We start from the raw sequence: 119,757 nt of genomic DNA, 5'->3' as shown, positions 1-119,757 counted from the left end.
AAAAAATTATATTTGGAATTTTTTTGATTTTATTTTTACACGTGAAAAGTCCTTTCCTTGATCTCCCTCTTATTTGTACTGTCTCCCCATAACCATCACAATGCCCAGCCACCACCATCCCACCGCTCTACTCCGCTGCTGTCCGCCACGGCAGCTTCCTCCTCTTCCTCCCAATCCTTCGTCTCTAAGCTCCTGCTCCTCTTAACACTCCTCCCTCTCTCTTTAGCTGCCTTAGCTTTCGTCCTCCAGTGGCGCGGAGGGGGTGTATCGATCCCACCATCGCCACATCGCCGCCTATTCCCGATGGGCACCACGTGGGTCCCACCACGAGTCTTCCCTGGCATGGAGACTTTCTCATCTCTCTCTCCCAAATCGCATTCTTCTTCGGATTGCATCAATCTCGGTCGTACCTCTTCTCATTCTCTCCCTTACTATGGGACTGGAAATTTGGTTTTGGAAGCTAATTTAAGCAAAGGTAACCCTCCCCCCTTTTTGTGGATGATCTGAACTTTGCTTTTATGGTGATCTATTTTGTTGGCTGTACTTTTTTTTACAAAAAAGTCAAAATGTTATCTTGGTTCTGGTAATTAATATTTGATGGATATTGCTTAACTGCTGTAGTTCAGCTTGAGATCTTGTATATGGGATTAGATCCGTACCGTTTTCTGGACTTTAGATCAAAACAATAGTATTGTTTTTACCATAGATTCATTATGTTTGGACCTAATCAAGTCCATACCTTGTTTCTTTTAGCTGATTTTCTCTATAGGCAACTGAAGTGATTGTTTATGAGACTCAGCAATTTGCTTTTGAAATGGCAGATTTGTATTACAACAAGTACATCAGCTGGCTTGGAGCAGATTTTACCATGGATGTTTTATCATAGAGTTCTTGGTGTCACAAACTTTTTCCTCTTTGTGGAAGGGCATGCTGCTTCTCCTAATGTTTCTAAGTTTTGGAGTCTCTTCCCGTGAGTTTACAAAGTCTTTGGCCTCCTCTGAATTAGTTTTACTCTGCTTTTTTTTCTATATAAGTAGAACTATTCCACTTGATTTAGCAGTGGTTGTTGTTGGTCTGAATTGCTTATAGAATGTGTTATGATTTTACCCTTCAGGGAGTAAAAGTTGTATACAGAACAAAAGAGCTTGAGGAGCAGCAGGCTAAAAGGTCAATTAGCTTTTCCCTTCTATGACTGAAATACATCTCATAGATTCTAAAGCTTAAGTGAGAGCATGGTTGTCTTGTCTCAATATTTCTTCCTGTTAGCTATAATGTGGAGGTTGCTGCTAATAAATTGTCTTTGTTTTGACTTTATTTGATACTTTCTTTCATTATATTTTTGTGCATGCATTTGTGTTTACTTCATTCTGTTTCTTTTCCATTTCTCTAGGGACAATTCCCTTTCTCTGTTCTTTTATTTTACCATCAGAGTTTGTTTACTTGATTTTTATTCTTTTTCCATTTTTCTGTGGTTATCAGCCGGATCTGGAATGAAACATGGTTGTCGAGTTTCTTTTACAAGCCTTGCAATTATGAACTATTTGTGAAGCAGTCTCTCAATATGGAAATGGCCATTGTCATGGCAAGGGTATGCTCTATGAACAATTCTATTTCCATGAATGGAAATGTTTTGTTGATTGTAATTATTAGCACAGTAGTCTCGGCTCTTGAGCTTATTCTGATAAGTTCTTTCCCTTTTGCTTTCTGAAATATAAGGATGCTGGAATGGAGTGGATACTGCATCTTGATACTGATGAGCTAATACACCCAGCTGGTGCAAGTGAATATTCTTTGAGGCAGTTGCTACTTAATGTACCTAGCAATGTTGATATGGTCATATTTCCTAACTATGTAAGTGGCAGTATATAGATTAATGAGAAAAGTTATCAATAAGGGAGCTTGGAACTGGCGGTTATGATTTGATATCTTGTTTTTCATTTAGATTGCTGGTCTCTGATGTTTGATAGTGGATTTTTCTTTCTTTTTGTTTAGGAGAGCAGCGTTGAACGAGATGATATCAAGGATCCTTTTACTGAGGTAAATTGTCACTTGTCCTCTTTGTTGTTTTTCATTAGTTCAGTAAATTGAATGGCTGAAGTTAAGATTTGGAGTTTCATAAGTGGCCTTACGTTTCTTTTCATACAACAGGTGTCAATGTTCAAGAAGAACTATGACCATCTACCAAAGGACACATACTTTGGCATGTATAAAGAATCAACTCGTGGTAATCCAAATTATTTCTTGACTTATGGGAATGGGAAAGCAGCTGCCCGCATTCAGGATCATCTTCGTCCAATGGTGCTCACAGATGGCACAATTATATGAAAACCCCAAAGTATGATGACTCTCTGTACTCTGAGAAATCATGGTCAGATAACCTGACCAAAAATGCACATATCTCATAAATTCTTATACTTGCATATAGCATGAAGGATGGGGAAGGTAGTGTTTGGGGCCTTGGTGTTGGGGGATGGGGCCAGCTTGTCATTGGCCAATGAGAGCATTTTTATGTTGGCATCTTATCATGGATAAGCATATCTTAATTGAAACTGTGTAACTTGTGAGAATGTAACTGCTTATATTTGTATAATTTTCGGTGTGCATACAAATGGCTCTGAACATAACTATTTTTTCCTTCAAGTGAAATCAAATTGGAGGAGGCTGCTGTTCTACACTACACATATGCCAAATTTTCGGACCTTACATCTAGACGTGACCGGTGTGGCTGCAAGCCTACCAAGGATGATGTCAAGAGATGCTTCATGTTGGAATTTGATAGAGCTGTAAGTTTGGTACCTTCTATTATTTTTGTATTTTTGTATATATACACTCTTGATAGCTTTACTACTGCTATTTATGAGTTTGTGGCAAGTATTAGAATATGGGAAATGCAGTAAGCCTCAGGACATATGAACTAGATGTTTACCATTGAATAAGAACTTTTGGTCATGATATCCATATTTGTTTTCTTCTTTGAGAAATTTGGAGAGCCTAAAATAAAAGGAAAGACTATTATAGACATGGATCTAGGTTGCTAGAAGCATTGAAGATCAGTTTAATAATTAACATTGATAAAACGGGAGCAATATTAGGAGTGATGCTTGATAGGGTCCCAAGCGATTCATAAGGCAATATTTTGATGCATCTGTTATGGTAATGTTCCTCTGAGGTAGTGGACAGCCAAGTAGTTAGCATTATATGACTTGAGTGAGCACCATTTTGGTTCTTGATTTAAGGAATCCTGAGTTGCCCAGTTGTTTCCTTTTTTCCCTTGTTCTTAGAGCATGGACTGGTAAAAGAACCATGGAAGCCCTTGTATTAGGAGTCAGATTGCATTTTGCCGCTTTGACTTAAAAAATGGGCAAATTAGCCCCTGTACGTTAGAACGAAGAGCAAACTAGTCATTTTTGTTAAAAATTTCAACCATTTTTTCTGTTAAAAATTGTCATTGCTGACAGAATAACTAGACAGTTACACGTGACGTGCCACTGTACCTCATTCTGACATACAGTGACCAATTTTTAACAGTAAAAATGGATGAAATTGTTTAAAGGAGGATCAATTTGCTCTTTGATCTAATGTACAGGGACTAATTTACCCAACTCCTAGTACAAAGGCCTCCATGGTACTTTTACCAGCATGGACCAGATGTTTTGGGGTGAATTTGTGGTTTATGTCATTATATGGTTAGACTGCTCTTCTGATGTATAATCGTGCTTGGTATTATTGCTTGTTTTGGATATCAATTCCTTCTAACTGTTATTTGATTATCTAATGTTAGTGTTATTTGTTGCAGGCATTTATAATTGCTTCAACACAAACAGAGGAAGAGATGCTTAACTGGTATATGATCCAATTGAGGGTCTTTTTCTTTTTAATTGTCCTTTTCGACTTGTATATGGTGTGTGGATGTGCTGATGTTGAATATATTGGCTTTGGTATTGTAGGTATCGTGAACGTGTCGTGTGGGGTGACAAAGACCTAAGGCTTAAACTCTTGAGAAAGGGGATTTTAACTCGCATATATGCTCCAATGGTAAGGCAATTATTCGACATTTGTGAAATTATATATGACATGAAACCAAAACTGCCTTTATAAGCATTCATATGTAGATTTCAGTTTGAAATGATGTATGCGTTGTGAGACTAGGAACTTGTCTATTTAGCTACTTGAGTGGATTATTGTTGGCGAAAGTATGTATCAGGTCTCTCTATTATAGGAACTAGTTCAAGTAGTCTCTATTTAAATGGATCATTTAGTTCTTGTCCTAGTAAAAAGAATCAAATAAGTCCAAATTTTAACAGAATTACCATTTATTGTTTTGAAAATGACATGAACTTTTTTTTTCCATTTGCAGTTGAACTCCAAATAAAATATTTCATTTGCTTAACTATAAAGCTTCAAAATATTGACTCTGTTAAATAGTAAATGACATTTTTTAAACAGTAATGTTGAAATCTGCTAAAATTTGGCTTTATTGATTCTTAGTACAGGACTAAATTGATCCATTTAAAGTATAGGGATAATTTGAACCAGTCCCTATAATAGAGGGACCTGTCAAATACTTTCACCATTAATTGTCTAGGAACTGTGTGGAATTTACGATCTTCAGATTCTCTTTACAGTTCAAAATATGTTTTCAATTTGTTTTTGCTCTTTGATTATGTTTTCAAATTTCCCATCCCTGGCTGTTCCTCTTCTCTTCCTATTAATGCTCTCTTGCTATCTCAGGCCATAATCCAGGGGCTAAGAGAGTCCGGTGTCTTCAGCTCTGTTATTGCTAACGCCCCCACTACTATTTCAAAGGACAAGTTTTTAGCATCCATTGATAGTAGTAACTCATCAAGAGTCGTTTCCCCCACGACTCACACTTCAAGAAGATTGGTAGAAGCAGACAGCAACAAACATCTGCTAGGAAGGTGCTGGAAGTTGAAACTAATGCAGCTGATGAAGCAGCAGCTGTTCCGCCATTGTCACCCCCTGCATGGACAATGACGACCTTCGAGCAATGATGGAGTGGCTGATTTCGATGCCTCTTTACAATCTCTTCCTTTGGACGGTTATTATATCTTTTGCTTCAAACGCAAGGAATCACTGACACAAGCAAAAGAGCAGGTACGCAATGTCTTGTTTGTTGTGTATAGTTATAGTTCTACAGATTTCTGCTCTGCCATTGAATGTTTGAAGCGAGAATTGGTAGCAAAATATACTGTAATTCATGATATTGTTGTTTTGACTGATACTACAGAATTACAAGTCATTTATAATAATATATATAAATAGATTTCAGCTTCTTAAGACTTGAGTCATGGTCATGAAATTATAACAATGACTCATTATAATTTATAAAATTATAACCAATACTTGAAATTATAATAAAAAGTTAATTGCACCAGACATCCCAAACTGTGATTATTCTTTGAACTTCAAAACATTTTAAACTGTGATTACTATAATTTATTTGGATTCTCAGATGATGATACTTTAATAAACGATGCAGACTTTGATTCAAACATAATGAGTGAATATTCCATTCTTGGGATGATTTTGATGATCAAGATGTTCATCTTCATGATTTTTTATGGTGTGAATGAGATGCAAGATGATCATAACAATAATTTAGAATTAAGCCCAATTAAAAGAATGCGATTCTCAAGCATTGATGAATTTTTCTACTTTTGTCAAGTGCATGTCAAGTTGAAGGGATCATTGTGTAAAAAACAATTATGCTTTGTTTAGCTTTGTGATAAAGGTGACAAATCTAATGATGGAGCAAGAAAATTTCTTGTCTTGCAAGAGTCAATTTTGTATTAGATGGTGATGGTACGACATAATCCTAAACAAGACAGACATTGGTTAATGAGATGATGTGTGATTAAGCTGTTAACACACTATCTACTTATAAACTAAAAGAAAAAAACATTTTTTTTACATAGTAAAATTTGGGTCAACTTACTTGAGTTCCGACCTAATTAAATTAGTTCTTCTACTATTAAATAGACTAATTTAATCAATATACTATTAAAAAAGAATTAAATAATGTCAAATTAGAATATAGTTAACATTTATTGTATAAAAAATGTCATTTTCTGTTTCATAGAGTTAATATTTCTGAAGTTTTTATGGTTCTTTAAATGAAGTCTTTTGTTTGGAATTAAATTGTAATTGAAGAAAAAATTTTAAGATATTTTTTATATGGTAAATGTTAAATCTGTTATAATGTGAACTTATTTAATTTTTTTGTAATAGTATAAGGACTAAATTGATTCATTTAACAATAGAGGAACTAAATTAATCCAATTCCTATAACATAAGGACCTCTAAAATACTTTTAACATAAATTTTGATATAAGTCCAATATATGCATGGGCCTTCCATACTGGAGTGTAAAGGAGCCATAAACAGAACCCACAATATCACACTACTTTGAGCTTCTTGAGGCCTGTGAGGTGCAAGACTTTCAATATGAAGCGTATTTAAATTCACATCCTCTTATATTGATAATAATATTTATGCTAATTAAGCTAAATTTAATTGATACGTACAAAATTAATCAACTTCACATAATTTAAAATAATTTATACAATTTATATTTATTTAATTCGAATATCGTATTTTAAATTATACTGTCTACATTAGATTATATGCATCAATATTTATTTATACTATCGTAAAATTCTTAATTGAATTAATATTTAATTTGACATCAACATAATTAAGAATTTGTTGAAAAAATTAATTTCTTATATTAGTAACTAATATTTTGAAGACACTTTTTTCTTTTAATTTTTTATATGCGATATCTTTAAATAAAATACTTTAAATTAGTATTAAAAAAATCACATTCGAAAAATGTTACTTTTGCTAGCAATTGCTCTTTGTAAAAAAAAAACTGATTGAATTTTAGCTCGATTAACACTATTGTTATTGTAATATCTTAAAAGACATGAATTCAAATGCGTTTAAGCATGTAATATTCTCCTTTTAAAGATGGAGATTATTTCTAATTAAAAATGTAATTAATTTTAAACATAAATATTTTTAAAACTAAATTATATTCACCCACTTATAATTATCTTTTAAAAATTACTATTAATTTTAAAATAAACATTTTTATATAATTTATTTTTCATTGTTAATAATAATTTAGTGTTACAATTATTAATGAATTGCAGGGTGTACCACCCAAAAGAAATTGCAAATATTGGACTAATTAACTAAGGATATTTGCTTTGTCAATTATTACAGTAAAAAATCTATGACTGCCCAGATGATTATCATCTTCAGAATTTAAATAAGTTTTTTATTCAACATTAAAAAAATATTAGATTAATTTACTATTCGGAGTTTGAATTAGGTAATTATTTCTATATTAGCGTTTAATTTTTTATTGGTTCAAGTTAATCTTTGAACTTAACAATTGTTCTCACATATTGAGACTTGAATTTTTTTTATGGTTTAAATTAGCCCATATTATTTCCTTAAAAAAGGTTGGACAAAGAAAGTTTGTGCGTAATGTGAGAATAATTACCAAATTCAGGAAGTAATTTGGATAAAAAAAAGTTCAAGCGCTATTGTGAAAACAGTTGCCTAACTCATGTCCCAATGTGAAAATAATTGTCAGGTTCAATGACTAATTTAGACAAAAATATGTTCAAATCCCAAGAACAAGAACCAAATTCTTTTACGGTTCATATTTATTTTACGGTTCATAATCGAGATTGATAATAAAAATAAAAAGGGATGGAAATGGGATAAAGTCAAAGATGAGCACTTTGAAATTTTACATTTGTAAAGCTCCAAACTGCTCTACTTTCACTTTCAATGAAAGAGAAAATGTCTACACCACTAAGGAGCTGTAACATTCATGGTCCTCATTTTTCCTGCTTTGGTCAATATTGGACTTAAACCTAACCCACCAATCACCCAAATCTGGGTGCTGCACATACATTTTGGAACCATTTTACACACATATATATGTTGCCGACATAATGAAAAGTAGGAAGAACACGTTCACAAGTTATTGAAAACGTAGAACATTCTCTTCTTTGAAGGTGTCAAAGTGCTTGAGACAATTTTATCCAATCCTTCACTAAATTATTTTGGAAAAGGACTTGTTTGGGTTTTCTTTCTTTGGTTTACTTGTAGATGAGGGTCAGGGCATTATTCAGACTACAAATCGTTTATTAAATGAGATTGTTGGTAAGATGCGAATCTTAATATTTATCAAGATATTAATAAATATTTAACCAATTAAATCAACCTATGTAGGTAAATTATTAGCGTTTTGAGTCTTAAAAATGACATATTTTTGGTAATTTTTTGGTGTGCTTTTTATGGGTCAATTTTATATTTCATAAGATTAATTACCTTTGTTAGTATTGGAAGCATGAAGAGAAATCCTTCACAAAATTATTATGGAAAAGGTTGAGGGTTAGGGTATTCATTCAATTTCATAAAAGGTTGAAATTGATACATACAAATCACTTATTAAACGAGCCTGCTAATGAATACTCAATCACCTGAATCAACTCATATTGATAATTTATTAATGTTCTGGGTCCTACAAAATGTCATTAGGGGGGAGGGGAGAAGCATATAATTCACAGGTGGGGGAGAAGCTAGCATATAATTCACAGGTCAATTTTAATGTGCCATATGGGTCACCTAGCCTTGTGTTAGATAGCCTATGGTTAGTCAAGCATTGGTCAATTGACTACTTGGATGACACAATTATTGCATTAAGAAGAAGAAGTTAAGGATGGATATGTTGTTGGCAGCATTGAAATATTCCTTGCTTGCTTGTCTTAGTCTCTCACTTCACCTTGTTTTTGTTGGTTTTCATGTGGATTTAATCCAAAGGGGACCATGCTTTCCACTACAAAACCCCCATGAAGCATCTACTTATGCGGCCTCAACCCTTTTGAAGGAGGTTTTCCACCTACTGGACCAAGTTCTTTTCTTCATATTCTATGACTTGACCATCACCTTGAAAGCAAAAGGACCAATATTCCAACTCAAGAATTTTATTTCAAAGAATATAAATTTATATTGACACAATAATTTTATGTACAAACTGTAAATCGAACGATGATACTTCTTCTAAAAACATAAATAATTTATTTCTAAAAAAATTAATTTAGTGACAATACACCAAATATTAATTTTTAAAGCATCTTTCATATTTTTATACACATGCTACATGTTAATTGAAACTCACTCACTTGTTAGCTGACAAATATATATGCATAATCACATAATTATGTCTTTAGCCATTTTTGTAGTCGACCTTGCTGTTTTCAGTCAAATTGAGAAAAAAAAATTGACATAAAGTAGAGAGATAGCATGATTAAGCAGCTTACATGAATGTGTCCATATAATATTGATATTAGAAAAAATTTTATCAAATATTGTAATTAGTTTTTTGTACTTCACTCAATTGAGGAAATAGTTTTTAAATTTTAATTTTTGTAAAAAGTTTAAGTAACTCAAACTATTATGATTTAATTTTTCAAAAATAAATTTGATAATTCATAATAAAATATAATTTTATTTTCAATAAAATATATTGAAAATTGATAAAGTAAATAACAAGATACTTATCAAGAATATATTCAATTTATCTTATTTCTTTTAAAACTATACAGTTTCCTTTACAAATTTTAGTTTACTCAACTTTTACTAGGGATGCCAATGGAGTGGAGTAGAAGCAGATATTGTCAAATTCACTATTACTCCATAATCGGTACACTATATCCCATCACTGACCCCGCTCCATTATGGATGTGTAATATTGAAAATATTTACCACCTCCATGGATGTTGGACACAACTATCCACACTTTGCCTGACCAATTTAATTTTTGCTATCTATTTCTAATATTTTCAATCTTATTAATGACAAGTAAGGCTGTGTTTATTATTGAGGTTGAAAAGTGCTTTTCAACTCAAACCATGATTTCAAACCAAAAGCAATGGTAAAGAGGAGCTTTTCAAACAAAACCATGTTTTTACATTGAGATTTTAATTACAGCCAAAAATCCTAAATTTTTAGCTTTTGCAAAAGTGCTTTTGGATGAAATTATTTTCTTATCCTCGTTGAAGAAGTGCAGGATATCTTCCACTTTACAACATCATGTCTAAAATGAACATTTTATTTTTAAAAAACATTTTTGGTAGCAATGGTAAACACCGCAAACTTTTCAAAAGCACTTTTCCACCACATTTTTCGAAAGAAAATTTAAATTTCAATGGTAAACTACCCTTAAATATTTAAACATAATTCTTCAAAAAATAGTTAACCATAAAATACTTAGGTTTGTGTTGAGTCAGTTTTTGAGCAGTGCTTGGACCAGTGGCAACTGGTTGTGGTACTGCCTGCTCAAAAAACTTATCATGTTTAAGTTGGTAAATTTTGGCAACAAAATTTTTTGGGTCGTGATTCCTGCTGTTACTTTGGACGATTGTCAGCCTATCCTTGATATCCAAACTACACATACAACATATCTTGGAGATTGGTTTGGATTTGAACTGAAGCAATCAATATCCAAAGTTTAGTGGATCGGATCAAATTGGGTTAAACTAGGAAGTATTGGACTAACTGGACTGACAGTCATCGGATTGGATCTAAGCAGAATAGATCCTAAATCTGTTTTATGAATTTATTCACTTGTGACGTTCATAGTGTGACATATCTTAATCCTGAGTGGATGATGAAATACATATGCGTGACTCATATACTTTGATGCAAGTAAAAACCTAAGTTCAAATAGATAATGATTCGAAAGTTGGTGCGTTGGATATACGACTTCTATAGTATGTAGCATCATTCACAACAGTGAAATTCATAGCCTAAGACATGGGTAAATGATATCCTCTCATTGGCATTACATGATAAATGAAAAGTAAACGTAGTCACAGGTCGTTTGTCTTTGTGATGAATGACTTAATTACTATTTTATAGTAGTTGAATGTTCATGAAGGAAGATGTAATGGTTACCATGAGAAAAAATAGAATCATATTGGGAGAAAGAATGTATCCCAAAGATATTAAGGGTAACCTATGAAGGTAACACACTTATGACAAGGTCATTGGACGAGCACTGATCGATTAGCTTTCGCAATGGTATGCAATTGGGGAGAGCTCAGTCACAATACTATAGTGGAATGACTTCATGACTAAATGAGTTTATAATTAATAGGCGAAAAGCTGGAACTTAATATAAATCATTTAAGCCCTAATCACATATGTTCAATCAATCCCTCCGCTAGCTCATTAAAAACCATAAATGAATTGCATGTTGAATCAAATGAACAAAATGGATAGAAATGATAATGTTAGAAAATTGAGTTACATTTGAAAATGAATGTGGTTTCTCACTTATTATGGAAATGACCTGAGAATTAATTTAGGCTTTTCAAGTTATTATTTAATTAATTGAATTTCTAAAATAGAATTAAATTAATTGGTCATTGTGAATCCGTTGAATGTAGAAATTGATATATTTTCTCATAGATTCTTTTATGGTAAAGTTGTCATAATTTTAACAGAATTAAAATTGGGTTGAGAAAATTATATAATGGGAAAATTAATTAATTTAATAAATAATATATATTTTGGAAAATAGAAAAACATGTACTGGATTGGATTAAATTATAAGGTATTGGGTTAAAAGTCCAGAAAGCACATTTAATTGGTCCCAATATAGGAAAGGTCTGAATCCCCATCATAATACATGTCCGAATCACCCCTCTCTCCTACTTCAACTAGGAGATTGGTTTTTTCCATTAAATAGGCATTAAATGCATTCTACTAATTCAGCTAGGGTTTTACTTCTTCTCCTTATAAATAGATGGCATCGGTAGGGCTAAAAACAACAATAAGATACACAAAACTTTTGAGATATTGTTATTTTTTCCAAAAATAGTGAGAATTTATTTCTAAGTATAAATTATATTTTTTGGAAATAAAATTCTACTGGCATCTATAAGAGAGGGATTTAATTTCCTATTAAAAGTAAGAAAATTATTTTTGGTTGTGTTTGATTCGTAATTGTTTGAGCCCTCATTCAAAGCAGTTCTTGGTATGAGAATAGCGAAGAAAACCATTCAGTTAAAAGCTGGGAACGTCTAGGATTTGTCTCCTCAAAGCACAAGTATTATATCAGGAAAAATTATATTGCTATAAATATCACAATCGACTCAGTTTTCAAAATTTTTTATTTTTTCACTGTGCAAGAAAACTATTTTCGAACCGGTTTTTTTTCCAACATACCTGCCCTATCTACACCACTGAAACCAAGAAGACTCATGTTGGTATCCTTAAAAAACCAAATACTAAGATCCACGATCCAATTCGTATATCAAATTGTCCTATACATATCCTTCAAATGTGACACTTGAGGATCAGAATGGCATCTTTCACATATTCCTACACAAAAGCATAACAAGTATGCTATAAATTAAGTAAATTACAAATCATACTTCAATAGGTACTAAGGTCAGTTGTAACTCCCTCTACATCTGAGCAGATTTTTTCAGAAACTAATCTAGAAGTCCTAATAGGTCTTGAATTCTCCATTCCAAACTTCTTCACTAGATTTCGTCCATACTTCTCTTGAGATAATAAAATACCTTCCTTGAGCTGTTTGATTCAAAAACCCATGAAATAGGACAACTCCCCCACCATGCTCATCTTGAACTTGTCTACATTCCCTCTCATACCCTCTAAATTTTCTCCTTTTTGATGGACAAGGTCTTGTCAACATTCCCTCTTAGGTAACCTTGCTCAATTAACATTGAAAGTCTCTTATACCATGCCTTTGCTTCAAACATTGGGGAGCTTTAGTGAGTTTGTAGAAATGGTTAGGATGCTTAAGGTCTTTAAATCCTTTAGGTTTTTGTACATACACCTCTTCATTGATAAATCCACTCAGAAACACACTTTTCACACCTATTTGGAATAACGTTATATCTAGCTAAGTTGCAATTGCAAATAGAAGTTTGATTGCCTCTAATCTTGCAACTAGTTTGAATATCTCATTAAATTCAATGCCTTTCATGTAACACCCCCTAACCCCAAACTGTCGTCGAAATAGGGTTACGAGGTATTACCGAACATATCAACCAATTTGCAAATTAATTCTTAAATAAATGACAAACATATTAAAATATAATCATAAATTCATATGTTTGTTTTACCAATTGATTTCATTCATTTTTTTTATAAATTTCGACAGCATTTCTGCTTATTTTTATATAAAACCCCCTGCAATTAAAACCGCAACCAATTTACAGTTAATACAGAAACCAACACATTTTCACATTCAAACATGTCTACATCATGCCTAAATATTTACTTATCAAATTGATCAACAATATTCAAAATACTTATAAAAGTTAACTAATAAACTTCGTTCATCTCATTTAACTTTAGTACCGAACATACCATTTTGTAACTTAATGTTTCGTTTATCATTCAAACATTAAAGACCAATTCTTTACAACCAAAACTTACAAGACTCTATAATAAGACCTAAGTACATGCCACATTTACCAAAAGGAAAAATACATCACTGAAGTTATGCTGAAGTCGGGATTGGTCGGAATGCTGAACTGGAACCATTGACTTCTATCGATCTGCGCACGGAAACAACCATACGCTGAGTATTTCATACTTAGTGGTATTACTAAAATTTAAATTATTTAAGTAAAATAACAAATAAACATGTCAAATTATATAGCAATTAATTCATAAATAAACTAATTTATTCTTAACAATAACAACTCAATTTGGTTATTCATCAATTTAATATCATATAACCTTTCATTTGAACATAAATCTTTTCATGAGTCTTTGATTCATTCTTTTCATTCTCATTTCTCAATTTCAATTCACTTTCCATTTCATGAATAAAGTCGATAATTTTCATTCGATTTTTGCTATTCCATTTATTTGCCCCTATTAACAAGACTTGAACTTTAGCGGATACACGAATCCAACCAAAAACACCAGAATGGCACCCAGTGCCTCATCGGATAGTTCGAAGCAAAGTTGACACCCAATATCTCATCGGCCAAGTCGAAGTAAGTTGGTACCCAGTACCTCATCGAACCTATCCGAAGAAATATAGTGACACCCAGTGTCTCATCGACTCGAGGTCGAAGTATCCCTGAACTTTTCCAATCCTATGGCATGTCAACTATATCCGACTCAGCCCGACTAGTTAATAGGGTATTCAAATCATTTCTCTATTTCAAATTCACTTTTGATTCAATCACAGTTCAATTCAATTTCACTTTCCACTTTCTAATCAATACACAGCTCATATAATTTCACTTCGATTCAATTCAATTCGATTCACTTTTCCAATCAATATGCAATTCATATATTCACACATATTCATAATTTCACTCACTTTTATTCAATGCAATATTTTTATACTCACCTCAATTTCACTTACCAAGTACTTTAATTGAAATTTAACAATTGATAATAAATAAATTCAAATTATAGTAATACAAACCGTAAATCTCCCGTTTTAGTCCTCGATAGCTTTCTCCTTTCCTTTTGATGCCGATGCCTCGGGTTCTTTGTTAGCTACGAAAATAATAATTTTCGCTATTAATTACAGCATTAAATTAAAATAAATAATTAAACTTCTAATCAATTCTTACCTTATTCCCAATTTAATCTTAATTGAGTTTACTTACTTTTCTAATTCAATTCACACTTTATTTCTATTCAAATTTCATCCAAATTCAAATCTAACTATTAAAATTTCAGCATATTTTCCTAATTTCAAATTTCTCTCAATTTAGTCCCTAAAACATAAAACTTGTAGTTTCTTTTACAATTTAATTCTTTTATCAATTCTAACTTGAAATTCATTCAATTAACTCCCTAATTCATCTCTTTTGTTCAACATAAACTATACTTGAAAACCTATGAACTTACAAAATATCAACTTAATTCCATCAAAACTTTATTTTAAAACTTCTAAAACATCAAAATTGAGAGAAAAGGGCTTAATTGACTTACCAAATTAAAATCCAAGCTTTAAAAACCCTATTTCCCCTTTTTCTTTCTTTTTCTTCTTTCTTTCCCCTGTTTTCGAAAGAGCTTCTGTTCTTTTTCTTCTCTGTTTCTTTCTTTTACTTTATTTTATTTGCTTTATTGTTTTTAATTACTAAATAATTAATATAATATTAATATAATATATCTTATGCTAAAATATTAAGTAAACCAATTGTTTAATTACAACTGTACATATTTATTTTATTACATTTGTATAAATTTTATACCATTTATTTGTCAATTATTTTATTTATTTAATAAAAATATATTTAACAACAAATAATAATATTACAAATGTACATATATATTTTATTTATAAATGTACAATATCATCTATACCATACATTTGTCATCATTTATTTTATTTATCACACAAAAATCTTATAATTTAATTATTTAATTAATAAATATCTCTTAACTTAATAATAAATATCTATTTAATATACAAATACAAATATTACAATTGTATATATTTATCTTTTACACGTGTATTATTTAATCATCATACATTTGGCACAAATACAATATCATGATAATAATATTAATTAATATTATAAATATATTTTTACTTAAATTTTAAGCAAATAAATAATTTTAATACAAGTGTATATATATTCACATATGACACATGTATTTTATCATATCCATACAATTGGCATATTTTTATTTATTTAATAATATAATATCATTATAATTTAATTATCATAAATTCATATAATATAAATTATATTTAAATATCATTAATTATATAATTAAAACAAATAAAATCTTAAATTCTATTCCTTTATGCCGCCACAACTATGCTAAATGGCTTAATTGCCATTTTAGCCCTTTTTACTTTCTTTTAATCTATGATTAGACTTTCACCCTTTAATCAATTTGATCCTCTTTCCTAATTATTCTTAATTAGACTAAATTCACCTAATTAATACCTAATTAAGCACTCAACTAAACTCATAATTACTTCTAATAATTATTTATGACTCAATTTACTAAGACGGAGGCCCGATATTATACTTTTTTGATGCCCGTGAATTTTGGGTCATTACATTTCACTTGAGTATAGACATGAGCTACTAGCTCTATTTAATTTATTGTGATGTTTCCAAGCTCATAAGTCTTATTCTTAAAGATCCACTCTATCCTAATTACATTACAATCAACTAGTCTTAGAATTAGTTGGCATACATTATTTCTTTGAAATTGATTCAACTCTTCTTCCTCCTTCTTGGGCTCTATGGAGAATGTGTAGCATGTTAATCTAACAATATCTTGATAATTAGGTCTTGACTTGCCTCTAGTCTTGACTCTTCCTGCGATATCACCTTTAACATCATCCAGTGAATGATTTTTCCTCACTCTTTAGGATGGTTGAGGTCTAGAAATGTCATCCTCCAGTTGATTATCAACATGATCAAGTTCAACTGTCTGATTAATCACATGTAACTCATGAAGTGGTTCAGTTGCAGAGTCGGTTACAACTAGTTTTTCATCTGGGCACTCAATAGGTAGACACTTTATAATCTTTTACTATTGGTGGAGTATTCAAGGAAAATCCCCTCATCACCATGTGCATCCAATTTTCCTTAGTAGATTTTATCTATGTGAATATAGTGGGTAATCCCAAAAACATGAAAGTAGTTCATTGTTGGCGTCCTCCATCTTCACATATCATATGGGTTCATCCTTGTCTTTGGCCTTAATAACACATTTTTAATCACATGAACAACATTGTTAACAACTTCTGCCTAAAACCTATGTGAAACTCCCTTAACATTGAGCATCACTTTAGCTATATCTTGGATTATACATTTTTTTCTTTCAACAACACTAGTTTGCTAAGGAGTTGTTGGTGTGGAAAACTCATGTTGAATCCCTTTGTTGTCACAAAAGTTAGAAAACTCTTCCTTTCATATAGTCTCCATAGACTTTGGGAATGACTCCCCTAGCTTTGGCAATCTCCTACAACAATGTATCTCATCAATCTTTATAGGTCTTTCTATTAGGATTTGTCCTGTTAGTGTACTGATTTCGACATTTCACTTGTAATTTTCGAATTGATTGAATAAATTTTCATATAATTTGCATAATTATCCTTGATGGTTTTTGCAAGAAAAATAAAATGAAAAAAGCAAATGCTCATCCATTATTTACCTAAGGTTTTAACTAATATTAGATTGCATCATAAGGAAGGAATTATGATGTGAGAAGACAATTTATATTAGTAGGTAATCTAAATTTTTCATAGTCTATAGGACTCAAAATGAACAATTGATTCATGAGGAGTATTATGTTATCTACAAGTCCAATTAGAGAGATAACTTGTCTTGGCTATCAAAATGAATTACTCCTAGAAATAGAGACATAAGTTTGATTGTTTGGATTGACAATACATCTGACTGAACCCAAATAGAATTATTCCTAGAACCATTTATGGATTTATTCATTTGTGACGTTTATAGTGTGAGTAAGTGATTGACCTTGTGTATAGAACTTATGTGCTTTGATATATTGAAAGCATGTGCTCTCATAGTAGTGAGACAAAAGTTGGCATATTGGGTGCATAGCTTATATATGGCATGACTGCACTTACAATAGAGGAATTCATAACTTAGTAAAAGAGTAAACAAATTGTAATTTTTCTTAGTTAAATGGTCAAAACGAAAACTTACTCGTAATTTAATTACTAATTATATAGTTTACCCTAAAACATTTTCTAACGATTTGAGTATTGATTTTAATCCCATTAAACACTCAAATCCACTCAAAAAAAAAGTCCAAAAATTGTACTCTCCCCCACAGGCTATGGTGTTCGGCGCAAATGGTGAGGATGGGGATGATGGGTTCTATCTAGACCTGTCCATAGGCCGGGCCCGGAAAAAATTTTGGCCCGACTCTTAGGCCCGGGCCCGGCCCGGCCCGAAATATGAGCCTAAAATTTTGCCCAGGCCCGGCTCGGGAAAAAAATAAAAAGCCCGAGCCCGGCCAGACCCGATTTTTAATAAACACAAAAAAATATTTTAAAAATAAAAAAATAAAAAAAATATTTTAAAGTATTTTAAAATTAAAAAATAAAAATAAAAAATATATATTTATTATATTCGGGCCGGGCCGGGCTCGGGCCAAAAAAGTTGAGCCCGAGCCCGGCCCATTTTTTAAATGGGCCTCGTTTTTTGCCCAAGCCCATATTTCGGGCCTATACTTTTAGCCGAACCCTCTCATATTTCGGGCGGGCCGTCGGGCCGGGCCGCCCGGCCCATGGACAGGTCTAGTTCTATGTAACAATCCATAAGCCCTTCTATCGATTTAAAAATCTTGAAAAGGACTGAAGCTTCATACTAACCTTCTTGATTTGATGATGAGAAATTTTTGCTCCTCTATTTCTTTCTCTTGAATGGCATTACAAGACAAGAAAAAACAAATTTTACGTATATTTCCCCTTATGGAATATTAGCTAATAAGTCATTGGGGGTAATTACCACATAAATCCCCTTTTTTACCCTAAAATAGAATCAAATCTCTAGAAATTTAAACACCCAATTTACTCTTTCGTGCAAAATAGTTCATAGCCCAATTTAATAAATATTCACTCTCAACAAGTTTTAAAGAAACTTCTCAGTGATAATTCCCTTTTATTAAATTATATGAATAATTTGATTTTTAGTTCTTGGAAACCTCTCAGTATAAATTTTAAAAGGTTTAAATATGTCAAAGGTTCTTATAATCTTTTGAAATTTAGGATTAGTCCCTACATTTTAATTTTGAGACATTGAGTCCCTCTATTTTTTTATTTAAAAATCTTTGTCCCTCCATCTAATTTTGTCGTTAACTTGGTGTCAAAGGTAAAATAACTTTCTTAACCCTCAACATTTATAGTTTTTTGCCAATTTGGTCATTACCTTTAAATGTACATAAAGAATTTTAAAATTAATTTTTTCATATTTTAAATAAAAAACTATAATTTTTAAAAATTATAATTTTTTAAAAATAGAAACTCTTTAAAATTAAAAAAATAAAAACAATTTTAAAAATATAAAAAATCCAAAATTCATTGTTATCTAAACTAGATCGAACCGACTAGTCAAATCGGGAACCAACGGGGGTATCAGTCCAATGAGAGGTAAAAAAATAGGTTGACCCACAAACTTGTACAGACTGATTGAACCGAGCTAAAAAATTGATTGAACTTGTAGTTGAACTTATTCCAAACTAGTCTAACCAATTGGTTTCAAGACGATCAATCTAATCAGTTCAAAGTAAATAAATTATTAAAAAATCAAAAATATAAATATTATAAAATTGTTTCAACTAATTTTTTTAGCGCAGTCTTACCAATCTGTACAGGTTTGCCAGGTCAACCAGTTTTTTACCTCTCATCGAACTGATGCCCCAACTGGTTCTTGATCCAATCAGTTTGGTTTGATTTAGATAACATTGAATTTTAGATTTTTTTATTTTAAAAACTTTTTATTTTTTAATTTTAAATATTTTTTTCATATTTTTTAAAATATAATTTTAATTTTTTTTGTTTAAAATAAGAAAAAAATTATTTTTTAAAAAAAATTATGTACTTTTAAAAAAGGTATGGATCAAATTTAAAAAAATGTAAATGTCGAGGGGTAAAAAGTTCTAAAATTTTAAAAACCTGTGAACTGGTATGGACTGGTCGAACTGGGTTAAAAAATTAGTTGAACTGGGTCAAATTCAAAATTAGAGTTTCTTTTTATTTTTTAATAATTTAGTTGCTTTGAACTAATCAGGTCAGTTGTTCCAGGAACCAATTGGTCAGACTAGTTCAAAATCGGTTTAACTAAATTTTTAGCTCAATTCAACCCGTCCATACCGGTTCGCAGGTCACCCGATTTTTTCCTCTCACCGGTCAATTCCTCAACTAGTTTTCGATTCAATTGGCTGGTTTGATTTAGATAACATTGAATTGTGAATCTTTTGTTTATATTTTAAAATTTATTTTTATTTTTTATTTTAAAATTTTAAAGAGTTTTTATTTTTTTTCATAATTTTTAATAATAAATTGTTATTTTTTGAAAAATATATTTGTAATAGGCCAATTTACCCCGGGCTCACAAAAAAAAATCCAAAATATTAAAACAAAGTCCATGTCCAGTCCAAAATTATATCATTGTAGATACCTTTTAATCTTAGCTGTTGATGTAATTTATCTGTACCGTTAGATTTGAAGAGGCTCAACTATAAATAGAGGCCTCTCCCTTCATTGTAAAACACTTGAGTTTGGAGCAATAATAATTCTTAAGAGCATTCACTCAAATTTCTCCCTCTCTTGCGTTCTTATTTTCTGTAGCTTGTTCTTATTTTGTTCTTCGTTCATCTTCGTTTCTTTTTAAGTTGCTTTCATTTGAGTTAGATTTTGGTGGAAGAATTTCGTTGAATCTTCATATTGTGAGAGTTAGGCTGACTTAAGCGTTTTTTTAACTTTTTTTATTTATCCATTTAATTGTTTAATCATTAATTATTCTTTTACTTTTATTCATTTATTTATCCATCAACTTTCTTATTTACACATTGTTCATTCATTTAATCATTCTTATCATTCTTTTATTTTCTTCCATTAATTATATACTTTATTTGCTTTTAATATTATGTCACACATGTTGTTTATTTTTTAAAAACTCGTGTTATAAATCATCCATTTTAAATTGTTTTATTATTTGCTTTAAATTTTTTTCCATATATTATCAATTGCAAATTTTTTTTATACTATCTATTTTATATACCATTTATTTTTAAGGTGTTTTGTGTATAACTTGTTCTAAATTCCTTATTACACAATATTTATTTTTAAACTCATTTATATATTATTTATTATATATTATTTATTCCAAACTTATACATATATTACCTACTTTTTTTAATTTATTTATTGATTTGTATATTGTTGATTTCAAATTTCTTTTTCCCTTATTATTCATTTTCAAGTTCATTATTTTTAAATTTGTTTACATTTTATTTTGCCTTATATTTTTGTATACTATTTGTTTTAAATTTATTGGTCTTTGATTATTGATGCTAGTATTTAAATAATTGCCATTATGTGTTTTATAAATTGTTTATTTGTATTTTCATATTGCCGTTTTTTAATCAAAGTTTTTACACATCGTTTTAATATTGCGTCAATTTTCCCCAATTTTAAAAAAGAAAACTTTTAAAAATAAGGCAATATTCGGTACTTTGGAGCTTTGAGAAAATCGAGCCCTAACTTATTGAGTTTCGATTTTTTTATCCAAATAACCGAATATCCTTTTTAAACTTTAATGCATGAGACAAGCTTAGTTTCGAGGGTTAAAATGTCATATCCTAACTTACTGGATGTGACATCTTATTACTTTGGGACAAAGAGGTCTTAAAATCAAATTCGATTTATTCAGGTTTTTAAATAGGATCGTATTTTAAAATCTTTTCAAATTTTCAACATTAGGACGTTAATTAATCAATTAGGTACCAATTTTTGGGCGTTACGAGGGTGTTAATCCTTCCTTGTGCGTAACCGACTCCCGAGCCCGTTTTCTCGAATTTTGTAGACCAAAATCATTATTTTAATAAATCAAAATATTTTATTAAAATGATTAATCTCAAGGTGACCCGATTACACCTCGAAAAAAGATTGGTGGCGACTCTATTTTCGTTTTAAAAGTCGACCCCGTTTTTCAAAATAAAAATGGTTTCGGCAATATTATTTTATTAATTTTATGTTTTTATTAAAAATATGAAAAAAATTAATTTTTTTATAAAATTTTAAAGAGTAATGACTAAATTGAGAACTATAAACAGTAAATTATTTTAAGAATGGGCTGAGGGTGGTGCAAAGTGGGGGGTTGTGTTGGAGGGTGAAAATCAAGGGAGATGAGAGTTATAAGAATATGAAAAATGAAAATAAATTATTTGAACGCAAAAAAATGAGGTGGATACTAATATCAAAGGTGAAACTTTTAAAAAAAATAGTAGGAATGTCATGTCGATCATATTTTGGTTTAAGTGTCTGAATTTTTTTTTTGAAATTAAGTAATTATTTGTATAATTTATTTTAAATTTTTTAATGTTACCCATCAAATAATGTTGCGTAAAAATGTTGAAAGTTGATTAGCCAATCCTCGATCTCATATTACCCAATGGAATATGATCGACATGGTGCTGCTGACACACTTATCCAAAAAACAAAAGAAAAAAAGATGGTGCTGATGTGTCGACTATCGTGTCATTGATGATTTTGGGATGCAATGGGAGCCCACCTTGGCCGTCCCTTCGATTCTTTGATGACAACGCTAAAGTTCAATATTGTTTGGCTTTGCATTCCACAAATATAGAGCATCTGATGGACAAGAGTGGCCCACGTATAGGGACTTCAACATGCATGTGCAGTATGCTATATATATTATATTATTATACATTAATTCTCTTGTCCCACAAAATCATTAGGTTAAGCTAATAAATTTGTGAGTGGTCGGTCTCCTTTTAGAAAGTATATATGTATGTATGTATGTATGTATGCAAGTACTCAAGATTAGGTTTTTCTCCACACATATAATTATATATATGAGAGATTAGAGAACTATATTTGTTACATCTAGGTCACACTTTCACACTTAAGGGCAGACCATAAGTGAGTGCAAGATCTAATCAAAATTTCATCATCTTTGTATCTCTATATAACTATAATAATAATCAACATCATAACTAGATTCCAAATTAGGATTGATTTGTCCAACATGTGCAAAGTTGATGCTTTAAGCATGTTCCATCATGTCACCTTTTATTGAAATTCTTATATAAATATATAGTATTATTGAGAATAGAGAAGAGGTTATGAATATCTTTCCTTTCTTTATAATTTGTGGTAAGGTCGTTTTCAACTAAAATAAGAAGATGTGAGATTCTTAGCTAATGCACCTTCTAGTAATGGAATTTAAAATATGTGATTGTTGGGTGTTTATCACACAATGTTGTTTGAATTGTTGGAACAATTTATTTAAAAGGTGTAACAAGTAAGGAACATAATCACAAAACATCAAAGAATATGTTTACGCGATTTCATAAATTACTTATGTTTGTTTGCGAGTTTTTTCCATATAATGAATCAACTATCGAGGTGTAACTGATAATTAAGTGTCTATATTTCTTATATTTAGGCCTCTATGTTTAACATTTTGCTTGGTTCTTAAGTGAAATGTCGCATTTTAACTTGCTTTGCATATTTTGTGCTTCATTTGCGCTTAGTTGTCTTTTTAGTTTATTAAGCTTTATTTTTATAATATTTTGATAATTAATATTTAATTAGGTGTTCTCAGATTTAAACCAAGCTTGTGGAAGCTTGAAAGTCGAGCTTGAAGTCTATTAGAGGCTGAAACAAGGAACCAAGATGATTAAGGTAAGGTGCAGCTAAAACAAAGAAAATTGGGTGAGTATGGCACCCTAGTGCCATGCCCTGACACCTTTGGGCGCAAGAATTGGCGCACCAACACCACCAGCATGCCCTAGTGCACGATTAGCTCGTGCTGGTCTTAACCCATTATTCGTGTGCCCCTATGCTACAGCTTGGTGCCCCAACACCAACTCTGTTGATTTAATGAAATCCTCAGTGTTTCGATTGAGTTTTCAAGGTGTTTTGGTCCTTCTAGAGTTTATGTCTTAAAGCAAGTTTATATAACCTAATTTACGTCGAATAGATAATATAAATACTATATTTTTAGAGGGAGTTAAGACCTTTCGGTCGTTTTCTGACTTGATAACTATTTTCTTGTTTATTGCATTCTCTCAACTTGATGGCTTTCTAAACTCCCTTTTCTAGTCGAAGGTTAATCAAAGTTTGATTTGATAAATTCGTGTGACTGAATTTTCGTTTTAATTCTTATTTGTTCATTAGTATCCGTGCATCTTTTGTTTTAATTACAATTTTTTAGGTTTGTCAAATAGGTGGCCAATATTTGATAGCTTAGAATGATATTTGTGTCAACTAGAATAACTAAATCCATAATTGTTTGATTCATTCTAATACTAGTGAGAAACTACATAAATTGTTTATATCATAGTGTACGATTATATGGTGTGGATGGGTGATCTAGCTTAAATAAACCCTAATAAGGTGTGTTTCTTGGTTAAAATTAGGTCCCTCTCTTTCTTAATGTTGTTGGTAAGTTATATCTTGGGCACTAAGTTACAAGGTTATTTATCGATTAGGGAAGTAATTTCAAATGAGTTGTCTCTTGGTTACCGAACAAGTAAGGAGAGATTGGTTGTCCAACATTGAGTCAACAACTAGAACTAATTTATTAAAAGCATTGAAGATGTCCTTACGTCGATGATCGAATCCATAAATCACACAGAAATTTTACCATTTTCTAGAGATTCTTCCTATTGATTTTCTAAAACCTTTAATTATTACTTTCTTCGTCTTAGTTTTTAATTTAAATTTAGCTTTTGATGTTATAAAAATCCCCCTTTTTATTTACTTTACTTGTTTGATCCCGCTTTCTACTTTTTACTTTTTACTTTTTGCTTTCTGCTTTCTGGTTTCTACTAATCTCATATTTTCAAGTAGGTTTTATTTTTGTAGGTCTCAACAGCCTACAACCTTTAATTACAATTTAACTGATCCAAAGATTATTATGGCCTTAGTATTGCAGTCTCTCATTGAACTCTTTGAAACACTAATAACAAGTTCTTAGTTGAACATATAATGCTCCCTCTCAATGAATAACATTAAAGATGAAAGCTTCTTAAATATAGTCTTCAATGGAGCTTCAATAGATCATCCTTTTGAGAATAAGGATTAGATTAACTCAAATCATCCCTTACATTACGTCATCAATCCCTTCAATCATCTTGATCGAATTCCTTTATAATAGGAAATTTCAAATCCCACAAATTGTGAACTCTATAATATATAGTTTCACATTACAGAAAAATCTTAAATTTGTTGCCACTAAAATACTATAACTAAGATAAATACAAGTCAAACTTGCCAACATAGACATGAAGCTTATATTATTATTCATGGTGTTGTTTGAATTATTGCAACACTTTGTTTAACATTCAATGCTTGTATTATTATTCATAGCGTTGTTAGAATTTTTTTTATTAAACAAGAAGGTTAAGAACCTTGACTTTATGAAACAATTAATAATAATAGCACAAAGGCTTTACCCTACTATAAAAGCCATTGAACCCGCAAAGGTGGTGACTAAAAATCGACATTATCAAACCCATTAATGAAAAAATAAACTAATAACACAACATGATTTTAAACTTTTTTATAAACAAGATTAACTCAGATGTCTATAGCAATAAATCTGATTAATCATAATGCATGCGTACAAATATGACCAATGTGGCAAGTAGACAAAGGATGTCATAAGGATCTCTAAGGAAAGTCTTCGGGTTTTCCACACATCAATCCAACATATTTTTTACCACGCTAAACTTTCAATTGAACAATATTCTCCACTATTCTCAAGCTATTGAATACTTGAGGATCGTTTTCACCTTTAAAACACTATATCTCATATTATTATTGCTTAGAAAAATAGCAATTAAATCTTTTCGTAATCTAGAAACAAGAACTCAAAAAATTTAAAATTTATTTACACAAATAGAAAAATTGAACAAATTAATCTCCCTAAATTTTGGTTGAGTATCAGTAAGGTATAGGAATGATTTATGTGGTCGAACAACATACATATTTGTAGAGAGAAAATATGCAAAAGAGAGTCTGAAAACAATCAAAACAGAAGAGTCTCAATCAATTTAAGACACATGATTAATGGCTAAAGGAGAATATTTCACCCTTATCTCAACTTCCCTTAGCCAAATATGGCCTTACCAATGCAACAAGCAAGAGGCCTAGTACCTTGGGCTATTCTCTCTTAGGGGTCCTTATGACATCCTCTGTCTACCTAGTTATGTGTTGTTTTATTGAAGATACTATGATCCTTCTATGAAAAATCAATCCTTGACATTTGAAGGTTGGATTGGATTCAAGTGAACCAAATCATCCCTTGAAACATGGAGGATCGATGAAGACTATGTAGTTGTTTTGGAAATTAGATCTTCAATTGATTGTACTTTGATTATTGTGATTGTAATAGATATATTCAATGAGTTACTTTGTTCACTTAGATTCTATGTTAGCAACTCGAATTGAATATATATTTTAAGGCTTGTCTAGGTTTTGTAAGAGATTATTGAGAGCACTTGAATCTATTTATTGAGGTGTTGTTTTTGTAACGACCCAAAATTTAGTGGTGCCGAAAAGTACAATTTTGGAACCTTATTTTCGTAAACCGAGTCCATAAATATTAAATAAAAATATTTATAGAGTTATTATGAAAATATATTAAAGTTTGATTAAGTAATTTAATCGAGAAATTAATTAATTAAGGCTCAAGGTCCAAATTATAAAAGTTTAATCACTATATAGTTTTAATTAATTAAAGGCTTGAGGACTTATATGGCAATTAACCAAAGGGCCAAAAGGGTTAATAAACCATTATAAAGTTAAGGTTAATGGATGATGATGTCAATCTCCATTAAGTATGGTTAATAGATAGATTAGATTAACTAAGTTAATTTACTAAGATTAATTAATAACTAAACTAAATATAAATTAAAGAGATAGCGGAAAAACAACATCTCTTCTTCATTTTCTTGTTTCTTCACCGCCCATTGAGAAGAAAAAACTCTCCAAACATTTAAAACATTCAGCCATTGATTTAGGTATGAATTTCAAGCCATTTTCTTGTAATTTTATAGATTTATGATCATGGGAGCTTGATTTAGCTAGCGCATATACCAAATTGATAAACTGTTAAACTTTTAAAAAGTTACCATTATTGATTATTTGATAAATTAGGCTTGAAATTGATAGGTTTTAAGCTTAGATTATGAAAAGGACTAGATTGTAAAGTTAATTTAGCATGTTTGTTAACATTGTTACATTAGAGACCAAATTGAATAAATATATAACATGTCATGAAATTTGGTTAGAATTAGAAATTATAAGGTCCCTAATGAGAATATATGAAATCGGATTTTAATCTAAAGCTAGGAATCAAAAGATATGTTTATCCCGAATTCAGGGACTAAATTGAATAAAGTAAAAAAATATGCGTGGCTTTGTATATAAGTGTGAAATGGATAAAAATTGATAATTTTTATCCATCGTATTATTGTATGTAGTTATAGTAAACAAGTGACGCGCGATATAGATTTGTACTTTTATGATTCAGGATAGATTTAATTACTTGCATATAAATATCAATTGCTTGATTGATCATTAAGGTGAGCATATGGTGTTAGTATGAACTGTTTTGATTGAGGTTGATATGGGATATCGAAATAAAGGGCTAAACTAAATAAAATGAAAAATTACATGAATTACTTAAATTATGTTATGTGATATGGTAAATGGATAGAAATATGTTGTATGGCATGTAATACATGTGATTTGATGATGAATTGGGTTACGGTTGTGCATATGTTAAAGAAATTATATATGTATAATATTGCAAAAATAAAATTGAATATGAAATTATATATATAAGAATTAGATTAAATTGAATGAAATGAGATAAATGTTTGACATGTGATAGAACAATGTTCAAGGTACAAAAAATGCAAATGTGATCAAACACTAGGTATGACAGGTGAGTAAGGATGATTACATGTATGATATTGAAATATATGTGATCAATGTCCATGTGAACTTAGTAAAAGCTTAGGATACAATTAGCATGTCAATAGGGTTATACATGCACTTGATCAGAGATTTTACATGTTATAATGAGATCAAGCATATGTTGCAGATTCTCGGGTTATATGTAACATAAGTTTAGCCCAGACAGACAACCTGGTGCCATTTCAACTTGTGTGAGCAACTTAGTTAACCCACGTATCTGAATCTATTTTACTAGAGTTCCATTGGGCAATATATATTATAATTGAAATGGAAAAGTTTGAAAATGTATGGAGTATGAAATGGTATACACTTATAACATAATATGTAGCATGAAATTACTTTAGTATCAAGTAATGTTATTTATAATGTGTGAGTATGTCTAACCTATTAGGATGACTTAATGTAAATGGCATGTGTGTATAGATGTTGAATTCATTATGAAAGCTAAATGGTTAAATGATGTTTATTGATCATGGAATTGAATGACTTAATGTTAAAGGTATATATGTCAGTTCATAAATGGTATGGAAGGTTTAAATGATATAAAGTATGACATTTGACAAATAGAATGAACTGGTAAATTCTATTGCAATGATGAATGGATTGATTTGCTAATTATCATATGTATACTCTTATATGTAATTGATAATGGCATTTCTTGGCATAGTAGGGATATAAATTGGGTAGATATTGTGTTGTACTTATTATGATCAATTTCTTGTGCTAATATCATGTTATCTTGAATCATGAAAGTACCACTAAGCATTATCACTCAACATACGGTTTGTTTATTCCGAGAGCAAGTACAAGTATATTTTGAGGTTTCAAGAAGTGATTCCAACATACAACCAGCGACCCTGAACTCCACAATGTTTGTACAGTTCCTTTCGTTTTGGTATGTGGCATGTACCTAGGTTTGAGTCATTTATGTATATCACATATCATTAAGTTGATATTTAAGTCAGAATGGCTAACTTGATATGGTAAATTGGTATTGTAAATGTTATGTTTTGTGATGGTTGAAGATTGAGATGATCTCAATAGGTATATGTTATATTAAATGAGATAATTGATGTAAATTGGTCAAATGGTTACAAAGGCAGAAATTGACATAGGTAATCAAGTATTGAATGACATTTTGAATGAAGTATATGTGTAAATGTTGATTAATGGTAACAATTGAGCATATGTATATAACATATTTGGTTAAATGACTCAAATGATAGAAATTGACTTTTATGTTAAGGTTAGTTTTTTAATTGAATGGCCAATTTGATGAACTGGTTGAGATGAAACATTTAAGGTAGTATATAAGGTAGGGAAAAACGTGAACAGGTTGAAACTAAACTTGGCCAATTGGTTAGGCCATTTTGAATTGGTACAATTTGAATCATTTGCAAACAGACGGTCATGTCGTGATGTCAAACACTTATTTTCACGACGAGACCAAGTCAGTATGTTGCATCGCGACAAGGAACCCTCAAAGTTATGACATCAACTCGAGATTTTGAGATATTCAAATTTGGTCCTAATTTAAACTCGGGTAGCAAAATAGCTTCTGTAAGCACGTATAAGACCTGGAAATGATGGAAAATCATATTGAGATTTAATAATATTTTAATAGCATATATAAAAGGGTAAATTGAATCATTATTGCTCTGACAACAAGTGTGGCATCCCGTAGCTTGGACCCGGTGATCGGGTCAGGTATAGGGTGTTACAGTTTTTGTGAGGGAGTGAAAAAGTTGTATTTTAAATATTTTTAGAGTGTTTACTACCCAAGTTCTCAAGGTGAGGATTTGGAGGTGAAAGTTCTAGTCTTTAGGTACAAGGTAAGGTATTTATACTTGGAGAGTGATAAGGTGTGAGTCACTTGTTGTATTGTTGACTAAGGATAGTAGAATTTCTCACTGAGCTAGGATCCACAAACGTAGGGAAACCAAACTGCATAAACAAATCCTTTGTGTTCTGTTATTTTGTTTGCACAGTTTCACAGTATCAAGCCATAGTGGCCACTATAGTTTAGCACTTCCATTGCACTTGTGTTAAGCAAATAAGCAGCTTAAGGTAGCAACAAGAGGGACTATTTGGACATATATAATTTGGACTAAATAACATGTAATTAAGTTTTGACTCTTAATCTATTAATTACATTATTAGTTAGACAATGTAGTCAAGCCACTAAAAGTACCATGACTGAACTTCCAATTATATACCATAAAGAAAACTATATTTGAAAGCCTTAATCAAATGACATTGTCATAGGCATGTTACCCTTATAAGATATATGTAATCACTCAAAGTTATATTCATTCACCTAGTTTAATCACTTTTATATTTAGGTTTCATTGTATCTTCAATGATGAAAATTAACATTACTTATACCAATAATGACTAAATCATTTGTCCTAAACAAATGGCCCATGACCATTTTCCATTTTCATAACCCATACAATACCTTTGAGAAGATATTATTAACTCTTTATTTGAGCTATAATTCCACTGATCACTCCCAATTATGAGCATTTTACCAGTCCTCCGATCTTTCTAATTCATTGGTCTTACATAGAGCTTTTTGAATACACAAAAATCTTTTGATTCTCCTTCAAACATTCAACCCAAGTAAAATGTGAGAAATCATCAACACAAACAAAAACATGCCTTTTAATACCAAGGCTCTATGTTTGCATATGTCTCACAAGATTCATATGAAATAGCTCCAAGGGACTTGCTTTATTAATATGTGTCATCATCTTGTGAAAAACTCGACGTTGTTTGCTTATCAAATAGTCCTAAAGTTTTAGGCACAGTTCCATAAAATATTGTTAATCCCTAAAATGCAATATATCTAACAATCTTCTTAAGGCTTTTGTAATTGACATGTCATAGTCATTGATACAATATTTCAAGATCATTAAGAGTATCTCATTGATATAATATTTCAAGATCATTAATAGTATCTTTGTGAAACTTGATCATGTTAATAAGTTTGTATTAGTTATCGAATGTTCTAGTCCTTTACATGATATGTTTATTGGATTGATCCAAAACTTAAAATACCTCTTTAAAAAACTTAACATGCAAACCTTGATCACACAATACTAATACTAATCAAGTTTATCTTTACACCTTCTACAAGAAAATTAGTCTTTACACCTTCTACAAGGAAATTTGTTTTTCAATTTAAGCAGTCTTCAATATTGAGGATGCCTTTTTCAAGAATTTTTTTTCTTTGTTATATCACCGAATAAGACCTTACCTTCATTTTTTCTATGGAAATTTTTTAGAATCTTTCGAGTAGATTTATTCTAGAACATCCATTATCAAAAGACCACACATTGCCAATAGTGGCCTTTAGAGAAGAATGTGCAACTAGTACAACATTTATGATCTTTATTTACCCAACATGATTTCATTGATTTGTCTTCCTTGTTGGTTGCTTTCTTGAAATAGCTTGAGAAACATTGTAACCCCATCTAAAATTATTAAGGAACTTGTAGCATTTTAGTCTAATATGACCAACAATAATAACACATTGTTCTACCTTCTTTTGATGATGATATACATAAGAAACTAATATTCAATTTCTCAGAACTCGAGCGATCCAAGGATTATTACAAACTTAGTGTTGCAATCTCTTAGTGAGCTCTTTTAAACACTCAACTTTTCCTACTAAAGGTTTCGATTAACTCGTCGAGAGTAAAATAATATCTTCAAAGGTTTTATAACAAGTTCCTAGTTGAACATATAGTGCTTTCTCACGACACATAACATTAAAGATGAAAGCTCCTTAAATGCAGTCTTCAATAGAGCTCTAATAGATTATCCTTTTACAAATAAATAAAAAACCAAATTTACTTAAATCATCCCTTGCATTTAGAGGTTCTCATGGGTCAGGTCAAGCTGGGTTTGGGTTGTGTCTAAGCATGATATTAACATACTTTATACTTGCTCAAGCTCGACCCGGCCCGAAATCTGGGCCTAAAATTTTGCTCGAACCCGCCCATACTTGCAAAAGACTAACCCAAGCCCTTTTAAGTCCGCTCATATTATTTTTTAATTTTTAATTTTATTTTATTTTATATTTAATAATTTTATACATTTTTTATTTATTGAAATTTTTTATATGGTCATCTTAACATTATTTTAATGTTTACATTAGAGTAGTATTATATATTTAGTATAGGTTTATTTTTTTAATGTGTTCTAAATTACATAAGGTATAAAAATAACATAATATAAAGTATTATAAACTTAAAACGAGTTGGGCCAAGCTCGGGCCTTGAATATTCAAATCCAAACCCAACACATATTTTAAACAGGCCTTATTTTATTGCCCAAGCCCATTTTTCAGGCCTAATATTTTTACTCATACCTCCTTAAATTTCAAACAAGCTTTCAAACCAAGACAAATAACCCGCCCATAAACAGCTGTACTTGCATTACATCCTTGAAATCCTTCCATCCTAATTACTTTCTTTTATAACAGAAGAGTTAAATCCCACATATCTTGAACTCTCTATTAAAGAAAAAAAATCAAATTTGTTGCCACTCAAAGATATACATGACACTTAATAATACTAATGTTATTCGAAATGTTGGAGTGCAACAGTAGTTGATCCTAATAAGAGTAGTTCACGTTGGATGACAAAGTAATTACCAACTTTTAACGTGGCAATTGAGTGCCATAAAAAGTAGATTAAGATATAGAAAAGGAGATCTATAAGCTAGGTTATGAGTCACCTGGTCGATTAGGTTTGGTTTGCATGTGTCGGGTTGTGAAAAAGGTTCTGTAAAATTAGATTCATCAATGGATTTTTTTTTTGTTTAAAGAAGTACATTTTTTATTTCACTTTCGCCATTCCATCGATTAAGATTTTTTTCAATGTACATTCCATCAGTAAACAAATATTATTAGTTGCATTATTCATCTATTCTTTTTAAAATGTAATTCGAAATGGTATATTTAGTGTTAAATTTTTATTTTTGGTCGTAAATAGGCTTTTATACTTTAATCTGATATAGGGGTGGAATTAAAAAATTGATTTAAAAAGTTAAAAATTAAAAAAATTTGAAAATGTAATTTCACCATTATATTAAATTATAATTTTATTAAAATGCACATATTATAAAGATTCACAATTTAAACCATATGAAAAAAATAATTACAACATGAGAAAATAATACAAACATAATTCAATTTCGGAACATATAACATTAATTATTGATATATCAAAATGATAATAATTTGTAATAATATAAAAATAAATTAATAAAAATTTAATGAAAGTTCCAAAGTGAATAAACAGTGCAAAAAAAAATAGTGTTAATTAAACTTTGAGGATGTAATGAATCTCATTTGAAAATAAAAAATTGTATGTAATCTAAAAGTTATAATAATTGGAACTCACGGTAAATACTTTAAAAATGTTTTAATATTATGGGCGTAGTTAGGGGTTGGTAGGGGATTCGATCTTTCTAAAATGAATTTTTTTTATTTAGACTTTTTTAAATTTTTAAAATTTTAAATTTTAAATTTTAAATTTAAAGATTAATTTATTTAGAGTAATTAATTTTAAATATTAGATTAGATTAAGTAATCAGATCCTTTAGATTGTGGAAAACAGATTGATATAGCATTGAAGACATATCTCTAACAATTCATTTTACGTCGGTCTTTATTAGTATATTGTATTTTGTTATTTTAGCTATTGTTTAATAGAGATGGGATCGTAATTGATCTCTAGTATGTTAGCAAGTCTCGAAAAGTCTTATATATTTGAGATTTGTATGGGTTTTGTACTAAGGGGTTAAAAGCATTTACTTGTTCATTGTGGAATGTATTTTCAGAGTGTAATTGAGAGAATAAACAAGTTTGTCTATCGCCTAAATTTTCAGGGAAGAAATTTAGAGACGAGTGATCTAGGGTTTTAAATACAAAAAAAGTGAGGTTGCTATATCAAGAGTATGATAAAACATGAATCACTTGTTGTATTAAGGAGTAAAGGTATTGGATTTACTCACTAAGGTTTTACAGCCATAGGAAAATCAAACTGTATAAATAATCTTTTATTTATACAATCTATTTTTTTAAGCAATTAGTAACCATCCGATTTTACATTTTTGAAATGTTTTCTTTTAGAAAATTACAAAACTTAATAGGAGAGAGAAAATGAATTGACTAATTTAAAATAACATGAACTCAAATCCGTAGGGGTCCGATTTTAATGTGCCATAAAATAGTTTGAACTCAACACTTATATAAGCTAGGGTCCTATTCCATCAAATCAAATTTATATCCGTAATAGCAGAAGTAGAAGATTTTTAAAGTAATTTCAGGTATAATAAACATACATAAATAATATTTATGAACAAAATGGTAAAAGTGAATACGATCGAAATGGACAATGATATTGTCCATCACATATACCTTGGGCAAGGTGAAAGTGCCAATCCGCTCTCAGCCGTGCATAGTATGATGACACAATGGGGCGAAAGTAGCAATAATACACCACTGGTAAATCCAAATCTAATCGCACATCTAAGTCATAAGAACAAGAGGATAAGTTAAAAGATGTAAAGTTGTTGGATACCAATACCAAGGCTTAGGTTGAGACAACAATTAGTAACAGCAGATTGCTGAGTGAAAGAATAATAAATAAATAAACCAATGGGGCCTTTCTGTGTCTCCCCTAAGCTGTCATCACCTCCTTCATTCCTTGCAATACGGCGGTCCAAATGAGGTCCCTACGTGACCAATCATATCAGCTTCAACCATAAAGCACACTTATAAGCACTTGAATTTCACGTGTCCTAGGGGCCCTGTCTTACCCTACTCCAAATCTCAAAATACATACGTCAAAATGTCTACATTCTATCATCAAAGAAAGCTTAGCCAGGAATTTAAATTGAATTCGTGTAGTATTTATTGCGATTGTAGAGATAATAAATATTATTGTAATGAATATTAAAAATCGGAACATATTGTTCACAATATCATGTCTGAAATATCTTTCGCTTTTGGAACAAATCACTGTTAACTCACTGTATTTTTAGTATGAACACTTAATGCCACTAAGTTAAGAGCCAAGATTTCATGTTTGTCTTTGTTGAAAAGGTTGGGATTTTGGTTGCCACATGTTTAATTTAAATATCATCACTCTATTTAATAAAAATTAAGAAGTTGGTCCCTTTATTTTAATGTGTTAAGAATTAGATTAAGCTCTCGATTTTTGTAAAATACGAGAATCAAATTGTGACAAGTTAAAAAAGACCAAACTCTAAAATTTTGTAAAGTAGTTGCAACTATTGTAAAAAGTGATAAAAAGATTTGTGAAAATCTTTACTTCCATGGACTTTTTCTCTTCAACTTGGCTTATGTGTGGGATGGCGTCTCTTACAAAAACAAAAGAACCCAAAAAGGAGAAATTGAAAGAAAATCCTATAACTCTCCCACCATAGAAGCCAGTCTTCATACGGATTCCAAATTATTATAAGTTGACTCAGCCACCCAACTCACCAAATTCTTCATTCCACAAATCTCCAAGAAAAAAAAAACTATGAAAAGAAACATGCTGTTCTTGAGAAGCTTCATGATCTTAGTCCTTAGCTGCATAGCCATTAAAATCAACCTTTGTTTTCCCAACATTCTGTCTTCATTAAAAACACTCCCCATTGATGGACATTTCAACTTTGAGCAACTTCACCATGCAGCTAAAGATTTTGGCAATAGGTATAGTTTCCTTCCTTTGGCTGTTCTACACCCCAACTCAGTTTCTGATATTGCCACCACAGTGAAGCATATTTGGCAGATGGGCCCTGGTTCAGACCTAACAGTTGCAGCTAGAGGTCATGGTCACTCACTTCAGGGTCAAGCACAAGCTCATGGTGGAATTGTCATCAATATGAAGTCACTCCAAGGCCTTAAAATGCAGTTTCATATTGGGAACTTACCTTATGTTGATGTCTCTGGTGGAGAGTTATGGATAAACATCCTGCGTGAAGGGCTTAAACATGGGTTAGCACCGAAGTCTTGGACGGATTATCTACATTTAACGGTTGGTGGTACGTTGTCAAATGCCGGGATCAGTGGACAGGCCTTTCGGCATGGACCGCAGATCAGTAATGTTCACCAATTGGAAGTTGTGACAGGTTTGTTTCAAGTAAAATTCAAGGAAAAAATGATATTAATTCAAGGACCTTATATGGTAACTGAGGATTAACTGTATTTGAATTCAGGGAAAGGAGAAGTGGTGACATGCTCGGGGAAACAGAACAGCGATCTGTTTCACGGCGTTCTCGGTGGACTCGGTCAGTTTGGCATCATAACACGGGCGAGAATATCATTGGAACCTGCACCGGAAATGGTAAAAACATCAATCATTAAGCTAAAAAGTCTTAAATTTAATTGAAAATCACATTTGTTGTGACTATTGTCCGACATTAACAGGTGAAATGGATTAGAGTATTGTACACAGATTTTGCCACATTTATTAGGGACCAAGAGGAATTAATATCTGGAGAAAGCACATTTGATTATGTTGAAGGATTTGTGATCATAAACAGGACTGGTCTGTTAAATAACTGGAGATCATCATTCAATCCACAAGATCCAGTGCAAGCTAGCAAATTCAAGTCAGATGGAAGAACTCTCTTTTGCCTAGAATTAGCAAAGTACTTCAATCGAGACGAAACCGCAGTTGTAAATCGGGTAAGACGCCCTTTCAACCATCAGTGGAAACAAAGAAACTGATACAAGGGGTATATTTATAGGTCTGTTTTTACCATGCAGGAAATTCATAGTTCATTATCTCAGTTAAACCATATACCATCAACACTCTTTGTATCGGAAGTTCCTTACATTGAGTTTCTAGACCGAGTTCATATTTCCGAGATCAAACTCCGGTCGAAAGGCTTATGGGAAGTTCCACATCCATGGCTTAATCTTCTTGTCCCAAGAAGTAAAATCCAAACATTTGCTCAACAAGTCTTTGGAAATATCCTTACAGACACCAGCAATGGCCCCATTCTCATCTACCCTGTTAATAAATCAAAGTAAACTTTCTTTTTTTCACAAAAATTGAGCAAATTCATCAACATTCATGAGTTCTTTTCTTATTGATCATATTGTTGATCTTAATTTACAGGTGGGATAATAGAACATCAGTTGTGACACCAGATGAAGATGTTTTCTATTTAGTGGCATTCCTTTCATCTGCGGTACCTTCATCAACAGGAACTGATGGTTTAGACCACATATTAATTCAGAACAAAAGGATTTTAGAATTCTGCGAGATAGCTCGTCTCGGTGTAAAGCAATACCTGCCGCATTATTCGACGCAAGGAGAATGGAAAGCTCATTTCGGTTCGCGATGGGAAGTTTTTGTGCGGAGGAAATCGAGTTATGACCCCTTGGCAATACTTGCCCCTGGTCAAAGAATATTTCAAAAGGCAGTACCTTACTCACAATAACATCAAACGAAATAACATGGCAGCATGTAGGCAAAAATGTTTTTAGATTTTGCGTATAGTATTCAGTGCCTCTAAAATATTGTAAATATCATATGTTAATTATTGACTAAATGAAAACTACTAATGATTTATGACAAGCTTTACATGAATGGCTTTCGCTGATTATAATGGATCTTTCTAGTTCCCATGGAACTTTATTCATTTCACAAGTGGGGTTAAAAGAAGAATATTTTTGCAGTTCCACTTGGAACACAACATCAACCACTTAATAAAGCAATGTCTCCAGTTCCCATGGAACACTAAGGTCCGGTTCTTAGTCCAGTTGATGTTATATTTCCCTTTGTTGCAAGAAACTTACATTTACTTGCATGGCACTCAACTCTGGAACAGCCATTGGTGACTTTATGAGTCGATAAGAATAACTGAGAGTTTCCAACCAGAGAGTTATAATAAAAAAAAGCTTGCATTACATGCATCTAGTTTAAGGGTACTGCTATATTTACATGCTGCAATTAGATTTGTTGAGGGGAGGTCAGATTCATGTAGAAATTTTCAAAGTGTCGTCCACCAAAATTAACAGACTCCTCAAAGGTGATTGGTATTATGCCCAAGGTGTCTCTGCTTAGTTTTATCTCTGAGTTTTGTCTCCCGACTTCTCCAAGGGTTCACGAAGTGGGAACTTCTCATTGAGTTTGAATGCATGCCCTTATTTCCTTGGTAAATGAGACACTTTCACTCTATGAACCCTCGAAAGTTCTCAACGGAGTTGAGAGATAAAACCCAGGGATAAAAATAGAACACAGACACCCAGGCACAATTCCAAGCACGGTTGAGGGGTCTGTCAGCTCCCGGCAAACAGACTTCTCCAACTCCAACTTGTATATTAATTTCAGCCACTTTCACAACAAAACTAAGCACTTCTGATCAAAGAGTAAGCAATCTTAAAATGATGCTTTTCTTTAAATCATAGCAAGTATGTTCAAAAAGCAACAAAGGGATTTCTGCTAGCAAAAATTCATGTCTGATCAACAATTCTGACGCTTTTTTTCCCCATTTAATCAACCCGATATTCCTTCCATAACAACATAAATTTAAAATTAGCAAGCTTGAGATCTTAATAACCATAGCTTTTGTAACGATTCTTTTTCATTGTTAGCTCACCTCAAAATTGATGGGCCCTCATGCAAGTAAAAGCAAAATGGCCAAAGCCTAAATCGGTCAAATTTAGCATTCAGTTCGTAGCTATGCAAAGCTGAAAGTGCTGAGAAAAATATCCCCTATATTTCATCAACGAAAGAATGGACTGGCGTAGATTGATTTGGGAAGGAAGTTAATTTAGGCCCAATGTTGAGCGATGATAGCTTTGTGGATGCTAAGGTCCCCATTAACTTAGCAAGCCGAATGTTAGCCCAAGAGTTTGGAACCCCCTTATTTGTGAAATTACCAACAAAGAGTTGTATCCTATTATGTTTGATTAGGGTCAGTTTTTTTTGTTCTTCTTTTTTTTGGTCAAGGCCAATTGAAGTTAAAAATAGATTTTGAGGCAGCAGATGGCCTATTGTTTAATCTCCTTCCTACGTTGTCCGTTGTCATATTTACTTTGCTGAATAAAAACTTTTTAAACAAGTTGATGGATATCGTTAAAGGCTAGTTGAAATTTCCATTCTATAACGGAGCATCCAATAATGATATTATGTCTGTTTTTTTTATCAAAAGTAAGTAAGTTACAACAAGTGACATCGTTATCTTCTAGGATAATCAGGATGAAGCGAAGGGTAAGTAACCTGGTTTGGAGAGGCTTCTTGTTTGCTAGCTTCTAGCTTGCAAAAAGAGCAAGTCACCAGGGCTGGAAACAATGGTCACGCTGCCAATAAGGTTGAAATCGTTAGACTTAAGGACATCAAGACTAAGAATCCAATGAAGGTCCCATTGATCAATGGATAGTGCTTTTTGGAGAGGAGGGGTTGAAGGGTTAAAGTAGGAGGGTACTCAAAGGGTTAGAGTTGACTTTTTTTATTTTTTAAATGAGATCATTTTTTATTTTCCAAATGATCCAAAGGGAACAAATAGTGAGAGTGATGAAAGACTTGGATTTCTAAGTATTGACGTTGTTAGTGTTAAGCCATAAAAGAATTCACTTAAAAATAGATGAGGAATTAAAATATTCAGGTCGATTCGTGAGGGGGAACCAAATTAAATTACTCTTGCAAAATGACAAGGGAAAAAGAGATGTTCTAGAGTTTCTCTATCAATTTGTGGCACCTTCCTAATGAGCAAGTCCTTAGTAGGGAGGCAACATTGCAGATTTTCCAAAGGAAGACAATTATCTTTCACAGGTGAATTCAATTTGTTAAGGTAATGATAAACACTTTTAATCGAAAAAAAGACCACTGAGGTTAAAGTTTCCAAACAGTTATGTCAGTACCAACCTAAATAGAGATTGTCCTACTGAGAAGATCAGCTGCTCGGAGTGAATCCAGAAGAGTTAGAATCCTACTAAGATTTCGATTACATTTGTTGTAATTTAAGATAAAAGAGAATATAAAAATTCAAATCAACATGTTTGTTCTTGACAAGGAGAGAAGAATCAAGATTCTGAGATATCCAATAGTCAGATTATTTATATATTTTTGTATAACTTTTATAATTGACATGTATTTTTTATGATTTATATATATTTTAACAAAGAAAATTGGTATATTTTATAGAAAAATACCAATTGATATTTTTTTTATTGGCCACAATATGTCAAGCGGTGCTTTTTCATTGGCCACAATACCCCAACTTTTTCTTCAAGGTTTAATGAAAGAGGGGCCAAAAACCATAACTTTGGCTACTTTAAATACCAAATTGGAACCCAAAAAATTTAGGTACCAAAATAAAAATTAGTATACTTTAGGGGTCAAGTCGTAAATTAAGCCTAAAAATTTGTAAAAGGGTCAAATTTTGCTTTTAGGCTCTGTACTTTGCATAAGTTGTGCATTTAGTTCTTATATTTTTTTAATTGGTAAATTTTGGTCTTGACTGTAATATTTATTCTTTTTAAGATAATATCTAGAATTACTCATAACCCCTTATTGAATAATGTGATTCAATATAGTCGAATCCATATCCTCCTACATTAATAATAGTGCCGATGCAAATCGAGGTAAAACTGAAATAGAATTAACTTTTTGTAAAAGTGATTTAAGACAGAAAGCAGTGGAGTGAACCAGAACGACATCGTATAGTGGAACTCGTTTCAAGTGTTTTTTTAATGGTCGAAACTCGAAAGTGCTGCGTTTTGGGCAATCTTGTTACAGCGCCAGTTGTGGAGAAATTTTGGCAAAGAGAGTGCGAGATGTCTCTGGTAGATTATGCCTCCTCCTCAGACGACGACGTTTCAGACTCTGAACATGAACCACCACAACAACGCCATGAACCACCACCAGCTCCACCACCACGGCGTCCCCTTCCCCGCCTAAAACCTTGTGAGCAAGCGTACCATTAAATTGATTTTTCAGGTATTTCATTTTTAATTTGGCGCAACTTATAGTTGATTAAATTCGTAGGGAATCTGGATCGTCGGCAGTTCAAAAGCCAGAAACCCTAGAGAAACTCCCGGATGCTTCGATGCTTTTGAACTCTCCGACTGTACCATTAACGAGCGGAAACGACCACGCATCTGTGGTAGCGGCGGCGATGGCGGACAATTTGTCACGAAAACGTGACTCGAAGGGGATGATGGGATCAGGCTCCAGCAGTAGCACGCCGCCGCTACCGAGGGCCAAACTTCCGAGAGCTACCTTACGTCATTCCAAGAGTGTTCCTGATACTGGAGGTGGCTCCCTTGTTCCTCCTCAACTCAGAGGAAGGTATAAATACTTCCATTTTGCTTTTGTTTCCTTTCTGCGATTTTTTAAACTTTTTTTTTTGGTTTGATTGAATTCATAATATGCTTAAATTTTTGTGCAAGTTTTGGTAGCATTTGTGATTTAGGTTATGCAGACTGAGTCCTAACTCGGTATTGCAACTTACAGATTGCTGGCCGGTTCGAATATCCTCTGATTTGGTTAGTTTAGTGTCTGGAGGTTTATAGTTAGTTTAGGAAATGTATAAAAAGATTGTAGATTTCAATCCTAGAAAAACAAGAAACAATTTTAACCTCAAAACATGAAATTTCTGCTCAATTACTTGTTTAGATATCACAATTACTACTTTGCTTTAGGCCATGGCTGAAGATTTTAGGGTAATAGTACCATAGAAGTCCTTGCACTAGGAGCCCGAGTGCATTTTGTCATCTCTACTCAAAAAATGGGTAAATTCGTCTATGTACCTTAGATCAAAGAGTAAGTGGTCCTTCTAGTAAAAATGCATCCATTTTTGTTATTAAAAATTGATCCTATATATCAACATGAGGTACACGTGTCACTCTTTGGTGATTTTGTTAGCTATGCCAGCTTTTAATAATAGAAATGGATAAAATTTTTAACAAAAACGATCAGTTTGCTTTTTTATCTAATATACAAGGACTATTTTGCCCATTTTTTGAGTAGAGGGGCAAAATGCAATCTAACACCTAGTATAGGGGCCTCTATGATATTTTTACCAAGTTTTTAGCTACGAATCAAATATAAATTGCTTATTGTGTAAATCAAGTTATTTTACTTTGCTAGCTGAAAGTCTCTCTCTTTCGAAGTCATACAGCATCACTGAGAAAAAACATTAGGTAGCATTTGAGAACTTGGGTTCTAAAAATAATGTAATTTGTGTGATGGAACACACATAAATGTAACACTTGTAACTATTTCTTATATTCATGGATTTGTTAGATACCTATTTGGTAGTGGATTTGAAATTCATGTTTTTATACATTTAAAATATATACTCATATTGTATCTCATCTAATTTATACATAATGAGTTCTTGCCAGCCAAATGGCCCAAATCTTGATTTATGTTTCTATTAAGGTCTTAATAACAAGAATTTGAAGATCATACAGCTTTGTTCTTATGCCTCAAGTAGCAAAACATTGTGCTTTCAAAGTGAAAACAAAAAGGTTTCTTCTTTTGCTTTACAAACCAACTATTTTCTTTGCATTCTATTCTGCCAGAAATTGGTACATTTCCTAATGGACCTTGAACCCTTTGTTTAATATCTGGACTTTCTTGCCAAACCATTCATATCTACCTGGATTTGTAGTGTTGCATTTGTTGTTAATGATTTGCTGTTCAATTTGTGGCAGGAGTAATGTGGTCACTGAAGATATCAGTAAGCTATTCATCAACAGACATGTCGCCACACAGCCCAAAGGACCTGAAAATTAGTAATAGTTTATTTCCTCCTCGAGGTATTGCTTTTTATAGTAGCTGAAAACAGATTGATATATCGAGGATTTTGATCTTGTATTAATATAAAGAGTCTTTTTGCTCATTCCTGAATTCTCTAGTTTGGCTGACCGCCGAAGGCATGTAGTGGGTTCGTAGTGTCCTGTTTGCAGTATTAATTGGTGAAAGTGGCTAACTATTCATATTAACATTAGTTGTTACGATAGGATTTTTTTTTTTTTATGATAACTTGACAAGCCTTGGGAAAGACGGGTTTGAATGCATTGCCACTCCACTTATTGTCTTACTATGAAATCAGTTTGCTGCAGAATTTTACTTGCATTCTAACATTTGGCATTGGAATTATTAGGGAAAAAGTACCATGTAGGCTCTTGTACTGAAAGTTGGATTGCATTTTGCACCCTTCACCTAAAAAATGGGCAAATTAGGTCTTATACATTAGATCAAAGAGCAAATTGATCATTTGGTTAAAAATTGGTCATTGTATGTTAAGAATGAGGTATACATGGCACATCACGTATAATTGTCTAGTTATTATGTCAGCATTTAGCATTGCTAGTTTTTAACAGTAGAAATGGATGAAATTTTTACTAGAAATGACTAATTTGAATGTACAAAGATTAATTTACTTATTTTTTAAATAAAAAATGTAATCCAACTCTTAAAATAGAGGTGGTAAACTATTAGTGTAAGATTAAGATTGGTAAGAGATTGCTGTTGATTTGCTGGAAAATAAAGGTGTCAAAAATTCCTCTTCAACCCTAAGTACTATAGGTCAACGAATAGGGTTCATTATACATTATAGTTGGATCTTTTCACCTATTAAAGTAGTAGAAAATTGTATTTTAAAATAATTAATAAATATTAGGGAAATTGCACTCAATGTCCCTAAACTATTTAGTTAGTTTATATTTTGATTTCTTAATTTAAAAAATTACAAAACGATTATTGAATTATTTGGAAGCTTTCATTTAAGTTATTAGATTATCAAAATTGTTGTTATATGGCTTTCTTTATTTACACCGTTTACATCAATCGAAAGTTTTCTTTCTCTAATTTGAAAAATGTACAAAATGATCATTAAATTGTTGCTTGGAGCTCACTAGTCGAATTTAAAAAAAAAATAATAGCGCAGTGATTTAAATAAAAACTTTCAAAATGTTGAGTAATTTAAATGAAAATTTTTGAATAATTTAGTGATATTTTTTAATTTTTTTAGTGACTAAAACGTGAATTTACTAATAATTTAATAAATTTGAGTGTAGTTTACCTCTGAAATTGAAAGAGGTAACCTTGAAATCTAAAAAGATTAATCTTCATAGATAGAAAAACAAAGTGGTACAAGTTAAAGGAGATAGAAAGAACACTTTCCGAACTTTTGTATATATCCTATCAATCAATTTGGGGTTGGTGAACCTTTCTTCTAGATCTCGGCTTTAAGCTTCAAACCAAAACCAGCAAGCTTGGCAACACCGGACAAAACATCTTTCACTGCCTCATGGGAGGAGAACCTAGCACCCCATTCAAGCAAGCAAGGAGCTTGGGAAAGCAGCTGGGTCTCAGTACACTTGTCGATGACTTTAATCCACTCAAACACACTGCCGATTACAATGTCCAAGTACCCAATATTATCCCCACCAAAGAAAGCTTTCCCTTTGCTCAACTTTTCTAACATCACCACCCCTTCTTCCACTTCTGCCATTGATGCCCTTTTAGTTTCTTCTGATCCACTAACCACTGCTCTTTTTAAAGCAGGGAAAAACTATATCACAACAAAAAACAATGGAACAACAAGCTTTGGTTCAATGTGTCAATTAATATATAAATTTTGATTTTGTGTAATTATATACAAGAAACTTGAATTGCGGTTCATATGTTTATATAAAACTTTGATTTTAATTCAATTGTGCACATTTAAAGAAATGAATACATACTGGATTAATATAATTGCTTGTGCATGCAATATATCAACGTAAAATAGTGTTGATTCGGTAATATTGTCAATGATTTGTGAAAATTGAAACAAATTAAAATTTCATGCATATAATCACACAGAATCAAAACTGACGTATGACATTATACATCAAATTAAAGTTTATGTATAGTTTTGATATTTATCCCAAAAAAACATATAATATATGTTGTTATTGCTTGAGGTGGCTCCTACATTTTTCTTTGAAAATTTGTATTAAATAAATGAATATTAATAGTGTAATTTAAATAAATTTTTACAATAAAATTAGTAATTTTCTTTATTTTATGTTAATATATTTTATATAATATTATTATAAATTTAAATAAGTTGAGATAATGTTACTTTCAAATTAATTTACCTTTTTGACTTTAAACAAAAGCTTTTATCTTCAATCAATTTTTTTTCTCTTTCTAGCTTATTATATATTTTTTTCATCAAAAATTTCACTTTTGTGTTTAGAAATCATTTTTATACACTAATTACATATTAAAAATGAAATAAAAATCTAAAAGAAATTAAAAATTATCATGATCATTTACGTATAATTGAGATATTTCATTATTTTTCTCTAGTTTTCTATTATTTTCCTCGAGAATCATCAATTACAAAAACAATCAAATAATTATCAAACGAATATCAACAAAGTTAAAAGTCAAAATCACAAAATAACTATGAACTATGGTGTAATATCACATACAAACCTTGTCGTCGACATAGGTAGCCCAAAATCGAGCATCGGCACGTTCATAGGCATCACAAGGAAGAATGGAAGGTCCAGAGCTCCAAACCTCATCAATGTACTCAACAATGATCAGAGATTCACAAATAGGCTTATTATCACCATGAATAAGGACCGGAATCCTTTTGAAAACAGGGTTTGAGTCGAGAAGAAGCTCGCCTTTGGATTCTAAAAAATTCTCTTCTAAGTACTCGTAATTTACAGATTTTAGGTGAAGTGCAATTCTCACCCTCGTTGAAAATGGACTTGCCCATGTGCCCAACACCTTCACTTCACCCTCACTCATCTTCTTTTCTCTATGTATATTGTCAACTGCTCAGTTTCAAGGTCTCAATGGCCAATGGAAATATATAGACACCTTGAGACAGATTTGCCAGACTGGTTACAACTCTTATAATGCATGCGGTATTATTATACTTTACACGGAAGTTGTGAAATTAGTCTTTGTATTTTTCGAATTATAAAATTTTATCTATTACGAAACTATAGTTATTAAATTCATTAAGTTACGTTATTTCCAAAATATGATGTGATGAACATATTATCATATGAATACTATGTCAACTTGTTATTTCAACATCTCAATCGCTAAAAATCCAGTTAATGGATTAACTGCTATCATTTGTGTCAAGACTAAAATTTCATAATTCGAAAAGTATAGGGACTTAGAATAATCCAATTGGAGAATATGGATTAAGCCTACAACTGTACATATAGTACAATATTAGTAATTGAACTTAACCTAACGAATTTAACTGCTAATTTGCTACTATTCGGGTAAGGACTGAATTTTCTAAATTTAAAAAGTACATGGACTAAAATTGATCAAATTATAGTATAGAAACTAAATCCACAACTTTTGCAAAGTATAGGGACTAATAGCATAATTTGACCTACTAGAAACTAGTAATTAATAAATGGGAATAACTTAATTAGAATCATCTTAAAAATTAAGCCTTTTAGGCATCAATAAAATAAAGTTATGTCATCAATTTTTATAAATATAAAAATATTATTATACACCCATTTATATATAGTCTTCTCTCTAATTCAATTTAATTTTAATTAATTTTTTACAAAAATTAATTAGAAATTTAATTGTTTTAAACTCAATTTAACTTTAATTAAAATTAAATTGAGTTAGGGAAGAAATTGTATATAGATATGAGTGTATAATAATATTTTTATGTCCTTAAAAATTGATGATATGATTTTGTTTTATTGGTGTCTAAAAACTGAAGTTAATATAAGTTCCCCTTAATAAATATGTCGAACCTTAAATACATATATTATATGTATGATTAAATGTATTTTGTCTTTGGTATAATCATAGGTGTTCACATCCGTTTTACGATCCAAGTCTAATCCTGTTTTGGATGGGGTGGTATTTAAATAAAGCTTTCCCAACTTGCGAGCCATCTTAAGAGTTTCAACAATGCCTAAGGCCTCGACAGAAGAAGCATTGAGGGGGTAAATAACAAACCCACTATCTGCTTCCGTCCATGGGCGCTTTTAATTATGTAATTTCTGTTGATTTCTCTTACGATAAAAAGTTCAATAATATCTGTATCAATATTGAGTTTTATCATGCGTAATTATCATACATGATAAATGAGACAAATTTACTCTTTAATCTAATTTACCGGAACTAATTTACTCATTTTTAATAGAGGAGACAAAATGTAATATAATTTTTAGTATAAAGCCTCCATTGTTTATAATGTGAGTTTTATTTGGATATATATATCAAAATTTTAATTTAATTATAATTTATATTGATTTTATTTTAAGCATAGCTATTCATGTAAATGAATTATTAAAATATATTGATTAAGTTTTACACAAATATAAATAAATATTTTCTCGTATATATTTATGATTATTATTTGATATACTATTAGTGAATTATTATTTTAACTCCACAAACAAAGTTTAAATACCGTGATATACTTTGTCTTTTATTTCTTATTTTTTTTACTATATACTAAATAAAATATGTCTCATCAATAACATTTTATTCGTAAAATTTAAAAATTTCACTATCAATACACCGAATAATTTTTCCATATATATTACTTCAACAATTTGATAGACTATCTTGTATAAACATATTGAAAGAGATTGTATCCATAATATGGGAATTCTTTTCCTTACTTATATAAGTGTTGATTGGGTCTTAGCTTAACTAGTATCGGTATTGTTGCCAGTACAAGAGAACATGGGTTCGAACGCGTTGAAGCACGTTTATCCTTCTATTTAAGGATTGAAAGGGGTTATAATTACTATAAGAACACAATACCTCATTATTAAGTAAAACAAAAAATATTATTAGTGCACGAACTTCATGCACCATCGATAAATAATAACATAATACCTCGTTATTAAGTAAAACAAAAAATAGAAAAGACTTATAAATAAATATTTATAAATTTATTTAAACATGCATTCAAAACTTTTTATTTAAATATAGTTAAATATTATTAGTTATAATTATTATTCTTTTCATTGAGTGGGTTTATATCAAGTTTTGAGTTTAAATTTTAGGGTTTATATTGAGTTTTGGGTTTCGAATTTTGATTTTATGTTTTAAATAAAGTTATTAGTATTTATTTATAGGTCCTCCATTATTTTTTTATTTCACTAGTGATGAGATATTATGTTATTATATTATTTATTGACGGTACATGAACCTTATGTGCTAACAGTACATTAAATATTTTAAAAAAATAAGAGTTTAATTCATAAATCGGTATATGAGGTTGACACTTTTTTCCAATATGGTACATGTGTTATTTTTTGGTCTGATGTGATACATGTATTTGACAAAAGTTACACATTTTGGCACTTAAAAGTAAAAATGTTAATTTTTTAGTATTTAATGCAGATTTTAGAATTAAATTGATTAAAATTCTTAATTAGCTAATAATATTAGCAATTAACTTTCATCAAATCAACCCTAAAACCCATCCATCAGATTGTATTTAGCAAATTAAACACAAAATTAGACAAGTTCACAATTGAAATTAAATTTATTATATTAATAAAATCATGAAAAATTAAAATATAAATATATTAGCAATTAACTTTTATTCAATTCAATTCTAAAACTTAGATTAAATACTAAAAAAATGTGTTAAATATTTAAATATGTAAAGGGCTTAAGCTTTTTTAAGAGAAGCCCACCAATTAAGTATAAAAAATCTTCCGCATGACTAAATTTGATGGGCCGATTATTGTTCAAAAAAGCCCACTAACTAAGCTAAAAAAATTATTTCCTTTGAGTCGGGTTTGGGTTGGGCCTAAGTATGATATTAATATATTTTATGTTTATTCAAGTCCGGCCCAACTTAAAATTTAGATCTAAAATTTTGCCAAACCCACCCATATTTGTAAAAGACTAACCCAAGCCTATTTTAGGCCCGCCCATATTATTTTTAATTTTTTTTAAAAATATTTATTTTATTTTATTTTAATATTCAATAATTTCATATATTTTTTTATTTATTGAAATTTTTTTATATAGTTATCTTAATATATTTACAGTAAAGTATTATTATATATTTAGTATTGGTTTATTTTTTTAATGTGTTATAAATTACATAATATATAAAAATAACATAAAATAAAGTATTATAAACTCAAAACGGGTCGGGCCTGAGTTTTGAATGCTCAAGTTCGAGCTCGATTCATATTTTAAACTGGCCTAATTTTTTGCTCAAGTCTATTTTTCGAGCCTAGTATTTTTGCCTAAACCCTTTCAAAATTTTAACAGACCTTTTGGACGTAAGCTCCATTCCTTTTATGCCCTCCCTAACTTTCCATTTTTTTTTCTTTTTCAATTTTGTTTGAGAGTGGACAATACATAACTCAAGCCGTACAAAACAAATTATTGCAAATTGCCTTTCTTTGGACGTTGTTGAGAATGGAAAGACAAATTTACCTATTTTGTCTCTCATTAGAACTTACCTTTCAAATGTGGCTTTCAATGGGCACAAGGTAAATGTGTTACGTTGGGAGCAAATTACATTTTATTTTATTTATTTAAAAAAAGTAAATTAATTTATATACATTAGATCAAAGAGTAAATTGGTCTTTTCTGTTTTTAAAAATTGTAGCTAATAGAATAACCAAAAAGTTACACGTGACACGTCACGTGTACCTCATTATGACTTAAAAGGACAAGTTTTTAACATAAAAATGGATAACATTTTTAATAAAAAGGACTAGCTTGCTCTTTAATTTAATGTATATGGACTATTGTGGCCATTTTTTGAGTAAATGGGATAAAATATAATTCGACTCCTAGCATAATGGCCTTCATGGTACGTCGAACTCGGATTTTCTCAAGCTTGAATCTGTTACGGGCTCGAATTTTCTTAGGCTCAGACCCTTTTGGACTTGAATTTTTCGGCTTCGGGCTTGAATCGAGTCAGACAGGCATTGATGGATTTAGATAATTTTAAATTTTTTAAGTTATAAATATTTTAATTTTGAATGTAATAATACATTTAACTTTTACACAATGACAACACAATTCAATTTTGCCTTATAAAAAAGCATAAATTATATATATTTAATAAAAATATTTTATATAAAATAATTAAAATATGTTAAATTTATTATTCTACAATATTATATAAATTAACGAAAATATCTTTTATTTTTTTTATTACATTTTATTGACAATTGAATAACTTTGTATTTTTATTATCTTTATAAAACTATTATTCATATCCTAAAATATTTATTCGAAAACTCAAATATATTATACTAAACCCAAATCCAAATATATGCTCTGTATTATCCAAACTCAAAATAATTATAGCTCAAACCTCAAATCCAAAAAATAAACTCAATGCCCAAATATAATTTGTAAAAATTAAAACCCAATTCAAAAACTAATTTAAAAATAATATTTTATAATTATAATTATAAACATGTATTTTAATATACTAAATTACACATAACTATTGATGCTATATCATTTATTATAATCTACAATATAATTATTATAAAATATATTATTTCATACTTGTAGTACCTAATATATTAATTATTATCATATAATTGAAATATATTTTAAGTCCTTATATTTTTTCTATATTTGAAAGTTAGTCCTTCTATTATATTAATATTATGATTAAAATTAAAATGTGCTGAATTAAAAGAAAATTTTTAAGTAAAAAGTAAATAAACAATAGTTTTATTACAGAATTCAAGGTAGCAGACCGCAGTGAACGCTGACAAAAGTCCCCCATAGCAGAAAATTTTAAACACATCTTTTACTGCAACAATGGCAGCAGAAAGCAAAGCCAAAAGCCACACACTGTCCAAAAGATTCCCCCCACCCACACTGTTCAATGCAACCTGCACTTTTTTCATTCGTTTAGCATCACATTCACTTCTTTCTGTTCTTTATTACAAAGATCTATGAATGATGATGGTTCAGTCTCAGTCACATGGTAGGGGACTGCATGCTACTGTTTGTAAGGTCCCCCCCATTCTTACAACCTGGCTAAAACAAATGACTTTGGTCCTACTTCTCTTGTACTGTCGGCCACCCATTTGACATGTCTTTCAGACCCTCCCCCCCTTCCCCTAAATCAATGGCAATTACCTAAATTCTTTTGCCTTTAGCTTTTTCGATGAACAGATTCTCACATAGCTATATAACAATGACGTAAAGCTTTAAAAATTTTCACTAATGGCTGACTTGCATTTAACATTTCTGCCTCTGGGTGTTTTTCCCTGCTTATACATTGAAGCTGTACAAAAATGGGATTATGCATGCGGGCAGAAAATTACAGTTTTTACAACATATTTTGACAGTATGATCCTTCTGTTTTTTTTACTTCTATGTTGGCTTTTTTACTGTGGTCCAAACTTGACTACTGAAAACAAAGATTATAACAATATTACAAGAAGAGAAACATAGCCTTTTTATGTATGCATTTTGTATGGTAGTAAACTAGTGAGTAAAAATATAAATATTTGATGATGATGATGATGATGTCCGAAGCTATATTCCAACGGGGCAAGTCGGACCGCCAGTCCCTGTGTACATACCGATTGTCCCTTGTCCGGATGAGAACCTGAATGGAGAGACACAAGTCAAGAACCTTATAATTCTGTTTATAACTGGGTAATGATAGTTTATCGAACCTACCTGGGGATTTGGCAGTTGAAGGAGTTGAAGGATGACATGTCTAATGCATTATTTGCAGGAAGTAAGGTTGAAGGAATCCAATTATTGTTAGCCGAGATGGTTCCATCCTTCTCCATGACCGCATTGTTGAAAGACAGGTACTCTTTATAGGCTTTCCCAGGAGACGCAAACGGACTATCAGGAAGGTTATGCCAAACTGCAATTAGTTGCAAAATATGAGCATATATACTTTAAAATCCCGGACCGGGTACCAAACCGTAAAGATCATACAAATGAACTAAAAAGCAGGTGGCCTAAAGGAGGGTCCGCTATTCAGCAGGTGGCCTGATGAAGGGTGAAGCATGCGGGCAGCAAGTAACTCAGTGACCAGCCAAGTGGAGTAATTTGGAGGGCCGTCCGCCGCTAGTGATGCCATGTGTCCAGGTCAAGGTAGGGGTATAACACATAGAATGTATAAAGTTCCACTACTTGTTTACCTTTCTGGCAGATTACCATCTTCACAATGAGGGCTCTCCTTCTCACTACCATTCTCTTCAGAACTGACTGTTTCTTTACCAGTACTCGTTTGTTTCTCGGCAGCAGTGACCAATGTAGCCGGCACAGGGCTAGAACTATTCTCTGCAAAGGGAAATAATTTAGCTCGTTCCGGTATATAAAGATGATTCATATGCACTAAATGGATGATCATACTAGATTAGGAGGCGTAGACCTTGTGGAAGTACAAGAGACTGGCCGTAAAGGTTTGGTGAGTGTTTCTTAACATCAAGGAGTTGCAGACTCATCAACCTTCTATTTTGAAGCTCAAGGGCTTGTTGCAGATCAGTTTGGTCCCCCAATTTTCTCCTCCGTAATATGTCTTGGTTATTGTAAAACATCCTTGTACCTAATTGAACACGCATATTCTCAGGACATAACGTACAATACACAAAGAAACCAAATGTCGGTCATCATTGGATCATTGGCTTACCAAGTTGAACATCAAATGGATCTCTAGAATCAAGACCAGTTAGGGTTCCATTTTCAATCTGTTGTTGTGGTTGCTTCCTACAACAAGACAACATATATAAGCATTAAAACATCTAAAGACAAAAAAGGCAAAGCCATTGGAACATACTCGTCTGGGATTTTCCCTTTCTCCTTGTATGGCTTCACTAAAACCCGAGAATCGCAAACGAAATGCGGGTTTCCTTTAGCTAAAATCATCTTCACTGTCTCAGGGTATATAAAAGTAACAAACCCAAACATTCTCTTTTGTTGGTATGGTATCCTCACATCTTGAACGGGTCCATATATGCTTCATGGTTAGAAAACACTAAATTTTAGCAATTTAGTCCATTTTACAAATATAATCAAAGTACAATATATATATATATATACCTGAAATAATTTGACACATCCTCTTCTCTGAAAGTACTGTCAGCTGGGAAAGTCAAGTATATCTGCCTTGAAGCTGGACTTGAACGGTTGAACTTGTTCATATCATCACCCATCATTAAAGCAGCCCTATGAACCAAAAAAGAGACCATTTTTAACTTCAGTATGCACCAAATATAACATGGGGTTAGTCATCAAGTACCTCTGAGCATCATTTTGGGGCTGTTGAAGGACTAAATTGATGGACTTTGGTGAGTATGGAAAAGAACCAGAGCCCATTATCTGAGCAGCACCAACAGCAGCAGCAGCAGCAGCCAGCCTTTGTTGCCTAGCTGATTTAGATCTAAGCAACTCATGGCACTGGTCCATCATTTCAAACTTGTTAGGTGACCCAACAATGGTGTCACCTTCAGCAGCAGACTCCCCAACCCCACTATGGATAAACCTACAATTGTTCCCATTTTTACAAAACCCTCTAGCAAAATACAAACAGGGTCTCCACAAAAAAGCTGAAGAAGGGTCATCAGCTCCTAAAATATCATTCATAGTGTTATTGCTCCTTTGAAAAGAGGTGTTTCCCCAATATGAAGGAAAACGAATTGAGTCAGTGTTACCACCACAAGCATCAGCTAGTTGGTCTTGAAGTTGAAACTCATCAACCATACCAGTAAAAGTAAAAGAAGGGTTGGTAGCAGGGATTGATAGAAATGGAAGATTAACTCCATTACTCCCTAAGAGCCTTGAAGAAGATGAGTTGATGGGAAGACCAAGCTCCTTCTTGGCCTTGAGAATCACTGAGTGAAGTAAAGCTTCAGGACCAAAAGCTAAACGAATCATCTCTTTATCACCATGATCTTGAATGAGAAGTAACCCCATGATTCTAGAAGCATTTCCTGGTTCTAAGCTTTGGATTCTTGAGAAAACAATTCTAGTTGCTTCATAACCATCCATGATGAAATGAAAAAAAAAACTTGGTTCTGAATTACAAGCACCACACCAACCAAGTTGTCACCAGTTAGTACCAGTCAGTATCCTGCAAGAAGGTAAAAAAAGCAGTGACAGGAAAGCATACATAAAAAAAGAGTATTCCCGTGAGAGAAGAAAATATGGGTGGTTGAATTACTTGATAAAGTAAAACATCATCAAAAAGTTGCAGAGAAGCTAAAGGAGAACGAACCATAATAAACCCTCTTTTTCCTTCTCTTTCAGCATTCAAAAGTTACTGCTAAACCACCACCATGTTTTCATTGAAGGGTGTAAGTAAAAGAGCAGAGAGCAGTGGGAAGCATCATAGATTTCTTCACTGCTGCTGCTGGTGCAGGTGCAGGTGCAGAGGTGATGCTTTGTATTTTGGGGGGGTTATGGGGGAGCTGTAATAATAATAATAATGATAATGGACAGTCAAAGCTAATGGGGTTTTGGTGCTCCGTTTCTCTCACTTTCCTGTCTAATCAAGTAGCAACTCTCTCAGTATATGTAGATTATATAAATAAAAAAAGAATGGCAAGTGGCTGAGAGAGGATGAGTTATTTAAGTCACTAACAAGGGTTTGCTCAATCATAATTAAGGTGAGTTTGGATATAAGGTGTATTTATCTGTAGTTAGTATAAAAATAATAGTAGCATTGAGATTAGATATTATAGCGATACTATAGCGTGAGACAAAAAGTAAATTAAATGCATTGCACCGCACTCAATTGCCAATCCAAACCCACCCTTAATATTATTTATATTGCATCAATCATTCGGAATTATTATATCAAAAATTGGTTTAAATATAAAAGTTAATTTGTGTTTAAATGATTTGCTCCCTTATTTCAATTAGATTAGATTAGCCGGTTGAACTAATTGAAGTAATAGTCCAGATAAAAGTATTGAACGGATTGATTTGGGAATTGATATGAACTAACTAAATCAGATTTTAATATTTTTTATAAATTTTTAATGATTTATTTAGTTGAACCAGATCAATCAGTTGAATTAATTGGACTAATCAACTAGTGACAAGATCAGTTCGAATACTGGTCTAAAATTGAATCAGTTAAATCAATTTTATATTTTTATATTTATATATTTTAATTAATTAATTATTATTACATTAATTATCAAATCAATTAAAATAATTAAATAGTAGAAATTAAGTTAAAACATTTTATCATGACTTTTAAGAAAAGTAATGTAAATATCTCTTGGTGTTTCACATGTGAGGGTTAACTTTTCTATATTAATTTATGATGTCAAAATAAATAAAAAACAAAAAACTTTAGTTTATAAAATAAAATAAAATATATGAATCATAATATCTATATTATTAATAAAGTATTTGGTACCTCGATTTGAAAAATATAAAAATATTTTTTCGTTATTAAAAATATGTTAATCTTTTCATTTAAAGAAAATTTAATAAAAAAATGCATATAATGAGATTTAAACCCGCATAATTTAAATTAATAAAATCTTAAATTTATTATTCAATAAAAATTTTATTTTAATATATTTTATAAAATTTTATTTTAATATGTATAATTTATTATTTCTATCAGTTGTGTATATTAATAATGTTGTTAATTGAGTTAGTGTCACAAGTCAACTTAACATTAATTCATAGTCGAAGACAAAACTATGATGAATAATTATAGTGCATTTAGTAATATTTATCTGATATATTTATGTGCTTAAATTTCGTTTCTCATAATTTAATCTAATTTGTATTTTAACATCGTACAAATTTCATGTGTTATTATGATTAATTAATTTTAAATCACACGTTTAATTTTTTATTGAATTTTTTTTAAATATGTGATTTCCATATAAATACGCGTGAAATTTTTTTAATAATTACTTATTTATTTTATATATTTAATATTTTAATCAATTTTGTTGGACCCAAATATAACTAAGCCAAGACCACCACAATATCAGGTCAAGCCCAATGATGAACCCAAAGGCACAAATAACGACTACCCAGTCGTGTGTTCCTTTGCCAAGCACATTAGAAAATACGTGGATACAGTCAGGGCCAAAGCCATAACTTTTTGTTATAGGGCCAAAATAAAATTTTTTAGAGGGTTAAAAGTATGAATTTTAAATAAAAACTTTAAAATTGAATTATAAAATTTTAAAAGGACTAATAAAACAATTAATCCACTTGAATCAAGGGGCCTAGGCTATTGTTTGCCTTCTCGCTTTCTAGGTAAGATAATTTTTGGTATAATGAAAAGTGATCACTTTTTTGAAAATTTAATTTGTTAGAAAGTAATTCAACGTTTAGAATATTACACATTATTTACTTTTTCTAAGAATTGTCTTTAAAGTTATTTTCCCATGCAATGTATTTTTTACGATAAAACATGAGAAAATTATTTTCTCGTGTAAATGGGAAGTTTAAAAAATATATATTAAAGTCGATTGAATTTTAACTCGATTTGTATTATTGTTGTTGTAACATGTAGGAAAATATGGGGTTGAGAGTGTTGAAATGCATATTATCCTTCTATCTAAAGGTTTAGGAATATGGCTATGGGATGTGCAAACTTCAGTTAAAATCAAATTAACCGACCGAACCAAATTAATTCAGTTAATCGATTTACCATCAAATTTAATTCGGCCGAAGTTCAGTTAAATGTTTTATAAAAATTAGTTTAGAGGTGAAGTTTTAAAATTGTAAACAAATTTTTTTAGTTTAATGAATTCCTTTTAAATTGTAAATATTAAATATTTATATTGAATATATCCTTTTTTTTTTGTTGAATTTCTTTATAATATATAACATTATGTAGTTAGATTTATGTTTGCATATTTTTTTAATATTTAAAATATAAAAGGTGTTTATATTTGACATATTTTAATGTTAACAAATTTGTAATAACTTATTTTTATTTTTCAACATCTCTTCACAATAATTTTTAATTGCAAAGCTAAATATTCAAAATTAGAAATTTCTTTTTTCAAAAACACTTTCTTTAAACAAAATATTTTAGGTAAAATTCATGTATTATGCATAAGTACTAATTTCGTAAAAAAATCAGTATTACATGATTATAAGTAATTGTTAAAAAATAGTAATTTACATTTAAAAAATTCAATAATACTAACAAATGATTAAAAGAAATGTGAGTGAATATATTCTCCCGATATTTAGATTATTTTTAATAGTGTTTTTTCTGGATATCACTTTGATCCGAATAAGGTTAAACTCAAATAAACAGACGAAGACATGTGATTGTATAATTTTTTTTTATAATTTACTAAAATATAATATTATAATAAATTCAATTAATGGAAGCTTCCGATCAAAGAGTCTCTTTCGATAAAAAAAAAAAAAACAAGTCACTCTAGTCTGGATGTTGAATTTGAAATACCGTTTGAATATTAACAGATGAACAAACACCAAAATCGTAATTTCGTCCAACGGTTCTTCTAGGCCCTTCGGTTGGGCCAGTCCTTTTTGAAATTTCAAATTTCAAAAATCCCAACGCGTAAAAAGGGTTGCACTGTAGCATTTCCTTTTATTTAAGATAAGAGAAGGTTAAAATATGTGATAGGTCCTTGTGCTCCTCACAAATTTAAAATCTAATCATTATATTTTTATTTCTAAGAGTTTAATTTTTTAATTTTGTAGATTTTAAAACTCTGGTTTAATTGTTAAAACGGTTAAACTTTTATGTTAAATTAATTAGTGTGACGTTTTAAAATAAAAAATATTCACTTAATAGCCATGTAATTATAAAAATAATTTTAATAGGAGTTAGTTGCACCAAACATCCTTGAATTATGACCCTTAAATTTTAAAACATTTCAATTGTATCCTCAAACTATGGATGTTATATCAATCAGGTCCTTCTGGTATTGAAACTAATAAATCACAAGTAAAATCTTATGCAAATATTTTTTAACATAAAAAAATAGTGTACGACATCCTTTTTTACAATATTCACCTTTTTTAAAATTTTTATTTTAAATTGTGTCAGATACGATTTAACATCTCATTGACAATTAAATTAATGATTTTAGTAATAGGAGGACTTTATTGATATAACATCAATAATTTAATGATATAATTAGAATGTTTTAAAATTTAAGGATTAATTTAAAATAAAATTTATAATTTAGGAGTATTTAGTGCAATAATATTTTTTAAAATATATTTAAAAAATGAAGATTAAATTTTAAATTTACATAGAATAAAAACACTTATCACACTTTCAAAAAAATTCAATAGCAAATTAAAAAAAAAAAACACAAAAACGGTGCGAAGCGTGACACTATATCTTTAGTTTAGCCGACCCTTGACTACGGTCCGAACACAAACAACTTTGAATTTTATTTTTTATTTAATTTTCATTTCTTCCTGTTTTTCTCAACCTCCACTAGTCCATTCACAGCCTATACGAACCCCAAGAGCTCCTCATCTCTTTGTTTTTACCTTCCATTTGAACTCAAGTTCGTCGTCGTTTTCTACTCTTTAGCCATCAAAGATGACCACCATGGAAAGCTTAATCGGTTTAGTTAACAGGATCCAACGAGCATGTACGGTGCTCGGTGATTACGGTGGCGGCGACAACACTTTCTCTTCCCTTTGGGAAGCTCTTCCTTCCGTTGCCGTCGTCGGTGGTCAGGTATTTCTCTCTGTTTTTTTTTTCTTTTGCATCTTTTTAATTCCTTGAATAAACGTATTATTCGATCTTCTAATATGAGTTAGGTTTCGCTTTTTGGATTGAGAACAGAGTTCAGGGAAGTCTTCGGTGCTTGAAAGCATAGTCGGACGTGATTTTCTTCCTAGAGGATCAGGTTAGTTAGTTAGATTCCCCTTTCGTTTATAAATTTTTAGTCTCTTAAAATTGGAGTACTAGCGATATGTACAATTCCGTGCAGGAATTGTGACGAGACGGCCTTTGGTGTTGCAACTTCATAAGACAGACGAAGGTTCACAAGAGTATGCTGAGTTTCTTCACCTTCCTAAGAGAAGATTCACTGATTTTGGTAATCTTTTTTCTTATTATGTTACTTTTGGATACCTCGAAAATTCGAAATTGCTGGACTTGGCATGGATTTTTAGCTTTATTTGTGCTTGCTAGTTGCTGATTCTGGTTGTATGGATTGTTCCTCATCGGTTAATTTTGAATTTGGAACTTATTTCTTTTGTGGTGCAGGGGCGGTCCGGAATGAAATTCAGGAGGAAACCGATAGAATTACTGGGAAGACCAAACAAATTTCTCCTGTTCCTATTCATCTCAGTATCTACTCTCCAAATGGTTTGTCATCAACATCAAGATTCTTTGTTTCTTTTTAAGTTATGGTTCAGAGTGATTTAGCTAACATCATATATTCTCTGTTCTCACAGTTGTCAACTTAACCCTGATCGATTTGCCGGGCTTGACAAAAGTTGCTATCGGTAAGTCTTGTTTTAATTATTATATGTGAATATAACATATTCATTTGTTTTTTTATCTTGTGTTGCAATTGATGAATGAGAACCATTGTTCTTTTTCAGAGGGACAGCCGGAAACTATAGTTGATGACATCGAAACAATGGTTAGGTCTTATGTTGAGAAGGTAAGTGCCTCATAGACCTTGGCATTTTTTTGAACAAGAGCTTGGGTCAATATTTATTTTTGGGAATTTGAGCTAAGTTGTTGTTATCTTATAGGGTTAAAAAATCCTTGTTAATTGAAACTTCTTGTTTGTGTTCCATATCCATTCTGAATCACCATTATGCTTTTTGTAGCCTAATTGTATCATACTAGCTATATCTCCAGCTAATCAAGATATAGCAACTTCTGATGCTATGAAATTGGCCAGGGAGGTAGACCCCTCTGGTATGTATTAATTATCATTTCACTAAAGCATTAGCATAGATTCTTATCCATGCAAAGTGTATTTTACTTGGTTTTTTTCATTTACAAAATTGTGCCTTTTTATACCAGGTGACCGAACATTTGGGGTGTTAACTAAGCTTGACCTTATGGACAAAGGGACTAATGCTTTGGATGTGAGTTCTTTCTTTCTCTTTCATATAAATTTTTTTTTTATTTACTGTCTTTGAGTATCCCTATTCCTCGTTTTTCCTATAGTTGCTGACTTGATCTTCGAACATGTTTCATTTACTTTTCCGCTCTAAAGGTTCTTGAAGGAAGATCTTACCGGCTACAGCAACCTTGGGTTGGAATTGTGAACCGTTCTCAGGCTGATATAAACAAAAATGTGGACATGATTGTGGCAAGACGCAAGGAGCGTGAGTATTTTGCCACTAGTCCTGACTATGGCCACTTAGCAAGTAAAATGGGTTCAGAGTATCTTGCAAAACTTCTATCACAGGTTCGCTCTTGAGTACAATTTACTTGGGATTGGCTTCCCAGTCTTGACGGGCAAATTTCTGACAATGTTGTCCTTTTCTACAGCATTTGGAATCTGTTATTAGGTCTCGGATACCAAGTATCACTTCTTCGATAAACAAAACCATTGATGAGCTTGAATCAGAAATGGATCATCTTGGCAGGCCTATTGCTCTTGATGCTGGTGTGAGTAGTTTACTTTTCCTACTTCTGTACAAGTACTAGTTGCTTTATGCATCGTGTATAATTTTGGTGTTGTATCTCAGGCTCAACTATACACCGTATTGGAAGTTTGTCGTGCATTTGAACGGATATTCAAGGAGCATCTGGATGGAGGGTAAATGCTTCAACTACTACCATTCTTTTTCTCTCTATTGCTATTTTTTGGGAGGTTCTGCCAATTTTCCTTCTCTAGCATGGTTATTGGTCTAAGTCAATTCTCTTCTCATGGTTCAATTATGGTTAACCTTAATCTAATTGATCTAATTTGGATTATCTACACTTTCCATTTTTGCTGCAAGCTATAACAAGCTATAATTGCATGGTCTAATAACTCCTTTGGACATTGATAAATTAGGCGACCTGGAGGTGATCGTATTTATGGAGTCTTTGACAACCAGCTACCTGCTGCTTTGAAGAAGCTTCCCTTTGACCGCCATCTTTCTCTGCAAAATGTGAGGAGAGTAGTATCAGAGGCAGATGGTTATCAACCACACTTGATAGCTCCCGAGCAAGGTTACCGCAGGCTTATTGAAGGGGCACTAAATTATTTCAGGGGCCCAGCTGAAGCTTCTGTGGATGCTGTAAGTTGTCTCTTCAATTATCTCGAGTGGTCAAAGTTTTTTTCTTGTGCTGTGACTTTTAGCTGATGCATTTTTCTTTATGTAGGTTCACTTCGTCTTGAAAGAACTTGTGAGGAAATCTATAGGAGAAACTCAGGTAAAAAGTTTGAGAAAACTAGTCTTATATATTTTTAAGTTTGTCTAATGTCCTTCCAGAGATGAATGTTTATTGATGTTATTTATTATATCAGGAATTGAAACGCTTTCCCACTCTACAAGCTGATATAGCAGCGGCTGCTAATGAGGCCTTGGAGAGGTTCCGAGATGAAAGTAAGAAGACAGTTGTTCGGTTAGTAGACATGGAATCATCATATTTAACAGTGGATTTCTTCCGGAAGCTTCCCCAAGAAGTAGAAAATAAAGGAGGAAATCCTCAAGCTCCTGTTACAGATCGGTATGGTGAAGGCCATTTTCGGAGGATAGGGTCAAATGTTTCCTCATACGTCGGTATGGTGTCAGATACACTTAAGAACACAATCCCGAAGGCTGTGGTTTTCTGTCAAGTTAAGGAGGCAAAACAATCTTTACTAACCCGCTTTTACACGCAGCTAGGAAAGAAAGAGGTAGCCTATCGCAAGCTTTATCTCACCATTAATGTTTTAAGCAATATTAAGGTTGTCGGTTAACCGGTATTCGCACGTGCATCTGTTTTCAGGGGAAACAGCTTTTGCAATTGTTAGACGAGGATCCAGCATTGATGGAAAGGAGACAACAGTGTGCTAAAAGGCTTGAATTATACAAGGCAGCGAGGGATGAGATTGATAGCGTATCATGGACGCGATGATATTAATTCTGGAGATGAATCTTCCTTGACTTGTTTCAACCATATTGAACCAATACGATGCTAGTAAGTAACGCAGAATTCGATTATGTTAATTGTTTGACAGGCTTAAGATTCTTTCTTTATTTCTTCCTTAGATCCATTTTTACTACTGTTGTAGTGTTGTGCTATATGTATAATTCTTGTCACGTGGAACTGCTGTGTTATATATATAATATTGATTTGTGACACTTTGTTGTGGTTCAAGAGTCTCCTTTTGATTGATTTTCTTTGACTGACGTTATAACATTATATAATGTGTGTATATATTCCCTAATTGCCATTTCCATCTTACCTTAATTTGATTTATGACTTTGAAATGACACAATTTGATGATCTTTAATGTTCAGTGTTGTCAAATTTCATTTCGGTATGTTCTGTTCCAATCATAAATCAGAATCACGAAGTTAATGTTTCATATAAGTTGAAATTAACAAGTTTTGATGTGTTCATATCATTGCTAATACAGGTTTGCATTAGGCAAAGGTTTTCATAACTGTATTGTCCGACTACAGATTTCTGGTTTGATTGGTCTGTCTAGTACAATTAAATAAATTATAAAAATATTTTTAAAAAATGGTTCAGTTGATTTAATTGTCGGTTCAATTGACTTTTAGCTTAATTTATTTGGTTTATATTGGTACGCGAGGTAATTAATTTAATCCTTCTTAATTGGATGGATTTATTGGTTTTCGATTCGGTTCAAACAAGATTGGTATTAATACATACCGACTTAAGTCGATTGGTACAAAATTTAATTTGATATTTTTAATAATACCGAATATTTTTCTGTTTGAATCATAATTAAACATAAAATATAATTATTAAATTAAGTTATAGAATATGTATATATTTATTGTGGAATTAGAAATTATATTATTAACATGGAGTCATTTTCAAGTATGTAATTGATAAATTCAACAGGGCAACACTCGTAAAACAAGAGAAAAAAAAAATCCTTCACGTGAAGGAAGGCCAATGAACGCTTACAAATGCAGGTGACACAGAGAGAACAGAACCGCATGCCAAACACTCTCCTTTACTCTAGCTTCGCTTTGCTTTCCATTTACTACTAAATACATCAACTTAAGCTATTATTGTCTTTTTTGTTAATGGAGTTTTGGTTCGATTGGTATGAGTATTGTTGTTTATGTAGGAACATGTGGGTTTGAATATGTTGAAGCGTATTATTATCTTATTTATAGGTTGGATAGCGGTTATGGATATATCTAAGTATTGTTCAAAATCTATAATAAAATTGTTCAAAAAATTTATTATTATTTGATAATTTCGAAAACAAAATTGGTCGATAAAGGATTTTCACGTCGTAAAACAAAATTTTATTTATTTTTTGTGAAAAAATTTAGAAGCTTGAATCTCAATCCTCAAATTTATTAACTATTAAATTTCTTTTCTTTAATCCTAGGGAAAGGAAAACCATGCCTTTCCTTTCTTAAAAAATATAATGATAAATTAAAATTTTAAAATTTATATTATTTGTTAATTTAATTTTTCTAAGTTAGATTTTACCTTCAATCTTTCAGAAGAATTAGCTAAAAAGAAAATTAATATTTTGAACTTTTTATAACTTTTTTGAAATTTAAATTTATTTTTTTAATTTTTTTTATGTTTTTTAAATTATTTGTTAACGAATAAATAATGTTATAAGAACATAAAGTATAAATGTATAAATATAAATTATTACATCAACATCGTTAAAAAAACTAATATTTTAGCTAGTGTTCTGTTTGAAAAACGATTGGCTCAAAAATTTAAATTAATAAAAATATTAAAAATTAAATTTATTATTATATTAAAAATACTTCGATTTTCTATGGGAAAACAATATTCCTCATGTAATGAAGATTTTTCTAAGATCTAGAAATTTCAAAACAAAATATATTCGTGGTATTTCCGCAGAAAATAAACGCATGTCGGCCCTCCGCAGGGCCATGTTGAACTTTTATATTTTACATTTAGGTTTTATTAATTTTTTAGTCCCTTTACTATGTTGAAATTAAAGATTTAATCTTTTATTTTTACGTAATTTGATCTTCAATTTTTACACAATTTTATTAGCATATCCAAATCAATAACACTATTGGTTATTGCCATTAAAATTATGGTTTTAATTGTGTAATTGGATAATAATAATAAAATGGTTAAAAAATGTTATAACTTTATGTTTTTCTTTTAATTTTTGAATTTAATTTATATATTTTTATTTTAACGAATTTAATTTTTTATTTTTAAAATTTTAAAATTTAAATCTAATTATTAACACTATTAATTTTTTTTGTTAAAATTTTTCGGTGTGCGATTTTGAAATAACAAAAAAAAATTCACTTGATAATCATGTAACAAAAAATTGACATTGTCATGAACTTGAATTTGACAAAAGAATTTCAACTGTGTTAATTGTTGGACGTAAATTTTTAAATTTAAAAAGTCAAAAGACTAAATTTCAAATATTCAAAAAATACATGGACTTAAAGCATATTTTACTTAATAAAATTTCAGTCATTGCATTAACAATACCGTTATAAAAGTATATCAAACTATGTTAAATTAAAGTAGAATTAAGAGCAATATGTTATAACTGATATTAATCCATCAACTATTGTGTCATAAGTGTAAAGTGTGAGTTCGACATGCTCCAATGAACCATCCACTGAAAAAAATTGAGAACTAGGCCGAGTATTATTATTATTTTCCATAATTTTTATAATATTTTAAATCACATTTAAAATGAATCTGAATAAATAAATATACACATTTAAATTAATAAAAAAAACTTTTTAGACACTTTTTTTTTGCCATTAAAAGTGGGTGATTGATAAATCTGTTTAGATGTATGAAATTGATTGGGTCATATAACGTGTAAGTTTTACGGTACCCAAAGCTTCTTCGTCTAGATCTAGATCCAAACAGGGCAAAGGACAGGCTCATTCAAATGTATTTAAAAGGCCCCCTTCAATGGTCATCCCAAAATCAAAGGCAAAGGAAAAGGCAGTGGCCATTCACATCACCACACCAATTTTAATTACTTTAACACCTCCTTTCCCTCCTTCCTTCGTTCTTCATTAGAATATTTCAGGTAATTTCTAATATCTGCGTTTAATTTTATATATATTTAAATTTAATCTTCTCTTATGAATTGGATCTGTTCGGATCTGTTCGGATCTGCTCATTTTTTTTCTTTGATTTTCTATTTTCAATGCAAATTGTTTGTTTTCTCCTTTTTGATCTGTGTGTAATTGAGTTCTTTACCTCATTTTTCATTATAGTTCTTCAAAATTACGTGGAAATTTGAATTCATGAGTCGGATTCCAATGCGAATGCATTTGTAACTTTAGATTTGAATTTAAAGTCACGTTCTTGTTTTGATCTGTGTGTAATTTGAGTTCTTTAGCTCATTTTTCATTCCAAGTTCTTCAAAATTACGTCGAAATTTGAATTCACGAGTCTGGTTTCAATGCGAATGCTTTTGTAAGTTTAGATTTGAATTCAAAATTACGTTCTTTTGATCTGTGTGTAATTGAGTGCTTTGCCTCAGTTTTCATCAAAATTCTTCAAATTTACGTGGAAATTTGAATTCATGAGTCCGGTTCCAATGGGAACGCTTTTGTAATTTTAGATTTGAATTCGAAATTGCGTTCTTCTTTTGATCTGTGTGTAATTGAGTTCTTTACCTCATTTTTCATTCCAAGTTCTTCAAAATTACGCGGAAATTTGAATTCATGAGTCCGATTTCAATGTGAATGCTTTTGTAATTTTAGATTTGAATTCAAAATTACGTTCTTCTTTTGATCTGTGTGTAATTGAGTTCTTTACCTCATTTTTCATCAAAGTTCTTCAAATTTACGTTGAAATTTGAATTCATGAGTCCGATTCCAATGCGAATGCTTTTGTAATTCTAGATTTGAATTCAAATTCACGTTCTTCGAGACTTTTGTGTTTTTATTCAGATCTCGTACCTTGTCTATTAAAATTTCTTAGATTTTCTTTTTGTTTCCGTTTTTCTTTTCGATTTATGCAGATTTAAACGGACTCGATCCCTAAGCTAGTTTTGTACTAATGGGAGCAGTTAATGTTGCAAACAAGGTAATGAACATTGTGAAAATTATCCTTTTATTTAAACATTGCATTGCTTATTTTTTTCCATTTCAGCTTAGTTAATGATATTATAACTACAGGATATCAATGTTAGCTTAGCTGAAAAAAAGCCTAGAGTTGTTTTTGTTTTGGGTAAGCAAATTCTTCTTGGTAGCTTTAGGCTTTACGTTTTCATCCATTTCTTGTTTGTAAATGCTTACAGCAACTGAGTTTATTTCCGTTTTTGTGTACTGATCAGGTGGCCCTGGCAGTGGGAAAGGTACCCAATGCGCAAATATAGTCGAACACTTTCATTACACCCATCTCAGTGCTGGAGATCTTCTCCGAGCAGAAATTAAGTCTGGTTCGGAAAATGGGTATGTCGTCCATGCCTGCAAAAATTGGACATGCATTGGTTCCTAGCTAACTAGAAAAATATGTTTCTTCTTTGTTTGTTATGATTGAATATAGTTGGTATTGCTCGATGAAAGTACTATAGAGGCCCTTGTACTAGGAGTTGGATTGTATTTTGCCCCTCTACTTGAAAAATGGGTAAATTAGCCTTTGTATGTTAGATCGAAGAGCAAATTGGCCCTTTTATTGTAAATTTCATCCATTTCTACTGTTAAAAACTAATCCCTGTATGTCGACATGAGGAATATGTGGCACGCCATGTCTGGTTATTCCATCAGCATCGCTAGTTTAATAATTAGAATAGATGAAAATTTTAACTAAAAGGACTACTTTGCTCTTTGATTTAACTTATAAGGACTAATTTGCTCATTTTTTGAGTAAATGTGGCAAAATTATCTGACACCAAGTATAGGGGTCTCAATGGTACTTTTACCGAGATCTGTTCGATTTTCTAGTATAGGATTTTGCATTGAACTTGAGTGGGGTTTCTATCCTCAGCTCTTGAAATGAGATGAAAAAATATTATCAGATCTGTTCAACTTTCTAAGATAGGATGTGTTTGTTGAATATGATTGGCGTTTTACCCTCAACTAATTGAAAATTTCTAGGTTTGCTCTCTATTCCCTGCATTGTTAGATAAGCCTTTTGCATGCTCTGTTCTGGTTTTTAAATTCTGAAGAGCTTCCTCTTTGTTAGGGGCAGAAGTGGGTGCTTGCTCATGTACTAATCTAGTTGTCTGCAATTTTGTTTTAGAATAGTTGTTTCAATTTGAACCTTTCAGATACAGAGTATGTAATTCGTCATTTGGACCATTTTCGACATGTTGCCTTTTTCTGCACGATCATGTTTAACACGTGTTATCGTCTGTTCCACAGAACCATGATTCAGAACATGATCAAAGAAGGAAAGATTGTTCCTTCCGAGGTCACAATTAAGCTTCTCGAGAAAGCAATGCTGGAAAGTGGTAATGACAAGTTCCTTATCGATGGTTTTCCTCGTAATGAAGAAAACCGTGCAGCATTCGAAGCTGTTGTAAGTTTGGTGGTTCTGTATTCACATAGTCTTCTCAGCGTTATTTAGTTAGGTTTAACATGGTGAAAATTTGGTGGTTCTGCAGACAAAAATCGAGCCAGAATTTGTCCTGTTTTTCAATTGCCCTGAAGAAGAGATGGAGAAGCGTCTTCTGAGTAGGAACCAGGTTATCTATATGATTTACATTAGAAGATTTCTTTGTTTCTTTTTTGTCTTGTGTATTTTATGTTTGTTTAAACCATTTATCCTTGTCTTCTTAATGAAGGGAAGAGAAGATGATAACATCGAAACAATAAGGAAACGATTCAAGGTGTTTCTCGATTCCAGCCTTCCTGTAATCGAGTACTATAAGGTCAAGGGAAAAGTTCGAGAGGTAATATTCCGTCGGAACCATTTGGTTTTGTACTAGTTGATTAGCATAGTTACCTCAACTTAAAGTGTTACGTTTTGACGTTTAGATTGAAGCTGCAAAGCCCATAGGAGAGGTGTTTGAGGCCGTTAAAGTTGTCTTCACCCCAAAAGCTGAAAAGGTAAAAAAAAGTATCGGTTTGTCCCTTTTTACGCTCGAAACCAATCGTGCATCTTCCACTCATGGCCGATATGCATTGCACATACAGGTTGTTGCCTAGGCCGGGTTTGCAAACTCTACCAGTGATAAATTAGCATATTCATTTGAGGTGAAATTTTTATCTGTAAATTACATAGTTTTACTCTTGTTTAACAAGCAACTCATACAATAATATTTGGTGCAGGTTAAATATGTCAACAGTTTGGTGCACATCATTACTGTATTCTTAATAATTTGGAAGGGGTTTTTTTTTTTTTTTTTGTATCACATAGTATTTGGTTTATTATTGTTATTATTATCACATGATATGTCATGATGAAAATTCATACATTTATATTCTTGTTATGGTATTTTCTGATATTCACAATAAACCCCCAAAGTCTTCTATTGTTGTTGACATGATATTCTTATTCTTTGTTTAACCAAGCTATGTGGCCTCCCCTTCTTTGTTGTATCTTAATTGGTCAAAGAACTGTTAAACTTTGCAATAATAATTATATCTTTTAAAAATAATTCTGTATGAGAATAATGCTTTGATTTTAAACTTATTTATGTGAATGACGTAATTTTAAAAAAAATGATATAAAGATATGAAGCATTTAAATTAAACCATGAATTATAAAATGTTAAATTAATAAATAAGCTTTTTCACGAATTGGTGCATGATAGCGAAATAGATATTAGTAAACTGGTGGGGGGTAGTGGCTGGCTTGCGTTTTAGGGGAGGTATCTCAATGTATCAATTTATTAAGGAAATAATTTAATGTGAGTATTTGAATTAATCCATTAAATATGATCGAATCTGTTTGAAATTAAATACATCTACAATCGCCAAGTGATTATAACAAATAACTATACATTAAATTAAAATGTTTTTCAATATAAAAATAATTATTTAAACCCATTTTATAATTAAATTACTAAAAATCTATTCTATATTAAATAATAATTAAAATTCTATTTACTATATTAAAGTTTATATATTTTACTAAATTATTATATAAAAGGTAAAATTTATGTAACATATATATAATAACAAAATTTATAATGTATTCACTACTTGTAATATTCTAACATCGAAATAGCTGCTAATGTCACGGGTCAAAGTGTAAAGCCTGTGACCATGGCACAAGATGCGTCCCATGGAAGTCTATCGATTAGATGTGGATCATTTAGCTCACGAGAACTGGCCTGATTCCAAGAACTGTTAGAAAAGCCTGTCAGATTGAAGCCTAGTTTGCCCGATAATGAAGATATGGCAACATAGGCTATTTTTAGTAAATATGAGAATCATATGTTGTAGATTTGATTTGATATGATGTAATCTTGTAAATCCCTAAAATCAAGGGATAGGCTAATCTCGTCCGTCGATGTAATTTGATCTTGACCGTCGGTTTTAGGGGAATTCAACTATAAATAGAGAGCCTCTTCCTCATTTGTAGATCATACATTGTAAGTTGAATTCTTAAGAGTAATAGAATTCTTTGATTATTTACTCAAACACTTTGTGTGTGTTTTTTCTACGGCTTTCTGTTGTTCTTTTGAAGCTTCTTTTGGCACAATTGCTTCCGCTATACAAATTGGTGCCTTAGAGGAATTCTAAAGGAATCCTCACTTTTGGGAGTAAAGGTTGACTTAGGCGAGTTTGGAGCGAACGGATCGCCTAAGGCCACACGGATCGCGAGACGAAAGATCTAGCCCTGTGATAAGTGGTATCAAAGTTATTGGTTCAAAGGCACCGTTGGATGTCGAAAGAAGTTGTTGATCATAATTAGCCAATACAGACCCGTGGGAGGGCCATAAAAGCAAGTCGCTCGAGGGACATGCTGACAGCTTTGGAAAATCGAGTGGGTAATCTCGAGAACTTCGTAAGGAACATAAAGGAGACGTTTGAGTTGGTCGAGAGACGCACAGATCGGTTTGACTCAATAGAATAGCAACTCAGAGAATTTGTGTTGGATTCTCTTGGTGCCAATGCGAAAAAGATAAATGAATTAGTCAATTCCACTACGAAAAAGCTGACAGAGATGGATGAGACTCTTAAGGATATGGTGTTAGCCATGAAGAAGGAAATTGAAGAGCTTAAGGGGGAGCTCACGATTTACAAAGCTGCTTTGAGTAATGGGATGTTGTTTTCAAGGCCGAAGCAACAAGCAATGGATGTTCCCAAACCGGAGAAGTTCAAGGGTGCAAGGTCCGCAAGGGATGTGGACTTTTTATGGAAAATGGAACAATACTTTCGAGCAATGAGCATCGAGGATGATGCTATTAGGGTAAACACTGCTTCAATCTATTTTACTGATGTGGCTCTTTTATGGTGGCGTCATAGGTCCACGGATGATAAACGTGGTGGGAATGCAATTGGGACTTAGGAGGAGTTCCAAAGAGAGTTGAAGAAGTAATTTTACCCACAGTATGCCGATAAGGAGGCTCGGGCTAAGTTGCGTCGTCTCACTCAATAAGGCACTGTTCGGACATTTAGCGAGGTGATGCTTCAAATCTTCGACTTGAGCGAGAAAGAAGCGTTTTCTTGGTTCAAAGATGGGTTAAAGCCGTGGGCAAAGCATGAGTTGCGTAGGCAAGGAATCACCGAACTTACTGTAGCCATGGTCGAAGCAGAGTCCTTGTTGAGCTTGGTCTAACAAAATACGAGTTTGAGTCGTCTAAGCCTAATGGAAAGGGCAACAGTGAGAGAAACCATGAGGAAGCTGAAGAGGGACATAGCGATGATAGAAATAGTACTGATAGCACAAGTGGCAACGGGAAATCATGAGATGCGAAATGTAGATCCAACAACCCAAAGGACAAGGGGAAGAGGATAAAATGCTTCATGTGTCAAAGACCACACATGGCGCGAAAATGTCCGAAGAAATCGGTGATTTCAGCTATCAAAAAGAAAGGTGAGCCGAAGGAAAAGGCGAAGCCCATTGAGAAAAAAACATCGAGGGTCAATTCGATGGTGCTCATTCCTAAGAAAAGGAATGGTAAAGAAGGGTTGATGTTTGTAAACATCAACATTGTAGGTCAAAAGAGGAGTGCTCTTGTCGATACGGGAGCATGGGACTTGTTTATATCGGAAAAGGCTGCGGAGAAACTTGGTCTCTCAATTGAGAAATCAAATAGAAAGATCAAGACGGTAAATTCTGAGGAGGCCCCAATTGTGGGAGTAGTTCGTAATGTGGAGCTACAAATCGGCAAATGAAAGGGTAATGAAGACTTTGAGGTAATCCAATTAGATAATTACGATTATGTACTTGGCTTGAACTTCCTTGACTGGATCTAGATAGTTCTGTATCCATGGGTCGATCAAATTCATATTGTCACTGGTCCGTTATCAAAGATTATTGTGCTGGTGCATCGGGATATAAAGGTTAGGACAAATGTGTTGTCATCAATCCAACTAGTCGAAGATGTTTCGTATGAGAGAAACATTAACTCAATAGAACAAAATGCTACGAAAGCCCCTCCAAAAAAGCTAGTGGAGCATGAGACAAATGAGGCCTGTGAAGTCGATTGTGGAGCCGCCACCTTTGGGAAATGTGGGTTTTGTATCGGACTTCGAGGGAAAAGAAGATATGCAAAAGCAGTTGAAATGAGTAAATGTTGCGAGTAAGGTACATTGCGAACACTTTGATAGTGTTTTGAATTTTGACTTGTTGGCTTGGCAAGGTCGTAGGGGCCCTTTCAAAGTTCTTAAACAAGGAGGCTGAAAGACTATGGGCGGTACGAAGCCAAGATGCGAGAATCAAGGGGATTCCAATGGGAACAAGTCAAAATTGGGACAAGTTAGAGCGGAGACTTCTTGCCAATGAGATATACCAACGAGTGCAACGATTCAAGTTAAGAGGCGACAGAAGCCGATGTAAAGGTTCTGAAGGAAGGGACAATCCGATCGCAAGACAAGTCGGGAAAAAGCCAAGGCAATGAGAGAGTTTTAAGGTGAATCAAGTCAATGTCATTCAGATGTCACAACGAGGGTGTTGCGAGAATGGGTGGGGGAGAATGTCACGGGCCAAAGTGTAAAGCCCGTGGCCATGGCATAGGATACGCCCCATGGAGGTCTATCGATTAGATGGAGATTATTTAGCCAACGAGAATGGACTCAATTCTAAGAACTATTAGAGAAGTCTGTCAGATTGAAGCCTGGTTGGCCCGATAATGAAGATATGGCAACATAGACTATTTTTAGTAAATTTGGGAATCATATATTGTGGATTTGATTTGATATGATGTAATCTTGTAAATCCCTAAAATCAAGGGATAGGGTAATCTTGTCCGTCGATGTAATTTGATCTTAATCGTCTGTTTTGGGGAGCTCAACTATAAATAGAGAGCCTCCCCTCATTTGCAGATCATCCATTGTAAGTTGAATTCTTAAAAGTAATAGAATTCTTTAAGCATTTACTCAAACATTTTGTGTGCGTTTTTTCTGTGGCTTTCTGTTGTTCTTTTTAAGTTTCTTTTGGCACAATTGCTTCCGCTATACAAATTGATACCTTAGAGGAATTCTAAAAGAATCTTCAGTTTTGGGAGCAAAGGTTGATTTAGGCGAGTTTGGAGCGAATGGATAGCCTAAGGCCACATGGATCGCGAGACAAAAAGATCTAACCCCATGACACTTTCACTACCAATTCATTCATCTCCGAATACAACTCGAGTCTCAAATGCAGCAATCTTCAATTTCCTTTGTTTCTCCATTAAAGCACCTGCCTTTTCACCCCCAAATTTCTCCTCATAAGCAGCTACCTCATCACCCACAATCATATTGAATGCACGTTTTAAAACTTTTTTTTTTGTGGATCAAGGTGTTGGGAAATGGATTCTAGTGCTCATGCATGGCTATTTCGACAGGTGTTCAGGATGTTCACACTGTTTTCTTATGTTTTCGATGTCAGTATTTATTACGTCCCTTGGGATGCCTTTTCTTTCTGTAGCTTCCATTCCCTCTTTCCCTATAAAACCATCAAACAAACCTCTCCACTCTCTTTCGATGCCACCAAACCGTTCAAAGGCCATTTTAGTCCCACCAGTCGCTTCTTCCTCTGAAGAAGATGTGGAATACTCCAAAATCCAGTCTACTCTATTGAACCAACAGAGCCCGCCACCTGCTAAATCCGGATCTCATAAGCCCTTGGCTTCTTCATCTAAACAGCCTGGGGAGTCGGAGTTGGATGCCAATGAAGCGAAACGACCCAAGAAAAAGGTCGGGGAAGAAGGGATGGTGACTGCACCTGTTGTGGAGGAGGTGAAAAAGGCGAAACGCCGCAAATCCCGTCTTTTCCCCAAATCTTTTAAAGTCCATGAACAGCATGTTTGTGTTGTCTAAAAAGATTCGAGGCAAAGACGGGATTAGTGGGAAAGTCGAGTCTTCAACTGCACCGACAAAAAAAATAGACGATGCGGTGCCAATAGAGGTTGATAAGGTGGTGTCTAAGAGTTTCGGTAGTTTGCTTGATGATTTGGTGTCTCTGACATGCAAGTGGAAGTTATAAACCATGCTGCACCGTCTTTTTTCAAGCTTCTGGTTTCACAGTTCCAAGTTCATGGTTTGCTGACCCTTCGTTTTTACTCTCTTTTTAACATGCATGTCTCACTCTCTGTCTGGTATTTGCTGCTCTGATGTCTCACTCTCGGTCTGCGGTCAACTATGCAGTGGAAAAGTTCGGGACATTCGAAATCATGGTCAACAACGTTGGATTATCAGGTCCACTGTATAACAATATGCTCAATTACGAATTATCTGATTTCGAGAATGAAACATGCTGCTAGAATTATGATCCCACATGAAAAGGGTTCAATGATTTGAACCTATAGTGTTTCAAGTGTCATCGGAGGCCTAGACCCTCATGCATATACAGGCTCTTGGAGAATTCTGATGCATTGAATAATTATGGAGTGAAGTTTGGGAAAAAATTGAGAAGTTACACTGTATAATAAAGGGAATGTTGAAATAAAACGTTAAGGAATTTTGCTTTTAGAGAAAATTCTGTATTAATCTCGAATAAAAAAGTTAATTTTTTTTTTATTTTAACTCAAATATTAATTATATAATTTGAGTTATTTAAAAATTCGAATGAGAAAAATTAAAATTATGAAGTTAAAAGGCAAATTTATGTCAATAAATTTTTACTCGTTAAGTTAAAATTTAAAATTGTTATATTGTTTATGTAGTTAAAATATCGGTCTATGTAAACTTAACATTGAATATAAATAATAAGATTTGTTAATTCAACTTGATTTGATTAAAAATTTTATAACTCAATTCAATTAAAAAAAATTGAATTCAATTCAATTGTTAAAATAAGATTTGTCAACTTGATTAACTCGATATTTTTTAACTCGATTTAATTTGATTAAATGGTTATACCTAGTTTATATATAATCAATAGTGAAAAATATTTTCTATTTTTCTGGAAGGTTTTCAATTTACCTTCAATTAAATAATTTGGAATGATTGGTTGATTTATCATATCAAAAATAATATTTTTAAAAAGATAATTTTTATATTTACAATTTTTAGATTTTATATCAAAAGTGTAAATTATAATATGGTGATGTGGCATAATATCAAAGTGTCACGTCATTATATATTGACATAAATCAAGTTTAGGACTAATAAGAACAAAATATGATTTAGGGACCAATTGAAAAAGTTACAAAATTCAAAGACTAAATGTTGTTTTATCTCAATTCTAAATATAAAAATCATTATTTTAAAACCGGATCAAACTAGAGAGAGTATTAGTCCAAAATAAGAGAATGGATAAATTGAACCAATTTTTTTAAAAATAATTATTCAATTGAATCAAACTGAAGTTTGAGCAATTAAATCATCGATTTGATCAACCGTAATGAATGTAAATGTCAAAAGTGTTCTCCTTGGAATAAAACATGCTTCGACAATTATGACCCCACAAGAAAAGGGTTCAATCATTTCAACCTGTAGTGTTTCAAGTGTTATAGGTGGCCTAGTACCTCATGCATATACAGGCTCTAAACATGCTGTTTTAGGCCTTACTAGGAATGTTGTAGCTGAGTTAGGCAAATACGGGATACGAGTGAATTGTGTTTCTCCCTGTGCCGTCGCAATCGAATTGGCCTTTGCTCACTTGCACGAGGACGAAAGAACCGACGATTCGTGCTTTCTTCGGAAAAAACACACAACCTTGAATAGACCACCAACCTCTAATTATTCTACCCACCCTTCCCCAAAACTTTCCATATCTATACAAACTCATCCAGTAGACCACCAACCTCTAATTGTTCATGCAATCAATCCTAAAAGAAAAGATTTTAGTAAATTTAAAATTTTAAGAATCACAAAAGCACATGGTTTAAATGTGGGGGTTGAAATAAAGAGGACTGGTGGTTGAGGAAAAATTGATAGTTGGGTCATGGTGTCTTTTTCCTCTTTTTTCAATAAATAATTTATTATCCAACATGAGTCCTTCCTAACACAAACAAAGATTTCCCTTCAGCTAACATACTTTTTAAGGAAATTTGTTGTTCTTCCCACTATGATGCAAAGGTTCAATCACAACATTCCCTTACTCTTTGAAGGTAAGAAAAATGGCTATGTTGTCACATATTTTGCCATTTTTTGTAATAATCATTTTCATTATGATGTTGCAGCTTTTTATGTTCTTCACTGCAATACTTTCCATAGCTACTTGAAGTACCTAAATATGTTTTCCGATATGAGTATGAAGTATGGTTTTTTAAGTATACTTGTACTGGATATATCTGTGTCCAACATACATTCTGAGTCCGAATAACATAGCTTATATTTGAACCTGAAAACGGGTTTTCCTTTGTAGGACTGAATTTCTTGGCAAATTACTGTAATGGAGTTACTGAGTTTGTTCATTACATCAGTGATGCCAGTTATAAAAGTACTACTGGTTCTTGCTATTGGTTTGTTCCTTGCAACTGAAAGTGTTGATCTTTTGGGACCAAATGCAAGGCACCATTTGAATAATGTAAGTTTGAATTTGTGTATATATATATATTGTATAGACAAAGGACTAATGATAACAAATTCACATGAGCAGCTGGTATTCTATGTTTTTTTGCCTGCTCTGATCGGTTGCAGTATTGCCAAAACGAGCACGGTCAAGACTTTAGAGACCTTGTGAGTTCGTTTTATGTTCATTTTCAGCGTATATGACACGAATTCAAAGTATATCATCCTATTCATTTGACAAATATATCATTTTTAGGTGGTTTATGCCAGTAAACATCTTTATCTCATGTATCATCGGTTCGGTACTCGGTTGTATACTTGTAAAGATTACAAAAACTCCTCCATGCCTAAAGGGACTAGTAATCGCTTGCTCGTCTGCAGGTAACGTGATTTCTTCAGTACATTGTGTTCCACCATGTTTTTCACTTGCATCTTTGTCATTGTTGACCCGAAGTTTGAATACGAGGCTTATGTGTTTGATATTTTCACAGCTAATTTGGGGAACATGCTTAATATCATACTACCAGCTCTCTGCGAAGAAACGAATAGTCCATTCGGAGATTCATCCACCTGCTCTACGTATGGAGAGTCTTATGCTTTGCTTTCACTAGCGGTATCCTCCGTTCTACTCTTGCTCCATGAATGTGTAAACGAAGAAATGTATAATAAGACATGTTTGTGAGTAAATGTTTGATGTCTCTCAATGCCTGCCTCGATTTCGTGTCTAATGCATATTTTTTGTTCTCCCTTTTGAATGCAATGCCATATTTTTTCGAGGGCACATGCCTTTTGCCTTGAACTAAAAGGCAGAACAAGTCTCGAGGGTCAAAAGATCTCGATCTAACCTTTGAAATGCTGTTATGCTGCATGTCAATTTGGTTTACAGCATAGAACTTGTTGCATGAACACACTATATAAACCATCTCTTGCATGACAAGTCATTGAAAATTATACGAAACAGAAGAAAAGGAAACCAATGTAATTCGTATACTAACGACCTTGTAATTTTGTTGTTAACCATACAGATGCAAGCAATTTATGTCTGGTCCATATTGTATTCTATAATGCGGACGTCTGCAAACAGCATAGTTAAAGAAAACGCGGAAATACTCTCGGAGACGTTGGCAGAGCCTTTACTTGTTTCACACGGTATCTCTGAGGACAATATATATCATGTTGACTTACCTGATGAAGGGAATCAAAGGGTATATTTCCACCATTGAATACAAATATCTCCACTCTTATCGAACAATATATGTGTCTGCATTTGACGATAATCGAAGCTTTGCTTGAGGCTTAAGCTTTGTTCAAATACTATTTTTTTTCACATGAATTGTTCTTAGATGTCAACTTTTGGAAAGATGAAGCAATGTTTTATGACTACTATTAGAAGCAAGAGCTTGAAGATGATTTTCGCACCGTCTACAATCGCCGCGGTAGGCGTTCACTGCCTTCGTTAATCATATGCCATAGAAGGTAACTTTAGAGCTTAAACTAAATGATATGTTTTGGTGCTTTGATTTTATAGATTGTTGGGGTTATTGTTGGAATAGTCTCTCCATTTAGAAAGGCATTGGTTGTGGATAGTGCCCCTTTTCATGTCATCTACAGTTCCATTGAATTTATAGGGTAAGTATATAAAAATCCTAACACATGCTCTTATTTGCTCCTTATCTTGAGACTGATTTATATCTACCCACTTTTTACCTGTACTTTTTGGTTCATGTTGCCTGTTGGTACATGAACTCGTAAATTAAGTCCGTTTTGATATTGAAATTAAATTCTATCAAGATCTGATGACATGACACTTTGAAATTGTGTCACGCCATAGTCTGAAAATTTTAAAATTGGAGCTAGCTCAGGGTGCCATGTCATGAAATCTTAATGGAATCCAAGCTCAAGGACCAAAATGAATTAGTTGCTAAGTTTAGATACCAAAAAAGACCTAATTGCCAAGTTTAGGAACTAAAAAGTTATATTAACCCATTAAACTACTTGGCAAGGTTCCTGTGCTATAGGAATAGTAGCAACTAGCAAATTCATCCTTTAATAAACCAGCATTTTTTTTAAGGTGGTTTAAAATTTTACTTATTTACTTGAAATGTGCACAGTAAATTGCTTTACATCTGTAGCAAAGGGATTAATTTACTCTTTATTCTATAGTACAGGGACCCGATAAGTAATTTAATCATGTATTCATGATATGCAGAGAGGCAGGAATCCCATCCATGACATTGATAGTGGGAGCAAATCTTCTTAAAGGTAAATTGCTTTAAAAAAAAAGGTTTAACCATCTGCTGGGTAACATATTATTAATCAAATTATCAGTTTGACAGTTTAATTGATCTAAATGATTTAATTAAATAAATTATTAAAAATATTATAAAAATGTATATATTAAAAATTAGTTTAATTAGCCCGTACTAATTCATAATTCAATTAATCTAAAACTTTTTTTTTAAATTAATAACTTGATTAATTCATAATCAATCCGGTCTAATTCAGATAACATGACATTGTACAGGGTTGAAAGGGTCAGGAGTGAAAACATCCCTCATTGTAGGGATTCTTATAATAAGGAACATTTTGTTGCCTGCAAGTGGCATTGTTGTTGTTAAAGCTGCAATGCATTTAGGCTTGGTGGGGTCTTATTCCTTGTATCAGTTCACTCTCTTGCTGCAGTATGCCATTCCACCAGCCATGAACATAGGTACTTACTACACATACATGCTAAAAGTATCATAAACCACTTGGATGGTATTTTACTCCCTTTACTAAAAAATAACAAATAAGTCCTTATACATTAGATTAAATAGCAAAGTGATTCTTATGTTACAAATTTTATCTATTTCTATTGTTTCAAATTGGTTCTTGAACGTCAACATAAGGTGCACGTGACACATCACGTGTAGCAGTTCGATTATTCCGTTAACCACAATAGTTTTTAATAGTAGAAACAAATTGCTCTTTGATCTAACGTAGAGGGGCTAAGTTGCTCATTGTTTTAATAAAAAAGGTAAAATGCAATCAGACTCCTAGTACAAAGACCTCCATGATACTTTTACCATACATGCATATGGGTAGCTAATGCTTAAAGAGTATATGTTGTTGCAGGAACCATTCTCCAGATGTTAGGAACAGGAGAGAGTGAGTTTTCAGTGCTAATGCTATGGAGTTATGTTGTAGCAGCATTCTCTCTTACACTCTGGACAGCCTTCTACATATGGCTTGTTACTTAATTTAAACAACCATTTCATCTTTGATTCTTTAGGGCATCCCAATTTGTGATTCATATATATATATATTGTAACCATTCAAAGCAGTAGAGACATGATTTCCTTATCTCCTCTGCTTCTCTTTCTAATTCATAATCATCAAACAAAGAGTTCTTTCCATGTAATGATTCATAACTGTGGCTTTTTTTCATTAAATTTTGATTTTTATTTAGATAATATGAAAAAATTACTGTTAAAAACAACTCTATTATCTCTTTCTATTTCAATGTTGAACAAATTGGTCCCTAAAAAAATTAAAACTATTTAATCCTTATCAGTTTAGAAAATGAACTAAAAATAATTAATCATGTGTTAATGTTCTCCATCAATTATACATATTTTTTTTGGTAAAAAAAATTATACATAATTAGATTGATATAACAATAAACTTAAATATGTGAATGTTGACAAAATATATAAATATTATGCTAAATTTGTTAAATCAGACCAAATTGACAAAATGGATAAACTTTGTAAAGATGAACTTCTTATTATACAAATAAAAATATGTACAATGGGCAATGGACAAAAATCATTAACACTTAGGACTATTATCCTTAGTTACTCACTTTAAATATTGACAAACTAAATTGTTCTGATTTTCTTTTTTGAGAGGGATCAATTTGTTCAACATCAAAATTAAAAGGGGCCAAAGAGGTATTTTCACCAAAAAAATCATCTAGGTGAAAGAGGATATGCTAATACATGTATTTTAATATCAGTACAGTTAAGGACATGGGATCAAACACCAATTCACTCAGGGAATAAAAGAGTTGAGAGCAAGGCTATAAAACATAACTAAATTTACTCCTAAATTTTGTCAACCTCCCAGGCTAACCCAAATTAGGTTCTTCTCCCCTCAAAGGGGGAAAAAAAGTAGATTTAAGAGCCTTTGGCAGATTCATCTCCGGGTACATCGTCCTCGTCGTGGTAGATATTCTCCGCCATTTGCCATATTTGAAGGATGTTATCTTCAGCTACACTAGCTATAACCCAATCTTCACATGGATTCCATGAAAAATCAGATATTTTACTAGTGTGACCCCCATGAATGAATAGCAACTCAGGTGGACCATCTTCGGCATCTTCGGGTGTTTGTTCTTCATCGATCCTGCATTAAGAAGATTCGAATTGCGATAATATTGTTGAATATAGCGGTTTCAAAAGAGATTCACTTGGAAAACTGAGCATAATTTGGCAATGAGTTACTGACCTGCTGAGATCCCATACCATGAGCCTTCTGCCAAGACAACAGGATGCTAAGATAGTCTCATTCTTCGGATTCCACCCGACTTGGAAAACTTCTTCCCTGTTGCACACAGTCACAGAATTAAGTTCATGAATAGTTTACTAAAATATCTCCAGGAATTCCACAAATGGATTAAGTATCCAAAAAGAGAAAAAACGAATAATTCACAAATCCTTCTTACTTGTGGCTATCAAAGGTGTGGAGTGCAGTACTGATCTTGCGTAGATCGAATAACTTAACTGTCTTATCGGTAGAACCCGTTGCAACAACCCACTCATTAAAGGGATTGAAAGCTAAGCAGTTGACCTAATAACACGAAAACAATAAATATCAAACAACAAAATGTGCCAAACTCACAAATTAATATCAAACTTAAACGACTTGCTAGCATTTCCAATCAAAGCATATACAAACTAAAATTCAGTATAAGTATCATGGAGGCCGCTATACTAGGCATCAAATTGCAATTTGCCCCCTTTACTAAAAAAAATGGATAAATTAGTCTCTATATTTTAGATCAAATAGCAAATTGGTCATTTTTGTTAAAAATTTCATCCATTTCGACTGTTAAAAAATGACGTGACTAATAGAATAACCAGATAGTTACACGTAGCAGGCCACATGTACCTCGTGCTAATGTACAAAGACCAGTTTTTAATAGTAAAAATGGAAGGAATTTTTAACAACAGACCAATTTTCCCTTTGATCTAATGTACAAGGACTAATTTGCCTGACAAAATGCAATCTAACTACAAGTACAAGAGCCTCCATGATACTTTTACCCTAAAATTCTACTCTACTCATCTGAATTATAACTAAACAATTAGCACAAGTTCATATGTTGTTGTTTTGATCACTTTCTATCACATTAATGAGTGAATTTTCCAAAATCAGCTAATTCATAATTGTTCATTACAAAAGCTTAAATTTTTCATATATTTACATACGCACACAAATTAAATACACAGAATAAAAAGAAAAGATTAGGTACCTCACTCTGGTGAGCAACTACAGATTGGATAGGCTTGGTAACAGAAGGGGCTCTCAAGTCCCAAATAAGTAAATATTGGTCATCCCCAACAGACCCAAACAAGTATTCATGCCTGAGATGCCAGGCAACATCTTCAACAACGCCTTCATGAACCTTAAAGATCTGCATAGCATCAAGAGCTTTGTTCTTGGGAGTGGCATTAATATCCCATAAACAAATCTGAGCATCATCAGAACCACTAAGCAAATGACCTTCTTTAAACTTACTCCAAGACAAACCATAACCTTCAGTACTGTGACCCCTAAGTCTCAAATCAGGACTACAAGCCCCATCCAAAGGCGGTTTCGAAGGATGTTTACTATAATCAAACACAAAAACCTCAGCACTAACAGTCTTAGTAGCTATAATAAAAGAATTCTGAGGCATATAACGAGCCCTATTAACTTCCCCTTCATGATTGATCTGTTGAATAATCTGAACCTTACCGCTAGCACACCCAAACCCACCGAGGTCAGACCTATCGTGGTCATATTGACGAGCGTCGTTCTCGGAATCTTGGAGAGGGAGCTGGACTTGAGCAAGCATGAGGTAATTGGGTTCGTTTTCAGAGGTGTGAGTACCCAAGATCATCTTTTGGACGGAGTAATCTTTGCCGGCAGGTTCGTCACGGTCGGGGAGCCATTCGACGGTGAGAGAAGGCCATTCGAGGGCATGGGTAATGACAAGATCGTAGAGGAAAGGAGTGTTCTTTTTCCAAATTTTGTACTCTTCGTTGATGAGTCGCTCCTCGATCTCGCCACGCATCTCCTCCTCGTCTTTCCCCATATCTCTCTCTGTCTCTCTCAATTTAGGGATGTGCTGGAAATTTATATTTAGGGTTTTCTTTGGTGTAATTTTACTTGTTTATATCTTTTTTCCCCGGTTCCCGCCAAGGCGATTGTTGCATTCACTTTCCAAACCCTAGACTCTCTACATTAATCTCTTTTCTCTACTTTTTTTCTATTTTTAGTTTTTAGTATTAATGAAATTTATTTTTAATTTTAACTTTTTTGAAACTTAAATTCACAAAATGGTGCTATTGGGATATTTGAATTTGTGTAGGAAAACTGTATTTGATGTGGGTGTCGTGATTAAGCTCGAGTAAAATTCGATTTGATTTGAAAAGAATCGAAAAAAATTTGAATTTCAAGTTAATCGAATCGAGTTATTCGAATTATTCGAGTTTCGAGTTGGATTTTATAATTTGAATAATAGATTGGTGTAAATATCTTTTTTGTCCCTATCAAGTTTGAAAATGAGTAAATTGGTATCTCTCAAGCAAAATTAAATTTTTTTTAAATTTTAAAAAATATTTATAAAAATTCTAAAAAATATATAAAGAAAGTTAAAAATTTAAAAAATAGAATAATAATTTTGAGATCTAAATAAGTTAATTAATTATTCAAGTTTATCATGCCAAAAATTTTTTTTATTTTACTTTGAAAAAGTTTTCAAATATACATATTTTCAAATTTATGTGCTCTAATATACTCATTTTATGACAACTTTTAGCAGCATTCCTTCTATTTTTGTGCCTTTAGTAGGTCTAGTATTTCCGAAAATTGCAATGGCTTCTTTGTCTTTGTATGTTCAAAAAATTAAGAATTTTTAGATTCGATGGGGCCAAGACCAAATCTTATCTATTTTTTTTCAAGACTTAGATGTCATGGATACCTATTTAGTAGAATATTATATAACATCTAGCTTCCCCGAACCGAACATAAATAAAAAAAGCCCTTCTTATGCATACGTAAACATGGTATAGGGTTAAATAAATTATAGTAAGTGGACTGGTACCGAACAGATGTATGAAATTAAAGTCTATATACCTAGTAGATCCGTACAGGCGATCATATAAAGGGGATGATTTTAGATCGAAGCAATTTGATAAATTCCTTCTAAAAGTTCATATCAAAATAATACTAGTTAATGAGAGTTACTTCGGAAACAAAAAAAAAGTAAAGTCAGATTTTTTTTGTTATTCTCTCAATTCAAATAAAATGCAACTAAACCAATTATCTTGTAACAATATTTTAATTTGACATGTTTATTTTTAAAAATTTAACTCGAACAATTTCACTCTATTCGTCTCAACTCAATTTTCATTTCACTCGACTTGATTCGAGAAAATTTCAAATCGAGTTAAGATGATAAAATATGACCCTTCAACTTGATTAGCTCAAATATTTTTTAGTCAATTCGACTCAATTCGATCAAACACTCACCCTAGTCGTGACACTAATGCCAAGATGTCGCAACACTGAGCCTCCATCACCTCAAGGGAGAAAACTTCAACAAGAAATCAACCTGGAGTAGTCTGCTGAGGATGTCGCGACACTAGGTATGTTGTGCCGCAACACTGAGCCCAAAGTCGCGACTCCATTACAAACGGTTGAAGTGAAGGAGCTAGGGCCACTACTGAGGACATCGCGACACCATCTAATTTGTGTCGCGACATCGAGAACCCTCAAAGCCTATATTATGCCACCGTCGAAGATGTCATGACACCCATTATAGTCAAACGAGGTGAAATATACTTCAGAGATAATTTTGCGTCCAACACCATACACTACAAGAGCAAATTTTTTTCGAACTTTAGGGTTGTAATTTGAATGTATTAGAGGCATTTTTGATGTCAAACATAAAGGAGAAACTTTTTATCATCTTTTTAGCTTCTCTTTTATTCTCTTCACAATTTTTAGGTTTAGAGTTTTTTCCTTTCTTAGTTTAGTTAGTTAATAGCCGATAGTTTCTTTAGCATAGATATACAATTGACGAGGATAATAAATTGCGAACATTAGAAGTGTATAAAAATAATTAAAATGAAGCTTTGATTGAGTGATAAATTTAAGATTTTACCAATTTAATCAACAGGTTCAAATCTGATCACATGTATATATATATTTTAAATTAAAAAGATTAAAATTTTCTTAAAAAACATAACTTATTTTAAATACGAAATGATATTCTTATAATTTCTTAATTAAATTAACACTGGATTGACTCATTCCACAAATTCAACGAAGAGTTTATAATTTCTTGTCCCCTAAAGTTGACAAATTGATGGGATTGGATCTGTTCCATCCGCCGGTTCTGGTAGACGTATATTATTTTCTCCTTTGGGCCACAGCATTGTTTTTTAAGATATGGGTTTGATTGTGGACACAAGCAATTGATGTTATTAATTTATTGTAACAAAATGTAAAATACAACCAAAACCAACTTCTCATTTTAATGATTTTTAAATTTTAAAAAAATTAATTAAATGTTGATATGTCATTCATGTGGCAATCCATGTATATGTCACGTTAGCAAAGTTATAAAGCGTTAAATTTTTCATTCATTTTAGGGTGATTTGATAAAAAAAATGTAAGTTTAAAGGTTAAAGATGTAAAAAATTAAATGAAGGGCTAAAATGATTTTTTTGTAAAGTTGAAGGTTCAAAAAATTGTTATGTCTCTAAGGTTTTTATGTATTTTACTCTAATATTTGTGATATTTCAATAATTAAATGTTATGAAAAGTTGCTAACACGACTAAAACTTGTATAGTATATCATTTTGTTGAGGGGAGGTTGATTCACTATGAAGAAGTCTTTAAAATGTCACACATTGCAACTTAAATGGATTCTTGAATAGATAAGTATTGTTTCGGTTCAAGACTTTGCCTCTCAACTTTGACAAAATCCCGAATATTTGAGACGATGGGTTCGTAAAATGAAAACATCTCGTTGAATCCGACTATGTATGACATACAATCACTTACCAAGATGACATAAATATCCGCATTTTGTAAGTTTGAACCCATACTCGTTAAATAACAATAATAAACATATATGCTATGACTTCATCAAGCTCTCCTTTGGGGAGTTGTTTGTAAAGCTCAGCGGCTTGGTGGGAGCTTCTTGGGTCAATTTTTTTCCCACTAGGCCCTACGGGTCCAAAACTACTTTTGCTCTATCTTCCGAAACTACCCTTAATGCTACAATTTTTAGACGAAAATATCCCTCATGTTAGCCTTATTTTTGTATTCCATTAATTTTTACTATTGTACTTAAACAATTTTATAATTATTTTTAAGGATAAATATTAAAATTATACCATTTACAATATACATTAAATTTTAATTTTTATTAAAATTTTATCATTTCACTAACCCGTTATTAGTGTGATATAATTTTCGGTTAGATCATATGTAAATTGTAAATAAGGCAACTATCCCTCTTAATAATATTATCTTCAAAATTTAAATTTGAATTTAGATACGAAAAGAAGAGTCGGCAAGACCCTTGATCCCCTTAAAATGAGAAATTGTTACTTTCGTCCCCAAAAGTTGATAAAATTTAGTTTGCTAGGAAATATATATATTTATTATGACTATTTAGATACTTTGAAAAATTACAGGACAGTTTTATATCACAGTAAATGGATGTATAGAGTAGATCAAATAAATGAACTTAATTTTCTTTAATTAATTGACTAATTTTTAATCAACACCTCAGTGCTTAGCTCCACATAGACAAAAGACGAAAACTGCCATCAATTCTATGGCATTAATTTCTCTTCCTAGTTTCATTGCTGAAGCGCCTCTTGGTTTCTTTCTTTATTTATCTCACATTCACACCATTGGCAATGCGTTTTCGGTGATACAATCTTACACTCTAAACTCTGCTTGTGCTGCTACTGTCACAGGTCGAGACTTTTTATTATCATCATCATCTCCATTAGTCCTTCCATCGAACTTGATACACTTATACCACTTGGCACAGATTATGTAGATCATGAGATCAGCCGTCGTCAAGGCCGCCAGTAAGAAATAAAACAGGTCCAAACGGCCTTTGTTGAGGTTACCAGGGATCCATCCAGGCATATTATCTCTTGTAGAAATTTTCATAACCATGGTCACTAACAAGCTACTCACATAATTTCCCAATGATATGGATGTCATGCAAAGTGCACTACCAAAGCTCTTTAACCCATCAGGTGCTTGTCCATTAAAGAACTCTAATTGACCAACATACATGAATACTTCTGATGCTCCTATGAGCATGTATTGAGGGATTTGCCAAAATATACTCAACGAGCTCGCGTTGTTGCAGTTTGGGCAATCTTTGTTCGCGTATTTCAATCGGAAAACCTCGACAACTCCTGCTGCCACCATGGCTAGTATAGCTATAACGAGACCGATCCCCATTCTTTGAAGCTCGGTGAGGCCCTTAGGGTTTGTTTTTATTCTAGCAATGATGGGGTCAAGGATTCGTCGGTAAATGAATATGAACGTCGCTACGCTGAGTATGTCGAAGCTAGACATGCTTGCCGCTGGGATGTCGAAGTTTGAGACGGTCGTTTTCATGGCGTCTCCTTGTTCTACGAAGAGAGATGCCATTTGAGTGAACACAACAGAGTAAAGTATGGTGCATAGCCAAATTGGGAGCAATCTCAATATGCATTTCACTTCCTCAACTTGTGTTATGGTGCATAGACGCCACGGATTCCGACCCCTTGTGTTTTTTTCTTCGTCGGTAGCATAATCATTTGGTGTCATAATCGCAGCTCTGTCCAAAAATCGGAACCCTTCCGTGTGGAGTATCCTTCTATCACCCTTAATAGCGGATTCGTTCTTGTCTGTTTCGAACAAATGGTCATCTCCAGGCATTATCCCAACCTTCCATTTTCTTATCGCAGCAACCAACACTTGACAAAACCTCGAAAGAGGGTTGCCCTGAGGCTTGAAATGCCTGTACCTTGGTGTCCCAATCAAAAACAAGACCAATGCCACAAAAGCAGAGCCAGCTGATGCCCAAAATCCAAGCGTCCACATTCCTTGATCCTCAAAATAACCCAATATAGTATTGGAAAAGAGTGACCCAAGGTTCAAAGCCAAATAAAAGAAGCTAAAGAAGGCAATTTTGGAGTGCCCTTCTTTAGGATCTTCCTCATCAAATTGATCAGCCCCAAATGTAGCAATCGTAGGTTGGTAACCACCATTTCCAAGGGCTACCATATATATGGCTAAATAAAAGAACACAATGTGGAAAGTGGAGTGAGTTCCACATGGTGTTTCTTCATCACCACAACCTTTGGGATAGAGCAAAAATGCCGAGCTCGAAATTGATAGCAACACCAAACCCTGTATTAACAACAAAGTTGGATCAATTAAGGAGAAAGAAATGAAAGTTTTAATGAGAAAAACAGTGGTTGAAGTATCATGGGAGTCTTTATACAATGACTTAAAAACAGATAATTAATTTTTGTACGTTATATCAAAGAAATAAAATATAATCTAACTCTTAATAGCGAGACTTTCATGATACTTTTACCTAAAAAGAGATTGATTTGCAACTTACAACAACAAAGATGGCTTGGAAAATGGCACAAGTTTTGTACCTTCCCCAATAAGAATCACTAAGGAAGGCACCGAGTAAAGAGAAAATGTAGACGGTTCCAGTCCATTTGCTGACGCTGTTTGCGGCCTCGGCGTTGTCTTGGCCGAGCACCCTGGTCAAGAACAACACTAAGTTGACACCTACCCCAAAGAATGCCAATGTTGCCAGCCCTTGATTCACTGATCAAATACATACATAAATACTTTTTAATTAATGAATTGAAGGAATTCTATAGAAGGGAAATAAAAGAAAAGAAAGTTACTTCAACTTTGTGTGTATATATATATATTAAAAAAACAATTAAGAGGTGCAAATAACGTGTTCAAGTTCACTTTGTCTTCTGTTAAAAATTAGAAAATGTTTTGCATGTGTTACAACACGGTTTATCTTCAAAAAGAAAGTGAACTTTAATAAGTTTAAAATTCATATATTATTATAATTACTTTTGTCTATTTTTAGATTAAAATAAATAAAATTGTAAATTATTAGGGGTATTAAAAATAAAATTATAAAAAATTGAGTCGTGAAATCAAATTTAGTAAAGGATATAATTTTAATAGATAGATATGTGATGTCATGTCATTTTCGCAACTAAATTTACGTGTATTTTGGAAAACACAAAACAATGTTAGGGGACTAAATTGAAAAAGAGATAAAAGCATGGAGAATAATTTACCAAGTAGTAAAATCCCAGAAACCCAAGTTCCAGTTTTGGACCGAATAGCAGGTTGACCATGTCGGTCCACAGTTCCATCTAAGGTGTAATCCTCTTCTTCCTTTGTCATCTTTTTTTCATCACTCACCTGTTTCATCATATATAGTCCTTCATGAAAAATATAAACTTCAAATATTTACTATTTTTAGTCCTTAGTTTATATAATTTAGCTATTACATTTAACGATTAAACAGCTTTTACACAGTTTATAGCTATGTCAAATGATGTAAAAGGGAAACTATTATTAGCAGAAGCTTTCTCTCATGAAATGCTTGCTTGCTTGATGCTAAAAGTACTCATTCATCACACCAGCTTGACGATGATGAATTTTCTTCAAAAGAAAAGAAGAAAAATGACCAACCTCTTTGCAAATATTATTTAGACAAGCCATCGATATGGTTGCAACCTCACAGAAAAGAAAACTACTGATAGTATGTTATTGGGTGCTCTCTCTAGATCAAAATGATGATGGAAATGAAGAGAAGAAGAGGAAAAGCTTTGGATAGTTAAGAAGAAAGAACAGTTTGAAGCAATGGGTTATTGGAGACATGGTTGATAGGGTATATATAGAAGATGGCAGCATTCAATGGACGGCTGAAATTTCATGAGGTGATCAACAAGGATGGCCCACGTGTACAGGGGGAAAAAGTTGGGTGATGAAAAGGAAAGCCTAAAGTGTTGGGAAGCAACAAGGACTTGATAAGTTGATAAAATGTAAGATCATATATCAAGTGTGAAAAAAAAATTGAATATGGGTAAAACTACCATGAAGGTCCTATATTATCAGTTAAATTATATTTTATCCCTTTTATTCAAGAAATAGTTAAATTAATCCCTATTCGTTAGATAAAAAAATGGTCATTTCTATTAAAAATTTCATTCAATTCTATTGTTAAAAACTGGTGTGAGTTATTATTAGCTGGTATTGTATTTTTAGAGGAAAAGTAAATAAGACAAAAATGATAGTTTATGTATTACTTTTGACCAAAAATAAATTAGCTACCGAAATTTTGATAAAATTACTATGATAATCCTTGTATTAGGAGTGCGATTACATTTTACCCATTCTACTTGAAAAAAGAGCAAATTAGTCTCTGTATATTAGATTAAAGGGCAAATGGGTTTTGTTAAAATTTTCATCTACTTTTACGGTTAAAAATTATCCCTTGGCACAATACATGTAAATGCCTGGTTATTTCGTCAGTAAACTAGTTTTTAACAGTAGAAATTGATGAACCTGTTTGCTCTTTGATCTAACTTTCAGAGACTAATTTGCTCTTTTTTTAAGTAAAGAAAAGAAAAGGGTAAACTATAAAAATAGTAACTCTATCGTTAACTCCGTTACCTCCCTAATAGCAATCTTACGTGGCAGTCTAAATGAGTTTTAAATGCCAATTTAGCTGTCCAACTGAGACGAGAATAGATTTTTAATTAAATATTTTTAATTAATTGAATATTTTAAATTAATTACACCTTGAACTGAAAAAGAAAAACCGTTCGTCTCCTTTTTTATTTTAGTTTTCTTTTTCATTTTGATTCAAAATACTATTTTCACCCAGTTGGACATCCAAGTTGGTATTTAAAACCCATTTAGACTACCACGTAGGATTGTCACTAGGGAGGTAACGGAGCTTAACGGTAGAGTGACTATTTCGTAACAAAATAATAATGTAAGTGACTAAAACGTAACATTTCAAACATAAGTGACTAAAATGTAATTTGAGACAAACAAAAATAACTATTTTTATAATTAACCTAAAAAAATACAATCTTACTCGTAACATAGAAACTTCTCATAGATTTTGCTTTACTAATAGAGTTTGGGAGCAAAGGTTAAAAGTGAGAGTGTATAATAGTCAAAAGAGGTGTGAATTGTGATATTGTTGGATACAGTGAGAAGAGGTGGCGACCAGCTTTCATCACCTTCAGCATCCAACAATGACCAAAAAGAAGGCTAGTTCTTAGCTGTCATGATATTTGACATAATGCCACAAAAATGGCGTTTTTGCACATCCCATGAATATATGAAACTATTTACTTGCTTGTAGGGACACTCTACTATGCTTTCTAACATTGCACATTCATCATTATCCTCCTCATCGTCGTTCAAGTCAATCCACCCAACAAAATATTACTTCAACTTCTTTTCTTTTCTTTTTCTCCTAGAAAAAATTGACCCATTTTTTTAGCAGCCTTTTATAAGTTTTTGCTTGGTAAATATATTATGAAGTTACTCGCATTAATAGTTAGATTACATTTTATCTTCTCTATACATACAATAGATAAATTAGTCTTTGTACATTAGATCAAAGAGCAAACTAGCCATTTTGTTATAAATTCCATCCATTTTTACTATTAAGTATTGATGTGATTGATGGAGCAATCAGATAGTAGCATGTATACCTCATACTGATATGGAGAGGCTATAATTCAAGCAAAATGCTTTTTGATTTAATGTACATAAATTAATTTAGCTAGTTTTGAGTAGAGGAAACAAAATACAATTCAATTTCTAGTATAAGGATCTCTGTGGTATTTTTACCATTTCTGCTCTCATTAACAGGGAATTTTTGAGTATGGCCAAAGCTACTTATTATTTGGTAATTTGGACCTACAAGTATTAATATCGTTTAACGCATATATAAAAATGTAGTAAAAGGACGTTTCTTGAACAACTCTTTGGCCATATTTCCTGGAGTTTGTGTATGTTGAACAAATGACTAATAACCATACGCTAATACTAGCTGTGTTAATGATTTTGCTTCCTCGATTTTTTGCTAGAAATTTGCAAGAAAACTGCGTGTCCTGAAGACACAAATTGGCTATTGCTCATAGCAGATTCAATCGGTAAAAATACCACGAAGCCCCCTGTACTAGGACTCAAATTATAATTTTCCTCTTTTACTCGAAAAATGAAAAATTTAGTCCCAGTACATCAGATTAAAGAGCAAACTCATTCTTTCTATTAACAAAATAATCAGAAAGTTACACGTTATGTGCAATGGATCCCTTATTCTGACATACAAAAACCAATTTTAATAATAAAAATAGATGAATTTTTAACAGAAATAACCAATTTATTATTTAATTTAATGTGTATGAACTAATTTATCTATTTTTTAAATAGAAAGAATTAAAAATAATTTTACTCTTAATATAATAACCTTCATAATACTTTTACCGATTCGGGTTAAGAAAATTAACCAACAATGTATATGTATAGATAATATGGATGCAATGTATCTGGACGCTGCATATAATATATAAGTAAATTGGAAACTATGCTGTTTGGTTTCTGGTGCAGTCCGTACCGCATTTGGACGCATCTAGTTTTAGGCTGTAGAGATGAAGCTTGTAGACAGTAGTTTATCTATTACAAAATAAGTAAATTAATTCATGTACATTTAATTAAAAAGTAAATTAGCCGTTTTTATTAAAAATATTATCTATTTGTACTGTAAAAATTGGCATAACTGATAGAATAACTAAAGAGTAACACATAGTGTGCCATGTGTGTACCTTATATTGATGTATAATGTCCAGTTTTTAATAGTAAAAATATATGAGGTTTTTAATAGGAAGACTATTTTGTTCTTTAATCTAACGTATAGGGATTGATTTGCCCATTTTTTCAGTAGAAGGAGTAAAATGCAATTCGACTCCTACTATAAAGACATTTATGATACTTTTACCTATATATGAACGAAATAACTTGGTATTTGAAATTACTTAAAAGTTTTTTTAATAAAATATTGAATATTAATATAATTGTGTTTTTGTCATTTACTATTTTTATAAAGATCAATTTTTAACCGTAAAAAAATGGATGAAATTTTTAACAGAAGGACCGATTTACTCTTTGATCTAATGTACAAGTACTAATTTATCTATATTTTGAGTAGAAGAGATAAAATGCGACCCGACCCTTAATATAAGAACCTCCATGATACTTTTACCACATTTTATCATTTTACCTATAACTCAATCATCAATTAAGTTTTTCTAAATATAATTTTAATATGAAAATATTCTTTCATCACATAGGAAATGTAACCACTACTAATTTTAAATGTAATTATAGAAAGGATAAAAATGGTTAAATTTAAAAAAAATAAAAGTTAGTTTAAAATACTAAAATTTTGTACCAATTGGTACAGGTCAGTATACACTGATACAAGTCGGTATTGACAGAAACCACTTAAAACACACCAAAACGGTGAGAAAATACAAAATTTTAACTGAAACGAAACATAGACTATTTGGCACCGATTTAGGACTGGAACAATACGCACCGACCGTACCGATAATGTACCATGAGTGTAACAACACATTTTAACCCTACATGTTTAATAAATAAAGGATAAACAACTTTCATGTCTATTTTACAACATTTAATATATTTGCTCTAAGCTTTGTACTACTTGTACATTTAAAATTTAATCTTTTGTTTTTATTTCTATAAATTTAGTCTTTCATTTCAAATGCTAATATTATTATTATTTTTTGTTAAATTTAGATTTATTAGAATTTTATTTTTTACTTACAAGACTACTAAATGAGTTTTTTTTTTATTTCATCATGTCATATCAACAATTTTTTAAAAAAATTTAACAATGTTAACAATTGTACTTGAATTTTAAAATTTGAAAAGTATGACTAATTAAATTCTTGAAAATAAAAGTACAATGACTAAATTTTAAAATCATTGAATGTTAAATCAAAATGCAAACTGGCATTTCTATTAAAAATCACATCATCTATTGTTAAAAACTAGTATTTGCATGTTAACATGAGGTACACGTGGTATGTCTCGTGTAATTATATAGTTATTTCATTAGTCATACTGATTTTTAACAGTAAAAATGAATAAAATTTTATATGCAGAAAATTAATTTATTCTTTAATTTAATGTATAATAACTAATTTATTTATTTATTAAATAATAAAAGTAAAATATAATCTATTTTTTTAGTACAAAAGTTTTCATAATTACTGAAAATGAGATAGCTAGGGATTGCTAGTCTTTTAGTCGACATGGAGATTACAGTCGAAAGCTTGGATTGAGAGAGGCTTTTGCAAGTGTGGCTGCCAGCTACGAAACCAAAGTCATTAGCTGTATATGTGTTTTCATTAAGCTACGAAACACTGGATTTTGGCACAAGTTGGTGCTTTCTAGGTTGTCACAAAATATATGTGAAAATTTGTTCTTTTGCAATGGGATGCGCAACTCATTTGAGAAGATTAGTGACTCAGCAATTGCACTTAGATAATAGTTTCGTTCAGAACGATTATGGGAAAAAAATCATGATTATCATACAATATTATAATTTTTAAAAAAATTCAAATGGAAATTAAATTATATATTGAAGATAATCAAATCAGTCGATTGAGTATAAATTTGGTTGGTATTGGTATTGTTGTTAATGTAAGAGGACGTGTGTCATATAGTAATTCTTTTCGGAGTCGAAATTAAATTATATATTTTTATGAGAGCTAAAATGTAATTTCATTATCATATTGATTTATATCTTTATGGTTTTCAGAAAGATCAAATCAAAATTTTAGCATTTTTTTGGGTTAAATTATAGTTTTATCATATAGTAATTTAAGATTTTATAAATTTAGGGAGATTAAAGTAGCAATTTTTTATTTTAGAGGGATTAGGGCCTCTGCTTGCCCCTTCCTTAATCTTTATTTGAATCCAAACATATTAAGATATTAATCACACCATTATAATAACTAATCTTACCGTTATTGCTATTTGAAATTTTATTAGAAAAGTTGAGGTTTAATTATTTATCCCTGCTCTATTAGCCTTAGAGTATGCATGACCTTATGATGGCTTGGTGTGACATGTTTTAAGTGTTGGTATGAATGTGTGAGCTTCAAATAGTGAACAAGTCTCCTAATGGCCTTCCAATGGGTTGTCGGTGGTGCATGCATAACTTGTGAGGGTATATTCAAAGAAAATTTTGCCAATAATTGGACGATATTTTCTACCATCAGTCGGCGGGGTTCAACCATTTATTGACAATGGTGTGGAATTGCTCATTGAAGTGGGATCCCCACTGAAATCATGCATATTACAATTTCTTTTTAGAATATATTATGTATTTTAGAATCCGGTATTGCATGCATGCACCAATTACACCACTTCATTAGTGATTTGGTTGAATCCGACATTGTTGTCTTAGATTTTTCTTTTCCATAACTTTTTAAACATTTAAATTAAAGAAAAACATATTTAAGCATACTTAAACTCACGTATTTTAATTACACATTAGTAATATTGTCAATTAAGTTAAGACTTAATCAATTGTTAGAGTATTTTTTTTTATAGAAAACAAAAACTTGCAAATTCCTAATCTAGAGGGATATTCATAGCTTTCTTTAAATACTAAAAATTTTGGCTTTTGTTACCATGGTTTTGAAGTTTCCTAATTTTACTCAACTACAAAGATCTAGTTAAAAGGCTCTTGTGTTGTTTGTTGTTGCTATTTCCATCCATGTTCTAAAATCCTTTCGAAATATTTTCAAAAAATGGTGTGTACTAGGGGTGGAAAAGTTGATGTTTTAAGGCGTTCAACACCACCACCATGGAGAGCAAAAAGGGCTGCTAGGATTCCTCATTCCTTTAGTCAAATGCGTTACTTCCTAGCTCACTCGATTTGTTTATAAAAAAAAACTTAAAGTTTTGGATTGAGTTGTTAACGATGCAAGCGTACACCGACCAAGTAATAATTAGAAGTACAACGAAATACTTATCAGCTTACGATAAGTATTTCAAGGATCATGTCCTAAGAGAGTTAATTATGGAATTGGGACTTTGCTTGCTTGGAAAATTCTAAACCAGCTCTTTCCAATAACTTAATGATCATTGTATGGACCATGCTCTTCTTAATCAAGCAATAGACTCTATTAGGGAAATGAATTGAAGGAATGCCATCTATTAATTCTGTTATCACATCACCCTCTTACAGTTTGAATTCTCATCTCCCTAGGGTCCAGATTGAATATGAGATGTACGCATAAGCTTTTCCTTGAATGAAGCCCCGATACCAATGTTACCTTCCAACATCATAGTGGATATCCTTCAATCTGAATCACTACTCTGCGAAACAACAAAAGGTGTTTGGATCTATGTTGCAGATATCCTTCAATATGAGGTAGTTATTTTCTTCCAAAAGTTGTATGGTGATATCTTGAAACCTATGAGGGGACTACCTCCTAGCTCATTTCCACGCCTTGACTCCTATGATGTTGAGTTTTTGGGTAAGGCGGTTATTAATGAGAAAATTAAGAAGGCACTATTTGTCATGACTCCATTGAATGCCCCTAACAGTGATGTTTTTCAAGCCTTCATTTTTATAAATAGGGGGAATACTTGGTGGCGCAATTTATGAATGGGTTAAAAATATATTTGCTGGAGGAACTATTGATCTAGAGTTTAATAATATGTTGCTAGTACTTATTCCCAAGGTCTCAAGTCTTGAAAGTTTCTCTCAATTTTTCCTTATCAGTCTGTGCTCTGTTTTATACAAGTTGATTATGAAAATTATTGCTAACCGTTTTAAAATAATCTTTCCTAAGATTATTGCTCAGGAGCAGACTAGATTTATTGCTGGAAGGAATATTACTAGTAATATCCTTATAGCGCAAGAAGTGTATCACACATCTTCTTTGCAGATGATTTGGTCATTTTCTGTAAAACAAACATGCAACATGCTCGTCTATTTAAAAGAAATATTAGGGAATTTTTTATGCTTTTTTTGGTTATCAAGTTTATGCTTTAAATACTAACATTTTCTTCTCTAGTAGTGTTGATGATGCTTTAGGAGATTTGATTAGTGCTCTTCTCGAATTTCAAAGAGTGTAGAATCTTAAAACTTACCTGGGAGTGCCTCTTTTTCATGAAAATGTCACTAACAACACTTTGCGATTTGTGGTGAAAGAGGTTCGCAATTAGTTGTAAAGTTGGGATGCCAGACAATTATCTCTAGCCGGTAGAGTTACTTTAGTGCAATAAATCCTTTTGACTATACCTAGTTATTGCATGCAATCCATGATGATCCCTGTTAGAATTGTGTGACCCAAATTCTAAGAGATTGCTTGCAAGTCAAGTTAAACAAAAATATACTTTCTTTCTAGAAGATTTAGTATTTATTAGTATAATATATTTAGCATTTATTAGTATAGTTTATTTGACTTACTAATTTAGCCTATAAATAGGCTCCTTTACAATCTTAGAATTAAGAGACACCCATTAGATTAGAACTCATAACACATTCAGAGAATTTTGTGTTTACGTTTGAGGGTTCTTTATTTTTCGGGTTTTCGGGGTTTAATTTTTATCTCCATCTTTTGTACTCTTCATTCTTTTGCCATTATAGTAAAATTATCTTTGCCCGTGGTTTTTTATCCTCTTTTGAGGGGTTTTTCCACGTTAAATTTGTGTGTTCATCTTCTCAATTTCTTCTACTATTTTTACTTGTTCGTTGCTTATTCGGGACGATCTTAACAAGTGGTATCAGAGCTAGTTTAACTTTCATAGATCAGCCCGTTCAGAGATGGCAGCAACAAGGTTTGAAATTGAGAAGTTCGATGGTGAGACAAATTTCAATCTGTGGCAAGTTCGGATGATGGCAATTCTAGTTCAAAATGGCTTGAAAAAGGTTGTTACAGGGAAAAAGCCTGAGAATCTAAATCAAACAGAATGGGAAGAGCTTGATGAAAAGGCCTTGTCTGCAATCCAGTTGTGCCTCGCGAATACAGTATTGCAGGAGGTATTGATGGAGAAGACCTCATTCGCCTTGTGGAAAAGGTTAGAAACTCTTTATGCGACTAAGTCTCTGGCTAACCGTTTAGTGTTGAAACAACGTCTATTTACGTTTCGTATGAACGAATGTGAGCTTCTTAAAGATCACATCAGTCAATCCATCACTCTTTTAAATGATTTAAAGAACGTTGAGGTTCATATTGACGATGAAGATCAAGCTATGCTGTTATTATGCTCTTTACCCTCTTCATACAAGTCTTTCAGGGAAACCCTGATTTATGGCAGAGACAAACTCTTGTTCGAAGATGTGAAGGGTCATTTGTTGAGTAGAGACAAACTCGACAATGAGTTTGGTTTGAATAGCAAAGTAGATAGGCAAGCTTCCGTTTTGGTAGCATCAAAGAAACGAGACAAAAGGTGTCGCTATTGTAAAAAGTTAGGTCACGTCAAAGCAGATTGTTATAAACTGCGAAATAAAAAAGCTGCTGAGAGTAACGAGGAAGATGTAGCTGGTGCTAATTTGGTCGATGAAGGCGATGATGATTTCTTGTTAGTGTCAACGAGCGATAATTCCAAGCTTACGTCTGAGTGGATCCTAGATTCAGGATGTTCTTTCCACATGTGTCCTAATAGAGAATGGTTCTCCACATACAGTTCAGTTGAAGGTGGAGTTGTGCACATGGGAAACGATTCATATAGTAAAATAATCGGTATTGGTACTGTTAAAATTAGGATACACGATGGGACGATTAGGACACTCTCAGATGTCAGGTATGTACCTGATTTACGAAAGAATCTCATCTCCTTGAGTATTTTAGACTTGAAAGGATGCAGAATCAACATCGAGTCGAGCGACATTAAAGTATCTCGTGGAGCTCTCGTTTTGTTAAAAGGTAAAAGAACCGGCAGTCTTTATATTCTGGAAGGTTCTACAGTGACCGGTGAAATCGGACGTCCCTCGTCCGTTACGGAGTCAAAGTCAACTCATTTGAAGCGGAGGCAACTTGGTCATAGGAGGGAAAAAGGTATGACCGTTTCGTTGAAGAGAGGTTCTCTTTTGGATGCAGGTTTTGAAAAGTTAGGGCACTATATTCGTGAAAATCAGACCCGGGTTAGTTTTGATTTGGCAATGCACAAGTCGAAGGCTAGAAGTCTTCCAGCTTCTAAGCATAGATTCGACTCAGTTAATTCCCTGCATAGTTCAAGATAGGCCCGTGGCGGGTTTTGGCAAAGATGGCATTGAAAGAATTCGTGTCAAGGTGGAGATTGTTAGAATTGTGCGACCCAAATTCTAAGAGATTGCTTGCAAGTCAAGTTAAACAAAAATATATTTTCTTTCTAGAAGATTTAGTATTTATTAGTATAATATATTTAGCATTTATTAGTATAGTTTATTTGACTTACTAATTTAGCCTATAAATAGGCTCCTTTACAATATTAGAATTAAGAGACACCCATTAGATTAGAACTCATAACACATTCAGAGAATTTTGTGTTTACGTTTGAGGGTTCTTTGTTTTTCGGGTTTTCGGGGTTTAATTTTTATCTCCATCTTTTGTACTCTTCATTCTTTTGCCATTATAGTAAAATTATCTTTGCCCGTGGTTTTTTATCCTCTTTTGAGGGGTTTTTCCACGTTAAATTTGTGTGTTCATCTTCTCAATTTCTTCTACTATTTTTACTTGTTCGTTGCTTATTCGGGACGATCCTAACAATCCCTAAGGGACTCGGTGAGGAGATAAAGTGTATAGTTCAACAATTTATTTGGGGTTCCTTGAATGGTAGAAGGAAGATGGCTTTATACAGTTGAGAATCTATTTTTCAACCCCGCTCATGTAGTGGTCTTGATTTTAGGCAGTTGAAGGATCAAAACACCTCTATTTTGTTGAAACTTGGCTATAATATACCCTCAAAGTCGAATACCTTATGAGTTCGTGTCTTACACTCGAAGTATAGTATGAAGGAGGATATGCCTGAAAATATTTCACGAGCCCGATGTTCGTTTCTTTGGAGGGCCCTTTCTAAGGTTTGGCCCCTACTCCGAGATAATTTAGCCTAGTCGATAGGAAATTCCCTCTCATGCTAATCTTGTCTTGGATTGGATACTTAATGAAATGGTGACAAAAGAGGGCTATTGGAATCTAGATTAATTTCGTGTTTGGTTATCTGAAGATGTTGTAAAGAGAATTGTTTGTATTCCCCCTCTTCATCCTATAGTTGGACTTGATAGGATTGCCTGGCTTCGTACCTCAACGGGTTCCTTTTCCATTAAAAGTGCGTATTGGATGTTTTGGGAGAGATCTTGGAATAAAAAATATGCAACTTAGAAAATTGCTTGGAAGTTTCAAAGCCCTTAAAGAGTACTATTAAACACTGATGGTGTCATTAAGATAGACTCAGGAATTGCATCAGCTGGGGGAATTTTATGTGACAGAAATGGAAATTGGATTCTAGGGTACAATTGTTATTTAGGGCAATGTTCAGTCTTTGATGCTGAATTATGGGGTATTCTGGATGGTCTTGCTCCTCTTCAAGGTTGCGGGTAACAAAGGGTGACAATTCAAAGTGATTGCTTGGAGGTGGTCAAGGTTCTCCAAGGCACTCCATTGGCAGCATCGAGTTCTGCTTTGATCAGGTGCATCCAACAACTTTTGATGCATGTCGGGAATGACGTTTGGGAAACGTCTCAAGGGAGGATAACCAAGATACTGACCATATAACTAAAATGGCCTCGGATGAGAAAGAGGGCCTACAGGTATTCGAGGATCCTCCTAGGGAGATGCTAGCAATCCTTTACTGTAATAAAGTGGCGTTTTTGCTCAGTTTAATATAAATGTAATTAAACTATTTTGTTTCTTTTCACAAAAAAAAAATCTCACTAGACCTATCAAAGAATTAAACTATGTAGTTCTTTGGAATAAGAGATTTACAAATTCAAGTGATTCAATTTTAATTATTAATTATTAAATTTTTTTGAAGAGTGAGAGTGTGTCTAAGAGATTTGCAGGAGTAATGTCATTTCTATTAGGGTTTTCAAAATTTTATAAAAGAATTTATTTATTTAGATAAAAAACTTGGAGAATTTGAAATTTTGTAGGATTTTAGTAACTCAATTTACTTTTTCAAATCCATTTCAGCCACACATTTTATAATGGTCAAATTAATATGAGAACATGTATGTCTAGTATTGCCGAAATTAGATTGATATATGAATGGTGCTCTAAAGATTGACAAATCAAATTTCGTAGAAGATACCTATTCATTTTTTCTTTTTCTTTTTTTTGTGAATTACAATAATATGATAAAGTCCGAACAACTAACGCGACTAGCGCGACTCGAACCTAGATCACACATAGGGCGATGAAGATCCTTGACTATCAGGCCATCACCTATTTATTTTATATTATTTTGATAAATAATTCTAGACACGTATTATTTAAATAAATAATTTATTTTTTTTATAAAATTTAGGTAAAAAGAGCCCAAATGCAAGATATTTACAAAAAAAATGTGTTTTTCTTTTTCCCTTTTGGCAAAGAGGGTTTTGCAGTTAAAAATGGAGAAGGTATATCTATGGATAGAATGCGATGTTTTTGAAAATTTTAAAATATATATTATTTAAATAATTTTTAAATTTTTTAGACGAATAAATTTTTGAAATTGATTGACAACAATTGCAAATAATAGATTCTGAAATTGACAAAAGCTAGAAATTGATTAACAACAATTGCAAATAATTAAAAAAAAAAGCTTGAGTTTGATTTAACATAATTCAACTTTTTTACTTAATTAGAAATGTAAATACTAAGCTAAAAGATAAAAGTTTATAGGCTTTTATGTCCTCGGTCCCTTTAAAATGAAAAATTTTTTTATTTAACTTTTTTAAGATTTTTAAAATTTTAAATTAATAAAAATAAAAATATATGTTGGCCCCTAAAAATGATAAAAATTTGATTTAGTCCTTTAAAAAACATAAAGATATAGGCTATTAAAATGAAGCAATTATATTTTTACTATCATAAAAATTACAATTTGAATTCGATCCTCTCTAAAAAATTTTCTGGCTTCACCCCTGATTTTAATTTATACACGACTAAACTTATTTTTATAGGGATAATATACTATTTGGTATTCGAGTTTGGCTTCAATGTTCAATTTGGTATCTAAATCTTTTTTTTCCCCAATTAGGTACCTATATTTTTTTATACTAAAATACACATGTCAAACACTCATTGGGTTGTTTGGTCTATGTTCCAAATTGAACATTAAAGCTAAAATTAAGTACTGAACTGGGACAAAAGAAAATTTAGATACGTAATTGAATATTGAAACTAAACTGAAGTATCGAATGATATATTAAACCTATTTTTACCCACTAATAATATAAATCAATTTTCATTAAATAAAAACAAATGTGTAAAAGTGTAAAAAAATATAAAATTCAAGGGTTTTTTTCAAAGAATAATTCAAAATTCGTTTTAAGGAAAATGTGAGGATGAACTTTTCTTTTGTCTGCCAACAAATGCCACCATCCAATACAATCCAATTAAATAATATTATTGAAATGGGAAAGTTGAATTACACAAAATCCAATTTTGACCTTCTTCCACCACTAATCTTGACTTCCTACCAAACAAACATCAATTCATATGTGATTTAAAGATACATGAATGTAAAGAGTCAATGTAGAAAAATAATAATAACAAAAGCTTGAAATTTGATTGACAACAATTGCCAATAATAAAAACAAAATTTATATGAGTTGGAAAAGGACTGCTAGTTGTATAATTTAACATAAAAATGTTCTAATTGGAAGATAAAAATAATAATAACATTAAAAAAATTATGTTTTGATCATCGAGGGTAAACTGCATCCAAGGTGACTAAACTATTAGTAAGTTTATATTTTGATCCCTCAAACTTTAAAGATTTAAAAAATAATCATTGAATTATTCAAAAATTTTCATTTAATTAACTGGGCTATTAAGGGGATTTTTTTAAAAAAAAAAGTTCGACCGATGAGTTCCAAGCGACGATTCAACAAATGATATTAACAATACCTATTGATGGTAGAAGAACATACCATAGATTTAAGTTCAGGGGTGAATCTAGAAATTTTTTTAGGAGGGGCTGAAAATTAATTATAAAATTTTGAGAGGTCAAAACATGTTTTATCATTTATTAATTTTTAATTTCATTATTTTTAAGGGAATAAAAATATTTTTTTCATTTTTGGAAAGGCTAAAATGCAATTTCACCATATATTAATTATAATTTCATTATTCATGAGGTGACTGAAATAAGAATTTTTCTTTTTTTTGGGGGGGGTAGGGTGGGGAAGGTCCCTGGCTTCCCCCCTTAAATACGCCCTCGTCTAAGTTGATCTGACAGTCAATTATGAGTTCGAAGAAGAAAGTTATTCAGATTTTGGTTCACAGATTCGTGACATTCAAAGTTATTTTATAAAAAAAAAACTAAATTAAAGAAAAGAAGGAAAAAGGAGAGCTTTCTATTGATGTCAACGATGTGAAAGGAGAATGCTATATAGTGGTAATTTTAACAACCTAATGACTTAAATGAAATTTTTTAAATAGTTCAATAATCATTTTATAATTTTTTAAAGTTAAAAACATAAAACGTAAAATTCCCAATAATTTAATAACTTTATATCCTACTTTAGTTTAGAGGCTAATCACGATGATGACTCAACATCAATGCAAACGTAATGGTCGAACTTTTTCAAGGCAAGATGAGAAAACCTCCAAAAGGGTAGGTTTAGACTTTCGGTTGCATTTTGGGTTTTGAATCAATAGGATGACAGCTGAATTACATTAGCAAAAATAGGTTTTATTATTATATATAATTACTATTATTAAGCATGAAAAGAAAGTGCACGTATTCAATTGGAGCACGTCTTTATAATAAAAATATTTACAACTGGTTTTCAATAAAACCCTAAGTTTATATTATCATACTAAAAAAGAAGGTGATGTATATGAATAAGCACACTCAAATATCTCCAAAAGCTACTTATCACATTTTAATTATTTTCACAGCAGCCCCACTTTGCAAGTGGCCACTTTTTTCAAGTCCATTTTATACCATCTTTATCTATCGTCAAGATTATCATTTGATATATGAATGATGTTATCAAGTTGCATTAAAATGATGATTTTAATTAACATTTTTGTCTCTCGTAATGTGGAATATCATTTTCCTTCTGCCAATAACAATTAAAATATTGTATATATTTAGGCACAATTTCGAAGGCTTTAGTTACTATCAAAAGCATTTCATTTTTAAACAAATAGACCGGATTGAAACTTGACTCAATTGGTATAAATATTGTTGTCAATGTAGGAAGATGTGGGCTCTAGTGTATTGAAGCGTATTATCCTCCTATTTATAGGTTGGGAGGAACTATTGGTAGTTCTAGGCATTATCTCAAAATGAGTAAATATGACCAAAACCTATAATAAGATATTAAATATCTAAATACAAAAGCGTTTGTCTAGTGAATTTGATATTAAATATCTAATTAAGTCTTCTATCAACTATGTATAATTAAGTCCTTTAAATTGCTTTTTAGGGATTCAAGTGTCTACATCTTGTTGGATCTATTAGGCTTTTGAATTCTTATGCCAATCGCAACCTATTGAGCTTAATAACTAGGATTGCTTTTCAAAAGGTTATGTGATCGCCTTTCGGCACCATAGATCACTGAAAACTGGTTTGTGACCCATCTATAATGTTTAAAAGGGCAAAATCAAATCAACAAGGATTAAATTAAAGTCTTTCAATACATTTAAAGTTCTCTTGTTTGAAGGTATCAAATCATATTGACTTATACATATCTAGAAGATTTTAGTCTTATCTTAGCCTTAATGAAAATAATTGAAGGCAGTTTTAGATGTCTACTTACAAGGGAATGCGATTGTAATTGTTTGTAACTTATCCAAGCCTAATAAACTTGCGTATATGCTTGGTTCGTACCAGGTAAAATGAACTGAGGGAGCATTTTATTTTTGTTCGTTCTTATCATTTTGAGTGCAAAAATGGTAAGTAAACACAAGTGAGTCACTTGGTTTGCACCTAAGGAAAGATTTGGGGGAGAGTGATAAGTGTAAGGTTGCTACGTGGTGAGTGTGTAGGACTTAAATCATATCTTGTACTTGTTAAAATATAGTAAAAACATTAGTGACGGAATTAAAAATTTTTGTATTTTGGTAATCAAAACAAAAACATGCTAATAATTGAGTGACTAATGGTGTACTTTACCCCTTTTTTTAAGTGTAGTGACCAATTGAACACATGTTATTTTTGATTTACACTTAAAATCTTCTTAAGTAGTAGTTACATTTGTAATATTTTATAGTTGCCTTTCAAGAAAACCTAGTTGTATAATACATTTGTAATACATGAATAAGAACACCCAAATATCTCCAAAAGCTGCTTATCATATTTTAAAATATGAACAGTAGCCTGCCCTGCAAGTGGCCAATCCATCTTATACTATATCTTTGTCTAAATACATTTGCTAAAGGTCAAAATTATCATTTGGTATCTGTATGAGGTGATCAGATTGCATTAAAATGATTATTCTAATCGTTGACATTTCGTCTCTTGCAATATGGAATGGAATCGAAGGGGATTTTAGAGCTAAATCTTTAGCAATTTATTTCCAGTTCTTATCATGGTCCTTACGTAGATAACAATTAAATATGCAAATATCTTAGCATGGTTTTTTAATGTTTAAATTTGTCCCCTTCACCATTAGATTTGTTTTGATACTTGTATTTTTCTTTGTCCATTTTGATACTTGAATTTGACAATTAGGTTCATATTTTGGTCATTGAGTTTGGTTTCTATCAAGATTTGATAATATGACATAACCTCAGAGTATCATGTCACCACACTTTTAAAATTTCCAATTTCAGGGGCCAAAATGATCGTAGCTACTAAGTTAAGGGACCAAAAATTAGATTAACCCATTTCTAAACAAACGGCAAGATAAATTTATTTTACTCATGCCCTAATGATCACAATAAATGATCCTTAAGAAAGAAATCTTTACGGAAATACTTACAAAAAGACTTGATATTAAATACCTAATTAAGTCCTTTGAATAGATGTTTAGGGATGGAAGTGTTGAAATCCATATTCCAAGCTGTTGTAGGCTAATTTTAGCCCATTTACATCAAAACCCAATTTAGCCTTACCTAACCCACCAAAATTAAACCCAAAACCCAAAATCTTAACTACCCAAAGCCCAATTTACATCAAAACCCCAATGGCCCAAACCCTAAGCCCAAATCAAAATAAAAAAAACCTAGCCCACAACTTAAACTTTTCTCAACTAGCCACACCTTTTCCACCACCAACTCCACTAGCCACACCTTTTCCACCACAAACTCCACTAGCTACTCCTTTTCCACCACCAACTCCACTAGCCACACCTTCTCCACCACCAAATCCACTAGCCACACTTGCTCCATTACCTACTCCACTAACCACATTTGCTCCACCACCACTTGTACCTACAAATGAAGATATAAACAATAAAAAAATATTTTGTAAATGGCTATATAAACCTTCTCATATTTTGTAACCAGGGGGAGATTTTTTTGGAGAGTTTTTGGGAGAGAAAGTTATTGTAAAGGATTTTTGGAGAGGTTTCTTTTTAAAGTAATCAAGGAGAAGAGTTATTGTGAAAGCTAGTTTTTGGAGAAGCTAGTTTTTTTGGAGATTAATCAAAAATCAAAGCAAAAGAGGTTTCTTTGTCTATTCTCATTTTAAGTTCTTTGTTTACTTATTGTTTTCCTTTCAATCTTATTTTGTTTCTTTTATACGAAAGTAAAAAATAAAAGGAGGAAGCTTACCCATTTTTACCGAAAAAGTTTTTTTGAGGTCCGACTGCCGTGTACGGTGGCGCCGGCGGCGGTCCGGCGACCAGACGATGGCCGGCCTTGTGGCCGAAAATCACCCACCCTCTCCCTCTATTTTTTTTGTTATTATTATATTTCTTAATATTATATTATATATATTCTTTTAATATATTAGGTATATTTTAAATTTATATTACGTATATATATTTTATACTATTTTATTTATATATCTTTAATATTATATTATTTATATATTTTTTTTTCTACATGTTATCTTATGTATATATCTTAACTATATTATGTATGTATTTTTAACACTATATTATGTACATATTTTTAATATTATCATGTATTTATTTTTTATATATGTACATATTGATGTAGTATTATTAATAGTATTTTTTTAACATCATTATTATTTCTAATATATATTATGTACATTTTTTTTATTTCTATTTTATTTTTTATTTGTCAATATTAATTATTATTATTCTAATATTTTGATATTTTAATATTTTATATTTTATATATTTTATTATTCCCATCATTGTTCGCATTTTTTGACAATAATATTCTTGGATTTTTTTTTACTATCATTTTAAAAACTTTTTACATTTTAATTTTAAGAATAAGGCAACGTACCAATTTTAACATTAAGTCATCGATTTCATCGCTATGTTGGGTGAAATTAATCGGCTCGTGTTAAAAACGGGACGTCCTTCTAAAAAACAAAAAAAACTTGCAACTTCTCATTTCCTTCAATCGGATCACACTTAAATGTCAAATTGAATTCGTATTTTTGAAAATCAAGACAACATGTGTTTAATAAGATACCAATTTTGGGCGTCGCGAGGGTGCTAATACCTTCCTCGCGCGTAACCGACTCCCGAACCCTAAATTTTCTCTGAATTTTAACGTAGACCTAAACTTAACCTTTTATTTGTTTTAATAAGAGATCTAATAGGTGTCCGATCACACCTAGGAAAAAGGATCGGTGGCGACTCCCTGTTTATTTCAAAAATCAAACGTCAAATTTCAAACTTTTTTTCAATAAATCGCCACAATTAGCGACCAAGCTAAGCTAAGCTAAAATTTTTACGTCGCTACAGCTGGCGACTCCACTGGGGACCCTTTTTGAGAGTCGTGTCTGGAATTAAACTCGCGTTGTCAAAATTTTCAAAGTTCCTTGTTCAAATTAACATTTAGTCGTGATCCTCAAATTTTTTGTTTTCAAAAAATCATGCATTTGCATCGTGTTGTATATATTCTAACTTGTTTTATTCGGTTGTTTTTCAGCTTTAAATTTTTGTGATTTTAGTTTTGGTTTTGTTTTTAAATAAAACGTAAAGGTTTGTGAGTTTCTCCCCACACACCGTGCACATACATCTTTGCATAACATGAGCTCTATACCCGGGCTCCGTCCGTTTAAGTGAAAGTAAACGCTACGCCTTCGTGAGTTAACTCGTCCCTCCGCACAGGCTAGTGAATACTTTCGGGTTACATATGACTTATGCTTTCGTGAGTTAACTTGTCCCTCCGCATAGGCATAAGTAAATGTAATCCCTCGAATTGATCTCGTAAGCCTATGATGGGCCATGACCGAGGCTCTGTACTAATCTTAGTAGATGACAGTACAGATGATTCGAGTACCCATCTAGAACCAAAACCGCATATAGTGAACCATACGAGCCATCCAACTAGAGCCATGCTGAACCTCCGTCCGGTTTAGTAGTCACCAAAATAAGTGCACGGGAGGAACGCCTCTTACCTTTTGCACTTTCGCTTTCTATGCAAGGGAATCGAGTCCATTGGACCAAGTAGCTTAATTTGTTAGATTTTCCATAATTTTTCTCTGATCATATGTGTTTTGCTAACCAATGTTGTTTGTCTGTATTTCTATTTTTCATCATGCATCATAGACATCTTGTTAGGAAAGGGTTTATTAGAGATTGGTTGCCAAAAAGGGGTTTCTGATAGAGGAGTCAATTACACGAGTGACCGAAACGTTGTGTAATAGACTCTTTTGATTAAGGAAATGCCTAAATAGGGGCTATCTTGAAATTAACACCAATTTCTTGCATTTCTTTCATGACTAACAGTCATTTGACATTCATGCATTCATTCATTCATTGCATATTCCATACTCGTTCGCTGAGGTTAAAACATACAATTCGCTAGTTGTGCATACCATACGGGAAACCAGGGACATTCCACGAAAAACTGCCTAGCCTTTAAGAGAAGAGTTCAAGGACTCATTGATGCAGGTATCCTACGATTCGATAGTGCCAGTAATGCAACTGGGAACCCATTCCCTAACCATATCAAAAGGGATGTGAGCATAGTGGGGAAAGTGGACGAATGGAAAGTCAGAAGGACGCCTCTGCAGAAAATCTAGAAGGTATTGGTTAAGAAAGGATTGCTTTGTCACCCCGATAGAATTCTCAGAGAAGAAGGTCAAAGTTTTTGCAATTTCCATGGAATTGTGGGACACGACATTCAGTCGTGTGAGGAATTTAAAAGGTTGCTTCAAGACCGGATGGATAATAAGGAGATTAAGATCCTTAACAAAATGGAAGAGACCAATGAAAGAGAAGTATACGCCTCTGATAGCCAGTCATCAGGTCCCCCTTATAGCGCTGATCAACCGTTGGTAATTTATTACGATGCGACGAAAGAGCCGGTGAAACCAAAAATGATAATCGAAGTACCATCTTCTTTCCCTTACAAGGACAATAAAGCAGTACCATAGAAATATGACATTAATATCGTCACACCTGAAGATGAAAAACCCAAAGCCATGACTGGAAGCGTCAGGGAATTAGGTCATTTCACTCGTAGTGGAAGATGTTATTCGAAGGAGATAAAGAAGAACAGTGACTTGAAACAGAAAGGAAAAGCACCGATGCATATGACCGATGATGAGCATGAAACTGCGCCTGAACAAGAAGCTAAAAATCCTGTGGACGAGGAGGAAGCACAGGAATTCTTAAAATTTATCAAGCGCAGTGAGTACAACGTGGTAGAACAATTGAGTAAGCAGCCAGCGCGAATCTCGGTATTATCTCTGCTGTTGAATTCAGAACCACACTGAAACGCTCTGCTGAAAGTGTTAAATCAAGCTTATGTGGCAAACAATGTATCCGTTGAAAAACTGGATAGGTGGATGAACAACTTGAATGCGGATAATTTCATTTCTTTTAGTGATGATGAAATACCGCCCAATGGTAGAGGCTCAGTGAAAGCATTGCATATCACAACCCGTTGCAAGGGTTACATAATACCGAACGTGCTCATCGATAATGGTTCGGCACTCAACGTTATGCCTTTGGCCACGCTTTCTAGAATTTCGATGGATCTGTCCCATTTAAGGCCCTGTCATTCTACGGTAAGGGCATTCGACAGGACAAGGCGTGAAGTCATGGAAAAAATTAAGATCCCTCTGGAAGTGGGTCCCTACATATATGATGTCGAGTTCCAAGTCATGGACATTACATCCTCATATAACTGCCTTTTGGGAAGACCCTGGATCCATTCTGCTGGAGCGGTCCCATCATCCCTCCATCAAAAGGTGAAATTTATCATGGATGGCTGTTTGGTCACTGTCGAGGGAGAAGAAGACATTGTCGCATCTATCTCTGCTGATGCGCCATACCTTGAAGTGAGCAAGGACGTAGTGGAATGCTCCTTCCGATCCCTTGAATTCGTCAATGCCACATTCTTCACTGAGGGAAACAAAATTCCCGTGCCTAAATTGTCGAGAAATACTAGAATGGGTGTCAAGTTGACTGTTGGAAGGGGAGCTCGAGTGAGAAGAGGTTTAGGAAGATATCTGCAAGGAATAGTCAGGGCTCTAAAACCAGTGCATCATAAGGCCCGATACGGTTTGGGGTTCCAGCCGGACATGCGTCAAAGAAGAAGATAGTGGAAGAAAGATCAAGAAAGAAGGATCGCGAGAACCTTAGGCCGAGAACCGGAATGGAAGCCTATGGAATTCCCTCCTATGTCAAGAACATTTACGTCTGCGGGAATGATATACCCGAGGCAGGACAATGCACAAGGCACAATGTTAATGATCGAAAAGGGTTTTCAGAACATCAGTATAAATGTCATTGACAAAGGAGCTGACACAAGTAAAGATGTCTGAAGGATACGCTTTTGTCCCCCTGGTTTCATGTTGAACAATTGGACTGTCGAGGACCTTCTTGTAGTTTATAAGTCTTCAGAGTAATGCTCAAACATTAACATTCTATTGTGTCCTTAGATATAATAGAATTCTTTTGTAGGAGCTTGCATTCGCTCTTTATCATTTAAGTGAATATCAATGAAGATGCATTTTGTCACGATTTTTCGCATTATCACTAATTTCATAATCATTTTCTCATTTCATAGCCTATCCTTACATTTGCCTCATTGCCATGACATAACATTTTGTTTGTTGTTTCCAATACTTGGATGTCCCCCGATAGCTTCCTTTTCCATTCAACTTTCAGGTGCTCAGATATTGACGACATGAATAAGCCCGTTACGAATCTTGAAATTGATTTTGAGAAGGCTGTTTGCTTAGGAGAATTTGAAGCAGAAGAAAATGCTGAAGATTATGTCTCGTCTCCTGAATTGTTAAGAATGGTGGAACAAGAGGATAAACAGGTTCTGCCTCATGAAGAATCTGTGGAAACAATAAATTTGGGCACTGAAGAGAGGAAACAAGAAGTGAAGATTGGGACTTCTATTTCAGAAAGTACCATGCATAGTTTGATCACTTTACTCCGCGAATACAAAGATGTTTTCGCGTGGTCATACCAGGACATGCCAGGACTAGATGAAGATTTAGTGGTCCATAAGCTCCCATTAAAGCCAGAATGCAAGCCCATCCAGCAAAAATTAAGACGGATGAGGCCCGAAATGCTGTTGAAAATAAAAGAGGAAGTCAAGAAGCAATTTGACGCTGGCTTCCTACAAGCCTCCAAATATCCAGAATGGGTGGCTAACATAGTCCCGGTACCAAAGAAAGATGGAAAAGTACGAATGTGCATGGATTACCGTGACTTGAATCGAGCAAGCCCAAAAGATAATTTTCCCTTGCCACATATTGACACGTTGGTGGACAACACAGCAAAACATTCATTGTTTTCTTTCATGGATGGATTCTCGGGGTATAATCAGATCAAGATGGCCCCTGAGGATATGGAGAAAACTACCTTTATAACAATATGGGGAACGTTCTGCTACAAGGTGATGCCATTCGGGTTAAAGAATGCTGGGGCAACATATCAGAGGGCTATGATGACATTATTCCATTACATGATGCATAAGGAAATAGAGGTCTACGTCGATGATATGATTGCTAAATCTCGAGGAGAAGAAGAACATGTGATGAACCTCAAGAAGTTGTTCGAAAGGCTGAGAAAGTTTTAGCTAAAGCTTAATCCAGCCAAATGTACATTCGGGGCTACCTCGGGAAAATTACTAGGCTTCATTGTTAGTGAAAGAGGTATCGAAGTTGATCTAGATAAAATAAAAGCCATCCAAGAATTACCTTCCCCGCGCACACAAAAGGAAGTCAGGGGATTTTTAGGGAGGTTGAATTACATTGCTCGATTCATTGCTCAACTTACCAACCAATGCGACCCAATTTTTTGACTCCTTCGAAAACATAACCCAGGAGAATGGAACGAGGAGTGCCAAGTGGCCTTCGATAAGATAAAACGGTATCTATCTAATCCTCCTGTGCTAGTACCACCGACCCCTGGAAAACCCTTAATTTTGTACCTGACCGTGTTTGAAAACTCAATGGGTTGCGTACTGAGGCAACATGATGAGTCAGGGAGAAAAGAAAAGGTGATCTACTACCTCAACAAAAAGTTCACTGAATATGAGGCAAAATATTCGTCCATTGAGAAATATTGTTGCGCTCTGGTTTGGGTAGCTCGGAGACTCAGACAATATATGTTGTATCACACGACATGGCTAATTTCAAAGCTAGACCCAATAAAATACATGATGGAATCGCCGGCACTATCAGGAAGAATGGCACGATGGCAGATCCTCCTTTCGGAATATGACATTGCCTATGTAAGTCAGAAGTCGATAAAAGGGAGCGCAATAGCTGAGTTCTTAGCAACTCGAACGACAGAGGAATATGAGCCTTTAAGATTCGATTTCCCAGACGAAGACTTAATGTGCATCACAGAAATAGAATTCGAGTCATCAAAAGAGAAGTCATGGAAGATGTGCTTTGATGGTGCGTCAAATGCTTTAGGGCATGAAATTGGAGCAATCCTGGTATCACCAGACGGGAATCATTATCCGTTCACTGTAAGACTGAACTTCTTCTGTACCAATAATATCGCAGAATATGAGGCCTGTATCATGGGGCTTCGTGCAGCTATCTAATGAAACATCGAGATCTTGGAGGTGTACGGGGACTCAGCCCTAGTGATTTACCAAATCCGTGGAGAATGGGAAGTGAGGGACTCAAAATTGATTAAGTACAGCGATTTAGTGGCTGGATTGATCAAGGAATTCAAAGAAATATCTTTTCATTACTTCCCACGAGAAGAGAACCAACTGGCTGATGCCCTAGCCACTTTGGCTTCAATGTTCAAAGCAAGTAGAGAAGCAGAAATAATGCCCCTCAAAATGAGCATATACGAGGTCCCTGCACACTGTTGTAGCATTGAGAAAGAAGTAGATGGACGGCCTTGGTTCCATGATATCTTAGAATATATCAAGAATCAAAGGTATCCCGAACAAGCGAATAAGAACGATAAAAGAATAATTAGAAGAATGGCAGCGGGATTTGTTCTTGATGGGGATATCCTGTATAAAAGAGGAAAGGATCAAATGCTTTTGAGATGTGTGGATGATGTTGAAGCTAGAAAAATACTTGAAGAGGTCCATGAGGGAATTTGCGGAACGCATGCCAATGGTTTCAATATGGCCAGAAAGATCATGAGACTCGGTTATTATTGGCTGACAATGGAAAGTGACTGCAACAATTTTGCCAGAAAATGCCACAAATGTCAAATCTACGGCGATAAAATTCATGTAGCCCCTTCACCCCTTCATGTCATGACTTCTCCGTGGCCTTTTTCTATGTGGGGCATGGATGTCAAAGGGCCAATTTCTCCAAAAGCTTCAAATGGACATCGATTCATTTTTGTGGTTACCGATTACTTCACAAAATGGATTGAAGCCGCTTCGTTTGCCAATGTGACGAAGACTGCAGTGTGCAAGTTTTTGAAAAAGGAAATCATTTGCCGATATGGTTTGCCTGAAAGAATCATCTCAGATAATGCCACGAATCTGAACAATAAGATGATGAAAGAAGTGTGCGAGCAGTTCCAAATAAAGCATCATAATTCCTCGCCCTATCGCCCAAAGATGAACGGGGCTGTTGAAGCAGCTAACAAGAACATTAAGAGGATCATTGGGAAAATGACTGAGACATATAAAGATTGGCACGAGAAACTTCCATTTGCTTTGTTTGCATATCGCACATCTGTGCGAACATCTACGGGAGCAACTCCTTTCTCTCTAGTCTATGGAATGGAAGCTGTGCTACCTATCGAGGTTGAGATCCCCTCTCTGCGAGTATTGATGGAATCAAAGTTAGAAGAAGCAGAATGGGTTCGAGCTCGATATGATCAGTTGAACCTCATTGAAGAAAAACGTCTAAGGGCAATTTGTCATGGGCAAATGTACCAAAAGAGAATGATCGCAGCCCATGACAATAAGGTACGACTAAGAGAGTTCCATGAAGGAGAACTCGTTTTGAGAAAGATTCTCCCAATACAAAAAGACCTGCGAGGAAAATGGGTACCAAATTGGGAAGGACCATACGTTGTAAAAAAGGCATTCTCAGGAGGAGCTTTAATCCTTACCGAGATGGATGGGAAGGAGTTACCGAATCCGGTGAATTCAGATGCGGTGAAGAAATATTATGCTTAAGATGAAAACCCGAAAAAGGGCATCCTAAAAAAAAGGATCAGGGCGAAAACCCGAAAAGGGCGTCTTGATTAGTACAAAAAGATTAGGATGAAAACCCGAGAGGGCGTCCTAATGAAACAAACTTGGCGGTCGAACGATAGGTCAAGTAGTGAGACTATAGTATTTGAAGCACTTCTGAAAGCTCGAAATTTTCTACGCAAGAAGCCATGCTCGAAAAGATTATTGATTGAGGAACGTGGAAGAGTTCATGTGTTGAATATCTAGAGCATTTGTATCCGTTGAATACGACCTTTTCTTTCTTTTTGACATTTTTACTCTCATTGGTTAACTTTCTTTGTTTGCCACATTTGAAATAAAGGAATATGAGATATCCTTTTTGTCCCTACCTGACCATTTTCATGCATCTCATTATGTGTTTATTTAATGATAAATAGTGAAATGACATACTCTAAACAAAAGAAATGTCAAGCATTACCCGGATAAGAATTTGATAAGTGCAAGATCTTCAAAGCAAGAACAAAGTTTAACCAAGGGCAAAAGGGTGATATTTGAGAAACGTCGATTACTCGTAAAGCTCGAAGACAGGTATGAGGCCTGAAGAGAAGGTCGAGAATCAAAGCAATGAACGCAGATCCTCAACAATCATGGCGAAAATGACATACGACCAATATGCTTAAGGAGCATTGCATAATCATGTAGGCATAAAGGCATTTAAGACAAACATGTGCATATCATGATGACATCATGCATGGCATATACAGGTAATCCAGTAAAGCAAGAAATCTTGAATGAGAGTCGCACTAAATCAAAGGAAAAGATACCCGAGTTCTACCAAAGGACTGGTTTTGGTATTTTGATGTTTAATATTCATGCTTTCCAAGGAAAATTAACTCATATTGCGAGAGATGAGTTGAGCCTCAAGACACGTTGAGGTATTTTTAAATTTTTTTTTCAAAATTAACTCATATTGCGAGAAGTGAGTTGAGCCTCGGGGCACGCCGAGGTATTTTTAGTTTATGTTTTAAATTGACTCATATTGCGAGAGGTGAGTTAAGCCTTTTAATTTTTGTTTTTCAAAATCAACTCATATTGCTAGAGGTGAGTTGAGCCTCAGGACACGCTGAGGTAATTTCAATTTCTGTTGCTAAAAAAAAATCAACTCATATTGCGAGAAATGAGTTGAGCCTCAGGACACGCTGAGGTAATTTCAATTTCTGTTTTCAAAATTCAACTTATATTGCGAGAAATGAGTTGAGCCTCAAGACACGTTGAGGTATTTTCAATTTCTGTTTTCAAAAAAAAATCAACTTATATTGCAAGAGGTGAGTTGAGCCTCGGTTCACATGCTGAGGTATTTTCAATTTCTGTTTTTAAAAAAAATCAACTCATATTGCGAGAGGTGAGTTGAGCTTCAGATTACACACTGTGGTATTTTTTTCAATTCATATTGCGAGAGGTGAGTTGAGCCTCAGGACACGATGAGGTAATTTCAATTTCTGTTTGTCAAGAATCAACTCATATTGCGAGAGGTGGGTTGAACCTTTTAATTTCTACTTTTTCAAAATCAGCTCATATTGCAAGAGGTGAGTTGAGCCTCGGGGCACGCTGAGGTATTTTCAATTTTTGTGTTTTATTTCAACTCTATTGCGAGAGTGAGTTGAGCTCAGGACACATTGCGAGGTGGGTTGACTTTTATTTTACTTTTCAAATCACTCATATTGCAAGAGTGATTGAGCCTCGGACGCTGAGGTATTTTCAATTTTTGTTTTTAATTTCAACTCATATTGCGAGAGGTGAGTTGAGCCTCAGACACTGAGTATTTCAATTTCTTTTTATTTATGTTTCAAAAAATCACTATTGCGAGAGTGAGTTGAGCCTCAAGATGTGAGGTATTTCAATTTTGTTTGTCAAAATCACTCATATGCGAGAGGTAGTTGAGCCTCACACGCTGAGATATTTTCAAATTCTATTTTATCAAAAAATCAACTCATATTGTGAGAGGTGAGTTGAGCCTAGGACACGCTGAGGTATTTTCAATTTTTGCTTTTTAAAAAATCAACTCATATTGCGAGAGGTGAGTTGAGTCTCGGCCACACGTCGAGGTCCTTTCAAATTCTATTTTAATTTCTTTTTTTTTAATTTATGTGTTTCAAAAAATCAGCTCATATTGCGAGAGGTGAGTTGACCTTAAGACGCTGAGGTGTTTTCCATTTCTATTTTCAATTTCTGTTTTAATTCAAAAATCAACTCATATTGTGAGAGGTGAGTTGAACCTCAAGTCACATTGAGGTATTTTCATTATCATCAAAAAATCAACTCATATTGCGAGAGGTGAGTTGAACCTCAAGACCCGTTGAGGTATTTTCAATTTCTGCTCAATTTATGTTTTCAAAAATCAACTCATATTGCGAGAGGTGAGTTGAGCCTCACATGCTGAGGTGTTTTCAATTTCTATTTTTCAAAAAATCAACTCATATTGCGAGAGGTGAGTTGAGCCTTCGCTTACACGCTGAGGTATTTTTCAATTTCTGTTTGTCAAAAAAATCAACTCATATTGTGAGAGGTGAGTTGAGTCTCGGCTCACATGCTGAGGTCTTTTTAATTTCTGCTTTTCAATTTCTGTTTTTTCAATTTATATTTTTTCAAAAAAATCAACTCATATTGCGAAAGGTGAGTTGAGCCTCGGACACGCTGAGGTATTTCAATTTCTGTTTGTCAAAAATAACTCATATTGCGAGAGGTAAGTTGAGTCTCGGCTCACATGCTGAGGTCTTTTTATTTCTGCTTTTCAATTTCTGTTTTTCAATTTATATTTTTCAAAAATCAACTCATATTGCGAGATGTGAGTTGAGCCTGGGTTCACATGTCGAGGTATTTTCAAAATCTACTTTTGCGAGAGGTGAGTTGAGCCTTGGCTCACATGCTGAGGTCTTTTCAATTTCTGTTTTTCATTTCTGTTCGTTATTTTTAAAAAAATCAACTCATATTGCGAAGTGAGTTGAGCCTCGGACACGCTGAGGTATTTTCAATTTCTATTTTCAAAAAATCAACTCATATTGCGAGAGGTGAGTTGAGCCGGCTCCATGCTGATTTTTTTTTTTTTCATTTTTTTCATTTTTTTTTCAAATCAACTCATATTCGATTATTGGCCTCACATGCTGAGGTGAATTTTCGAATTTCATGCTGGCCTAGCAGGTGAGTTGATCTTCACATGCTGAGTCTTTTATTTCTGCTTTCAATTTCTATTTTTCAATTTATATTTTCAAAAATCAACTCATATTGCGAGATGTGAGTTGAGCTTGGTTCACATGTCGAGGTATTTCAAATCTACTTTTGCGAGAGGTGAGTTGAGCCTGGCTCACGTGCTGAGCTATTTTCATTTCTGTTTTTAATGTCTAGTTTTACAGAGTCAATTCATATTGCGAGAAATGAGTTGAGCTCAGGATCACATGCGAGTAAAAATCAATATTAAAGCTGATTGAAGACACCAGATTTTGTCTCCCTGAAGTTGCAGTGGAGTTGATCGAGGATATCAGATCTTGCCTTTCTAAAGTGGCAGAAGAGAAGACCCAAACCTTATCTCACTGAAGCGATAGAAGAGATATTGAATTACATTGGAACAGATTGAAGCTAAAGCATATCTCCAATTTGCAGTGGATTGAACCAAAGCTACAAGATGCGATGGACTAAAGAGACTACCTGGATGAGAAGAGCACCAAAGAAGTCCATACTAGCAGACCGGCAAATTGGCCTTTCTTTATATCTTTGCTCTATTCTCGTTACACGATAATAAGCAAAGAGGGGCAACTGTTGTAGGCCAATTTAGCCCATTTACATCAAAACCCAATTTAGCCTACCTAACCACCAAAATTAAACCCAAAACCCAAATCTAACTACCAAAGCCCAATTACATCAAAACCCCAATGGCCCAACCCTAAGCCCAAATCAAAATAAAAAAACCTAGCCCACAACTTAAACTTTCTCACACCACCCCCACCACCAACTCCACTAGCCACCCCACCAACTCCAAACCTTTTCACCACCAACTCCACTAGCCACACCTTTTCCACCACCAACTCCACTAGCCCCTTTCCACACCAACTCCACTAGCCACACCTTCTCCACCACCACTTGTACCTACAAATGAAGACATAAACAATAAAAAATATTTTGTAAATGGCTATATAAGCCTTCTCATATTTTGTATAGGGGGGATTTTTTGGAGAGTTTTGGGAGAGAAAGTTATTGTAAAGGATTTTGGAGAGGTTTCTTTTAAAGTAATTAAGGAGAAGAGTTATTGTGAAGGCTAGTTTTTGGAGAAGCTAGTTTTTTTGAGATTAATCAAAATCAAAGCAAAAGAGGTTTCTTTGTCTATTCTCATTTTAAGTTCTTTGTTTACTTATTGTTTTCCTTTCAATCTTATTTTGTTTCTTTTATACGAAAGTAAAAAAATAAAAGGAGGAAGCTTACCCTTTTTACCGAAAAAGTTTTTTTGAGGTCCGGCTGCCGTGTACGGTGGCGCCGGCGGTGGTCCGGCGACCGGACGATGGCGCCTTGTGGCCGAAAATCACCACCCTCTCCCTCTTTTTTTTGTTATTATTATATTTCTTAATATTATATTATATATATTCTTTAATATATTAGGTATATTTTAAATTCTATATTACGTATATATATATTTTATACTATTTTATTTATATACTTTAATATTATATTATTTATATATATTTTTCTACATGTTATCTATGTATATATCTTAACTATATTATGTATATATTTTTAACACTATATTATGTACATATTTTAATATTATCAGTATTTATTTTTATATATGTACATATTGATGTAGTATTATTAATAGTATTTTTTAACATCGTTATTATTTCTAATATATATTATGTACATTTTTTTATTTCTATTTTATTTTTTATTTTTCAATATTAATTATTATTATTCTAATATTTTGATATTTAATATTTTATATTTATATATTTATTATTCACATCATTGTTCGCATTTTTGACAATAATATTCTTGGATTTTTTTACTATCATTTTAAAAAATTTTACATTTTAATTTTAAGAATAAGGCAATGTATCAATTTTAACATTAAGTCATCGATTTCATCGCTATGTTGGGTGAAATTAATCGGCTCGTGTTAAAACGGGACGTCCTTCTAAAAAACAAAAAAAAACTTGCAACTTCTCATTTCCTTCAATCGGATCACACTTAAATGTCAAATTGAATTCGTATTTTGAAAATCAAGACAACATGTGTTTAATAAGATACCAATTTTGGGCGTCGCGAGGGTGCTAATACCTTCCTCGCACGTAACCGACTCCCGAACCCTAAATTTTCTCTGGATTTTAACGTAGACCTAAACTAACCTTTTATTTGTTTTAATAAGAGATCTAATAGGTGTCCGATCACACCTAGGAAAAAGGATCGGTGGCGACTCCCTGTTTATTTCAAAAATCAAACGTCAAATTTCAAATTTTTTTCAATAAATCGCCCAATTAGCGACCAAGCTAAGCTAAAATTTTACGTCGCTACACTAAATTTAGGGACTAGAATATTGCTTTATTCTAAAAAA

General features: G+C 32.6%; 9 protein-coding genes and 1 pseudogene across 13 annotated transcripts; 6 read left to right on the top strand and 4 right to left on the bottom strand.

Moving 5' to 3' along the window:
- The first annotated feature begins 342 nt into the window (after positions 1-342).
- Positions 343-5,298, top strand: LOC121225461 (glycosyltransferase-like KOBITO 1; annotated as a pseudogene).
- Positions 5,299-35,158: 29,860 nt separating this feature from the next.
- Positions 35,159-37,395, top strand: LOC107918823 (cytokinin dehydrogenase 6). Its single transcript, XM_016848407.2, has 5 exons — positions 35,159-35,932; positions 36,020-36,147; positions 36,231-36,491; positions 36,573-36,835; positions 36,928-37,395. The coding sequence occupies exons 1-5, from the start codon at positions 35,341-35,343 to the stop codon at positions 37,250-37,252; spliced, it is 1,569 nt and encodes a 522-aa protein (XP_016703896.1). The 5' UTR covers positions 35,159-35,340; the 3' UTR covers positions 37,253-37,395.
- A 3,076-nt stretch (positions 37,396-40,471) lies between these two features.
- On the top strand, positions 40,472-42,842 carry LOC107918554 (uncharacterized). Its single transcript, XM_016848133.2, has 3 exons — positions 40,472-40,722; positions 40,804-41,106; positions 42,477-42,842. Exons 2-3 carry the CDS (start codon positions 40,865-40,867, stop codon positions 42,556-42,558), a joined length of 324 nt encoding a protein of 107 aa, XP_016703622.2. The 5' UTR covers positions 40,472-40,722; positions 40,804-40,864; the 3' UTR covers positions 42,559-42,842.
- Positions 42,843-43,878: 1,036 nt separating this feature from the next.
- On the bottom strand, positions 43,879-45,579 carry LOC107919470 (glutathione S-transferase U17). The gene is made up of 2 exons (XM_016848925.2): positions 45,256-45,579; positions 43,879-44,341 (listed from the first exon to the last, which is right to left on the bottom strand). Exons 1-2 carry the CDS (start codon positions 45,577-45,579, stop codon positions 44,003-44,005), a joined length of 663 nt encoding a protein of 220 aa, XP_016704414.2. The 3' UTR covers positions 43,879-44,002.
- Positions 45,580-50,988: 5,409 nt separating this feature from the next.
- On the bottom strand, positions 50,989-54,333 carry LOC107920227 (zinc finger CCCH domain-containing protein 23). 4 transcript variants are annotated; one of them, XM_016849816.2, is made up of 9 exons: positions 54,011-54,333; positions 53,036-53,866; positions 52,837-52,962; positions 52,574-52,753; positions 52,427-52,503; positions 52,169-52,342; positions 51,936-52,077; positions 51,460-51,655; positions 50,989-51,385 (listed from the first exon to the last, which is right to left on the bottom strand). In XM_016849816.2, the coding sequence occupies exons 2-8, from the start codon at positions 53,782-53,784 to the stop codon at positions 51,646-51,648; spliced, it is 1,458 nt and encodes a 485-aa protein (XP_016705305.2). In that variant the 5' UTR covers positions 53,785-53,866; positions 54,011-54,333; the 3' UTR covers positions 50,989-51,385; positions 51,460-51,645. The 4 variants fall into 4 exon arrangements, with proteins under 4 accessions (XP_016705305.2, XP_016705306.2, XP_040965811.1 ...); XM_016849817.2 differs by having other exon boundaries at positions 53,957-54,326; XM_041109877.1 differs by lacking the exon at positions 52,574-52,753 and having other exon boundaries at positions 54,011-54,330.
- Positions 54,334-58,048: 3,715 nt separating this feature from the next.
- LOC107920072 (dynamin-related protein 1E) lies at positions 58,049-62,983 on the top strand. 2 transcript variants are annotated; one of them, XR_005923397.1, is made up of 16 exons: positions 58,125-58,450; positions 58,559-58,622; positions 58,707-58,814; positions 58,985-59,086; positions 59,176-59,226; positions 59,326-59,387; positions 59,560-59,650; positions 59,759-59,823; positions 59,955-60,149; positions 60,233-60,352; positions 60,433-60,503; positions 60,744-60,969; positions 61,055-61,105; positions 61,200-61,571; positions 61,664-61,855; positions 62,753-62,983. XR_005923397.1 is itself a non-coding variant. In XM_016849589.2 (15 exons), the coding sequence occupies exons 1-15, from the start codon at positions 58,310-58,312 to the stop codon at positions 61,790-61,792; spliced, it is 1,848 nt and encodes a 615-aa protein (XP_016705078.2). In that variant the 5' UTR covers positions 58,049-58,309; the 3' UTR covers positions 61,793-62,019. The 2 variants fall into 2 exon arrangements, 1 of the variants encoding a protein (XP_016705078.2); XM_016849589.2 differs by lacking the exon at positions 62,753-62,983 and having other exon boundaries at positions 58,049-58,450; positions 61,664-62,019.
- Positions 62,984-64,585: 1,602 nt separating this feature from the next.
- LOC107920073 (UMP-CMP kinase 3) lies at positions 64,586-68,334 on the top strand. The gene is made up of 10 exons (XM_016849591.2): positions 64,586-64,925; positions 65,868-65,932; positions 66,025-66,076; positions 66,183-66,300; positions 67,213-67,369; positions 67,455-67,535; positions 67,635-67,742; positions 67,828-67,899; positions 67,987-68,046; positions 68,122-68,334. The coding sequence occupies exons 2-9, from the start codon at positions 65,906-65,908 to the stop codon at positions 67,996-67,998; spliced, it is 627 nt and encodes a 208-aa protein (XP_016705080.1). The 5' UTR covers positions 64,586-64,925; positions 65,868-65,905; the 3' UTR covers positions 67,999-68,046; positions 68,122-68,334.
- A 7,060-nt stretch (positions 68,335-75,394) lies between these two features.
- Positions 75,395-79,293, top strand: LOC107919024 (protein PIN-LIKES 3). Its single transcript, XM_016848565.2, has 11 exons — positions 75,395-75,497; positions 75,755-75,916; positions 75,989-76,068; positions 76,157-76,281; positions 76,392-76,513; positions 76,926-77,105; positions 77,244-77,336; positions 77,429-77,529; positions 78,110-78,162; positions 78,425-78,610; positions 79,015-79,293. The coding sequence occupies exons 2-11, from the start codon at positions 75,782-75,784 to the stop codon at positions 79,137-79,139; spliced, it is 1,200 nt and encodes a 399-aa protein (XP_016704054.1). The 5' UTR covers positions 75,395-75,497; positions 75,755-75,781; the 3' UTR covers positions 79,140-79,293.
- A 347-nt stretch (positions 79,294-79,640) lies between these two features.
- Positions 79,641-82,383, bottom strand: LOC107920532 (WD-40 repeat-containing protein MSI1). Its single transcript, XM_016850278.2, has 4 exons — positions 81,416-82,383; positions 80,606-80,730; positions 80,389-80,484; positions 79,641-80,286 (listed from the first exon to the last, which is right to left on the bottom strand). The coding sequence occupies exons 1-4, from the start codon at positions 82,238-82,240 to the stop codon at positions 80,058-80,060; spliced, it is 1,275 nt and encodes a 424-aa protein (XP_016705767.2). The 5' UTR covers positions 82,241-82,383; the 3' UTR covers positions 79,641-80,057.
- Positions 82,384-85,900: 3,517 nt separating this feature from the next.
- Positions 85,901-89,092, bottom strand: LOC107918456 (protein NRT1/ PTR FAMILY 7.2). Its single transcript, XM_016848027.2, has 4 exons — positions 88,915-89,092; positions 88,515-88,641; positions 87,800-88,017; positions 85,901-87,582 (listed from the first exon to the last, which is right to left on the bottom strand). The coding sequence occupies exons 1-4, from the start codon at positions 88,942-88,944 to the stop codon at positions 86,107-86,109; spliced, it is 1,851 nt and encodes a 616-aa protein (XP_016703516.2). The 5' UTR covers positions 88,945-89,092; the 3' UTR covers positions 85,901-86,106.
- Between the last annotated feature and the right edge of the window lie 30,665 nt (positions 89,093-119,757).

Source organism: Gossypium hirsutum, chromosome D13, assembly GCF_007990345.1.
Source record: "Gossypium hirsutum isolate 1008001.06 chromosome D13, Gossypium_hirsutum_v2.1, whole genome shotgun sequence".
In the NCBI taxonomy this organism is placed as follows: domain Eukaryota; kingdom Viridiplantae; phylum Streptophyta; class Magnoliopsida; order Malvales; family Malvaceae; genus Gossypium; species Gossypium hirsutum.
Note: the sequence above shows the minus strand (reverse complement) of the source record. Positions and strands in the feature narration are given on the sequence as shown.

Coding starts and splice junctions, on each gene's coding strand:
- LOC107918823 (XM_016848407.2), top strand. CDS start 35,341: ATGAAAAGAAACATGCTGTTCTTGAGAAGCTTCATGATCTTAGTCCTT. Junction 36,492..36,572: donor AAACCGCAGTTGTAAATCGG/GTAAGACGCCCT, acceptor TTTACCATGCAG/GAAATTCATAGTTCATTATC. Junction 36,836..36,927: donor TACCCTGTTAATAAATCAAA/GTAAACTTTCTT, acceptor CTTAATTTACAG/GTGGGATAATAGAACATCAG.
- LOC107918554 (XM_016848133.2), top strand. CDS start 40,865: ATGCTTTTGAACTCTCCGACTGTACCATTAACGAGCGGAAACGACCAC. Junction 41,107..42,476: donor CCTCCTCAACTCAGAGGAAG/GTATAAATACTT, acceptor AATTTGTGGCAG/GAGTAATGTGGTCACTGAAG.
- LOC107919470 (XM_016848925.2), bottom strand. CDS start 45,579: ATGAGTGAGGGTGAAGTGAAGGTGTTGGGCACATGGGCAAGTCCATTT. Junction 44,342..45,255: donor CTACCTATGTCGACGACAAG/GTTTGTATGTGA, acceptor GTTGTGATATAG/TTTTTCCCTGCTTTAAAAAG.
- LOC107920227 (XM_016849816.2), bottom strand. CDS start 53,784: ATGGATGGTTATGAAGCAACTAGAATTGTTTTCTCAAGAATCCAAAGC. Junction 52,754..52,836: donor GATGTGTCAAATTATTTCAG/GTATATATATAT, acceptor CTAACCATGAAG/CATATATGGACCCGTTCAAG. Junction 52,343..52,426: donor TCCATTTGATGTTCAACTTG/GTAAGCCAATGA, acceptor GTGTTCAATTAG/GTACAAGGATGTTTTACAAT.
- LOC107920072 (XM_016849589.2), top strand. CDS start 58,310: ATGACCACCATGGAAAGCTTAATCGGTTTAGTTAACAGGATCCAACGA. Junction 59,651..59,758: donor CAGGGAGGTAGACCCCTCTG/GTATGTATTAAT, acceptor TTTTTATACCAG/GTGACCGAACATTTGGGGTG. Junction 59,824..59,954: donor AAGGGACTAATGCTTTGGAT/GTGAGTTCTTTC, acceptor TCCGCTCTAAAG/GTTCTTGAAGGAAGATCTTA.
- LOC107920073 (XM_016849591.2), top strand. CDS start 65,906: ATGGGAGCAGTTAATGTTGCAAACAAG. Junction 66,077..66,182: donor TAGAGTTGTTTTTGTTTTGG/GTAAGCAAATTC, acceptor TGTACTGATCAG/GTGGCCCTGGCAGTGGGAAA. Junction 67,536..67,634: donor GTCTTCTGAGTAGGAACCAG/GTTATCTATATG, acceptor TTCTTAATGAAG/GGAAGAGAAGATGATAACAT.
- LOC107919024 (XM_016848565.2), top strand. CDS start 75,782: ATGGAGTTACTGAGTTTGTTCATTACATCAGTGATGCCAGTTATAAAA. Junction 77,337..77,428: donor CACCGTCTACAATCGCCGCG/GTAGGCGTTCAC, acceptor TTGATTTTATAG/ATTGTTGGGGTTATTGTTGG. Junction 77,530..78,109: donor AGTTCCATTGAATTTATAGG/GTAAGTATATAA, acceptor CATGATATGCAG/AGAGGCAGGAATCCCATCCA.
- LOC107920532 (XM_016850278.2), bottom strand. CDS start 82,240: ATGGGGAAAGACGAGGAGGAGATGCGTGGCGAGATCGAGGAGCGACTC. Junction 80,485..80,605: donor CACACCTTTGATAGCCACAA/GTAAGAAGGATT, acceptor TGTGTGCAACAG/GGAAGAAGTTTTCCAAGTCG. Junction 80,287..80,388: donor ATGGTATGGGATCTCAGCAG/GTCAGTAACTCA, acceptor TTCTTAATGCAG/GATCGATGAAGAACAAACAC.
- LOC107918456 (XM_016848027.2), bottom strand. CDS start 88,944: ATGGCTTGTCTAAATAATATTTGCAAAGAG. Junction 88,642..88,914: donor TAAATAATATTTGCAAAGAG/GTTGGTCATTTT, acceptor ATGATGAAACAG/GTGAGTGATGAAAAAAAGAT. Junction 88,018..88,514: donor TTCTGGGATTTTACTACTTG/GTAAATTATTCT, acceptor GTATTTGATCAG/TGAATCAAGGGCTGGCAACA.